Below are 144179 nucleotides of genomic sequence, written 5' to 3'. Positions count from 1 at the left end.
GTCTTTATGTAAAAGAGACTTCAATTAGATTGACACTGTAGATTTTTTATATGTTTTATTAGTTTGACTTTAATAACAGCATGCAGCTTTAAGAAATCTTCTCTGAAGTATCTATTTCTTGACTATTTATTCAGCTAATTTATGGGCTTTAGCAGAGAGGATTAAGAATATGACTTAAAAATTCCTCTCAGGAACATGAATAGGGTATCTTATGAACTTTTATTAAGAGGTAAACCTGTCAGAGGTTACCTCATGTTAGCATTATTTGTGAAGATTATGAGCTTGTATTATGAGTTAAAATCCTTTCAGAACTCCTGTCAGGTCACCTCATGTTAGCTAGCTGGCTATCATTATTTGCGAAGATTGTATTTGTTTGTTAAAAGTTAAAAATCCTTCCAGAAATTACTCAGAGGTTACCTCATGTTAGCTAGCTGACTAGCTTTTTCAGTAAATATTATGAACTTGTATCATGAGTTAAAGAAGCTCACAGAAACCTCTCAGAAGTTACCTCGTGTTAGCTAGCTGGCTAGCATTATTGTGAAGATTATGCTTTTATTATGAGTTAAATTCCATTCAGAAATTTTAGGTTACCTCATGCTAGCTAGCTGGCTATCTTTACTGACAAAGATTGTGTTTTTATTATGAGTAAAAACCCTTTTCAGAGGTTACTTAATGTTAGCTAGCTGACTAGCTTTGTCAGTAAAGATCGTGAACATTTATTATTAGTTAAAAATGCTCACAGAAACCTCTCAGATGTTACCTTATGTTAGCTGGCTAGTTCTCACAGTGAAGAATATGAATATGACATATGACTTATATATGATATAAGACATATATATATATATATATATATATATATAGATAGATAGATAGATAGATAAGTAGATAATAACCTAATAACCTAATAACTCTTGGAAACGTAGAAGGACATTGCTACTACATATCAATAATAAACCATGTGAAGATTTTACGTACCAAGTAGGGTAGGTATATCTACATGATAACATTTTACTTACTTTCTTTAACAAAAATGTGATGCAAGCATCTTCTTAGAGAAAGGTTTGTCCAAGTCATACAACCACGATGCGAATCATAAACCATCAGCATCTCAAGGTTTGCCAATAATGCCAAGGTTTGTCTGGCACCAGACAAAAAATAAAAAAAATAAACATCCTTGCAGTAAATTGAGTCATCAGGATTCACCTGCACAGCCATCTTGTTAGCTGACGTGTGCTCATAAGGGGCCTGTTAGCAGACAGAAACGCCTGATTGGGGAGTTTAATAGGGGGTAGACACACTCAGATTCTCACAGCAGGGCTTCTCTGTACGTCATAAAGCTATAATCCTCAACAGAGTTACACACACACACACACACACACACACTGAGACATTGAGGGTGGGTGGATAAAGAAAACACTAGAGAGAAACAGAAGAGAAAGAGTGATGAAAACAGAAAGATTAAAGAAAGAGAATGAAATAATGGTGGAAGGAGAGAGGAGGGAGTGAGGAGGTAGGATGGCATGAGAATAGTGAACATTCCTCTAGGAAAACCAATAGAAACTGACTATGATAGAAATCATACATGTACATGGCTCTGTTTTTGAAAGGTACATGTGGTACAGGTTACAACAGTATATAATATTTCTCAATATCTGATCATATATTACTCTATATGACACATGGAAAGCCCTTCATGACTTCTGACATAAATCTGCATAAACATTTACAAAGGCTTTTTCTAATAGGCATCAGCTGTAGAATTAAAGCTACTTTAGTCCATTTTGATGTTGAAGTTAAGTGACATAGATTTTTGTTGAAATATGTTTGTGTTATGACTTTCTGGGATGATTTGCGTTATGACATGACAGCTCTTTATAGCTCAGTGTACGTCTGGTATGTCAGATTTATATGGTGGTGATGATGTGACATGTTATACATCAAAACCATGCTCAATCTACTTTAGAGTCAGAGAAAATATACATAACACTGTCGTTATGGTGTCAGGGCATTGCTATTTGTATTCATAATAATCTTATAAATAGCAAAACTACCAAACTGTCTATAGCAATTGAATGGAGATGGAATAGGATTTTAAAAAATCACGAGTATGAGTAATGTTTTTGTTTCTATGGTAACAACTTAAACACATTGCTCCATGGCAATTTTGGAAGGAGTCTCCAGTGTCAGCAGAGTCAGAGGTAAAGCAGTTCCTTTAAGTTTTTAGACACAGAAAAGGCTTCAGGACAAAGGGCGTTGTGCTTTCGCTTGTTTTGGATGATATTCAACATTAAATGTAACTCTGAATGGCTAATGTTTTGTAAACAGGAATTTCACTTTAAATAGTGAAATTCGTTCGGACATTTTAGTCTAACATATAAACAAAATCCACTCACTCTTTCCATTTTCTCCCATGCATGATATATGTATGTTTATGTATGTATAATTTTTTCAGCAGTTCATGAAGTGTATAAATCCCCATGTGTGCACACACACTTTATCACTGCACACTATTAATCATAAGAACGTCTAAGCTCAGGATGTCTGGTGGGCGGATATGACCTCCAGATGTCGGTAGCGGTAGACTTATAGAACAGTAGCACCTGTAACCAGTAGACAGACATACACACACACACAAACACCTCGTGTGTATGAGTCATCCGGTTGAAGTCATGCAAGATATGTTGGTCATGCTCTCATCATCAACAGTGTATTTGAACTATTACTGTACATATGATGTGGTTGATGAGTGGGTCACTTAGTGGGACAGAAACACATGCAGTGTATGGTGAAATACTTGAAATGGAGATTTTAAAAAAAAAAGAGCAGCTCTGTGTGCATCGGTTTTCATTTTACCATCATTTTTCATTTAGTGTTAGCAATCAGATGTAATGTGAATAAAATGTGCCTGGAGATAAAGCCAGTTTACTTGAATGGGAAACATATGGGAACAGAAAAGGAGAATTCACTTCCGTTAGCAGTTAAATTCACTTTGCACTGAATTTATCAGGGTTAAATTCTGTGAATCTGTGAGACTTGGAAGTTTAAATGAATAAACAACAAGAGGGTGAGCTGCTATTGATTAAGTACAGAGTATTGTGCCACTATGTTCTTCCTGTTGCTCACAGTTGTATTTCCATAATGGCTTGATTTTTGGCTTAAGACTTAAATAAACTGAAGTTTAAAACAATTTTAGTCATAGTGTATGTATTCGATTCATTAGGGCCTTAGCACAGGCTGTGTCATACTTCTTATTAATGTAATGGAAATTCTAAATGACCACATGATAGATTTCAACAACTTTTACACCATTTATGTATATTTCATGTTATCTATCTATCTATATTTATATGTATATACATACATATATATATATATATATATATATATATATATTTTTTTTTTTTCATGTTATGTTATATTTCATATAAGGATTTTTTAACTTATAATAAATAAGTTTGACAAGTAAAAATAGACAGCTAGCTAAAATGAGATAACCTTTAACTGATTTCTGAAAGGATATTTAACTCTAACTTTTTTAATAAAAGTTATTATATTATAAAAAAAAATATATATATATATATACATATATATATATATATGTATATATATATATATATATATATATATATATATATATATATATATGCAAATTTACATAACATATGGTCAACATGTGGTTTGTGACCATATGGATTCACAGACTCATCTTTAAAACAACAGTCATTTCCTTACGTCTGCGTATGTAATTTTGGCATTTATCATATGTAGTCTGTTCTGAATGAATTTGCCTTTCAGCATTCACATTTATTCATGTGACAGAAGCAGAATCCAATCCAAGTTGAGCTAAGCATGTAAGGGTTCAGGGCTGTGCTGCTATCCCCTTTCCAGCACCCCTTTCTGTTTTCTTTTTTTTGTAGAAACTGGCCTATGTTTCCACCACATCAATATACAAATAATTATATAATCATATGTAGGCATTTTTATTGCTTTTAGCTATTTATTATGACCAGTAGCATGTTGGTGTACTGTAACTGGAAATTTCCCTAGATAAGGTTTGTCTACAGATCCAGCACACAAAACACATTTCTTTGAGTACATATATGGAAATGTAGACAGGTCATTGAGTCCATATATTAATAAAAAGCAGCTCTAAATGAGCATGCTTTTTTGTTAGCTAGGTAGCTAACATGAAGTATCTTTTGAGAGATTTCTTAGAGGATTTTTAATTCATAAATATACGTTCATAATCTATAAAGTAAAGACACACAACTAGCTTACCTGAGGTAAACTCTGAGAGGATTTTTTAACTTATAATAAATACGTTTGACAAGTAAAAATAGACAGCTGTGAGGTAGCCTTGAGAGATTTCTGAAAGGATATTTAACTCTAACGTTTTTAATAAAAAAGTTTGTAATCTTCACAAGTAAAAACATCTAGCCAAGGTAACTTGAGATAACTTCTGAGAGATTTTTGAGATGATATGTAACTCATAATAAATGTTCAACATCTTCAAAAGAAATGATAGCCAGCTAGCTAACATAAAGTAACCTCTGAGAGGTTTCTGAGAGAATTATTCAACTCATAATCAAAGTTCATAATCTTCACAAAACAAGATTGCAAGCTAGCTAACATGACATAACCTCTGAAAGGATTTTTGCTTCATTATAAAAGTTCATAATTCACAAGTAACAACGGCCACAGGAATTTCACGTCATGTTCACATAATACTCTCTGCTAATGCTAGCTACATGGCTAAGATAAGTTAACTTGACAGGATATTTCATAAAAACTCTGAGTGCAGTTCTATGCTTAATAAATAATAGATATAATACATATCTGAAGATTATGTCTTCTCAGTCCATATATGGAATGAAAAGACTTGTCTGAGCCAGTTCAAAGATGTGGTCCAGTGAAAGACTGAAAAAGACCAGTTTCATATAGTGAACTGAGAACCAGCTAGTTTTTGATGTAAAAGTGCATTATAGTTCCAGATTAATCAATGAGCTACATCCTACCTTTATAATTTCTTAACCTCACACTATCTTTTTTCGTCTTCAGAAATGATCACTGCTCTTCATGTGGATTTTGAATAAAAATGGCAGTTAAAATTTTAAATGAATGTGTCAGTTCTGTTAGAGGTATGTGCTGAAGGGAATTATATATGGCCAAAAGTTTGTGGACACCAGATCATTATACCCATATGTGCTTTTTGAACATCCCATTCCAGATTTAGTCCCCCTTTTGCAGTTATAATAACCTCCACTCTTCTGGGAAGACTTTCCACTAGACTTTGGAGCATGGCTGTGGGGATTTTCTCATTCAGCCTCAAGAGCATTAGTGAGGTCAGGCACGGATGTTGGGTGAGGAGGCCTGGTGTACAGTCAGCATTCCAGCTCATCAAAAAGTGTTCAGTGGGGTTGAGGTCAGGGCTCTGTGCAGAACACTCGAGTTCTTCCACACCAACCTTCCACAGCAAACCATGTCTTCTTTGTCAAACCTTGGCAAACCATGTCCTCTTCGTCGCTTTGTGCACAGGGACATGGGCATGCTGGAACAGGTTTGGGCCGCATAGTTCCAGAAAAGGGAAATTATAATGCTACGGCATACAAAGACATCCTGTACAATTGTGTATTTCCAAATTTGTGGCAAAAGTTTCAGGAAGACCCACATATGGGTGTGATGGTCAGGTGTCCGCAAACTTTTGGCTATATAGTATAGATAGGATATATAGAATATCACCTACATTTGTTCAGAAAAATACAGCAGGACAGCTTTCCCAACCGTGAGAACGGGTGGCTTGCAGCAGGTGTTTCTGCTTTCACGCTGGTGGACTGTTCAAAAAGAGGCCCAGAACCCAAGGGAGACATGTGGGATGCTATAGACAGAGTGATGTTCCCATATGGGATACCTCTAACTGTCTCTTCCTCTTCCTCTCCTGTCTGCATTGAAAATGTGGAGCACCTGTCCTGTAAAACTGTTCTGTTCTTTTTCCAATATCTAAAGCCCTCAAAAAAAGGCACATGAATAAAGAGGCGGGAAAAGAGAAGATGCTTTATCCTACTCCATATTGATCCTTGCATTAACACACTAAATCCTCACCGGAACACATGTCAGGAGCGTGGTGTGTGTTAGATCGATGTTTTTAATAAAAAAGTAGTAAGATGTAGGAAAAGAAGTGTGTGTGTTTGATGGTATCTTTGAGGCCCGGGGGTGTGTGTTGCATCATTTGGTGCACTGATTCATATGCTGGAATGTGAGAGCTTTAGGTGGAGGAAAGGGGAAAAATCCATCCTTTTTAAAGATACATTTTAAGATGTCTGAAGAAGCGTTCAAAGAGTCTGTGGTGCAACAGGGAGATGGCAGAATATGGGCCTTACACACTGATCTCCGAGTTCAGACCTTGGCTTCCTCTTGTTATTGTAAAGGATGAAATTTGACTAGATGAAGTTGAAACAATCTGTAAAAGAGTGCAATCGATCCAGAGCTCAAAGCCGAAAAGTTGGAAGAGTTATAAAAGTGCAATGAAAAACAGGAGATAATGGTTTGAAGCAAACAACTTCATTTAGATCCCCAGGGTTCGGGGCATAATAGTATGCATTTGCAAAGTATGCAAAGTTAGCATTTGTGTGCTCCTGAGATAAATGCTGTCCCATTTAAGGCCTGGATATGTGCACAAGCCTATTTGGTGTGCATTTGTGGCCATAGTGTGGCTATAGTATGTGAACAATACCTGCAGTGTGTGTTCAGGGTTTTTAGTGGGTTTTTAGTGTGTTAAGCCTGGTGGTATGTGTTAAATTTTTTTTGGAATGTGTTGTGTGGCATGAATTCAGGGTCTGTAGTGCTTGTTCAGGTGTGTATTCAGGACTTGCTGTGTATCTTCAGGATTTGGTATCTGCGTTCAGGGCCTGGCATTTATGGTCATGGCCTGTTGTGTATATGTAGGGCCTGTGGTGTGTGTTCGGGGTCTATCCTTGGCCTATGGTGTGTATTAAGGTGTATATTGAGAACCTGCAGAATAGCTTCAGGATCTGGAGTGTGTGTTCAGGTCCTGCAGTATGTGTTCAGTGCCTGAAGATTTGAGGAGGAGCTGTATTGAATCCATCCAATACCTTAGCACTCTCCACGCGCATGAAGGATCTCGGAGCACGAAAGCAGGCGAGAGCCACGTTCTCTCAAAACCTTCAACTCATCTGCATGTGATGAACATTAGTATGTTCAAAGACGCCTTTGGAAAAAAGGGAAGCTTAATGAATAATGAATCTGTAGCTGATGTCAATTTTAAATGGATTTTAGAATTACAAACAGCATGTAAATCGTCAGCTCTCAGAAGAGGAGCCCCGGTGCTCTGCTGTTGTTTCCTTTCATCCAGCTGTAGACTTACTGCTACTGAACGAGAACTGACAGATAGAGGAGAGAAAGAGAGCGGAGGTGAATATGTCAGACAACTGGTGCTATATAATACGTATAATATTAGGTGGTGTGTAAGTATCTGTGTTCTATAGGCTGAGCTGCTAGTTTATTAGGTAAACCTTGTAGTTACACTCACTGACTATTTTATCGGATACGATAGGCTCACATTCCAGTTTCCTGAATATAGCTTACTTGTTCTACGCATAAATTGTCAGACAGTTTGTGCATGAGTGTATCAGTTACTCAATTGCTTTTTTTTAACCCTTTAATGGGCAATTCACACTGGCTGTGTTTTCGAAGCCTTTACTAGCCATGTGTCTTACACATGTCATACAGAACATATATTCTGTTTTAACCAACACGTGAATTCTAGATAAGGGCTAAAGTTGTCGCTGTTCGCCACATTTGTGAAATGAACATGCCTCAAATTTCATTTCAAATAAAGCATTATTGCATGTCCATGTGAAATCCCTGGCAGATTGCATCCACCATCACAGCAGATGTTGATCTGTTGACAGTAGCCATTTAAATATGTTTGGCTTTTTTAGTTTTTGGAGGACGGGTTCCCTTTGAGTACATGTCCTCTCAAGGTTTCCTCTTGTTTTCTCAGGGAGTTTTCCCTTGCCACTGTTGCATCTGGCTTGCTGATTAGGGATCTAAAAGTAAATCTACAGTATATTTCTACAAATAAATTACAAAATATATATATATTCCAATCTTACTCTTACTCTAACTCTTACAAACTCGAACTGTTATTCAATTAATCAAAGGAATCTCGGGGCAATTTAGATACACCAATCCATGATTTTGGACAGTGGAGGAAATCCATACAGACACGAGTGGAACATATGAAACGGGGAGAACATAAGAAACTCCACTGGAGCTGTAGGACAACAGTGCTACCTGCTTAGTCATCATGCTGCCCATGTATTTATTGATCTTCATTAAAACATGAAAAGTTGACTCTATTTTCATCTTGTTCCCACATGGGCACAATGCAGGGGAAGGCTTCTCCATCTTCTTGGTGTGTGATGGATCCGTGTCCATCGTAGCTATTAAGTTTTTTGCAATACTTCAGAATAAACTTTATGTATGTATATATATATATATATATATATATATATATATATATATATATATATATATATATATATATATATATGTATACATACACACCAAGTGGCCTGTATGGAACTTCATAAAATGGCTGATGAGTATAGCTACAAGGTAAGTGTAACTAATAGTGTGTGTCCAAGTGCACATGTGCATAAATGGTGTATGTACTTGGATGGTTAATGAAACATTGCGTGGGTGAGACATTATTTGTTGAGCCATTGCAGGAGAGAGCAGATGATTCCGGTGGACTTCAAAGCCTCTTGCTCCGAGGATGTTGCTATTTTCTCAGGTGCCTCTGGAGCTCTGGAAACTTGTTAGTTTATAAACACTGCTCGAGAGGATGCCAGCTGTGTACCAGGACTGACCCTCAGCAAGAAAGGGACAGATAGAGAGAGAGATCAGAAAGACAGAGGAGTCTGTGTGCCAAATGTCTGCCTTCTCCCAGCCTCCTTGCTGGATACGTTTACAGAAAGGCACCACAACAACCAATCTATCAAAAAGATTTGAATGTTTCTCCTGTCCTAACGAGTAATCTCCTCAGCTGCACAGCATCATCATACCACACAATTAGACACTTCCAAGCTCTCATTAGAGTTTCCATGGCCAGTCTGACTCCGAAGCTGTGGCTCCAGCAGGAGAGTGACACATAAGACAGCTAATGAATTTCTGTGTTTGTGTTTTGTGAAGTCCAAACACACGCCGACCCTCAGAGGAGTCTCGTCCACTTCAAAGCACAGCGCTGGAAACACCTGCAGAATCCCAAAGCCGAGGAGCAGCAGGGTGATGTGACGACGCAAGCCATGCTGTTTATCTGTGTGTTAGTGAACCAGACTTTGTATTGGGAAACATCCACTTCTACAAAACATATGGCCTGGGCTCAAAAGGAAAATGTTCTATTGAAGCAAAGAAACTTTATTTTAGGGTCATTGAAAGCAACAACAACAAAAAAAACAGCACCACATCAAAAGCTAGTTCCTTGTAAAAAAAAAAAAAAAAGTTAAAGTTCAAGGTTGGTCTTTCAGAGCTTTTTGTATCTAAAATGCAAAAGTTTTATTTGTATAGTTTGTCACTTCTGGGAAAAGTATTAAAATTTTTGATGACTCATCCAGTACTAATCTTGTGTTCATCCAATTAAATGCTCTCTAGGACATACATATACTGTATATCCCACCCCTGGGGGTGGATCTTACTCTACATTAGCAGCTTTTTAGTAGCAAGCTTGGTTCCTCGTTGAATTTTTGACTATGAATCTTCCTGCCCACTATTTCCTTTTCCAACCATCTGTTGGTTGAGAAAAAAAGTTGGAGTTTGTTCGTTTCAGTATTTTGTGTTTTACCCTCTCAGGGCTGTTCAGTCTTGCTACCTCAGAGGCAACTCAATTCTGTCTTTATACACCACTGGGTGTATAAAGGTGATGATCCTGCAACTCTCTGTCACCATCAGTACCACTGACAGTAGACCTTGGCTCAGACATGTGCGGCATAACTCACACACCAAAAACACACAGCATCTCGTTGTCTAGGATTTCATCCCTGTTACAGTCGAAGTGAAGGTGGTGTTGAGAAATCCTCCACAGCTGAGAAGGCTTTTGTTATAATGTTTGAACTGTTCTGCATATTTAGCTAGTTCACGAAGCTACTGTCATGTTTGTTTGGATTCAAAATGAAACACACTATATGGCCAAATGTTTGTGGATACCTGATCATCACACCCATATATGGTTCTTCCCCAAACTGTTGCCACAATGTTGGAAGCATACAGTTGTATAGAATCTCTCTGTACTGTATTGTGTAGCATTACAACTTCCCTTCTCAGGAACAAAGGGGCCAAAATATGTTCCAGCATGACAATGCCCCTGTGCACAAAAAGAGGTCCACGAAGACATGGTTCGCCAAGGTTGGTGTGCAAGAACTTGAGTGGCCTGCACAGAGCCTTGACCTCAACCCCACTAAACATCTTTTGGATAATTTGAAACTCCAGTTGCACCCCAGACCTTCTCGGCCAACATCAGTGTCTGACCTCACTAATGCTCTTGTAGCTGAATGAGCAGAAATTCCAACAGCCAAAATCTAGTGGAAAGCCTTCCCAGAAGAGTGGGGATTATTATAACAGTAAAGGGGGGACTAAATCTGAAATGGGATGTTCCAAAAGCACATATGGGCATGATGGTCAGGTGCCCACAAACTTATAGTGTACATCAACATGTGGAATAAAATCATGGATCACTTTAAAACAATTTAAAACAATAACAGCATGGAAATAATAAAACAGATAACAGCATACGCTGGGGATGTGTGGTCAGTCAGATTTAAGAGAACATATTGCATATAGTTTACATTAAATTATTTAGTTAGTGATCAAAATGTGATTTCATTGCTTATACTAAATTTAATTTAAACAAGATTCTAACCATTAGTTTAAATTATGTAGAGTGAATGAGGTCAATTCATGTAAAATTAACGTGATCCGTTTATGTTATAAAATCTTACGAGGATGTTGGCACTGACGGGAAGAAATAACTAATTAGCCTAATGAATTAACTTAATTAAATCGTGTGTGGCACAATAATGCAAAGTGTAACATTTACTGCTTTACAGCCCCAGTGATCTGGGTTTGATCCTGACGTTGGGTGAAAGTGCAAGGTTCAATTTTATTCATGGCTTTGAAAATACATGATCAAACATGACTGTATGAAAACAAATTGTGTTAATGAAACTGAGTTCATTCACATGGAACTGATGTACAGTACACATTTGAATTAAGTCAGTTCAGTGGGGTTTTTTTCAGTGTATACGTAGAACACTGACACAGTTCAGATATGAAAACATTTTGCACATCAGGTCATGAAAGGTATGATGACAGCTTTTCTACATTTGTTTAAGCAGGTAGCTTAAAAGGATACTCCATTTAAAACCAATAAATTATCTATTGATGTATCACATCTGTTATAAAAAGGCTTATTTGCCTCTTACAGCAGTTCGTGAGATTTCTGGTTTCGGATTTGGGTTCAAACTCCATCTGGATGACTTTTGCAACATGGCTCTGGCTCTTAGCTCATTAGAAAAGACAGCAAATAAGGAGATGTGGGTGTCAAGTAGCTAAAGCCAACAATTCATATTTTCAGCATGATACATCATGATCATTTACAGTCATATGATCAAAAGTCACATGATCATAAGTCTACATGGGTGACAAGTTACCAAGTGCTGTCTTCATATCTGACTGCTTGCTCCTGCCTGCATGAGAGTTCTTTTGTAGGGACCCCAGTCCCCATCGACACCTCCATAAAGCTTAAAAGAATTGGATCAGAATTTTTTAAAAAATCACATTTTGTTGACATCTTCCCAGTTAGTAAACAAGGTCACATGAGTGCTATCTGGGCTCTGAACAGGCATTAAACTGGTATGTGTTTGTGATGTTTAAATATAAGTCAATTGTAATTAAGGATATTTATTCCTTAAATCTATCCTTGGAATTTGTTTGCTGTATCACATTTATTTCAATGGAGAGCTCTGCATTTACATGGTGCATAAGGCTTGCAAAAAAAGTCTGCCTTCCTGCACAACAAACAAGTGTGTCCACCACATCGCATTTAACCAATAAGGCAAGACAGATGTTTTCCAGGCCTGATAGAAGGATTAAGATTAAGCTTGTAGCAAAGGCTTGATCAGGACACAATACAGCTACAGAGACATTAACATGATACAAGTTTGCTGTTATACTATTATAGCAGAAGTATAACAATTTATGTAAAATAGAAAATACAATAAAACAAATGTACAATACAGTCACTAATACAGTTTTATTATAGTTTAAATTTACAAGCTGACTTGTAGTCACACTTACTCCGTCTTGATTATAGTAACAAGATCTTGACATATGATGGAATTTAAAAAAGCAAATAATAATGCTTTTCTTTGCAGGTCTGTCAATATTGTACAATGACAGTATTTCTGGATTTGATCAGCATGGCTTCTGATAATAATATGATGTCATATTGGGGGAAAAAGCAAATTTGCAACACTAACAGAAAATACACTAACTTAAGCTGTAACAACTTAAGCATTTTATAGGTTGAAAAAATCTTTCCCTTCCATGGCTGGGAACAAAGGGAGCAAAATTTGCCATGTTCTCCAGATGGGAGGGATGGCGTACTCTCTCTCCTGTCAATCACAGTGACAGTAGCCAATCATGGGCATCTGTGAGTTCATGTATGTGGAAGAGGGTGTATAGTACTTTCCTCCGAGTGTGTTACACTGCCCTGTATGAGCAGCAGTTTGTAAAATTGTGGTTGGTTGTTTTGTGATAGGGAGAGCTGGCTGGTGGGTGGGAACTGGCAGGTGACCAAATTGGGGAGAAAATAGCAAAAAAAAATTTTTTTTTAATGTTAAAATGTTCTTTAGGGTAACGCCATAGAATGTTTTTTAGCTCCCTAAAGAACCGTCCATTGTGCTGTTCCTTACCATTATTGTTGGTGCCACAATGAACTGAATAATTATTTCCAACCACAAAGATCCTTTTATGTAAATATTTATGGTGGGAAATTATTGTTCAGTGTTTGTGTCAGTGAGTTTTGCATGTTCTTCCCGTATCCAAGTGGGTTTCCTCCGCTCTAAACATGTAGAACAGAAGTTGTCTAACCGCGATTTAAAATAATAAGCAATACTCAATAAGTCTAAATACCTAAGTTCTTCACGTTAGATCACCTTTCTGTGAGATGTTTTCATCCTCCCCATTTCCCTTTAGGAACCAAGGCCCTTCTTTTGTGCATATCAATGGAAAAGGCTACCAGCTGTTTTTTTTTTTTTTTCTGCCCGGTGCCTCCTGAGGAGCATCTGAAACCATTTAAATCAAACCCAGTCACAGTTTCCACAGCGCATTATAGGCATTCCAGCAGCTCCTTGCTCCGTGCTGGCCTGCCGAGCTCTGTAGGGGGAAAGGGGAGGATGAAGACGATGAAGAAGACTAGGAGAGCACAAATATTCGGCCCTGCTGAGCTCCCTACCGATGCTTTCAATGAGCAGAGGTGCTGGGAGAGCCTTCAGGGTCCAACCCTTCCCTGCGTGCCGATAAGACGGTGCCCTTTTTAGTCTCTTTGTATACCTTCTGGCTGAGGAGAGGAACAGAGAGGCCGAGGGAGGGAGGAGGGGAGAAAAGGAGAGAAAAGATGAATCAGAAGGCACGGCGCGGACTGGCGCACCCCCGCGGTGAGGCGTTCACTCAAAAGTCAGCGTGAAAACAACGCAAAGTGGGGGGAGAAAAATGCAAAGAGAAAGAGGACAGCATGAGATGCTGGCTGCATGACAGCCGTGGATTAACGTTTGTAAACTATGTGAAGGAAGGCGTTTATAAGCTCCACAGCACACTTCGAATATTAACCCACAAATTTTACATTATATAGTTTATTTTTCCTTTTAAAATGTCATTAAAGGTGGATGATTTAAAACATGCTTGCCTGGGACCTGCCACCCTGCTGAGCTGAACTCTAAAGCTAATCTAACACACCTGGCTCAAATATTCAGATGCTCCTGAAGACACTCATTAGCCGGATCGGGTTTGTTAGGCTCCGACTGGATACAGTCTCCATATGCCACTAGGAGTCCAGGAGTAGGGTCAGACATGCCTCTTTAAAATACTTCTGTACAGGGACATGCTATTAAATCTCTAGGAGGTTGGCTCTGCTAAGAATGAGGCCTTCAAACTTAGCAAAGTGGCGCTGACTATCACTCATACTGAGTTAAGGGAAGTTATGTAGCTTTGCATAAAAAATGCAAAGGGTAAAGCACCCAAGTGATGCAACAGAAAAATGTTCATGCTATAGCAAAATTAACCATTCTCTCTGAATATCAATCAGACCGACACTAGCCTTTGATGGGCATCTGTGAGCTCATGTATGCAGAAGAGGGCGGATAGCATTTTCCTATAAGTGTGTTACACTAAACTCTGCCTTCTCCCCTCGCTCATGTTAATGAACATCCTGCAAGCTTCATATCTGACTGCCTGCATGACACTAAAAACAGCCTGCTGCCACAACTTATTTGTTGTGATGTCTCGATACATACCTCTAGTTTACTGTGGGGAACAATATACAGTATACTCACACAACGACACCTGAATAGTACCTATTTTTATTTGAGAAAAAGACACCCCTAGAAACTGCACTGTTGAATTCCTGCATGGGTATTGTGCCACTCATTTCCACTCACACTCAAAAATGGTTGATTAGAACGTAGAACCATGATTACGACGACGTCCACTCATTATCAGTTAGCAAAATGATCTTGAGTGGCCTGTCATCAAAAACACTGCTCCTTCCAGCACCCATTGCCTTCTGGTCAGCGTCTCCTGGCGCCGAGTCTTCTGGCGCAGGATGCACATGTGGTGCTATTGACAGTGATTGAGAACAGGACAGGTCAAAAAGTCACACTGCGGGCACGCTGCAACAACTGCTGGACACTGGCTCTCGATTTCGGGCCAAGTTTAGGCAAACACACGACGCAGACTTCAGCCCTCCATTCAGGAAGGGAGGTCCATTCCTGGTGGTCTTCTGTCATATCATCTTTCACTGGACAAAAGGCGCAGGAAGGGACGAGAGATCCACGCATGCTGTGGGGGACCGTGTTAACCAACCCCCTACACACATACACACACACACACACAGACATACACACACATTTCTCGACCTGGGGTTCCTACAGGCCCCACAGCTGCTCTGAACAACTGTCAAATTGATTATTTAAAGATTTTACAGAAATGCTGATATGATATCTCCATATTGATGACTGTGTAAAAAACTAACTGTCAGTAATAATTCATTAGTTCTGGATCATGCAGTGCATTTTAATCAAAAAAAGTGAGCATTCAAAACTCAGATTGTCCTTTGTTACAAATGAGCTCATACAATAGTGATTTGCTACACAATTGTGATTGCTATTTTTTTTTTATGTTAAGTGTCTCTAATCTTCTAAATCGCAAGCATGGTAATCTTTCCATTTCAGACAGATATTTCATTCAATCTACACAAAACGTCTGCCAAAAAACTGAGCCTTATTTTTGAACCCAAAGTTTAGCCTTGCTATCCAGTTTATACCATGCATGTATACTGCATGGTACACACCACAAGTTTTTGTGTAATTCAGCCACGCTCACTGCTAAATTCAAACGCATTGCCATGCAGTCTCAATGGACAAACACTGAGAGGAACACTGGAAGAATAGGTTGTTCATATTAATGTACATGGTTGTGAAATGAGATGTTCAATAAGAACATATGGATGTGATATTCCAGTTTGGCCATGTAGTGTATGTGTACAGGAACTCCTAGAATAAATAATAATAAGTTATATCAGAAGGGAAAAGATAGCACTAGGCTCTTTATATTTATGCATTTAACAAAGCTTATATATATATATAAAAAAAAAAATATATATATATATATATATATATATATATATATATATATATATATATATATATATATATATATATATATTTTTTTTTTTTTACAAATCCCACAACAAAAAGGGTTCCGCACTCACAATGTGTAATTAGAGGACTAGGATTGTGCATCATACCGCAGCTTATCAAAGTCAGGAGATCTCAGTTCGGCTGTTAGATCCAACCTAGATCACGACTTTCATCTGAAGCGCCCTGAACCCTGCATCCTATAAACAAATGCTACCAAATTGTTAGGTTTGTTGAGTTTGTCAGGTATAGGTATTATAGTATTTACAGTATTTCACATAATATTATCATGAGCATAAAGCCTATTTTACATCAAAAGCAACTCAGTCCATGTGTGTGGGGGTGTGGAGCATTCATTACTGTGCTTCCATGCACTGGTTTTGTAAATACATAAATGTAACATGGAAATACCTGTACATTTTATAAACATGCATTACCACTGTATATGATCACAAAGTTCTTAAGCTGATTTTCACTTCTACGCTCTGTGGTAGGTAGAACTTTCACAAAGTTCAGATTTTACCCGATGCCTGGGAGTGTGAGGCTGCAGTTGGCTACAGACTGAAATATTCACCCATGCACTGCTTAGATTATGGGCATACACTGCTAGATACAAACAGCATGAATATTGTATTTTGGAATGCTGCTAGCTAGAAACCACACTGCAAAAAAAAAAAAATGTTACCAAGAGAAAATCTTGAATATAGTCAAATTTATCCAGTCGTTTCTTTTATTTATTATTACAATAAACCAAATGTAAGTTTATTAAACCCACTGCTAGACATTTTTACTAATGTCAAGCTTTTAAATGTTCTAATTCTATTGGCAGATAACAAGCTTGAAATTAGTAAAATGTCTAAAAATAGGTTTAATAATCTTATATTTGGTTTACTGTAATCTTATGATATTAGGTAAATGAGACTATATTCAAGAATATTTCACTTGCTAAGATGTTGTGTTTTTGGCACGCATGACCATGCAGTGCAAAAGATATAATTATTTTTATTTTAAAAAGCCGCACTGGGAGCGTGTTGGACCCTGTGCCACTGGGGTCTGGTGTAAAATGTGCTTTAGAGGAGCTCCAAATTGAACAAATGCTAATTTGTAATAATAATTAAAATGGTAGATTTATAATAAAATATTAATAAAAATCTAATAATAAAATATTCCATAAATCAAGTTTTTGTGTATACAGCTACATTATGTCTCTCAGTGTCACTCTGTTAGAGGAAAAAGGAAGGCCATGCCTTCCAGCCAGAAAGCAGGGACAATTATGCGCTCTCTATTAATATTCTCAGCCATGGATGGTTGTGGCATCTATCCATCCTATGAAATGGATTCTGCCTCATTTGCTGCTTTGATGAAAGAAAGCGTCTACCAAATGAACAAATGTACAACAAAAGTACACCGTGTTCATGTGGCAGCTGTACAGTATCACTCATACACTGGAAGTTAAGCAATGAGCTGTGGATCATCAGTTTTCACCCATTAAGCAAATGTGGCGGTTTAGAGTTTATGAGATTAAAGGAGAAGGAAGCAGATGGAGGCAGGTGAAAACCACTGAATGGCAAATTCGCTAAACGAGGCAAATAAATCGAAGTACAGTGGAGAAGCTAGAGTCTGTTGTGGAGGAATAAGCTTAATATGGGATTAAGAGGCTTTTCTTGGTCATCCCTGTCTGCTGTACAACCCCAGCTGATATTACGTTTCCTCCGCCTCTCAATGTTAAAAAAAAAAAAAAAAAAAAAATTGGCAGCAGCTGGATTTAATCACCAAGTCATGAATAATGTCTGTGACATATTAATATAGGTGACTCCAATACCAGAATTATCTCGGTCATGTTTCATTGAGCATTATTAATGCTTTATTAATAGTGTATTAATTATTTATTAACATGGACTTCATTTGAGGGGGGACACAGGGGAATGATGCGTCCTGGTTAAAAAATGAACAAAAAGGAGGACAGGAAGTGGGGTTGGGGTCGATGGTTGTGACAGACTAGCAGTACTGCAACTTGGCAGAGGCGTTTTAAATCGAAGAAGCTCAGCGATTGTGAATTTTCCAATGAATCCGTAGACTTAAACATAGAAAACTAGTGTCCTGTAGATTTCTTAAAAAAAAAAAAAAGAAGCAGACTCTTTTTAAAAGTAGGCAGGCTGAAGATCAGAAAAAGATTGCACTGAATAATAAAGTGAACAGTGAGAGAAGGTTAGACTTTAAACTAAGTGGATACTTTCTGTGTAGTAGTATGCTAGAACACATTTTTTTTATTTAGATTATTTAGTATTAGTCAATCTGATTTATGGAATTTGCATTTTACACCACAGGTATTGTTCATAAGTATATAAGTCACAACTGTAAACGGTAACAGTACAGAGAAAAAAACTTAAATGCCTAGTGTCCTGAGCTAATCCTTTGGAATTTTCATAATATCTAATTATGCTGAGTCACATTAATTGGGCAAAATTACATTAGTAGGCTGACTTAAAATAACTAAATTATATGGGAATTATATGTTTTCCCCCCCTGTGCATCTAGATCCCCCACCATTTCCATCATTCCTATGACCCTTGAATTTTCTTTTTTCTGTCCTTTTTTTTTTCTTTTGTTTTTTAACAATTGTTTGCATGTACAAAGCCTCAACCTAGCAGAATATGTGCACATAGCAGGAATGCTGGATTATGTAGGAGTCTTTAATCAGTTTTCTGTTGAAATGAGTGATCCAGGCCTGAGGATGATTGAGACATGGATAAAACCCTCTCCTCTCTGTGTGGATAATAAACATCCATAGTGATCTCCCAATCACTTCATTACATCCAGGTTTGGTTGCCCCTCTCTCTCTCTCTCTCTCTCCCTCTCTCTCTCTGATGTTTGTCGAGGTTCATTCCATCCTCGCCATGCTGATTTATTCATGCTTTCCTTTGTCAACCCTTTCCACAGTTTTGGACCGCAAGATGTGGGTTTTTTTGTTGTTTGCCGCTCTCATCTTGAGCATTGTGATTGTTATTTCCCAAATGAACGCATGTGTTCATTTACATACAGCACAGCAAGAAGCTACAAAGCTGCCAGAGGCTGCCAGGGCCTCCTCTTTCTCATTGTCTCTTGCTCTGTGTTTCTCTCTCTCTCTCTCTCTCTCTCTCTCTCTCGGGACAGAGATAGAAAAATGTTCTTTTAGGTTTTAAGTTGATGAATATTTTTCAACCTCTCTCTCTGTCTCTTCTCTTTGTCTCTCTCTCTCTGTCTCTTCTCTCTGTGATTCATTGATCTGCCTTTGGTTTAGCTGTCATGCCGTTTGGGTGAGTTCATCCTGCATGAGTCTTTCTTCATCCTCGCAACAGAAGGAACGAATTCTACACATGGTCGTGTTCCCGTTCCATATGTTCCTGGTCTCGCTATGCATCTCCTACATACAAATTTCACATGCCATAATCAGTCATACATTAGGTACGCACTGTGATAATAGGAACTGGTCTTACAGATTCCTTGTTATCATATTCCAGGTTTGAAACACTAAGGCAATTTACACAATGACAAATATTCAATAAAACCTACATATAGGGCTCATATAGTATTGTAGATAAAGTCAGAGAAGCCTATATCTTTAAAAAACCTCATCTAAATACAAGGAGATTTGGAGAATAAAACCGAAATGATGTCTAACAATATCCCAGCATCCTGTTATAAGAAAATTATAAGAAAATTCTACCAAATTCAATGACTTGTTAAACATCACATCCTGTGTAATGGGACTTTGATGGGAAATGTTAACAGGTGTATCCCGATACAATACTATCTGAAGGCAGCAAGGTTGAAGGACACAAAGCCTGAACATTAAAGGTATGTTGTATGTTTTTGGTTAAGTATGTCCTGGATTTTAAGTATTAAAGAGACTCAAGAGACAGAAAAAAGGACAGGAAAATGTGCTTGCAAGCTGCAGTGTTAGCGGAATAAAGCATATCAGGTCATACAGTTATAAGAGTGGTTGATATTCAGATATTTTCAGATTATAGCACAGCACTGTTGAAGTCTCAATTCTGATTGGTCAGAAGGTGTTGATTAATAAGCGCAGCTCTGACAGCGGTGCCGACTGCAAGACAAATCGCAGGTTTATAAGAATGCATTCATTCTAATATGTTATTGTTTCTATAGTGTCGACTAATTCGTTGGGACTTTTTTCATGACCATGTGCTCTAAGTCTAATAATAAACAAATAAAAAATGTTTTGTTATTTAACAAAGAAAAAATGTATAATCGTTGATATGGTGAAGTTTTCTGAAAGGAGTCATTTATTTAACATTCATGGAAGGAGTCTCCAGTGTCAGAGCTTTGTAACAGTCAGGAGAGAAGACTTTGTGCTTTGAGGGTTTATATGTAAAAAGACAAGCTGCATTTTTTTGTCTTATAAACTTAAACAGAGAAAAAGAGAGGCTGCTTATAGCTGTTATAACTAAATGATAACAGGAAGTAACTTGTTTAGTGGGTGTTCCACAACATTAAATGCAACTATAAGTTGATAACCTATAAAATGTACTGTTCTTAAGTTACCAAAAAAAGTAATTGTTGAAAAATTGCAGTGGTATAAGAGGAATAAAACATTCAGGATGTACTGTTATAGGAAAATAATCAAAGTTTATTCTTTACTAATATTTTATTATTTATTTTTATTATTTTACCTAATGTTTTCACTTGTCATGTTTGATTTCTTACAGCTATGAGTCGTACTTAAAATTTGACCAACACTGAACTCTATTTCTATATCAAAGTAAGCATATGATTGGTCAGTTGGTCTCTTTCAGAATGGGCATTTATCAGTTTTTCAGTTTGGAACGACTACATATGGCTTACCGATAGTTTTTATCACATCAGAACGGAATATTCACCAAGTTCCCTAACTTCTGGCAAGATAATGAGATCTGCTACTCGCAAACCCACCCGCTTCAGTTTATCTCTTTTCTGCTGTCACAAGACGTCATGGCATTTTTACCACTTTCTTCATTCTTTTGCTCTTTTCAAACATTTCAGACATTCTTTTTTTCCACATCAGAGAGTCAGACAGGCTTTGTGTCCATCTCAGCCCTGAGGGGAGTTGCGTCACGAGGCAGATTAATAATTACAGAGGACATAAACAATCTTTGAGTCTTTGATGGTAGACATGAGAGAGACCAAAAAAATTATGGATACTAGTCTAGAGAAGAAGGGAACAAACATTCGCTGTCTAGTTTCCTATAATTGTCACTCAGATAAATAAATAAATAAATAAATAAATAAATAAATAAATAAGCTTCTTTCTACAAGGCTGTACATAAGATGTTGCATTACCCACATTTTTTAACCAGATTCACATTTGCTGCAAGTTAATACTTAAACTATAGTCTTAGCTCTGAGAAAAACCTGAGGAAGAATTTAGAAATGCATTTCATAGTTTTTATCGCAGTAACCTGAGAACTATTATCTACAACATATAAACCAGTGCTGTAGCTCTGCAGTCTAGTTAAAACATGAAATTTAATTTGTCAGGAGAGTTTTATATGAGTTTTAAAATGAGGCCATTGTTTATACTTGCTAAATTCTTGATAAGCTAGATCCAGTGTGTTAGACCAAATGCAATGTAACATAGCAATGAATTGAGTATGCATGTATTACATTTTGTACACATTAAGTCAGGTAAAATGTTATGCCAACTAACTGCACTGCTCAATCTAAAAAATAAATAAATAAATAAATTTACACCTACAAAAAGTCAGGCTTTATCAATAATTTGGACAGCTACATCTCAGGGGAAAACTCATGGTCTGTATGAGTCCATCAATAAGACAATTATAATTACACAACATATGTTGCATGTGGAAAACAATGGCAAAACCTTGCAAGGACTGGAGTTGAGTGAACTGGCTTAAATACTGGTTTGAATCGGGAGTAAACAGGAAACGTCCATAACCCATAACCAGGTGAGTAAGATCAATATAATGTCCAGGATGGATTCAGGTGTGGAATTGTGGTGGCTCCTGGATTGCCAGTGGAATTGGATTTTGAAGAATCTCTTCCAACCATGTTGAATTTGGCATCAGTTTTTGAAGTAGGTGAAATAAAATTCAAAATAAATGAAAGCTTTATTACAAATTTAGAAATTTCAGATTAACATTCAGACTGCATCTGAATGTATCTCCAAACACTGGTACCTGCACCATAAAGCCTGGATTAGACTATGTGTATGTGTACACAGGATGGCTGCTGCAAATATCCAGTAGTCATGTGGAGTGTTGCTTGTGCACATCCTCAGAAACTAGCTCTATGCATACGAGTAGTGTAATACCAATGTAAATAGTTGAGGCAGTATAACACCATGGGGCACTTTGTCCAAAATTGACTAACCAAATTAGCATTGTGTCACATCCTTATGTATTATTCTAGTTAGCCATTGAGTACTGAGAGTAAGTGGCTTTCCTATTATGATTAGTGCTTGAATTTTGCAAACCTCACATAGCCTTCAAACCTACTGAAGGGTCTGTCTTGAGTACCAGTTTTCCGGCTTTTCTAGATAAGTAAATACCTTTGCATTTAAGGTCAGAGTTTTTGATTTTAAACTCAGCTCATGACAACAATCACAATGACGGCAGCATGTGTTACGAGAGACAGAGCTTGTCAGTATGTTTAATATCACTGTGCATGAAATCGCTAAACATTTCAGTTCAATATGAAAATAAAACCTGTAAACCATAACTGTCATTTTGACAAGTAAGCCCTATTTAAATGGAGAGGTGGGGTGAGTAGAGCCAGAATATCTGTGTATTTAGTGCAAACTTAATCTGTCATGGACTGTTTAACTTGTCTTCTGTCAGGTAAGATTATGTCATCTTTTACTTTCTATAAAATATCCTGTAGATATAACCTACGGCTGGATGATATGACAAAAATCATATCACTATTCTCGAAGACATTTCTATGATACAAGATATATATCACAATTTGCTCACAAACTGATAGAAATAGTAATATTTCATTTAAATGAAAAAAACTTATAATTATGTAAGAACTGTAAGACATCAAATCAATAGCTTCTAATCAGTTTGTAATTAAATTTAGATTTTATATATATATATAAAATATATATATAAAATATATATATACATTAAGAACATTAAATTTATATATATATATATATATATATATATATATATATATATATAAATTTAATGTTCTTAATGTTCTTATGTTCTTCTGCTTCTCGTGTTCTTTCCTTAGTATATGTTTCTTATTAAAAACTTTCGTACACATTCGTACATCCTAGTTTTCCAGCATTTCCTTGTTTTGAGTTATAAATCATAGGGAAAAAGCAAGTAAGGGTTGCACAAACCAAAGGTAAATGTGTAAAACTGACAGCTGGATGACCTTTGTTTAGCACTATCAAGTGCTGTTTCCTGGATTCTTTACCAAAACCCAATAGGTGAGACTATACAAATGGATCATGGAAAATAACTGCCTTGACTCATTCAGTGTAATTTATCTCAGCATGGAATTTGACCTTGTTGTTATACAGCTAAAATTGTGGTACTGTAAGGGCAAAGCGGAGAAACCCGACATCTCACAAACTAGTCATGTCAGAACATGGATTCATGCACTCCCCCATTTTCAGTTCAGAATACGCAACACATTTATGCCATAAAACTGATTTTTTTCTAAATGTTCTTGGCAAGATTACAAGCTAGCTGATGTTGCTGCAACATTTTTTTGCAAATATGCAAGAGTTCGTGCTTTTCTGAAGAAATTAGGGAGGAACAGCATGGCTCAGCTGTCATCATTAATCAATCAAGTATCATGAATCCTGCCTTTTGAAGACTGAGTCCTCAATGAAAAGCATATTACATTTGTTTCAATAAATTTTACCTTTCATCAATTGTCACGTGAGGCTCTTCATGACACACTGATGCCATGTTAATACTCTTTACACCGCCTCTGCCTCTCACGGCAAGCAACGGCAAGAGACAGCATGCCATTCTAGAGGCTTGGAACGAGACCTTTGTCCAGTGTCCAGTGTGTTTCGAGGCATAATAGGACGCGGTCAGCAATTCCTGGCACTGGCATTTACGGATGATGACTCACTGAAGACAGTAAGTTACAGTAAGTGACTGTACGTGAAGACCACATCAAAGCATTCCACAAAACCATCACACACACACAGCCTGTCATTACTCAATTATTCCATAGGGCTTCCTCCGCTCTCTATAAGTCACACTGATGATGACGTTTCCTGTTTATTAGAGCAAGAACTTGATGTGTGAAGGAAAAGAAGGAAGCCAGTGCTAGTCCTTCCTATACACAGATTGCATAGGGCCATGCTGCTAATGACATCATGAACTGGATTGCTACTTATTATTTCTTGAGCTTTTGTTGGCCCCTGACATGCTGATGGAGGGAAGGAACACGGAGAAACTGTTCTGCAGTTCAAAGGTAAAAGTGTTGATGGGATGAGCAGGTGTTAACAGCACACTGTTTTATTTCAGTGACAGCTGGATGACCTGTGTTATACACTATGAGCATTGTTGCTTGTGCACAGCTCATTGTGGTGAAATTTAATCAACTCATTTGCCATAATTTGTGTCACAGCATTCTTTGTTCATTGTAGTTAGGTCAAGTAAGGACAACTCTACGGAGTAAAGGCACTCTTTGCCCATGTTTTTAATGAACCATTGGAGTAAGTGGATGGATGAACTTCCTTGGATCAGTATACAAGTATACATCTCCAACCAAATATACATACACATTATACATAACATGTACAAGGATTACATCAACAAAAACATTTGTGGGCTACATCCCAAACAGGTTGACGCAACCTCTTTTAATATAGGACCACAAGTCACTTGCAGTGGGTATCATTGCCATCTTGCAGTTCCAGGGTCCATGTTCAATCCTGAGCTGCCATTACTGTCTGTGCAGAGTTCTCCACCTGTCTGTTACTTCAGGTTCTCTGGCACAACCAAACATTGCCCTGCATTTCATTGATCACAGGGGTAAATTAGAATAAAATTTTCTGATTCATTAAAAATATTATTTAAAAAATGTTCCTTTATATTTCCACAGACCAAGAGTCTTCAAGTAAAATTCTGAAGGTCCAGCTACATAAAATTCTTAGCTTACATTGGATAAGCAACTAACGTAACGGTTACCTTTAAATGCTTAAACATTTGTTATTAGTTCATGGCTATAAATAAGACAATTCGAAATGGTTGAAATGAAGCTCACTCCAGTACCTGTTAGCATACATTAGCAATGCTGTTCAGGAAAAAAAAGGTCATAGCAATAAATCTGAAACTCACAGGACTCAGGAGAGATTTGAGTGCTGGAGATTTATTAGGTGACAATCCAATACACAATCCAAAAAGTCAAGGTCATTAGGAGGCCAGTGGTCAAAACTCGAGCATGAAACACAAAATGGGGAAACAAAAAACAGAAAAACAAAACACTAGATACAAGATTCAGAACTTATGTACATTCAGGAGTTGGCAAGACTTCGTAATGAATATTGGTTTGTGTTTGCTTTATTTTCTATGTAAACAGGTAGTGCATGTGAAGTAGTTCACTATTGGCTGAGGTAGCCTAAATTTGGGCCAGAAATGGGCTGTCACTCATCCATTATCTGGGTGTCTAACATTGTCCCATAAAAGCAGGTCCTGCAATTGAACAGCACTGATCTTGTCTTTGTAGCACTGTTTTTCACTATTTATCTTTCTACCTGAACTGTTGTTTTTTTTTTTTTACTGAAGGTAGTGTACAGCAACAAACCTAATTTTCTAAACCTGTATATGTTGAATGGTGATGGAGATTAGTTAAAATGACAACCATCAGATTAAATACATACGATCAGCGACATGTCTACATGCATGTATTTCCCAGTCCAACCAAACCAGATGCTACTGGTATTCATTCATTTCTGTAAAACCCTGATAGCAGGACCACTGACCAAAATGAAGAATAATGCGTGCTTGAATAATTAACACAGCTGTTCCTCACTTCCACCCAGCTCGCTAGCTAAATTGTGAGCCAAATGAGATTGGAGAGTGAAGGACAGAGATTGAATAAACACAGTACATTCCAGGAATCTAACACTCAAAAGCTGTTGAGGTCTGGTAGAAAAGGTCATTCTGCCCTCATGGAGAGAAATAAAAAAAAGCTATTTTTCATGGTGGATATTTGTGTTTTTGTCAGTGATACACATAACAAATCCGAGATGAAACTGACAAGCACGGGAAATTCTGACAGTAAGCACACACCCAGAGCGCGGAGGAAGGATGAATTCTTCTGCCATACAACATTTGAAGCTTATTTGTTCCATCTGGAGGCAAATTGTTTTCAGATGCGCTACACTGCCAAACCGAATTGCAAACATCCACTCATATTTTTTCCTGCATTATTGCAAAAGCATCCTGTTTTGATTTTTTCTCATCGTAGAAGAAATCCACCATTCCAGCGGATCTTCATGTTTCATCTTGACCTTCTGAAGAACATCTTCACAAAAAAAGGAGGTTAAGGCGCACTCTTTCCAATAGAAACCAGGTTTAAGGCCAGAATTAGTGGGACTATATGGGTCAGTCCAATAACAGAAAGATGCATTATGGGTTGTTATTTTTTTTGTTAATTGAGACGTGATGTGGATGGGATGAGATAAAATATCATGCTTAGCGGAAAAGGCTAATGAGAGGCCATCATGTGCAGTGAGGAGTGAAAGGCATGCATTCCACTCACAGACCTGGAGGATGACTACACCCTAAAGTTCAGTGTTGTTTCTTGATCCGATATATTTGATTAAGCAAGGAATGCAATGATCTCACTTTTTTCTTTTTGAATGCTATGCTGATATTAGCGTTTTGGGTACATGCTGATATGTGTGTCGACTTTCTGCAAACTTTTGTTGCCAAGTTATGCCAAATAGAAAAGGTGTGATGATGGTGTGCTTTAAGAAAATACCTGTCCTGTGATCATGTGTAAGCTCCGTGTTTCTATTAGTCAGTTAATATACCATCAGGGTATAAAGTACATGAGTACATGGAAAATATTTTAAATCTGCTCCAATACCAATCCAATCGCATTTTAGGCCAGAATCTTCCCTGTTACTGAGCATCAGATCAGTACATCTCTAGACTATGCTAATGATAATATAATGTGCAGCCCTGTGATCTTTCAGAATTTGATCTTGGGTATCTGTGTTGATTTCCCAGAATGCCCTTTTCTTAGTATAGTTTTTACATCATTGATTCATTCGTGTTAGATTTGCTTGGTTTGTTCGGGTGCTGACTGTGAATTTTAATAAGCGCAAGTAATTTAACTGGTTTTCTAACATATGAACCCTAACCTCAATGGGTGTTTTTCACATTAGCATTTCTCGCACACAATCTCACAGGAATTGGTTCTGATTTAGTTCTGTTTGAAATCTGAATTACAATTAGTCTTAGTGCTGTAGCCAGCATATTTCTGACTGAATACCAGTTGATGTGTTTGACTTCCTATAAGAGCACACACACACAGTTTTGCTTGAAATATCCGTTGATGTTCTAGAATATCAATAAAAAGTAGCAGCTATGATTTTCAGAGAGTGAACTATTCACTTTTACATAATATTAAACTTAAATACATAATTTACTCAAACAAAATCTACACACACTGGGCCACATTTATCAACATTGTGGTAAAGCTGAATGTAAATGTTTTTGTAGGTAAAACGGAACTAAAAATTCCCATAAGATTTATTTTATGTTTTAAGTTTAATATATTTATTGACATTTATTAAGTTTCGGTAACGCTGATTTCCTTTATACTCGTGTGTATGTTGATAAATGGCAATCAACCATAAATTACTAAGCATGTTCACGGCAAAGCTAATTTACATTTAGTCAAGCTGAAAATGACAAAATGATGACTAAATGTTGAAAGAGCGTCATCTAAATGTGGCATGCACTGAATCTTCCAGTAATGCAGCTCAGTCAGTGTAAAACGTCAGCTACCTGAAGCACAAGCTAACACTTCCTCCTTTTCTAGGGTGCCATTTCTTTTGAATGGCTAGTCTTAATTTATGGATTTGTCTGAATGCCCTTTAGATTGGTTTCTTTCAAGTCATTAATACAAAATGACCAAGTTATTTAAAGTTATCAGTGTAATGCATAAACAGGGTTGCTTTTTTTAAACACCAAATTGTCCTAGTTTTGGAACAAGGTTGTATGTGGGAAAAAAAGCAAGTCCACAAATGGCCTGTTTTTTCAAAGAGTTTCAAATTTGTCATCAGCTGCCAAGTTTTTGTTTTTAATCAGTTAATCAAAATGATATCCATTTTCCACAAACATAGGCTATAGCAAACAAAGGGAAATTGTAAACGCAGACACTGGGCCTCATTTATCAATCTTTTAGTAAAGTTGTGTGTAAATGTTTGTGTGAACCAAACCGAACAAAACATTTCAGCTGGATTTACAAAAGTTTCAGAAACGCAGATTTTCTTCCATAAAAGGCAAAGCTCACAGAGCTGAAATGACAAGTCAACGGCAAAATAGACTTTCTTAGAAGTAGAAGTTAAATTTATTTTCACTCACATCTATGCATATATATATATATATATGTGTGTGTGTGTGTGTGTATGTGGGTATATATACAACCCCTTGAAAAGCCAAAATTTGGAGAACTACAGAAAAGGTGAATCATTTGTGAAAAGAAAATGGTTTAACATCAAAACAGAGAAAAGTATACATCTACTGTACCCAGGAGACCATGGACACCATGCACATCACACAGGGAAATTGCTTTTTTTATTCAAAGCAAAGTGTCTTGTAGATTGTCAGACAGAATAAATTTACACACGCTCAGGAGCACAAGTAGGATATGAACATTTTTCTGAAATTTTCCACGATTTTTATGCACAAGAAATTTCTTGTGTAAATGCTCCTATGAACGATTTACACATAAATCCGTTCATATCCAGGTTGATGAATGACATCCATTGTATCTACGATGTACAGCAATATTTATGTTGTAAGACATATTGCAAAGATTGGGATAGAGAAAGAGGGATTAAGGAGTGGATAATGGCTGCAGCAGGTGATGATAAAAAGGCATATGGCAGATACTGCAAATCAGAAATGTGTGCGGCACCACAGTGAAGGGTTCCCACGCAAAGACTGAGAAAAACAAGAAAAATGTGTCTCCCTTTGCCAATCCCTGAACTTTCTGAGTTAGTTTAAGATGTTTTTGTGTGGTTTTTGAGATGTACTGTATTTGAGCTGGAAATTTTGCTGAGACCTGGCAACCCTGTGCATATAACTCAGGAGCTCACAAGAGTTTGGCTGTTGTGATAGATTTCTGTGCGAGTCTGCTACAGTTCCCAGTCACAAACACTGCACTCCCTTTCTAGAACTACACAGAATTTACATGTTTGCCAAGAACACTTAATATTCATCAGTTGCAGCTCCACAGTGTGTTTGTCAGCAAGTGCAACATCTTAGTTCCAAATTTAACCGTCTCCCGAAAGGCTTTCCATTTTATCCACATTACAACATGTTTGGCATGGGGAAGACTGTACAAGATAACACCATGCCTGCCAAAACCCCAAGATGTCTTAATCAATTCCCAATAGATCACGTCATCATGTCATCATCTATGAATCTCACTCACACTTTGAACCGGTAACAAGTATCTGATTGTCTGACGCAGGTTACAGTCATGCCATCCCACTTAGGCTGTGTAACATGAGGAAGTGAGTGTGTGTCAGAGCTATTTCAGTGTACTTTGAAGTCTTATTTTGCATCACCCTGGAGGCAAATGCAGAAACTCTGCAGTAAAACTCTAAACGCTCTGCTGTACTGAAGGACTGGAGAGATGTGGTGGGGAACTGTGGAGGAGCCAAAAATTTTGTACTGAAAACCATGTTGCGATACATGATACATATTATATACTGTCAAATGGTGGACCATTACCTTTATACATATATATATATATATATATATATATATATATATATATATATATATATATATATATACATATATGCACATAGTATTGTGCAAAAGTCTTAAGCACCCTACTTTTTTTTTTTTTTTTAGTACAAACTTTGTTACAGATTTTTATTTGATGACTTCTACATTACTGATTCAGTACAAAAACATTTTAGATTTCCAAACATTAATTTTCCAGCACAAAATGAAATGTTACAGAAAAATGTTTTTATGTCAGTAAAGAAAGCTGCATATTACATAAGAGACCACTTTTCAGACAAAAAACATAATGAAGGCTGCTGGGTTTTGCTGCAAAAATAAGAAGCAAGTGAGACAGTCAAAGTCTCCAGAAGAACTGTGGCTGCTTCTGCAAGATGCTCAGTAACACTTACAGCTCATTTCCTCAGGCACACACTGTACCTGAGACTACTATTTCTTTTAAAGCAAAGGATCGTCACACCAAATATTGACTTTGTTTCATTTATTACTATTTACTGCTCTTTATCGTATTTTTTTAATGTAGAAATATTCATTATTCATTATTATTTTTTTGAAGGCATCTTTGCTCTACAGCATTTATTTGCATGTGCCTAAAACTTTTGCACAGTACTTTATATATATATATATATATATATATATATATATATATATATATATATATATATATATATATAATTGTATAATACAATACGCTGTATAATATAAAATGTAGGTCAGATCCAGTGGTTTCAACTCAAGTCACTACTGGCCCTATAGCCACATCCTGCACAATTATTTATGCAACCAAACAACTTGTCAAACATAATGGGTTATTAAACAAAATGATGACTGTTGTCAGGTTGGCAGAGTGGTGCACCAGGTACAATTGCCACCTCACAGCACAGGGTTTATGTACCATGCACTCAGTGTCTGTACCATGTCTGTACAGAGTTTCATATGTTCTCCCTGTATTCCATTGGGATTTTTCCTTATTCTTCGGTTTCCTCAATCCTTCCAAAACCATGCCAGTAGGTGGATCGGTAGCTGAGTATAAATAAGTGTGCATGGTGCCCTGCAATGGACTGATGTCCCTGTCTATGATGTATTCCCACGCACGGTATTCCAGGGATAGGCTCTATGACTCACCATGACCCTGACCAAGATAAAGCAGTACCTGAAGATGAATGAATGAATTAATGGCTGTTATAATCACATCACTTAAGAATAAACCAGTCCTACTGCACATCAGTGCTTGAGCTTTAAGCTTAGAAATTACACAACTCAATTTACATGAAAAGTTATAAAGGTTAGGGTTATGGTTTGGGTTGGCATTCATACCTTTCCTGATGACTTGTTTTGTAAGTAAATAGCACAAAATCCAACCACACTCACTCTTTCTAATTTGTACAAATTTGGCTGGGGAATATTAAAGAAACGTAAGAAAAACATCCATTTTGTGCTTTTTGGTGTTGCTTTTGTAATTAGGAAGAATACCAGTCATTCTGGATTAAGTATCTGATCATAGTGTCATTGCATTACAGAGTGAATATATAGTTTCTTGTATTTAATGAGACAATTTTTGAAGATTTTCCCTAAAAATTTCATAGTTGAACTTTTCATACATACTCCATTCAGGTTTTATACACGTTTTTACTTCAATAAAATCTTTTACAACACAATGTAAAGGTAAGGAGAACAACACCTTCTGTTTTCTCTTTTCTTTTTTTTTTGGCCACAGTTTTTGACCAGGGCCTCTACCATCAGACACAGGGAGTCTTCCAGACTTCAGCATGGTTTCTCTTCTCATTCATCACCCGCTATCACTGATGCCCCGTGGACACTCTGCAGTCTCGCCACTCTCTACAGCACCAGGTAGGGTGCCAGGGAAGAACAATGCCCAAGGATTAGCATTAAAAGGCCAGGGACTAGGCCCAGCATCCCAGGACGCTTTGAGACCTGGGGGGGTGGCACAGAGGGCTGCAGCGGCTGGGGTTAGAGCATCAGGAGTCCAGGGGAAACGAAGTATGGAAACGGCTGCCGCTAACACCCACCATGGGGCCAGCTCGGTACACAGCGGGAGTCTCTGTGTGGAATCGTACATCTGTTCACGACGGGAGAACACGCCTGACACAGAGATAATTCTTTCCCTTTCTTCTTCAGGCTCCTCCTTTTTGTTCCCCCATTTCTCACTTCACTTCTCATGTTTTTTTTCTCAGTCATTGTTTTGTCCTGAAACTGAGTCAGAACTGAGGAATGAGTACATGGTACTTTTCAGTAGGCTTGTTGATCTAAGTTTCAATCGTGTTCAGATGAACTGGCATGGACAATAGTATGGTCAGATTGGTGATAATCTGTCCCAAACGGCTAATCTTTGTTTTTAACCAGAGCCAACTTAGCCAACACAGCTAGCCACTCGCAATCACGATTATGCATGCAGTCTTTCAGAAGGAATAGGATTACTGTTAAAAAAATGTAGCTTCCGTTTTTCTCCCCGTGTGTACAAAGCATAATTGTCATGATATGTCATTTTAAGCCGATTTTCCATCCTGTTATGCGATGAATTGGAGCGAATAAGCTGGAAGCCGCAGATGGCTAACAGCCCAGTGCGGTTGCTAAGGTTGCCTCAATGCTAGTCGCGGAGTGTTCAGGTTAGCATGGAATAAGACAAGAGGGCTACAAACAGAATGAGCTATCAATCATGTAACAAGTGTAATCCGTAGTCTTAAAAAAAAAGTCAAACATTCTTTATTCATCTGTGTTTGGATGGCAGGCATATTGGCAAGTTGTCATGACAACAGGGATGTTCTGCTGATGAAGACTTGCCGTCGACTGTCCAATCGGATGATGGCAGCTTAAACTGCAGCGTGAGTGCAAGTGTTGGGGGGGACACGCATTTTCCAGATACACACAATGCCAAGGACGACGCCCTGGTCCAAGACCACCTACGGATCATCATCGGCTGCAGGAGAGGGATGGCTAACGGACAGACACAATCCATTTCGGGGATGAAAACAAGGCGGAGGAAGAAACGAGACGGGGCCAGGTAGGGGGTCGCCTTAATGTTGACTGGTCTGAATGTCATCGATTATCTTTGCCATCTTTGCAGCCCGCCATTGTGGGTTATTTCTGAGAAACATGACATGAAAATGCGGAAATTTGGTAACAAGATTACCGTTTAGAAATCATGAAACTCTTGCAGGTGGTTATAAGGGCAAAGATGTGTGAAGAATGTCAAACATAATGGTATATAATGAGCAAAATAACAAACCTGCTAACACTTGTGTCAAGCTAATACATGCTAATACACCAAGGCTACCAAAAAAAAGAATGGACTTTTATTTCTATGGCGATTTCTGCATTTTCTCTTTTCCTCCCCTGTTGAATTGGATTAGAATAAGCAGCGGTGAAATGCCTTTGGACGACTGTAGCCACTGTTTAGCAATGGATGCACTGGAAAGGAAACCCCACTTTTTCCATCTAGCACTGCAGGTAGCCATATACTCTTACCCTCTCCAACAGAGATCCTTTCGGACCGAATCACAGAAGATATCTTATAAGGATCCGATGAAGGGCCCTCACATAAGACGATTAAAATCTTCATTCATTCACAGTGAATCTCTTTTACATCCCCTCCTTCTTCCCCCTCTGTTCCTCAAGCTTGAACATCATGGGGTCTCGGTGGGAAGCCAGTAAGAAAACTGACCTCCAATGGTGGATATCTTTGACTCTTCAAACATTGGGCTAAAATGCAGACTGTCAGCATGCGAAACCCACCTTTATTGACTCTTGGTTGGATATCAAGCAGATTAGATATTGGATACTGGCCTTGTTTTCAAAACCTTTTTGTTAGTTCTAACATGATCGATGGTCAGGTTGAAGCCATAATCGTATCATTAGATTTGCTTTGGAGATAAGAACCACGTCATATATGTGTAAATAAGTATTGCAACATGAAAACATGAAAAAAAACATGATTACATGAAAAAAAGATTACACTTTACAGAATTTGTATAAGGAAATACTGTAGGTGGGGATGCATTGATTTTTTTTTTCTTTTTAAACTGAGTACAGGTATGTTTTTGGTATTCATTAATACCAATACAGATACTGATACCAAAATGAGTAACATACTTAGTGTTAAGCGACTATGCGCATCATGGAACATTACAGTTCATGTTCTTTAAATGTTAGCTAGCTGATTTTAAATGAAGTTCATTAGCTAGCTACATTAGTTAGCTTGGATCAAGTAGGGTTGTAGTCGAGAGTGGGTTTTGTTTCACTTTGGAAAAGTCCTTCACTACAACTACAAGTATGTTTTATTGTTTTTGTTGCATTGGAATCCCATGTTGTCAATGACCAATAGTCACTGATTGTCAAGAACAACATACGAGATAAGAGTCTAGCGTTTGCTGCAGCATTGGTTGCTCCTGTGTGTTGCTAGCAATGATCTTTTCATGCTGAGTTTTATGTTTAAAATGTTATGGCCGTGGATTGTTATGGCATTATCATGGCAATGGAGTGTTTTTGCAAGCGAATTAGACCCTGGAAGCACTTGTGCTTCATCAGTGCTCAGTTCTCACACTAGTAAAGTGCACTAATGCCCAACCACTTCTCTGTTTGCTCACTTCAATGTGAATACCTTTGTGTGAATACCTTTGTGTTGCTAATACTGCTCTGTGTGCACCTTGCACTCTCTGTTAAAGATACTATTTAAATGCCACTAGTGCCACAATGTATGCTAGGTACACTAGGCTGTCAAGTGGTATTGGATCTTGGTGTCTGGGCTTTTTTGAATATGTGTACAAGTAAGTATGCCCAGTATCAGACTTATACCGATACTGATACTGAGACTGGAATATTTCTTTTCCCGATACCAGCATCGGTGTCAATGCATCCCTACGTTTGTGTCTGACTATGACAGAAAGGGTTCATTTTAGAGGCCCCTTTCTCCTGAAACCAGAAACTATATCTGTATTTGAAGGTCAAACCTATCAGAAAAGTCATGGGACAAGCAATTTTCGAAAAGTTCAGATTTAAGTCTGGGAATTTCAACAATGGAATTGCATGCCTTGTGTGAAACACTGTGTTGGCTATTTCACAGGTCTGCTGATCCAATTTCCAAGTATTATCTCTTGTCTGGTTCTGCTATCACATCAGCCAGTGCAGATTGAGATGGTGTGACCGTTCAGACAGTGTGATTGAGACAGAATTAGACAATCACTCCAGGGTTATTGCTATTATAGGACTGTGATTGCTAGACTATTGACTTGCAGAAGGGGCTGTCCTGGAGCAAGTAGAGAATGTCAGCTCTGCGTGTGCACATCTAGGAAAATGGAGTGTGTGGGGGGGAAGGGGATGGGGAAACATATATATGGTTTATATAACTTAGTATCTTGGACACAATGCAAATATTTCACCTTGAACAGAAATCACTCATATACCAGTAAAGGGAAATTTTGCTTGCTCAAAATCATTTCATTTGCATCCAAGTGAAAGATGTGATTACTGTATATTTCTACATCTTTTTGGCATATTTGCTTAGTGACGATGATGGTAGAAGATGTTTTATTGCTTCAGGTTGACCACCATGACAAATGTGACCTCTGCCACTCCCCACTGGGACTTTCTTCAGTTATTTACAGTCTCCTCTTGACCACACACACGCACAACTCCGGAGACGCTCAGTGATCTATTTAAACCTCTCACCATGTCTGGGATTCCCCGTCCGCAGCATAAAATGCTTCAGATATAAAGCAAATATGTTACTTAAAGTAGGATAACAACCTCATCATGGTCTCCCAATTGCAAATTGATAAGGATGACCCACATCATATGAAAAGTTCTGAATGATTAGGGTTAACAATCAGGTGGAGCACTTGTAGCTTATACTATCTCAAAAATTGCACTTTATTTTCATGTATTTTTTTCCTTGAAAGAGCTCATTTATAACAGCCGGCCCTGCTGCTGATCCTGGAGAACATGTGATGTGTCAAGCTTCCTCTGTCCATCTTATACTCTGCCTTCCAGTGCTTCTCAATTTATTTCTGGTCTCTCTGAGTGAAAAAAAAGTTGCAACACTGCTTTTCATGGCAGATGTTGTCCTTCACATCAACCACCGAAACAGCGTCCTTACTCTAGGCAATGCAATTTTGTCTTTGTTTCACCTCTGTAAATTGGATGCAGACAGGCTATTGAGGTGCTCTTCATCTGCCACTGGGATTGTACAGAGTCTTCACATAATTGATATTTTGCATAAACCCATTTATCCTGGGATTTCCTGTCAGTACAGGATGTAAGCTCACAGCCTGGGTGGTTTGGGAGGTAAAAGCATGGACATATCGGAGACCACAAACCCTGACATCTTCACATGAGTGTCTGACAGGTGGACAGGTTCATCCCTTTGTTCCACTGTCCATCTTTTATCACTTCACCCACCCCGTGGCACTCCATCTAATCGTCCTGTCTTCTGCTGAGTCCAGTCAAGGACTGGTATTTCTGCCTGCCAAAAGAGACCTGGACTCTCTTTTATTAGCCACATTCACCAGACTGATGCTTCAAATGAGCAGACATGATCTCATGAAAAAGAATTTACCCAGTCCCACAATTATGAAATACAGTACAATCAGAAAATATTCCGCCTCTGTCATTTTTTAAAACATTTTGTTATGTTGCAGCCTTATCCTAAAATGTTTTTTTTTTTTTCCACAACAGTCTACACTCCATGCCCCATAATCACAAAGCAAAATCCAGATTTGTGATAACTTTTCAAATTTATTGACAAGAAAAAATTGAAATATCACACTGACATAAGTATTCCGACCCCTAACTCAGATGAAGCACCTTTGGCAGCGATTACAGCCTCAAGTCTTTTTGGATATGATGTGACAAGCTTTACACACCAGGATTTGGGGATTTTCTGCCATTCTTCGCTGCAGATCCTCTCAAGCTCTGTCAGGTTGGATGGGGACTGTCAGTGGACAGCCAGTTTCAGGTCTCTACAGAGATGTTTGATTGGGATCAAGTCCGAGCAGAATTTTTTTTGCAGCCTTCCCCAGATCTGTGCCTCAACACAATCCTGTCTCTGAGCTCTGAAGGCAGTTTCTTTGACCTCATGCCTTGCTTTTTTTGCTCTGATATGCATTTTCAGCTGTTAGACCTTATACTGACAGGTGTGTGCCTTTCCAAATCATGTCCAATCAGTTGAATTTGCCACAGGTGGATCACAGTGTAGAAACATCTCAAAGATGATCCAGAGAAATGAGATGCACCTGAGCTAAATTTCAAGTGTCATAGCAAAGGGTCTGAATACTTATGTCAAAGTGATATTTCATTTTTTTTCTTTTTAATCCTTTTTTTATACTTTTATACAGTACATGAGTGGTATGTATGGTCCAATTATGCAGCTTAAATTTTTTTGAAAGGTAAACTACAGTTTCATTCCTACTGCTCCCAGGTGCAAGATACATACTAAAGGAACAAACGATGTAACCTTGATGGTATGACCCAGGAACAAGCAAAAGTACAGTTTGGTACCTTTATTTCTGAGAGTGTAGTGAAGAAATAACATCAATCACAGCCAAGTGTTATCCAAGGACTTGCTAGTCTTTCTATCAAGGGCACAAACATGATGTGCTGCCTCAGACACTTTCTCAGAAAAGGATAATGACTATTGCAGAGTTGTGCCCAACACTTGAATTCATATTCTAACTAGCTTATTATATTATTTATTAGCTACCATTTTTAGCCTTGATGATTTTATCGTCGACCTTGTTTGAGTGACAGTGCAGACACTCCAGTCACATGATGACCAGTAAAGACATGCCTCTTGACTCCCCGAGCTGTGAAGTACATTCTCATGCTGGATGTGAAGAGCTCTCACAAGATTAATGAATACTTTACAAGCCCACTCATATCATAAGGGTACATACAGTTTCTACTCAGTTTTGAATAGCTAACAAACAAAACACTTATTAACATCATATTAAGGGAAATGTGCCAAGGGATATGCTGATAGTACCATAACAAAGCAAAAATGGAGTTTTAAATCCATTTGAAAAAGGAATTCACAGAAACTATGGAGATAATAATTAAACCTAGAAAATATCATAGAATTATGTAACCATTATAATGTATGTATAAGATTATGGCAAGCTTTGAAATATTTATAAATAATAATTGCTGCATTAATAGCCCTAGTTGTAATTATCACATTAATCACTGCAAATGTGGTTTAATTTAACAATATGGATTCCAGCTCCATTATAGAGCAGCTATATAAAATAGCACTTGATCCAACACATCCTCTTATTTTGCATAACAGTGACACTCTTCTGTCTTATGCAAACTCCACTTCATTTGCGTAACTCTCACACAGATCTCTAAATAGCACTTAAGTTTGTAGTTGCGTCTGAAATCGGAATACTGATGTGCGCAATTTCAGTATTCTTTCCTCACTACGAGTGCGTAACTCAGCTCTTAATAAAGCCCATTTTGAATACACTGATCATCATGAACATCCTACCAAACCTACTGTAAGAATATCCGCATGTTAGAGCATTCGTGAGAGACCTCACAGCATCAACACTTGTCATTTTGACATAAAAAACACCCACACAAGTCATTTGTGACAATAACTAGAACATTTTGCTTGTCAGATCCGCTTTTACCTGAGTATTACTGTCAAAGATAATTCACCACCTGTCTGTCATGTGTGCTTAAGGCAGATTCAGCCATCCTCAGCTGTCACTCCCTCGGCAATATTACAATCACTCATGCAACTCCGCAAATGTCAGAGCTCATCTTTTGGCACATGATGTATGCACACAGCAAATCATCAGGGTTGAGTTGGTGTCAGAGTTTAAAGGCCTAATGTGCATCCAAGCTAGTGTTAGAATGTGTTCTTAACATTAAGGATATTCAGTTTCAGTGAGAGGAGCCATAACACTGGAGTGTTTTCCCAGATCACATCTGATCCAGTTCATGGATCAGATCAACACACTTAGTACTGTTTGTCTTTACTCTTCTACAAATGTATGCTTTAATTTAAATGATTTATATCCTCACCATCTGATGTCACCCAGAAGATGATAGCTTCCCTTTTGTGTCTGGTTCCTCTCAATGTTTCTTCATCATGTCGTGTCGGGAGCTTTTCTGGCTTGATAATTAGGGATCTAAATTTACATCTGGGTTTCTTTAAAGCTGTTTTGTGACAACACAGAGAGTGAAAAGATTCCTAAGTACTAGAAGGACTGGAGGCCCAGCATCATCTTTTATTTATCACTATCATCTGGCCCCCATACCACCATGGAATGAGGGTAAAAATAACCTACCTGAACATTAAACCTGTATGTGGGCCTTCCCCAAACTGTTGCCACAAAGTTAGAAGCACATGGTTGTATAGAATTGTATGCTGTATCATTACAAAGTTCCCATCACTGGAACAAAGGAGCCCAAACCTGTTCCAGCATGACAATACCCCTGTGCACAAAGTGAGGTCCATGAAGAGGTCCATGAAGAGGTCCATGGTTTGTCAAGGTTGGAGCGGAAGAACTCAAATAACCTGCACAGAGCCCTGAACTCAACCCCACTGAATACCTTTGGGATGAATTGGAACGCTGACTGCACCCCCAAAGCCTTCTTACCCGACATCAGTGCCTGACCTCACTAATGCTCTTGTGGCTGAATGGGCAGAATTTCCCACAGCCACACTCCAAAATCTACTGGAAAGCCTTCCCAGAAGATTGGAGGTTATTCTAACAGCAAAGAGGGGACTAAATCTGGAGTGATATGTTCAACAAGCACATATGGGTTTTGGCCATATAGTGTATATTCATGGACCACCATTGGCACACAAAACACTAACTGACCTTTATGACAATGGCAATATTTGTCCCACAATGGTCTTCTATCTGGGTTCCTACCCATTGTCTTTAAAACTGTGTCTTCAGGATATTGGCAATGTCATTAGCGAAAGGCAATACATAATACTTTGCCTTTGATGCTGTATGCACACTGCATGTTAAGCTTCATTATATTCATTATAAACAAACTAGTTCCAATTCATTTACATCTTGATGTATACAAATACAGTATCATACTGCCTGGTTACAACACCTCACACTTTTCCCCTTACCCCAAATATAATCAATCAGCCAAGACATGTTTGCTTTCCAAAGTTTGCTACTTAAGCTTTGGACTAGAGCTATGAGACTACTGAGCTAAGGAGTAATAGATGTCTGTACGTAGCAGGAAATGGAAGGGCTGATTTGGCTCACCTGAACCTTATATGCCACCCTGACCAGGATAAAGCAGTTACTGAAGATGAATGGATGACTACTTTACTGTTCTTTTTCTCCTTGAGTCTTTTATCTGCTTCAAGTCTGCCCAGGCTGGACACTGACCTTGAACGATGACAGAAAGAAGCTGAAAAGAAGCTAGTTCATGTTTGATGGCAACAAACAGGGTCTCAGCATCATACTTACCATGGGCCTGTTGTGCTGTCCGCATAGAGCACCATCACACTTGTTACACTCCCCCAAAACCTCTTCCATAAATATTTGCCTCAAATCGCCTCCAATTCCTCAGTAATGCTGTGCAGACTCGCTGATGTGGTTTAGGACACAGTGTGACTTACTGTAATCTATAAAAATGAACAAAGCTTTATTGTGTAGCCAAGTGGGGGCAGCCATCTCGGACAACTGGAATCACTTTTTGCTTAACACAATTTGGTATCGTTCCACGCAAGTCTGTGAGAGAATATTACGGAAGCTGGAAATGCATGATAATAGAGTATAGTTCTACTTTAAACTTAAATATGGACTACCTAGCTTGGGTAATTTAAAGCATAAAGATTTGGGCATGCATTTACAAAAACAGGTTTGGGTGAGACAGACTTTCAGTATTGTTCACTACATTATCCTAGTCGTTTCAGTGAAAAACTAAAGACACGTAAATGCTAATTAACTAAAAAAATTGAAAAACTGAGTAATTTTTTTCACAGAACCATTGATTTAAGAGAGATAAATGTGTTTGCTGTGCTAGGGTTTCATCTCCTAGCAAAAAAAGACTTAAATTATATACAAATGACAAATTAATAGAAAAAACATTGTCTCTATTATGGTGTGAGAGACATTTTGCTGGCATGGTTTGGGTCCATTTGTCCCCTTAAAGAGAAGTGTCACTGCAAATCAATACAAAGCTATTCTGACAGATTAGCTTGTGATGAAACATTTCTATCCAAATGGCACCGCTCCTCATCCACAGGACGCAAAGGCTCACTGAATGGTTTGATGAAGAAAATAACGTAAATCATATGCTACTGTCTTCACAGTCACCAGATCTCAACCTAACCAAACACTTATGGGAGATTTTGGACGCATGTGTTAGATAGTGCTCTTCACCACCATCATCAAAGAACCAATTGAGGGAATTTCGTTTAGAAGTATGGTGTCCATAAGTACAGTTCTAGTACAGTTCCAGAGACTTATAGAATCTATGTCAAGGTGAATTAAAGATATTCTGGTGGCTCATGGTGGCCCAACACCTTAATAAGATACTTTGTGTTGTTTTTTTTCTTTTAATTTGTCACGTGTGTATGTTAAAGAAATACTGAAATCAAGCAAGTCATGTGTTGATGAAGTATTTAAATATAGGATATATTATATATTGGCAGATTTAGGGGGAAATTAAAAGGGAAGTGCAAGAGAGAGTCTAAAAGATAGACAAGCAGGAGGTAATCCATCCTTTATGCCTCTTCCCTTATTGTTCTTAATTACAGTTGCTTAAAATGAAGCCTGGTTCTAAACTGCCTCACCTTATGTTTTCTGTCATGATCTTCTGTGGTTTTATCATACTGTGTGCACTGGAAAGGGGGGATAGCTACATTTTCCCCACAGCTGTAATAGGAATGAATCGTTGTGAAATCCAAGCCGAGACATTAAAGAACCGAAGCCCTAACAAACAGAGTCTTGATACCAGATGGGACTGGATGATGAAAAGAGCCTAATCCTGGCCCAGGCTCGCCTTCCATCAGCGCAGGCACTACAAAGCAGCTCATGCTGAGCTCTCGCAAGCGAATACTCTTTTTTTTTATACCTCGCCAAACAGAGCATCACACCACCCCTCCCTTTCTTTCTTTCCTTCTCTTCATCTCCTTCGCTCTTATACATCCAAACCTTACACTCTATACATACATCTCTCTCTATATATATAAATCATACATTTCTCGTTCTCACTCTCGGCTTCTCTTTTTGTCTTTTTCCAGAGCTCTCTCTCTCTCCTCATCTCTCTCTCTCTCTGTCTGGACATGAGGATTTGCAAATGTGGCATTAGCAGATATTGCGGTCATGCTTTCATCCGTAGGGACTTCTGATTGCTCTACAGTTCTTGCATTGGAAATGAGAACACTACGCCTGGCTAAAAAGGCCCTCCTCTCTGATTTGTATTCAGTATACATGGCACTGTATGACATACGAGTGGCTTTTATTTCTCTCCTCTCCAGTTCTCCCACCCTCCTCCACCCATCTGTAGTCAGAGCCTCTCTCTCTCTCTCTCTCACTCTCTCTCTCTCTCTTTCTCTACTTCCATGCTTATCCTATGATGCATAAGGCCTGCTAATTAGATTCAGCACTGAATTAAAGTGGTATTTGTGAAAAACACATCTCACTCTCTTATTTTAGATGCTGTCATTTCTTCAGCACTTTGTGTGAAAGCACATGTTGTTCAGCTTCAGTATTGCACGTATGTTTTTAGAAAGTAAAGCAGAGCACTGTGTGTATACATCATAATCAATTCTGTCTGTTAACACAAGGCATTGGTACACAGTGTTTTCATTCCAACACTGAAAAAAACACCTTCTTTTCTGATCTTTCCTGCAGTTAAAATACAATGATTTTAGATGTTCTCAGACAGAGATCATGAAACATGGGCCAGGCATGCAATGTAACAAAGTAAAGCATGAGGATCTAGGATGATATGGGTACAACTCTAACGGAAGTACTACCAAAAAAAGCTCTTGTAGTTTCTAGTAACAAGGTATTGATACATTTCTGGGTTCTATGCCTATTCTAAAACCATTCTGTTTGTGTGTATAAGACTTGAAAAGCTGTGCTGTTATAGGAAAATAATCAATGACTGTGTGGTGTGCAAAGTGGTGTGCGAAGTTACTGTTACCTCCCCAAAGTTGATCGTTTTCCAGTAACAGCATCCCGGAGTGTATTATTCCTCTTATACCACAGCAGTTTCCCAATGATTAAAAATTTTCCATTTATGTAATGAACATCCACAAAACATGTTAGTTCCTGTTATAGATTTTGTTATATCAGCTATAAATGATCATTCCCTCATAAGCCTCTCATGTTCCCTATCCTGAAGACTTTCCTGTGGTGGAAAACTTACTGTCACAAAGAGCTGACACTCTTTTATTAAAATTTAAATAAACTTGTCCTTACTGAAAACTTCACCATATCAATGAATCAATCATTCCTATCAATCATCAATCCTAGCTACCTGTGTGCCATTAGTTCTGCAACAATAAATAGAGGCGATTTTTAGTGTGTATGCTCTCTGTCAGGCTTTAGCAGAGTGTGTTTATTTATGCCTAGTGATATTGTGACATTATATCTAAATTCCCGTAGCATACTATTAGCTAGCTACTACTCTAGTAAGTAGTTATACACTGGACTCAGGAGATGGCTTAGCATCCAAAACAATAGACTAGGCAAGGGTCAAAATGCCATCCAGAGGATAATCCAAACACTGTCCAGAGAACAAATCAAAGAATACTCAGAAAGAAAGAAAGAAAAGGTTCTAAACACACACAAGGCCATCAGGGATAAACAAGGCTCAGAACAAATGCAACTAGAGAATTGGCAAGACTTCGCAAAGAGGTACTAAAAACTGAAATTGGACTGGTGGGGAGTGGTAATGTCTTGAGCTGGTGTTGTAATGTCTTGAGTCTTCTTTGTGGCTTAGTATCTATGTCAATGTTCCCAAATGAATTCTTTTAGAATGAATTCTAATAAAAATGTGTCTTTCAGACACTATCATCTAAAACATACCCTGCTTTTTCTGCAATTTCTGAACAAGTAACAGGTCCATCTCATAATCATGTCATAATCATGTCCCCAAAAAATGTCTCTGCATATATGAGCATAATCACCCTGAAATCCCAAAAGCTCAGATTGCAACAGTAAGGCTCCAGCCAGACTGTCCCTGAAGCTTGACAAGAGAAAAATGCATCTATCACAGAAGGGAAAAGCAATTTATGGGGGGTAAAAATCCACATTCCCGTACGACATTACAGTATTTTGTATGATAGCCTTTTGGCAAGAGCTCTGTATCTCAAATCCACCATTATATCATAAGACTGTGGTTACGCTAGAATAACTAAAAGATCACATAAGGAGATCTGTCTGTTTATCATGTAACAATGGTGTGTGGTCAGTTCTAACAATAGCGCCACATTATAGAACCACAAGTCCCCAAAAAAACTCTCTGCTCCTGAATGAATCTGGAGGATTGTGTCCTGCTATTTGAGATGAATTTTGTGGTGGCTGTGACATGATAATCGCATTTACTGTCTCCATCTTGTTTATGGCATACTAGTTTGCAAAGTCTGTGAACCCTTACAGATTTCTGTGTTAAAAAAAAATGCCTTAGAGTGCCCCAAAACGTGATTGCTGTTGGGTGGCAGATTCCAGATAAATCAGTATTTGGAACAGAGACTTCATCAGTACCAAGAAAAAAAATTTCATTATAAATCAGCTCAGATTGTGACCTCAGATATAGGCTCAAACATTTCAACCTATCACGTCTGATATGCAAATTGTTATAGAGTGATGTGAAAGCTCGAAACTTTTAGCCACAGAACCTGCCTGTTCAACTAGCCTGCTAGCTATATTACAGTACACAATTTTAGGGATAAACAATGTAGTTGTGGTATTTTTCAACAGTCTTGGCTGCTGTTAAATAAATAAATATTTATATATAAATAAATATTTAAATATCTAAGAATGTGTTGATGCAAATCAAGACTGTGATACTGAAATGTCTACTTGTGACAAATGTGATGCTTCCTTGCAGTAAACTAGCTGGCTAGCTATTTGGGATGGAAAGAGAGCATTAAAGTGTTTCCAAAAACCTTATGTGTGGAGACTTGGAGAAATTTTGACATTTTCTACAATATAATGTTTTGAAAACTGCAGTCTGAACTGAAATATGTTTTTCTTTTGCACATATCTCAACCAGAAGTCAAGTTTAAAGCAATAAAATCAGTTTAACCCCAAAAGTGAAAATTGCACTTTAAGAATTCCACTGAAAGACACCAAATACTATTTGTTTATTTAATTTGCATTTAATTTAACCTGTAATAAATAAAATTTAAAATAGTAAATATGATCCCTCATTTTATCAAAGATCATACATCAAGCTTACGATGGAAAACGAGGAATCAATTCCCTCATAAGCATCATCCACAGTTGACTCTGATCACTGTTCACTATTATATTGGTGCTGAAATAATAACTGGTTAATTTGGTGAATTTTGTTCTGTTGGCTAAATTTACCATTTCTTTGTTAGTATTTGAACATTGCAACTATGTCTACTGCTATTTCTACAGTGTAAGCGATGACATATGAGCATTGTGGATAATTTGACTTTTGGTATTTATACTGTTTACAAACTGAATCTATTCAGCTTATGTCCTCTTTGCCAATACATGTAACCAGCAACTTGGTAAAATCCTGACATTTAGTGCATGCAGAAATCACACTTAGCTAGCAAGATATCAGTAAAAACCAGAGTTGCCAGCTTAGTGATGTTGTCGCTAGATATGGTGACTTTTTAGACCACATCACAGCTGCTGGTTATATGAGTTGGAGAGCAGGTTCGCTCGACACACCACCAGGGGGTAAAGTCTGACGGATTTGCCCTTACACAGGCCTATGTCCTCAACAACCAATCACTGATCACCATTGTTCCCAGTGACCAATCACCAGTAACCACTGGTTCTTCCACCTATGCAATTCTCTGTTCTTCGTTTTTAACTCTATTCTCTGTGATATTTACAGGTAATAAAAGTGATTTATTCCATCCTTAACCTTTTCCTTTGTGTCTTTTCCCAACTATCCACTACTGCTGCTTCATTTTGTCTGCATTCTTGATAGAAATTCTAGTATTCTGTAAATATGTACATACTTTCTTTGTGGTGCCATGACCAAATATGACTTCTTTCTATAAGAAATAAGTTGTAATTGATTATTTTCTATTCTGATTCTCACTCTAGTCTATTCTATTGTAACTGTCTGTTCTAAAATCATCCTTCTTCGTGTAACACATTTTGATAGGCGAATAATCATGATGATTCAATAAATATGCAAATTGGTTTATGATATCATATCACAACGTCTAGCAACTTTTTGAGCATGTATTCACTACATTCCCGTGAAAACAGTTGGCAACTCTGTTAAAATCACCTTTAATAAGACCGACTGTGTTTTCAGCCATGTTTCTTAAACTGATAACTAGTTCATTAAAATATTTCTACATTGTTTATGGGAAATATATTTATGTTTTCTAAAAGTAGAAGTGTCACAGTATGTTATAGGCCAGAAAAAATAGTTGTGGTTAAAACCTCACTTTTCAACATTTTTGGCTATTCACCAGCTACAGCACCATTTGATGGGTTTTCAAAGACACATGTTTTTTATACATATTAATATATCCTGCCATTTTATGTTGATGGATATTTCTATTAGTTTCTCTGACATTAAAAAAACATATTAAACAATGTATTTATGTACATAGATTATTTTCAGAAAAACTGTCAGCTTAAATTTGCATGAAACTTTGTCAAGCCTGTGTTTCTCATGATCTCCTGACAGCTCATCTATAAAACACCACTCTGTTGTAAGCCAGTCCATGTTTGTAACACTGACTAAAGAGTCTGTGACACAACATGGCACCTACTAAAAGCCCCATGTGTCATGTGTGCACCATGTTCTCTGTGAACTCAGTGCTGTTCCTGCGGTGGCTCCGGCGCCGTTTTAAACCGCTGCCTTAACGGCATTAGATTCTGCTCTATATGTCCTGTCTGGGCTCAAGGCTGACCACAACTATGCACTTTGAAAGGGTGTTTTCTCTCTTCAAGGTTCACAAGCAAAGTCCAGACCATGGTTATAGCTGTCTGTGCAGAGCGGTCTGCTACTATCTGCGCACCAAATGACCAGTTAGGGCCTCCGGGAGGAAATCGCATGCATTCCTCTATGATCGTAAGACGTATTTACATACGCTCTCTAAATAATTCTGTGGTATGCTGAAGCATCCAATGAAATTTTTTTGTTGTTGTTGTTTTTACCCAAAAGTGCTTTCTATTATTTACGCCCTTAAAACTCGACACGGGTTTGGTCGCGAAGGCTGGACAAGCATCAAAGAGCGGCATTGCAGCCCTTGGGAAGTTCAAAGCGTAGCAGGGTCAAGCACAGGGGTCACGCAGCACGAGTCCCTGCTGCTCGTCTGCATGTCTAACTACTGATTGACTTTCTAATAGGGAGGAGGTCACTCATGAAGAATCCTATTTATTAAAGACTATCACAGGCTCCTTTGTGTTTCCTTTATCCATTTTTTTCTTTATTTAATACAGACTATACACTGAATGTTGTCTTAACTATGAATTGAGCCATAGATACGTACTAAAGAGTGCTGATTATAATTATTGCCTTTCTTCATTTCAAACGCATCTGACGGGTTCAAATCAAATACTTGACTGGTGTTAGTGGTTAGGCAGCTCTGGAACTATTCACTCCCTGACTCTGTCATTTTGGCTACTACTCACTATTCAACAGCCTGTTGTCTATTAACTTCTCTGTGGTAATACAGTATTGGGAAACTTGAGGAATACGCTGAGATGAAGATGGATTGAAGCTTGGGATAAAAATAATGGAGGGATTTTACAGTTGGCTTGGATGAGTGACTTGTAAAGCATTTGCGTGTCTTATAAGTCCTTGTGCAACTCATTGCTGGGTTACTTTTAATGATGCTTAGTGTCTAAACAAGCCACATTGAAATGCCCTTCAAAGTTTAGGCAAGTGCAAGAAAATGGCAGTTCAAAATTGGACACTTTTGTAGAGGTGTAATGCATTTACACTCTGTATCTGTTTCAGACTCTAAATCTTCTTTTGTTATCTTCTTTTGTTAAACCTACTCTCCGTAATTACTACAGGCTATTCTTTGAGTCTCGATCAGCATGTACATTGTTTGGTTCGCTCTTGTTTTTACCAGCTGGGGAATATTGCTAAACTCAGGCAAGTTGTGTCCAGAGCTGAGATGGAGATGATTATACATGCATTTATCTCCCCCCATCTTGACTACTGTACTTCCCTTTTCAGCTGTCTTAGCAATACATCATTGAACCACTTACAAGTGGTCCAAAATGCTGCTGCTAAGCTTCTGACCAAGTCATCTAGAAGGTCTCATGAAACACCATTTCTTTACACTGGCTTCCGATTAAATTTAGAATCCACTTTAAGATTCTTGTGATTACATTTAGAGCCCTGCATGGTCAGGCACGTGCCTATATTACAGAGCTATTGTGGCCAAACAATAATATTAGGAATCTGAGGTCCTCTGATCAGGAATTGCTGGTTGTTCCTCACGCTAGGCTCAAGACAAATGGAGCTCCTAAACTCTGGCATTCTCTCCCATTGGATTTAAGATCATCTTTAAAAAGCAGCTAAAGTTCCATCTGTTTAAACTTGCTTTTGCTTAAATATTGTACTTTTATATTGTACTTTTATTTTACTAAATATTTTACTGTGAAGCACTTTCTGATATCTGTTCTTGAAAGGTGCTAAATAAATAAATTTATTTAATTTAATAATTAATGCTAACTTTTACTTACTTACTAAATATTTGTATCTGTATCTGTATTCAGATTTAAACTTAAACCAGAAGGGTTTTTTTCTCTGTTTGTTTTGTTTTAATATAAATGTGTGGGATTGTTTTTTAATTGTTCATACCTGTCTGCAACATTTTCTAACAAATTAAGTTGGTGCTATTTCCCACAACATTAAAAAACTCATAGCTTAATTTGAAGACAAAACTAGCCAGGCAGTTATTAAGGATGAATGGATGAACATTGTAAATGCATAGATCATGTTCATGTCAATGAAAGTGGTCTGTCTTTATCCCACAAGCTTCATATTTGCCAAATCGAAAGTAATAACCTCCTGTTCAAGTGACTTTTTTGACTTTGTGTCAGGTGGAATCCCAGTGCTGGTTGCAACCATATTCCCTGTGAGCCTTTCTGGCAAGACTTGTTAAAAAAAAAAGAATTTGTTTCTGTTTAAAACACATTATCTTTTCATTTCAAATAATGAATTTTTTTCACTTAGTTTTTTCCTTAGTGTTTTGCATACTTGTTCTGCTGCAGTGTGTTCACACAATGTAGCAATATTAATTCCTGGATGATGTAGTGGAGCTACAAAAAAAAAAAAAAAAAAGAAGAGCAGAACATGGAATACTTTTTGAGCTCAGTAGTTGCAGCATAATGGGTAGGAGCTATTAGAACCTAGTGCATGTAGAATTTTTAACAACATTAGTCTTCTTCATGTAGTCCTCTTCCATGATGCCTAGACTGTCACAAGCTAGGACAAGAGCTGTTGGCGTACTGCACATGGACAGGTCATGTCATGCATTGCCAGAATGTATGGACTAAGGTAAAATAACACCTCAGACAGGGTTTCAGCAGACAGGCAGCACAGATTATCTTCCAAGATCTACCACTGTCTCCTGACCTTTAACCCCAGAGAACCTTTTTGGAACAGCCTGGATCCAAACATCAGGAGACGCCATGACCTTTTGCCTTGACCACAGCAACCAGCATTATCCATTTCAGATCCAACAAATCACAAGACACATGAAAGCTAAGCTAGACAATAAAATGCTAGACAGTGAATGGACGAGGGGCAAATTCTAAAAGATTGCTTAAAGATTCATTCAAATAGCGCAATTCCATTAACCCAGGAGGTCACTGCTTTCCAATTGTGTTGGCCTTTAGAAGTAATGTTTTTGTTTTCTTGTTCCTTAAGCAGATTATGGAGAATTCCAGAGGGTCTTCAAAATCTAGAAAGAAACCATGGAGAGAAGAGGCTTGGGAAAGAGCAAAGGATGCCATGACCTTGCTAAAACCCTTTTCACTCAGGGGAACTGTTTATCTGAAGGTACTGGGACATTGTCAGTGTTACACCTACAGATTCTTCCCACAGTTTTGGTTTCTGTATGGTCCCACATATGCACCCTAAAGATTTCCACTTCCCAAAAGCAGTTACTTTTCCCTTTTGTCAATGGATAATCTCATCTGAGTACTGTAGATTTGTAACTAAGAACTGCTGCTGTAATCATTAAGACTCTGAACATCCTTTTAGCAAACTTAGTACTATTTGGATGGGTTTCCTTTTGAGTCTGGTTCCTCTGAAGTTTTCTTCCTTATGTTGTCTCAGGGATTTTTTTCTTTGCCACTTTCTCCTCGAAAACATCAGTGCTTTGAAACAATTTCTGTTGTTAAAATGGCTATATAGATATATATTGGTCTTTAGAACTAAACTATTCTATTTTCCCATTCATCAAACAGCTTGCGGCAGAAGGCCAGAGCAGAAATCCAACCATCAACAACCATCTTCTACACCCAGCAATAAGAGTTTGAGAGAAGAGCCAAATTTAAGCAAGAAGGATGGTGTGGCCTTCCAGAATGTCTTTTCACTCAGAGGAACTGTTTATCTAAAGGTACTAGTATTTCCTAGCTGAGATATGTATGTAAATTTGTACTTTGGCTTTTGGATTAGATCAAATCTGGTGATATTGTTGGCTAGGTAAAGTTAAACTTTGGTTTGGCGAGTTTGTCAGGACACTGTGTGGTCTAGACAGGGAACATGAGAAGGGTTATTCCATGCTTGTGTGTCTTCGTATATGAGGCTGAATATATGTGAATGAATGAAAAATTTGCATGCCTGCATGTGCATTATTATTTGGGAAGATTTACAGATTTCAATCAGTGAAGCAGCCTCCATATTTATGACTCAAAACAGTCTGCCGTATTGGGTAAAATTTGGGAGGTGATCATGGCATCTTTGTATCAATAAAATTAGATTCCACACAGGCACCTTTTCATTGGTAGCGTACTATTATTTAGAAACGTTGACTTTTTGTGCATCTCTCAGTTCTAGTGTAGGAGGCGGGGCTTCTGTGTTTGTCAATCCCAGTATAGGAGGTGTAGTCTGTTCCTGTCACTGCCACCTGAGGAAGATGTGGTCTGATCCCATCACTGCCGGTGTAGGAGGTGTGGTCTGATCCCATCATTGTCAGCATAGGAGGTGTGGTCTGATCCCATCATTGCAAGTTTAGGAGGCGTGGCCACTGTGACTGTCATTCCTAATGAAGAAGGCATGGTCTGTGTTTCTCAGTCCCAGAAAAAGAAGCATGGTCTGATCTTGTCACACTCAGTGTAGGAGGCATGGCCTCTGTGTCTTTCTGTCCCAGCGTAGGAGTTGTGATTAGATCCTGTCACTCACAGCGTAGGAAGTGTGATCTGATCCTGTCACTCACAGTGTAGGAAGTGTGATCTGATCCTGTCACTCCCTGTAAAGGTGGTGTGATCCGATCCTTTCACTCCCAGTGTAGAAGGTGTGGTCTGGTCCTGTCACTCCCATTGTAGGAGGCGGAGCCTCTGTCTTTGTCAGTGTAGGAGGTGTGGCAAAATACAGTGTGCACAATACTGCATCACTTTGGATTACATTTGTAATGTTTTCTTTAAAACAGCATTAAATCATATGTAAATCAACCTTATGTAATCATTGCCTGCTTTAAATTATCTTTATTTCATTGGATTGCTGATCACTTGACTTGATGTACTGTAGCCTCAGAAAAATACACACCCTGATGTGCCTGCATGTTCTTGTATGTGAATGTGTCCATGCAAAGTTGCACATCTGCATTTTAAAGTATGTGTTTATGATAAATTTAAAAAAATGTGCAAGTTCTTACTATAAGCTTGTGCACCGGGCTTGTAGTATGATAACTCCGTAAGTTGTAGCTTAAGCTTATGGATTCAGAAGCATGATACTTTTCAATCCATGCAACTAAATTTAGAGGAAGACATCTGTAGACTGAGTGCTAAATATAAATATGGGTGCATTGGAAATTCCCGAGATGTTTACTAGGATGCTCAGGGCAACACAAGATTTTAGAGCAGTATTTCTGCTTTCTCTGCAGAATGAGATGTTTTCTTTCCTCGAATTAAGAAAGGAAACCCATCTCTCTCTCTCTCTCTCTCTCTCTCTCTCATTGTTGCTCTGTCAATCCCATCAAATAAACTCATTTAATGAAAATACATTCTTGGGTTTCATGGATTTAGTGGATTTTCTCCTTCTGGCTGATGGAGGATTTGGAACAAGTGCTGAAGCTTGTAGAACTGCTGACACGGGCAGAGAGACTGTTTAGGGGTTTGGACTGTCAAGCTGTTTATGGCATCTTACCATAAAGGTGTGGTTCTGTTGGAGGGTGGTGGGGAAAAATGTTACACCATAAAGAAAAAGGACAAATGAACATAATGTGGAGTAATTTGGAAATTCTTACTCACACTTGATATGGGGAATGGTTACAGCTAAATTGTGCATATGTGGTTTGTGTATTCTTGAGACAGCATTCTACTCACACAACACTGGAATTAATGACATTGTGGGAACATAAAGTCTGGGGAAAGGTATAGAGGAGAGTGCAGTAGAGTTAATAACATTCTTGGCGATAATGTTTTGAATTTTGAAGATCGGCTTACCATGTTCTACGAGATAAACAATGGTAAATTAATCTTAGTTCACTTCCTTTATCAAGAATCATATTTAATTGCAGCTATACTGGTGAAGTACAACACTACCCATAATCCACATTGTTTAGAGATTCTAAAACTGCTATAACCTTGGAAAAGGTGCTCTTTGGTGACTGACACATTTTATAAAACTTTTGGATCCAGAAGCATAGGGACAAACTTAGCTAGCTAGTGAACTTGCCTGCAAATGAAATTACACTTAAATAATGGAACAACAAAACTAGAACAATATAATATAGAACACTAAGCATACTCTATAGGTATAGAAAGGTATAATATATACAACAATTACTAAATACTTGGAAATGCAAGTGTGTGTAAATGCTAAAAAAAACTCTATGAAATAGAGTGAAAAAGATGAAGTACTGTGAAGTTCGTAGAAGTGTGGAGGAAAATTTGATGAGATCATTCTCAATGTATTTTACACTAATAGTGTATTCCCTCTAAAATACATTAAAATACACTGTTTCCCCATTTTCCAAATGGCACCTGGCCATTCAAATTGTAGGTCAATGAGCAAATAAAAACAACCAAGATGGAGTCCAGAGTGGCAGTTGAAAATTTAAATGAAAGGACTTACTTAGGAAATGTCAAATCAATGTCAGTGCTAATATTTTAATGTAGCAATGTACTGTATGTTAGTAAGGAATAAAAAACACATCTTGCTGTTATAGGAAATTAATCAAAGAAGGGGTAGTGTTTTCCAATAATGAAGCCCCAAGCCCCAAAGTGTTTTATTCCTCTTATTCTATAGCAGTTCGCCATGCTAAGAACTTTTTTTATTAAAGACCTACATGTAATACTTTTTTTTATCAGTTTATGGTTATGCTTAAGTTATAGCAGCTATAAACAGTTGTTACCTCACCAGCCTCTATATATTTCTTTCTCTCTTGAAGTTAAAAAAATCCAGCAAAGCCTTTTTCCATGTCGGAAAATTTAAAGCTAAAGCTTTATCACTTGAATGTTACAAAAAGCGCTGACAGTGGAGACTCCTTCCAAAAAACTCTAAATAAACGTCTCCTCACAGAAAACTTGACCACATTAACAATTACAGACATGTTGACCTGTTTATGTGGATCATGTGCCATACAAGTCCCTGTGTACATTATTTCTATAGAAATGTTAATGTATTAAAAGGAGTGCATTAATATAAACCTGTGATTGGATTTACAGTCTGTACTACCGTAAGAGCTGCGGTTAAAAATAATCAACGCTTTCTGACCAATGAGAATAGACAAAGGTTCAACCGCAGCTGCATACAGTAGCCTAAAAGCTGTCAATATGTAGAAGCATGCTCCCCTGATTCTTCCCCTTCCAAAACCAAATTTAAGGTAAGCATCTTTAGTTGGTCAGATTTTGAGAAGTAAAGCTTATCCTTATCGTTAAAAGTAGTAAATGCATCTGACATAGTCAGCTAAGCTAGATAGCCAACCAGTACAATTGGATATGAGACAGAAGGTGTCACATGTGTTGTGATTCTTCACATCAGCACAAAAACCACTGCACAATTAATGTCTTGTGTTAATGGAGGAAGAACTTCAGGAACCAAAAAATGTTGCAAAAGATGGCTTTGGGCCTTCAGGAATTTTTGGTATGTGTGTGAGCATGCTTTTCATCTTGGTAGGGACCAAATGTCTCCACAAGGACTGAAATATCTGATAATATCTGATTATATGTGGCTGATCCCCATGAGGAAAATAGTGGTGTTGTTTTTTACTGCAAAAACTGTAGCTTTTATTTTTTTTAAAATACCCAAAAAGTGTAATTTTGGTTATTAAGATTAGGGTTGGATTTAGATGTAGCATAATATTAATTAGCTACATTAATAATTATGTCCTCATGAAGTCCTCACAAGGACAGTAAAAGAAATGTGTCTGGTTCATAGCTACCTGAGTAATCATCTTCAGACATCACCAATGTTGGTGGAATTGATGACTTATATTTTTGCCCATCTTTTCCCCTGAAAAAATGAATTAAATCTCCATGACGTTGTAGCCACACTTCCAAACCCATTTTTTTAAATTAGAAGAACACAGGCACTTTTTTCACCCACAGTGCACATGCTCCTGTATTGAACGTTGGGAGTCTGAGCTGAACACAGATGAGCAGGCGGATCCTCTCGTTCAGAGGCTCTGTGAGCATGACTGGCCATGGACATCCACACACTGGTGTGATCTTTATGTCCATGTGTGTCCTTCTCACGCTCCTGTACACATTACTAACACAGCTGTGGGCTTTTGAGAACAGTGAAGGCGAGCACTCACACATCAGTGACTGCCGGCTTCCCCTTTCTTGTGCTCCTTGTTCTCTGTGTTTTATGTTGCCAAAACTTAACTTTAACCATTTCACTTCTTCTTTTTTCTCCCCAGAAATATGTCCTTTTATCCAAACACACACAGTATATGTTCTTATACTGTAGACACTGTTGAATTGTAATCGAGATTGTGTAAATCATCATACACAATACAAGGCACAATACATTTTTGCCTTCAATAAATTACAGTATGATTATGTGTTATTTATTGAGCATACATTTACACTGTCATTATAAGATAAACTCAGTAGATTTTTTCTCTTTCCCAATAAATCTATTTATTCCAGCTAATGTTTAAAATGATGATAGACTCAAAACAAGTGAAAATAGCTGCACCAGCAGGGTGCAAGGTAGTGTCCAAGGTAATGTCAAAAACTCTTTTGAACTGAATTAAATAAAATAATTTTAAACAGCCAAGCATTTCAAAAAAGCTGAATTTTACAAAAATACAAATTTTATAAAAATACAAAACGCTTTCAGTGTTACAAACGTTTACAAAACGCTTTCAGTTTTTCGATTTGAGACAGATCATGACAACAATCACGCCGACGGCAGAAATCTTTGATAGAGCTCATTTTCAGGCTGGAAACCAGATGGATAGAGATGGTTTGGCTCTGGTGTAGCATCTAGTGGACAGCACTTTTAATCCTCCACATGTATGTAAGATGCGCAAGCGACTAAGTGAATAATGCCGCTCTCGTAGCGGTTGTGTGCGCGTGGTGAAAGTGAAGTATATTTGCACTTTTAAAGGTTAAATTTTTAAAAATCTTTGGCAACAATCTCTCTCTCTTTTTTTTTGACAAGGTTTCTTTGCTGACAACATTTTTGCTCTTAAACAAGTAACTTGGTTAGCGAGGAATTAGCAAAAACACAAAATGTGGTTAACTAGCATCTATGCTAAAAGCATGAGGACAGTACAGACATTACAATGATTTACTTAAATCATATATACTTTGTGTAACAGGGTTGTACTTATAAAGTGACCTCAGAATATCACAAAATAAAGAAAAAAGTGTAACAAAACTTATTTTATTTCTTCCCATGGTCTTCAGGGAATTTGTATTGTGCAACTTCCTGTCAAACATGTGACATGTGGAATATGCCAAATATTTTATGGGGGTGAACGTGTTCAGATAACAGGACTGAGTGAATAAGCTAAAACGTCATTTTTTTTCCATTACCAATAATTTATGAGTCATGGAAAAGGATGTTTCAAGCATGAGATTGAAACATTAATGCAAAAATGATATGATTTGTGAAGTATTTTAATGTTATGTTTCAAGGTAAAGTGCAGTTATAGTGGGCTGAGACATAGGAAAATGCTGTTTTAGCACTTTTATTGATGTTTATAGTTATTTATCTGAAATATGCACATGGATTATTGCTGTGAAGGAAACACTTACCATTACATACATATCAGTAAATAGTGGGACCCAAATGGCATTGCATCATGGACTCACCCTTTAGCTCAGAATTTGTTACTGCACATGTTCAACCACATATTCTCTCTTTCTCTCCCTCCACCCTGTGTGTAGGTGTGGATGTGGACCACCCCAGGGTAAAACGCCGAGTCGCCCAGGGTCCTGTGGTGTGTAAGAGTGTGTTCCATGAGGCCATGGGTTGCCTCACTGGTTTTTATGGTCATGAGGGCCCCGAGCCAAGACCTCTTCCCCTCTTTTCAACAAACACGGCAATCTGTGCGCCAGATGAGTGAGGGTTTAGAGGCTCCTCTCACATTATTTTCTCTCTTTCCCAGCGTTCCTGTCTTCCACCATCATCCGTCACACCGATCTGAGGGATTCCGGCCTTGTTTTCTTGCTGTCACACTGCTCCGTGTGTTATTTACAGCTCGAAACATCAGTCCTGAGAGCGCATGCAGCTTGAGTGACACAGACACACACACAGACACATCATGCCATTTGTTATCACCATGGAAACCCCATGTGCACAAGGCACCAAGGATATTTTTAAGCTTTCAAAGCAAAGGTCGAGAAACAGCATCTAAGGGACGGGGAAGGAATAGAGAAGGAGGAATGCTGAAGGAGAGAGAGGGAGATTGTGAAAAGGTGTGTGAGAGAGAGAGAGAGACAGAGACAGAGACAGAAAGCGATGCTAAGTGCAAACAGATGGACATGATATATATCCTTTGCTGGGTGTTGCTGGGAACCACCTGTCTGCTGCTGCTTTTTCCGCTGGGAAGGATAGAGGCAGAGCGCTTATCAGGTGTGACCTGCTCCAGATCAGCAGATCAGAAAAGCTTTGAGAGTTGGAGACAGGAAGTGACCTTGTAAGAGCTGGGGCCAAATATCTCAGCATCTCTCTCTCTCGCTCTCTCTCTCTCTCACACACACACACACACACATATTTCCTTGCTCTCTTTCTCTCACTCATTCCCCATTTCACTCTCTCTCTCTCTCTCTCTCTACCACAGTCTGCCATGTTTTTTGTGGAATGAATATTCTGTAGTTGCCAAGGTGACACAAATTTCGTTAACCCACTTACTGTCTTATTAATTTCACCTCTATCTTTGAAGGATATCCGCTATATATCCAAAAGAAAGAACTGAAGGGGAAAAGATCATCCTCCTCGCTGAATGCCAGTAAAGGAAGCCTACTCTTTAAAGTATATTTAATCTACAAATCACATCAAACCTCAGACAAAATAAACTGATAAAAAGCAGGGATAAAATGAGAGCTAGTAATTTTGTGGTTTTAAGTACAGAAGAAGAAGGATATGTAATCTTTCAGCAAACATTAATATAATAGTAAAAAAAATAAAATCTTCACTCACGACATAAATGAACGAACATAAATTTATCCGCCATTTTTAAGTATCTGTTTATGTTACTGAGTATTATTGTACAAGGCCTTGAAACATGTTTTCTTTTCATTTTTGTGGATGGAAATAGAAACAAAATTTCAAATAGTTTTGGGAGGACCAAAGGATTCAGAAGACATAAGATGGCAAAGATATAAACCAGAATGTAGTTGTAGATACTGTGTGGTTTTTTAGACACATAATTCCCTTCATATACCATACATACCAAATGTTATGATGCTAGGCCGTTCACATAACATGATAAACATGACTGACTGCTATTTTAGAACATATTGAGATGTGTGCCAAGAAAAAGCATACAGAGGTTTAGAAATTACTTTAAAAAATACTTCACTAAAAGACTACTTTAAGGTATATAAGGTGTGGGATAAGTACACTGTATGGCCAATAGTATGTGGACACCTAACCATTGAACCCATATGTGCTTTTTGAACATCCCATTCCAGATTCAGTCCCCTATTTGCTGTTATAATAACTTCCACTCTTCTATAAAAGCTTTCCACTGGATTTTGGATGATGGCTGTGGGAATTTCTGCCCATTCAGCCACAAGAGCTTTAGGGGCCGTTTACACGACAACGTTTTCAGCCAAAAACGGGAAACTTTTTATGCGTTTTGCCTGTTCGTTTACACGACAATGGCATTTTGGGGACTGAAAACGCATATTTTTGAAAACAGTATAGGTTAGGTATGTAGACATGCGCAGTACGTGTCTATTGTAAAGGCAAGCACGAACAAACATACACAACAATGGCGGAGTACATGGTAGTGTTGTTGCTTCTCAAGAGTCTGCTAACGCTTCTTCAGCAAAGTGTGGATTTACTTCACCAATATTACAACCAACTAACAAGGTGACAGCGCCAACTACTGGCCTGGCATACGTAATACAGCGTTTTTGGCCATTATCGCGGATATGTGTGAACGCGAATCGTTTTGAAAACGTTGTCGTGTATACGTGAAACTTTTTGAAAACGCAAGAGAAAAACTTTTCCGTTTTTGACTACATCGTTGTGTAAACGTAGCCTTAGTGAGGTCAGGCACTGATGTCGAGTGAGAACAACGGCACTAGCTATCAATTCATGACATTCACTGTGTGAGGAAGTCACACTAAGGAGCGAGGTCTTTGACACTTTTAAAGCGGTGTTCGTTAAAGTGACTCCTTACACTCCTTGATCTTTGATGAAAATGATCAAGGTACAGTTAGAAAGTGGCCTAGGTAAAAACATTTCCACATCATTTTGGTACATGTTTATGTTTTCCTAAAATAGAAATGTAAAAAAAAATAAATAAAACTCGTTTTTAGGGACTTTTGGCTATTTTCTACAATTCAGCAACAGCAACATCCAATGCGTTTCCCAGGCCGCCACACATTTGTGCAACTTCACTAGTGTAACTGTTAGAATTCATTGTGTGCTTAATGACTGTTACTCTAGGTTTATTATTAGTGTCTTGATCTTGTAACTATAATTTAGGTCTTTAAGCGAAGCAAATAAAAATGTGGATGTTAAAAATGGAGAAACAGAGAAAGAGCAACAAGGAAAAATAAAGAGATGGGCAAATCAAGAGAATGAGCAAGATTTAAAGAACACACGAGGCAGGGAGAGCGAGAGATTATAAGTGACAGGAAGCAGATACAGGCTAAAAGAAAGGAAGCCTGAAAATGGGAAAGATGTGAGTGACAGAGCGAGGAAGTCAGTGTAGGAGGTAAATAGCGTTTGGAAAGAACGTGCAGCGCTACACTCTAGAGCGGAGGATGGAGAGAGGCAAACGAATATCCCCTTTCTCTTTCATCTCTATCAAATCTCCCTGCCTTTCATGTAGGCTTCATGGCCTTATCCTCTTACCAAAGCTTTCTGTGTGTGTGTGTGTGTAAGAGAGAGAGAGAGAGAGAGAGAGAGAGAGAGAGAGTTTTTATGCATGTATGATGTCATATCCTGTTGACTGAGGGTTCTACGGGAGTTTGGTAGAAAATGTTTGTGCATCTGCCAAACACACACATCAAAGTCATACATTGTTCTTCAGTTAAAAACAAGTTCCAAGGAGTCTATTGTGTCTTAGTCATAATTTATACTTCAGTTATAACTCAGCTGCCAGGCTGGACCACAGCAGTGGCTACGTACAAATGCAAGCCAGGAAATAATGCCGTTATCCAGAGAACAGTGACTCGTAAAATGCTCAAGGTCTCATCCGCCTAACTTCTAGCCTTCAAACTTGGAGAGGCAGTGCCTAGGAAGTACAAAAATATCAAATTGTACTAAGAAAAAAAAAATTCCAGTTGTTGAAAAAAAATGGCTGTCCCATAGTAGTGCAGTGTTCAGCTAAACTGTTACGTTTTTGTTCATTTTTAGTTTAAAATAAACTTGGATTACTTGTTAGCTAAATTAACCTTGAAAATACAAAAATCGTCTTTTCCCTTTTTTTGCTATGATACCACTATCAATTGATTCAGACAAGTTACAACAGGGGAAACATTAGCCTTTGTTTTTATTTATTTATTTAAGTAATTTATTTTTTGTCTTAAATTGTAAATGAGTCACTTGGTCCTAACCACATGTCAGCTAAGTTGAATCTGCCTCAGAGAGGGGAAAGGACTGAAGTTAGGCATCTCTTTTTTACATAATTAACTATTTATTAGAAACAGTATTTCATCCTGAGATATGATACAGTGAACCCCTCATATGTCTAATGGTCAATTCAAGATATAAAAGATGTCTAAAGCAGCCGAACATTCAATTGATAATGGCCACACCCCCTTCCCTGGGACTGAGAATAGCCACACCCCTTTCACTGGAATTGATAAAAGCCAAACTTCCTTTGCTGGGACTGAAAAAAAGCCAGACCAACTTCACTGTTAGTGAAAAAAAAAAGTCACACCCACATCCCTGGGATTTTAAAAGGTCACACCCATTTCACTGGAACTGGCAGGCACATAGGCCACACCCCATTCACTGAGACTGACAGGCAAAAAGGCCACACCCCCTTCAGTGAGACCAACAGTGGGAGTGGCAGGCACAACAGTGACACACCCTTCACTGGGACTTAAAAAGATCACACCCCTTTATTCGGACTGGCTGACACAAAGGCCACACCTTCTTCAATAAGTATGACATGCACAAAAGCCACACCCCTTTCACAGAGGCTGGCAAGGGACACACACCCTTCACTGGGACTGACTGGCACAAAGCCCAAGCGTGCTTGACTGAGACTTGAATGAAGGCCGTGATCATTTAACTGGGACTGAAATGCACAAAGCCCATGCCTTCTTCTACACAGATTGACAGACACAGAGGCCATGAAAATATTGAGACTGATGCACCAATACCGCATGACTCAGGAAGTGTGATGGAATGACTGTGGAAGGAAGGCTTGGATGTTTGGACTCATGAGAGACAGTGTGGCACCAGGTGCCTACTCAGAAACATTTGCAAGCATGTCTTTGAGCTCTTATATGGTCTCGTACACACACCCATCTGTCCCACTGAAAGACATGGCAGCCTGCAGACAGACCCTGCTTGATATTTTTAATGTCAGTTCTGCTTGTATAAAACATCTCTTTGAAAAAAAGTTATTTTAGAGCTCCCTGAAATATCATGCTTAGTTTCAGTGACAGATTCAAGTCACCCATATTTAGCCAGGTAGAAAATGGAAAGTGATATTTATCCACACAAATCTGTCACTTGTGTGAATCCTTCTACAAGACTGTGGGATAAATACACTTTTATTTTTGCCCCAGATGTTTTTCCATGTCTTTGTGCTGAGCTGGCACATTGCACATCTCTCGTTCTCTCATCCAGCAGTTGTGTACTGTATGTCTAGACCATGTGCACACACGGTAATTAACCATATATATACATCTATCCTCCTTTCTGCTTCTGTGTGTCCCTTTTGCCATGCATGCAAACACACATGTCTAAATATAACTGCGTTCTGTTAATCACACTTTCCATTCTCACTGAGCGAAAAACAACAACAAGGCATCCAAAGTGATCTAGTTAATCTCTCTCCATTTCTTTCCACTCAGACCTTGATGTTTTTCCAATAATTGGCAGCTGAGGTCTATTCTCCCCCGTCTTCCTGCTTCTTTAAAGAGATGAATCGCTGGCAGTCGATCAAAGCTGGAGTCCTGTGTTAAGGCTGGAATGGTGCCCGAGTCGCCCGCTACTGACACGCAGATGGGCGTCAAGGGTCAGTGGCATAGTGGCACAGCGCTCACTTCCTGTACCCTCCTCTGATTTCATTCTCTCTCTCTCTCTCCCTAAACCCTTTCCCACATGTTCTGCTCTCTCTTTGGAAATTTTTTCACCACAGGAACCTTTTCAGGAACTTTTGGCACATTCCCATCAGAGGCTGGGATCCTCAGATATAGTCCATGTAACCATTGTAGTTCCTTCCCCAGAGTAATACTTTTTGACAGACAAGGACCTGTTGAGGATGGACCTTGCTGTACTGAACAAAATGACCAACTTTCTTGTCTGCCATTTTTAAAATTCTGTGTATAGCTAGGGCATTGTAGCATTGTTGCCTCAAAGCTCCAGGGTCTCCTGTTCGATCTTGAGCTAGGGTCACTGTCTGTTAAGTGTCCATTTGGTTTTCCTCCAACCTCAAAAATATATGTCTGTAGATGGATTGTCTACACTAAATTGCTACTAGGTGTGAACAAGTGTGTGAATGTGATTGTGCATGGTGTCCTGCGATGGACTGGCATCCCATCCTGGGTGTATTCCTCGGATCACACCCAGTGTTCCCAGAATAGGCTCCAGATCCACTGCAATCCCGACCAGTATAAAACACTTACTGAAGAGGAGTGAATGAAATGGTTTTCGCTAACATGCAATTACTAACACTTTTGTCAGAAAAGCTCTGCTTTTGTTTTCACCCAAGTGAGAAGTCAATAATGTTGCTGAAATATCCTATACATTGCATCACTTTGCTTACTTACTCAGGGTCAGGGTTCTTACAGTGCAGTAGGAATGCAGAACAGGAACTGCCTCAGAACTTTTTCTAATCCCACTCATTCTTTCCCCATCTTTTCTCTCTCTTGCCTTCTTCTTATCCTCTCTCTCTACCTCAGATATACAGTAGTCGAAGTCAACAAGGAAGCACCATGGGTTGTCCGGGGCTTGCCAAACCTCCACTGGTAAATATTTGCATTTCCCTTCATAACATTTAGCAGAGCAGACCAGAAGGAAAAGGGTCATGTTAAAATACAAATGTACACACACACACACACACACACACAAACACACACACACCTTTTAGCCATGTAGCAAAGTGCACGCTTGAAGGTTTTGGGGAAACAAATCAAAGCAGCCAAAGCAAATATGCTTAAATAAACGGATGTGGAGGGACAAATCTACCCACATGTGCCGTTCACATGGCACATCACATAGTTCTGGTTATATAATCAGCTGCAACACTGGCGCCATGGATGGGCATTAGAGGCATTGGCCCACCTTAGACAGCAATTTTTATTCTGATAAGGCTATAGGCATAGATAAATGTAATGGGCTGCAGTGTGTGAAAACTATCTTACTTAGCTTTGGCACTATTTTTGGTATCTGTTCTTGTCCTGTCTCCATGTTTGTTATCCTATCGTGTGCACCTGTTCCGTGTTAGTCCTTCATTAGGTTGTCTATGTATGCTCAGTTGTGTCAATGTATCATTGCAAAGTCTTATCATGCTTTTGTACCGATAAGTTCGATCCCTGTTTCCTTTCTTTTACTTCCTGGTTCCCGTTCCTCGTTTCTACCTATGAATTTCCCTGTATTAAGCCTGCATGCCTGTGTTATGACCTTTGCTATGCACTCTGATTTCGGTTCTTGGATTTGCCCAAAAAAAACCACTACTGAGTTTACACACTCGCATCCTGCCTCTTACCACACGTCACACTGTTATTATATATTATTATTGATCGATGTGCCTGCCTTGAAAAAACTCCAAGACCCAAAATCCTTCTCAGTAATTCAGACTCTGAGTCTGACCAGCTGGCTACAGTTTGCCTTAGCATTATTCATTCCTTGTGGGCTGAGTTTCCGTAAAATATAGATAACATCATGACTGTTAGAGAGAGCGTTCAAAGTGATCCTTGCTGTTTCATTTTATGTCGTTCTTGGGAAAATGTAGCCCCTTATAAAAATATGTGCCAAATAACCCTAGAAACCCTGAAAGAAGAAAACAAGAGATTACGCACTGAACTTTCATACCGGACTGTACAAGAATTTGAAGTGGGCCAATATAAAAAAAATTCAAACTGTTTTTTTTAATCACAGCTCATGATATTGTATTAATTATGAAATGGTTTCCTAAGAATTATACACTCAATAGATAGTAAGAACCGTAAAAAGATATCTTTCCCGACGATGCCACAGCCATCCATGGGAGGGAGGGACGGTATACTCTCCTGCTCCTGTCAATCACTAGCCAATCATAGGTGTCTGTGTGCTCATGTATGCGGAGGGCAGATAGCCCTTTCCTCCGTGTGTGTTACACTGTGCTGTGATGCTGCGTGAGCAGTAGTTCAGAAAGTCGTAGAGATTGGCTTCACATATCTCGGAGGAAGCACATTTAGTAGTTGGCAAGACCAAACTGTGTAGAACTATGTCTAAGGTAATCTTACTGAAATGCTTGTTCATTTAATCAATAGTGGACTTGCTAATGTGGTATCTGACACTGCATGACACTTGGTTGTCTGTAAAAATGGACAAAAGGATGCAGCAGAGTAAAAAAATACAGCCATAGATCTATCTTGAAGCCATAATCACTTACTTCCTCAGCACATAGTTTGGTGTCCACACCAGCATCAGTCTCAGCTAGGCGGTGTGGTCTAAAGTTTGCAGGTGTAATTGTACATTACAGAAGTGTTTTTAGATCATATCTTACTTAGCTTGTCCATTCCCATGGCACTCATCTTTTGGTTTCTGTTCTTGCCCTGTCTTCGTGTTTGTTATCTTATTGTGTTCACCTGTTCCACTGTAGCTCCACTTTGACTTGTCTGTTTAGGTTTTTGATACAGATTCTGGTAGCTGTAAGCTCCCCTTACTTGTTAACAAGATTAACTTCATAGCTCCAGTACTAAATAAGTTTATAAATAAGAAATAAAACGATGTGGTGGTGTGATGTGGCATGATGCAAAGCAGAGTTACTGTTACCACCACAAATGTGATTATTTTCCAATAACAGGGTGCCCCAAAGTGTTTTTTGCCTCTTATACCACAGCTTTTTGCCAATGATTTAATTTATTAAAGAGTGACACAGAGTCATTTTTATCTGTTTATAGTTGTGCTTAATGTTGTGGAGCATCTACAAAACAAGTTATCCTGTTATCACTTATGTCATAACATCTATAAACCATCGTACCCTCACCAGCCTCTCTTTTCTGTTAATAAGACCATGACAAGAGCTTGTCATGTTACCGAGAAAGTGCAAAAGTGCAAAGTCCTCAGTTTTGAAGACTCCAGTGCCGGAAAACCTAAAGGAACAGATTTAACTCTGACTGTTACAAAGTGCTGACATTGGAGCCTTGTCCCAAAAATGCTAAATAAACATTTCCTTACAGAAGACTTCACCATATTAACAATTACACACAATTTTTAATCCCTTAATGTGCACAATACTATACAAGCATGTTACTACAGAAACAGTAATGTATTAGAACTAGTGCATTAATATCAACCTGTGATTTGCCTTGCAGCTGAAACTACTGTCAAAGCTGCCCAATCTGACCAATCAGATTAAAAAAATTCAACAAAACAGCGATAATAAGATAATACAATACACATGAACTCAAACAAATGCCATAATATGAGTAAAACTACTTATGAGTTTTGCAAGTTAATCTAACCAATATGAAAGTTATAATTCCTCTGGTAAACTAAGACAGCATTGTCCAAGACAAAAGCACAGCTGAAATCAGAAGAAAAAAGCAAAGAGTATCAAAAAGAACCATATGTCCTCCCCCTGTGGCGGAGCGTGTGATGGAGAGGGTTTATATTGTGTGATAATTATTAAAACGCATACATTATGGAACCATAGTAATGGGCCTAACGGGTTTGTCTTTCATGTGGTCATCCTACGGAGAAAACAAGGCCGTGTTCTTGCTTTGTGATCGTTCCAGCAGTTCGCCTCCTCCTCCTACATGCAGCGTTTATTCCCCAACCATTGTTCCCTGAAGTTTACACACAATAAACAATTATGTGTGTTGCCCAGAGTGGTCTGCCCGGCCCCGGTTCTCCTCTCACTTGGCTGGAGTTGAAATAAAAATGTTAATTTTGACTTGAGGAGGATTTCAAAGCCGCGCTCTCACTGTTTCATCTCAGAGCACATGGCCGCTATGCCGAGACACAGTCATGCAGAAGAGCAAGAAAATAGTTTTATTTCATTTCTCCTTTCCTCTCTGCTGTTCTCTCAAAGAGAAGAGAGACTGAGACATTAAGGATCCATTAGGGTCTGTGAGCATCATTTAGTTGTGTTTACCTTGATTTGTTTCTGTTAATGGGGTGCACTGACACATTCAAGCTGCCATTAGTCAGTGTAGACTGCGTCTTGTAACAATTAGTGCAAATGAATCAATTGAAGGATACGTGTTTACTGGATCGGTTTATGTTAAGCAAAGTCAACAAATGAGATTTTCCACCTAATGTCCAAACAAACTAGATTTTTGGCTGGCTATTCGGCTTTAAATAGGCCTGAGCCAGAATAGTTTGACTGAGATAGACTAGTATAGATAACCATTCAATAATGTAGTATAACAGACATGTGCAGTAACACAGTAACAATGTCAAAACACACAAAAAGGACAAAAGACTAAGGAAGGAAGGAAGGAAGGAAGGAAGGAGGGAAAGAAAGAAAGAAACTGGATGAATGAAAGAATGAATGAATGAATGAAAAATAAATAAATAAATAAATAAATGCACTGTGTGAACCAGAAGAACTAATGCAAAATTAGACACAAAAACGAATAGAGGTTAGAGGAAACAAACAAACAAACAAACAAACAAACAAATAAATAAATAAGGATATAGTGGGAACCAGGAGTACTAGGGCAAACTAGGCACAAAAACAAATAGAGGCTAGAGGAAACAAACAAACAAACAAACACACAAACAGACTCTCAAACAAACACACAAACAAACACACAAACAAACAAAGAAAGAACTAGTGGGAAACTTGACACAACAAAGACTAGGCAAAAAATAAAAACCCTGTTTGAGAGCCACTATTTTAGGGTGCTAAATGGACCCTTTTTTTCTAAGAGTGTATGAGCTAGAAAGAGGAAAACGGATCAACCTGATCCTCTTTTCCTAATGTAAACTCCCAAGAGTAACGTTTCCAAAAAAAAACCTGAATAGAATCACATAAAAAGAAACACTGAAACATAAAGAAAGCTATGTCCACTTAGTTGAAATAATACATTTTGATGGAACAAAAGAGTTGAGTCACTCCAAGACTGTGATTAACTGGCACTTTTTTGATGACAAAACCTTGTTGCATTTCTCCACAATAATGCCTATGTATCTAGATGATATAGTGATTATAGTGATATGGCTCTTAATGACATGTTATTTCTCTGCCTTGTTTTTCTTTAGCTTGCATTTCTGGAGCCCACAGTCCATTCTCTGAGGTTCAGAAGCTTCTTGAGCGCTGACGGACTTCTTAAACACTCGATACAGGATAAAGGATGAGGAGGCGCAAAAGGAAAAAGGTGTGCAAATGTGTCAACTTTATTCAAACCTTGTGAGGAAAAGTTTATTTAACATTTACGGAAGGAGTCTCCAGTGTCAGTGCTTTGTACCGGTCAGTAGGTTTTCCACCACAGTCAAGTCTTCAGGAAAGAAGAGTTTATGTTTTGGGATTTTTTTGGTAACATGACAAGCTGTAATTTTTTTGTCTTATTAACTTCAAGAGGATGAGGCTGGTGAGCAAAAAACTGTTTGTAGCTGTTATAAGATAAATGAAGAATTGGGATTCCATAAGTGCTTATGTAAGCCTTGAATACCATGGATCTAGCATATATACTGCACATATATATCCCTCTGTTTCTCACTACATCTGAACTCTGCTCTTTTTAAATGCTATGCCCCTCCTCAGCTCCTGCGTTCTTGCCAGAGCAGCTTTAACCTTCACGCTGTTCATCTAGGCAGTGGCGCTTTGTCTAAATCTCCCACATCAAAGGCAACATGCAAATGCTGCAGACAGTTGGAGCATTTGATGTTGTCTCTTTTTTTTCGCCAGGGTAGGAGCTTATGCTTACTGTGATTAGCGTGGCAGGATGCAGCAGTGTGTGTGAAAGGCTGATGCCGGTTGATTAGCTAGCTAGCTTCAAATGCTCGAAAACTAGAATGCATAGTTGGTTTTGAGTGTTTATATGAAGGAATTTTGGCCAAAGGGCAGTTTATTTTTACCCATAATGCACTGTTAACGCAGGTTTTAAAGCAGTGGACAGAGCAAAAAAGCTAAATTACTTGAATAGGAAAATAGTTTTGCTTCATTCTGAGCAAATTTGCAAACCATGAGATGTTGCACTGCCCAGTAGAAAACAGCAGGGCAGGCTGTGGAATGTCTCTTCTTAAAAAAAAACAACTACTAAACAATCTTTTGCCCTGCTATGTTCTTAATGTCACTTGTACACTTTTCATTGCTAGCTAGCTAGATTACACATTTAAATGATTATAAGCAGTATATTATCTACATTACTTTAATGTGTTTAGTGTCCATCTGTACCCTGTAAATATTCCCAAAAGACTATTTCTTTGCTAGCAAAAATTCTAAAGAGAACACTTCTCTCAAACACAAGCAGATTCATCCAAAAAGCTTGGTTTTTCTTTTTTTCTACAGCTGTTTGAGATGACAAACATATTAAATTGGACCTTTTTGTTCTAGTTGAGTGCTCTCTCACTCTATCTGTCCCAGCTGAACTTTACAATTGCCCCTGAGTGGATTTAATATTGACTGAATAATAGTTTGATTGATTTGCTGTTGCCATCTTGATGCCTTTTTTTTTTGTTTTAGTGAACGCTGGTATTGGACATTCATTCTGAGGCTAAATTTGATTTAACCCATGTATTTTTTTAACCCTACAGGACATATTGCATGTGTATACTGTATGTGAATGATTACTGTTCTGTATAGTGTGATAAGTAATTAATAAAACTCTGTTATGGGTGGTGTAATGCATTACCACTCAATAACATTTGGATATCTGGAAGTAGCAATTTGCAAGTTTGTATTTATTAAAGAAGAACATGTCATAGTTTTTTTCCTTTTATAGGTACGTTTAGTGTTTTGGAAAGTCTGCAAAACAAACTTAGTAGTTCTTGTTACCACTTATGTTATTGCAGCTATAAACAGTCATTACCTCTGACCATTACAAAGCACTGGCACCGGAGACTCAATGCAAAAAGATCTCCAAACATAAAACTTCAACATATCAACAGTTACACACATTTTAAAATCTGTTTACATTCGGAGTCTGCCTGTGTACACTGCTACTATAGAAACAATAATTAAAGATTTAAAGCATTTATATAAACCTCGCAGCCATTACTACTGTCAGAGCTGCTGTTATAGAAAATTAATCAACACCTTCATGGAAGGAGAATTCATGGTGTAAATGGAGGTGACTAATGGGTACTAATGAGTTCTAAATTGTATACCAGGTAAGAGTTAAAACACAGGTTGGCAACAACGAGGTGAGACAAACCAGACAAACAGGTAAGAGTCAGAACCAAAAAAAAACAACAACAACAACAGTAGCGCTGCCTTCATGTCTTACAGGAATGATCAGAAATACGAGTTCTCTAAAAGATATACATGAACATCTTTTTAAGTCGTAATTTTGTGAGAGGCTCAGTTAACACCCGAGCTAACAACTTAATGCTGACTTAAATTTTTCATCATGGTGTAAGGAAAGGACCATCATGGCTTTTGGTAATTCTTTATTTCTATAAATGTACCTTTTGCTAGTCACTATTCACACCATAGATACAGAGGAAGGGAAATACCAAGATATACACCGATCAGCCATAACTTTAAAACCACTAACAGGTGAAGTGAATAACATTGATTATCTTGTTACCGTGGCATCTGTCAAGGGGTTGGATATATTAGGCAGCAAGTGAACAGTCAGTTCTCAAAGTTGATGTGTTGAAAGCAGGAAAAATGGGCAAGCATAAGGATCTATTACGCAATATTAGGCAGGTGGTTTTAATGTTATGGCTGATCGTTGTATCAAGCTACCTACTGCAACTAGCACTTGACTGCAAAGATTTCGTAATCAAGACCAGGAACTAGAAAATATAAGGAACTACTCTAAGGAAGTCAAATGGGATGATAAAGGGCTTAAATAAGGAAGCAGGAACAATCATTAAAAAGAATGAGTTAAGAAGAACACGAAAACCAAATAGAGAAAGCAGACCGCAAGAATGCACTGTATGCTGGGTCAGTGGGAACAGAATAAGGGTTGATGTGACAAGTATTTTATTTATCCAGTCTTCTAAGGGTTCTGTGTGTATTAATTTATTAATACTCTTTGAACTCAAGCCAATCAATATGCACTAGAGATATGTGTAAACTCTGGAGTTTGTATTTTATCATCACAAAAGGTGCCGTTTCTTTTGCATCCTTATCAGCCTAGTTATTTTTATTTGTCAGCTACTGTGCGGGTTAGCCACATGAAAGGATAACTTTGCCTGTGGGTAGGACTCACACACATGATTCCTCCTCAGCGCTCGGTCCGTAGGAGGGATTTTTCGTTCCGCAACGCTGCTGGAACCCTGACACACTCCGTTTGATTGGCGCTTTAATGTTCTGCAATGCAGAATACATTAACCGTGAGGTTGAGGTGAGGCTGAGCGCAGAGGGGAGGATGATGCATTCTGCCGTTTGAAGAAAAGGCACTTTTTCGTCTTTCAGCTCTGCCTCGGAGAAACGCAGCTAGATCAGCATCAGTCACATTTGTTCAAACAGCCCTTATTTGCAGAGATATTAAGGCACCTGTTAGAGAATATGGGGGTTGAGAAACAAGAAGAAAGAGACTGCCCGGGTGCTCAGAGGTGCTTGAAACCGATGACTGCATCGTATTACCTATTGTAAGTGAAGGGTGAGTGTTATAATATGTACCACTCTCTTAATGCGAATGATGTCATTACAGGGATTTGACGAATTGCCTATCAACTATGAGTCACATAAAAGGAAGATGTGGCACAGCGGAAAAGTGTTGGTCTGGATTCATCGTGACCAGGAGCCAGGGAGCAAAATTTGGCCATGTTCTCTGGGTGGGAGGGATGGCATGATCTCTCCCCTCTGTCAATCATAATGACACTAGCCAATCATTGAGATCTGTGAGCTCAAGTATGCAGAAGAGGGTGAAGAACGCTTTCCTCTGAATGTGTTACACTGCATGATCAGCAATTTGAAAAGATGTGGTTGGCTGGCTTCATGTTTCTCAGAGGAAGCATCTGTTAGCCTTTGCCCAAGCCCTCACCCATTTTCCAATAAGACGATAGTTTGACCAACACTCATAGATTAATTCCCACAAAAGAATGTATCCATGAAATCACATTTTATACAGGGGAACTTTGGGTTAGACTTTTTTGGTGGCCTGGGAAAACCCATCAGATATTGCTGTGGCAAAAAAGCAGCCATTCTTACAGCATCCAGGTGAGAGTATGTTTGTACAGCTCTGTGTGGAAATGCACTTGTATGTGTGTGTCTGGCAGTTTGTGTGTGCGTGTTGAGCCATTGCAGTTAAAACAGTCCTCACAACAGCTCTCCAACCACCACATAGATGAAAAAAGACACATTTTCGGCTTGACGGACGGCTTAGCACGTAAAAACCACATTTCTTATACCACCTCTTTTTTCTCGTGTCGTATGAAGTGGTGCCAGAGAGAAAAAAATGAGAGAGAGGATCCATCTTTTCTCTTCTGCTTGAAGATTTTCTCAATGCTCACTTCAAAGGACAAACCTGACGTTATTCCTGCTGAGACAATCACAATAAAAATGAGAAAGCTGAGAATTATTCGGATTTGCTTCATGGATATTGGAATTTTAAATATAGGAAGGCACAGAATAAATGCTTAAATGGAGGGTATAAAATAGATATGTCTTCCTTTTGAACACTGATATTGGAAGGTTTTTTTTCCCCTCAAACCAATAAACAGCAACATTTTGTGTTTGTCTGTGCAGGTTTGAAGGAATGTTTGAGGTTTAAAGCTGTCACTGACACATTTTCTCGCCTGGAAACAGAGCTAAAGAACAATTTGGCTATATATATATATATATATATATATATATATATATATATATATATATATATATATATATATACATATATGTGTGTGTGTGTGTGTGTGTGTAGACAACCAGCTACGTTTGGTGTACAGCATTTGCTATTGAGACTATTGTAGCTAACACCTTATATATGTTTTTTCTTATCTAAAATCTTTTTTAAATAAACACGTGCCCAAAAAAATCCTATTTTTAAATACACAGATTATTAAAATAGCAGTTTTTTTTTTATTCCAGTTACAGCTGGAAATATATATGCAAAAGAATGTGATACTGATTGTCCAAGATGGCTGCCCCCATAGTGTTACAGCATACAGCTACATGGTGAAGTTTTACTTATGTTATTTAGATTACAGTAAGTCGCACTCTGTCCTAAACCACACTGGCACTTCTGTGAGACATTACTTAAGAAGTGGATCTGATTTGAGGCAGCTATTTACAGAAAAGATTGACCATAGAGACCACATGCTGTGCAACCCAGCTAGCATGCTAATGCGGCGAAGTTGCAACACTCAACATGGCCATGCACACTGTGAACAATGTAAAGTGCCCCTTCCCTACTTTTAACTTAGTTTATAGCAGTATTGGCTTTAGGTCAGTTAATGTGTAGACACGGTACTTTATTAAAGCTTTAACATTGACCATACTAATCTCTGTTTTGACAAGGTAATCATCAAGATTAGAGCTATCCCTAAAGTTAGCTGGCTAGCTTTTTGCTAATGTTACTCGCTATTGTCTGCTGACTAGCTTGTTTCTATTGTTACTCGCTGTTGTCCACTGTTGTTTCTGTACTGCATTTTCAGTCCTAAATGTTGCATGAGTGTTTGAAGTTCACTGTCGTAGAACAGAACCAATAGTCACATAGGCCTGTAAGTGTAAAAGTGTGCTTAAATTAGCTTTTCAAGAGCTCTACATGCTCTGGCAGAGCAAACAAAAGACCTGCTTTTAAGGACACATCCATGTTTTTTTTTCCACTTTGCACATCGAACATGCCAAGGTGGAAAATAACTTTACATTACATTACAACTTGCAAATTACCACTTACAAGGCACCACGAATGCAGCATAACTACGATATGTTATAGGACAAGCAAAAACAACTTCCTGTAAGTCTCTACTGTACTAGGCAGCATTTAAAGGGCTTAATAAATCTCAGGCGTATGCTACATCGCCCTCTGACCTATGTTATTCTGCGAGGAGTGGATTGACGTCAGGCATTAGAATGATCCCTTTTACAGTGTTGGTCTGTTGTGTGAGAGATTGAGGCCTGTAACACCACTGATATCAGTAGCAGAACAATGAAGGGCTTTGCATTTCTCACCCATCAACTCTGTTTTACCCCTGAACTTTGCGCCGTTGATTTCAAACACATATTCATGCAGCATTTTGTGGTTCAAAAATTCAAATCAGTCATGGGATTCTCATGCAAGCACATAGGCCACCTATTCTGTTCATGACCTAGCAATAATCTGGTTTTGCCATTTTGGGGAGTGGATCTGAGTTAGTATTTAACATGTAAGATGCAAGTGTTATTGTGTTATAAAACATAAAATAATATGCAAATGCAAATCATGCAAATTACAGGAGAGTTGATGAAACTTTATGCTGTTATTATGCTACCAGAAAAAGGGTCAGGTGTGTAGGATTGAGGCGTTTCCAATTTGCATAGAAACAACACCTGAATTTCTTGAAGATCTTTTAAAAAGTATGCACCAGCTGTACTTCCACCATTTGTAAAGATGCAGGAACAACCTCTAGAAAATCTGCCAGTTCAAGCCCTGGGGACAGGAAAAAAGGAAACCCAGTACTTCTCTAAACCTGATCCATGTCTTCCTCCATTACTGGCAGTCATACAGAAGGCTGTGTGGTGAACATTACACACATTCCTGCGGCTGAAGGTGGATTTGTTGATACCAGGGACATGGACATCCTCCCAAGAGTATTCGGGATAATAGAAGAGGTATTGTATCCTATAGTTTCTAAAGAAATTGCATTGTGTCTTCTTTTCATCTCCTGAGGAATTTCAAGCATTTTTTGTCCAATACTCAGTCAAAGTAGCAGCATGTCCCTTGCTGGTATGTTTTTTTATGCTTAGCATGCTTTTCAGTAGGGTTATGTCCCTACATCTGTTAAGAGGCACTCCTTGATACATGATTAATGATCTGACAATTAAAGCAGATGATGATTTAATACAATACAATTTCAAGTTGCTTTGATGCAATCTGATTGAGTATTGTGCAAACAACACATTTGCTCTACTATATATATATTTTTTTACAACAGTTGCACAAAAATCCCCGCTCAGACCCACTATCACCATCTGTCCCGGGTGATCTGATTACAAGCACTGAGTACAGGTTTAAACAGGATCTAATGAGACCACTTTCAGAGGTATTCAAAGTCCAGGTTTTGGTATTAATATCTATGTCAGGTGATCCAAGTATGCACCCCATATGTAAAGTTGTTTACACCTGGCATTTATACGTCTCAAATACTTCATAACATAGCGCATTTATGCTGCGTTTGAGGCTTTATTACAACTTGGAAATTGCCATTTACAAGGGACCATGAACACAACATTACTAATGCTGCATTCAACTCGAGGTCACAACTTGTAATTCCCAAAAACCAAACAAGAAAAGCCAAAGAAAACACCCCCTCAACTTGAAATTCAACTTGGGGTAGTCTTCTTAACTATCAATTCCTTCCCTGTTTACAGAGTTACGTTAAATCAACATGGCTACGAACACTGTGAACAGTGTAAAGTGCCACTTCTCTACCGAACCAATAGCCACATAGGCTGTAACTGTATAAGTGCAGTTAAAGTAGCATTTTATGAGCTTCACATGCTCTGACAGCGCAAACAAAATACACGCTTCCGTGGAGGCGTCCATGTTTTTTTTTCCACTTTGAATGTCGAAAATGCCAAGATGGAAAATGACGTTATTACAACTTGCAAATTACCACTTACAAGGCACCATGAATGCAGCATTACTAACTCAAACTTGTAATTTGTAATTCCCAACCTCCACCCAGAAAAAGCCAAAGACAACGTCCCCTCAACTTGCACTTTTCAACTACAAGTTCCCTTCCAGTTTACAGCATGAAGTCAAACCAGCATGGCTGCACACTGCATCAAAAATAAACAACTCAACACATCTTTCCTTTAAATGAGTCATGTTACAAGTATTTGCTTTAGATCAATCAATATACAGAAATTATACATTGACAAAGAGGAAATTATACATTGCTCATCATAGTTAGCTGAGTAGCTTGTCACTAACAAAAGACAAATATGTCTTACAATTACAAATACCACGTACAAGACAAGTCGAATGCAGCATTAGAGCTACATTTTGGAAATGGTAGAAAAATGCTATTGCAGGCTACTTGCAGAAGAACATTTCTTAACTTGAATTGTGCTACACGGATTAAACCCACAGCTCTGAGTGCACATTAGAACTAAAGGGTCTGTCTCAAGACACATAATGAACAATAAGTAGTATGTATACCTGTATATAGCAGTGACACCAATGTTGCAGTGACAGAGTATTTAGTATGGTAGTATGATGTTTGGTATTTGGACCCTCCTCACCAGAGGATAAAACGCCAGAGGATAAAACGACACAGATCAGGAAAACTAATGGCTGTCATGAGTTCTTTAGCTAAACAACTTTTTTAAATGGGTAATGATACAAACTGCAAAACAGGAATAAATAATCTCTAGCTCATTTACTAAATTAGAGAACAAATAAATGGTTGTTTATTTGTATATAAACCTGTTCAGCAAGAAAAAAAAAAAAACATAGTCTACTTCATGTTTGACTTGACTTTGTCTAGAAATTATTTAGCTTAAGAAGTTAGCCAGCAGCAGCAGCAATAATAATAATAATAATAATAATAATAATAATAATAATAATAATGTTAGTGGCAATGACACCAGTTAAAAAGTATTACTATTGTAATATACAGTATATATAGGGCTTTCTTTTTTCCAGACACTTCTGGTATTTTTCTTTAAAACTCTTTCAATTTTTCATCCACAGCCAAATGATAGCATTATGTGAAATATCCATTTTGAATGAGATCTGAGTTCTAAAGAACTTGTGGTGTGAAAAAGAATTTGTGGTGTGGTCTAAGAGCTCATCAACTGGAAAAATATCCAGAAAAACATCCAAGTCCACTTATATTGTGAACACCAGAAGCACTGATGTCATTTGCAGCTAGTTAAAGTTAAATATTGTTTTTTATTTTATTAAATATGTTTCTACTCTTACTCAAATATGTACTCATGGATGTCAGTGATAACCAACATACTGTCATTTGAGAAAGGTATTCGGTAAAGGTATTCTAGTCTCTAAATCTGCCTCTAGTTGTCGGGACGCATTAGCATTCACACTACAAACATTACATGATTAATGTTTCGGTAAACTCAGAACATTGTCCGTTAGCAGCTGTGGGCCTTTTTTCGCTTCAGTTCCAAAGGCATGTGTGCCATAGGGAAGTGCAGTGATAGTCATAAACACACTCTGTAATGCGGCTACATGGTATGTGGGATGAAACCCTCACTGAGAGCCACAGACACCCAAATATTTTACTTCAAAGAAACTAAACTTCCCTGAGGGGAGCACCAAAAGCTGAACCGGATCTGTGACAAACAAAAGAGTCGACTTTTAACATGCTTACTTTAATAAGATTACAGGCGGTGAGCGAGGAGCAGTCAAAAAGACAGAGTAATTCATAGATGTAGATAATCTCTTCCTCCCCTGGGCCATTTTTAAGAGGAAGACTTGTTTTTGTTGTCTTAATGAGGTAGGTTTATGTATCTTTTTTACTTGTAAAGATCTTAAGCTTAAGCCACTGAAATATGTAAAAAAAAAAAAAAAAAAAAAACTTCTGGTAATTAGGAGTGTAACTTCTCAGAGCAGAAGTACCAGAGCAGAAGAAACACTTTGAAGACACTTTAAATTAAAAAAGAAAAGAAAAAGATTCTGAGTGGGGATTTTTGTTGTTGTTGCCTTGTCTGTGTTCCCAAACCCATAATGATTTGTGTCCATGAGTTCAAGTGCCCTTTTTGACTTTCTCAGACATGTTCTTCATTAGCATATCTGGTTCTGTTGAGGGATTTATATTCCTGATGAAGTCAGAACGAGGTAGAAGATGTGGGGAATAATGAACGGCAGAATTTCCTAGAATGCAAAGAGAGAGACACATCTGTAAAGGATTTCATTACATCATCGAAAGCGAAGTCAAAGCAACAGAGTGTGCATTTAAACTCAGCTAATACTGGAGACTGTACTTTTCATATTTGGCTAAAATAGTAATAGTAGAGAAAAACAGTAAAATTAAATTTTAAAAAAACTACTCAAGTTCTAGTCAAGTATTAAAATACTAAAAAAGAAGTGAGAATTAAACTAGGATTCCTAGATATCCTTAGATATTCCCACTATGTGTCTGGAGTTCAGAACTCTTTCCTAAGCACTAGAATAGATATATGCTGTTTTTTTAAAGCCAGCTCCCGCTCGCTCCTGAAATATTTTGACCAATCCCTCCTGCTTTTGCAGAAAGTTTGACCAAGTGCAAAATGGTGCCTAAAGGAATGAATTAACATGGTAAACAGGTCACACAGTGCTGCATGAGCACCCACAACACTCCCCTTTGAAAGAACATGAACCTTCCTTTGTCCTGGAAGTGTCATATTTTAACCTCCTGCATGTACTTAGAAACTCCTTTAATATTTTTTTGTTGCCCGCAGGTCCTCAGGGATCCAAGTCCTGAGGCATGGATTCCCAAACATGAATTCCTGCTCTAGTGTCAGCCATTTTCAGCAAAAACACTACAAAGAATTCATTCCAACAAGATGTCATACTAGTGGCATGTTAGAGCTAGGCCTCCAGTACATTCTATGGCAGTAAGCCAATACTTTTTACATCAAATAGGTCTCATTATAGACATCATACATTACAGAGTCTTAAATCACAAAACATCTTAATATAAAAAGAAGACTTTGGTCACTTTGAAACACTCCTACACTGTGTCACCTTTCACATTGCAGTTCCCATGATGATGAACATGCATGTGTCATGTTGGTTATTGTTCTAATCCTTTCTCTGCTGCTCTCCTGTCATTGGTTTGTTGCCCAATTGTGTTCACCTGTTTTCTGTTAGTTCTTGAATATTTGTCTTTGTGACTTTGTTCTTTATGAAGTCTGAATTGTGCATTTTTTGCATCATTACGTCTGAGCTCTTGTTTTTTGTTTCCACATTCATTCTGGTTTTTGATTCTTGCCTGCTGTTGCACTGTTGCTTGTCTGTCTTTTGACCCCTGCTATAGACTGCTATGGTTATTATACTTGCATTCAGCCCAGTAGAACTCATACCGAGCACACACTACGCCTACCTGGTGCCCTCATGCAAAGTGTAGAATGATATTTGAAATTCAGCCACAGAAAATGTATGACATTTCAATAAGGTTTTGTGTATTCTTTGGTTTTTCTGTTCTAACACGCCTTCTAAACCTTGATGCCAGGCATGAAGTGAATTTAGTCAGAAATGTTGGGATAATCACCAAACTGTGCTGGAGTTGGGAAGTTGACAAACATACAAGTAACTGACAAGTAGACTTTTACTTAGACTTTTTACTTACACTGTACATAAATATCAGACAAACAGCACAGACTATCTAAGCGATTCACCTAGCATCATGTCAGCCGGAGAACCGGGTTTCCTTTTTTTTTTTTTTTTTTTGCTTAAAAATTCCTAATAATTCAAAACCCCTTCATTTAAAGTCATCGATGAAGGTTTGGTTGCCTCACACAAGTTTTGATAATCAAGTCATACCTTAACAAGTTGTCTTCCTAGAGAGACCTCATATTATTAACACAGTGTGCCAGTTTTTATTCTCAGCTGACAGCTGTCAAAAAGTTAGCAAAACTTAAATCGTGGCCATGAGTGCTTTGTATAGATGATACGCTGTCAGTGCTTTTTCATGTGAGGAGGCACTTTTGTAGTAAATACAGAAAGCTTTCTGCTTTATCAGGCAGAAAAACTAGGCCTGTGTAGCTCAGTGAAAAAGATGAAGCAGTTTGAATTTTTAAACGTAAACTTTTTGTGAGAAATGTGTGAAGCACGAGTAGGTGTGCTCCATTTGAACAGTCCCATCAATCAGGAGGAAAAAAAAAAATGCGTTTGCTGATACGCTTGATGGTTTGGTGTTCTCAAAGTGTCTTCCATTCTCTTTGTTAACATTAAAGGCCACGCATCATTAATTCATTACTAAGACTCTGCAAGCTATGAATCAGTGAACATTTCTTGTCAGATTTGCCTCTCACACACACCGATGAATGCAGGTTTCGCCCGTCAGATTGCTTTGAGCAGAAACGCTGTCGCAGATTTGTGGGCCCATTTTGAAATGAAAGCGACAAGCTGGAGTTGAAAGTTTTGTGAAATGACTGTTTGATGGTGAGATTAGTGATATTTTTTCACTCACGTTTGATCTCTTGATCTGCTGGAAAGCAACACTGCAAGGGCAGCAAGATCTCGGTTTACACACACACACACAAACACACACACAAACACACACACAGCATATCAGAGTGTTCAAGTTCTTATTGGGTTTGTCCAAAACTTCGGGAGGTTTTTCAACTACCTAACCAAGATTGTAACGCTTTGTTCTGAAACACTTTGAAGGAGAAGTTTTTTTTTTTTTTTTTTTTTTTTTACAGTTTGCACTCTTTAGAAAGGCGAGATGAATATTCTCGGGACAAAGAGAAGCTTGGAGAAGCTTTTGACTGCGACTTCTAAGGTTCTGATTTCTTTTCGCTCGACTATGAGTGGCTCCTTCAAATCGCAACTGAAAGAGCCGTATATCAAATACAACCTGCAAAGGCTTTCAACTTTCAGAGCTGTTTGAAAATATCATCTTTTCAAAGTTACATAGTTCAGGCTTTTATCAGCATCTTTTCATATCTCGGTCCGATGGACAGAGAAGAGACTGGTCGGGTTAGAACTGTAATTGGCTTTATATTACACAAATAGAAATCTCTTTCTCGTTCCAGCACACAGTTATTGATTCTCTTTTTTATTTTAGTGCCCCTGGACAATCCAGACCTCTAAAGTGTACATAAGTATACTGTAAACTATGAAGCACAAATATAAAACTTTCTGATTTTGCTACTCTCAGTATCCATATCTATCAATATCAATCAAAAGATATATTTACATACAGCCAAATAATCCATTAATAGTCTGCCAGTTCAATGAGGAAAAAAACCTTCATGTACACACCTCATCAGAACAGACTAAACTGACTGAGGCCAAAGAATGAAATCTCTATGCAACCACATAATAAAATAATAAAATAAATTGAAAAACTACTCAACAAGTAAACTTTTGATTAGATTAGATTAAATTAGATTATTAGATTAGATTATTTTCACAGTCAGAATCTTTGAAACGTTTAATCATATTTAAAGGATCAACATACTTGCCCCAAAGTGTTTTATTCCTCTTATACTACAACAATTTTTGGTAACAATTAGACTTTCTCATTTATTAAAGAACAACATTTTGTACTTCTTATCCATTTATAGTTACATTTACAGTTGTCTGTGAAACAAGTTAGATTAGCTACAAACAGTTGTTTCCTCGCTTGTTTTTTTTCTCTCTTTAAGATAATAAGAAGAAAAATTGCATTTTGTCACATTACTGAGAAACCACAAAGCACAAATTCTCTCTCCTGAAGACTTTCCGCATAGAAAACCTAAAGGGACAGCTTTACCTCAAAGCACCTACAAAGCTTCACCAGAGCAATTAAAAAAATTAATGAGTTGTTATTATAGAAACAATAAAGTAAGAATGAGCCCATTAATATAAACAAGTCTGTGATTTCCTGTCCAGCCAGCACTACTAGTTATGGAAAAGTAATCAACAACTTATAGCCAATCAGATCCAAGAACTCAACAATGCTGCGGTATAAGGCTGGTTTAACACTTTGTACACAAGCTGTGTCATTTGCAAGTTACACACTTGCATATCAAAGATGTCATTTTGTAGTGTGGCTTCATTTTAAAAAACCAAACCAAGCTCCTTTTGTTAGTTTAGCACAAAAAAACACATTTATATTTTACAGAGTCGACTGAAAGGACATTCATTACATATAGTACATGTAATGCAATGTATACAGTATTTAAAACAATAAGATGTTATATGGAAAGACTTATTATTACACTTCTAACTGTGCTATAGCTGTATCCTTTATCCCTATGTAAGTATAAACATATCTTTGTTTAGCTTCCCTGATCACTTTCCACATCAGAATCTTTTCATTAGTTTCCTATCTAATGTTAAAGCCTTTGACCCTGGTTAAATCTTATTCTTTAAATAACCTCATAACCTGGTCTTGAGCTTGATGATGTCATCCCAGACGGCTCACCAGGGGCTGAATGGGCGTTACATCACCATTGGCCCATCCGCTCCTCCCACACTTTAGTGTTGGAATGAAAGAGTGAGCCGCAATCACAGGTGCCGATTACATTTCACCTGAGTGAGACTCCACGAGAAAGCTGTGGGAATCAAAAGAAGGCGAAATTTGGGAAAAATCAATGAGCCATTGAGTGTGTTCCATTGGTGCAGATTGGGATAGAGAGGGGGGTGGGTGATGAGGGGTACAGGGTGGCTTTCCAAATGGGAGTGTGCCAGGAAGAGCTGGGAGCCAGAAACAGCCGCCATCATCAGTAATCTTACATGGCCCTTCACAAAACCAGATCTGTAATGAATAGGGGGAGGACTGGTTTGGAAGAACAGGTTGAATGGCATTTCCTGTGCTGTGGGGTGAAAAGGTGCCATGAAAGCGAGGAGGATCAACTACTGCCTCTGGAATGTCTTTGACAGAGTAGATCCTTTTTTTGTTTAAGGTGAATGTTTGTGCTGGCAAGTTCTGGCAAACACCATCCTGCTCTCTTCCCAGGAAATCTGAGATTATACCATAGGCTGTCACTTTTTAGTTGCAGTTGGTGACTTGGTTATGCACAAATCTTACACACCTAGTACACTTATTATTACCGTACAGCTTAGTTGGTTTTTTATCATACAAAAGAGGCACTCCCAAAGTGATACATCTTCACTCATCAAGTGACAAATAAGAACTTTTTCTTTTTCATAATTAGATGAGGCACATTGTTTACTTCATGTAACTATTGTGCCAGAGGATGACCTATATTTACTGAACAAATACTGTGGCACAATAGACACTAACCTGTCCCACACATCACACACCAAGGAATGGGAAAAGAGGGGACTGTCTTTACAGCAAAATTGTACCTAAAAAATAAAAATATACATATCACAATGAACGCTGTTGGCTAATTGACTTGCATTTCACCTTGAATAATATTACCTGCCAAATGAATAGAGCGTCTTGCTTAAGTGCTCATCCCTTTGAACTTGGTGATGTCCTTCTTACCCAGTCACTTATTTTTGATGGTTGGCCTCCCCTAGTCACAGTTGTGACACATGCTTTCCATTTTTAATAATAGATATCAAAGATATAGGATATGACAAGAAGTCCATTTCAGTTCCAGGTGACATGAAAAAATGTGCAATAGTTCAAGGGAGGTGAATACTTATGCAGGGGACTATACACATAAATGTCGACCATTTAGGCCATTCCCAAATGTTATCTTTAATATTTAAGCCAGTAGCAGATATAGTAGTAGATCAGCCTAGACATGCTTGGTGTGCAGAGTTTGCTTTTTCAAGTGGAAAAATAAGACTAAAATAACTAACAACTAACAAATTTGAACTGTGCACTTAAACGTAACAATACTACAGCCATCTTGCACAACTGGAGCCATGTTCTCCCTTAACAAATGCATATTTTCATCTAGGCTTTGCTGCCCAGGTTCCAAGGTTCTAAGTAGGTTAAAATGAATGGGAGGTAAAACCTTAAAATACTACTGACACACAGCACCAGCTGGGACAGTCATTATTGGCCAAAGTGAAATTTTATCACATAATTTCCGGCTTCCCAGTACATTTTCACCTTCAACCAAAGCCAAGAGGATGAAAACAAGATTCCAGTAAAAGATGGCTGCAAAAAAAAAAGTTATGGTCAAGTACATAGTTTAAATGCATGATATTACTGAAGAACAGCAAACATTTTTTTTTACGTTTTTAGCTACACTATATTTTTAAGTTTGTGGACACCTGAGTATTAACATCCCATTCCACAACCATGGGCATTAAGATTGAGTTGTTCCTCTGTTGCTGCTTCTGGGGGAAGGCTTTCCACTAGATTTTGGAATGTGGCTGTGGGGATTTGTGCTTATTCAGCCACAGGAGCACAAGAGGTTGGGCACTGATATCAGTGGAGAAGGTCTGGTGCAAAGTTGGTGTTCTAGTTTATCCCAAATTTGTTCAGTGGGGTTGAGGTCAGGGCTCTGTGCAGGACACTCAAGTTCTTCCACACCAACCTTGGCAAACCATGTCTTCATGGACCTCAGATTGTGCACAGGGGCACTGCCATGCTGGAACAGGTTTGGGCCTCTTAGATCCAGTGAAAGAAAACCTTAATGCTACACCATACGCAGACATCCTATACAACTGTGTGTATCCAACTTTGTAGCAAGAGTTTGGGGAAGACCCACATATCGGTGTTATGGTCAGGTTTCCATGTATGTTTGGGCATACAGTGTACAGTAGCCTCATAGCTTGAGTGCAAAACTAAAGAGGCACCAGACACACATAGGCTGATTGACTAGACTAAGGGTAAGGATGAGTACATTCCTTAGTATACTGAAGTGTTTCTGATCTCTGTAGGTGGTGCGTCTTAAGAAGCCCAGAAGCACTGAGCAGAAGATGGACAGGAAAAAAGTAGTGTCTGCTGGAAAGGGTGAGTGCAAGCACAGCCTCTTATTGTACACTCAGCATGGCATCATGGGAGATTGCTGTATGGACCTGGCTTTCTGGTGCTCTCTGTGTTTCCCCTGCTGCTTTCAGAATGAGTGTGCCTTTTTAAGAATGAGGGTGGTTTGTTTTGGTAGATGAGTCATTCTAATAATGAATATGGATAAAGACTTCGCAGGAGAAATATGCTAATCATTGCTCATAACCTTTTCATGAGTTTATTTGTGCCAGTGCCCATGAATATAAATCACATGTCCTGTTTTAATTGTGAACAGACAGGACCTGTTTCTGGATAGTTAGAGTGTTGTGCCGCTTCTTAGCATATATCACTGGAACCCATTTTTGTTTATCATTTTATTTTGCTTTTTTTTTTCGGAAGCTTGCCAACATGTCTGGAAATTTGAGTGAGATGTAGTGCCTGAAGTGAAAGTCTGCAGAAGTGGCACTGCATTCAGATGCTTACTGAGAAAAAAAAAAAAAGCATCGCAAGGCTCAGAGAACAGGCAGTTGGGATCACTGAAGGTATATCCATAATCAGAAGCTGAAAACATCACAGGAGTCAAAACTCGAGAAGAACGTGGAGAACCCAGGAGCGTAAAAAACAATAAGAACAATGGAAAAATATCATTATAGTCAACTATGACAGTATAACATGAGTTAAATTGCTATAGTAATATATTGGAGCAGGACTGCTCTAGAATCCTGACTTTTGTAGAAGCAGGACAGTTCTAGAATGAGTTGACTTTTAGAAATTGGAGAATTCAAGAATAAAGAAAGTCCTAGAATCAGGGCACATCTAGAAGTAAAACAGTTCTAGAAGGATGGCAGATTTAGAAGTAAATGAATTGTAGTATCAGGATAGTTCTAGAAGTGTGAAAGTTCTAAACAGGACTGTGCTAGGAGTGGTAAGAGTGCTTTAGAACCAGGATGGTTCTAGAAGCAGGAATGTTCTAGAATCAGGGGCATCTAGAAGCAGGAGAATTCTAGAATCAAAACAGTTCTAAATTTTGGGAAGCAGAGGAGTTCAAGAAGTGGGTTACCTCTAGGTAATGCTAGTTCTTGAACCAAGATGATTTTAGGTGCAATTGACTCTAGAGGACAAATTCTACAAATAGGGCAGGCTTAGGAGCAAAAGTATTCTAGGAGCAGGACATTTCTAGTAACTAGCAGGGCAGTTCTAGAAGAAGGACATGGAGGAATTTCCTGAAGCAGGACAGTTATAGAACCAATGCTTTTAGAAGCAAGGCACTTGTAGAAGCAGGAAAATTCTAGACAAGGGCAGAAACAAAAGAATTATAAGAGCAGGAGTGTCCTAGAAGAGGGAAAGTTCTAGAGGCAGAGAGGTTCTAGAAGTGGGGGCGCAGAAGCAGGATTCTTCTACAAGCAGGGTGGTTCTAGAAGCTGCACAGTTCTAGAGGCAGGGTTTAGGAGAGGGGGACTCTAGAAGCAGGACAGTTTTAGAAACAAGATGACTTTGAAGCAGAACAGTTCTAGAAAGAGTTATATTTAGAAGCAAAATATTTCATGGAGTGGGAAAGTTCTTGGCAGGCTAGTACTTTGAGCAGCAAGAGTGTTTGAGAAGAAGGGTACTTATAGAAGCAGGAGAGTTCTAGGAAATGGGTAATTCTAGAAACAGGACCATTTCAGCTGCAGGAGAGTTTTAGAAGCAGGATACTTTTAGAAGCAAGGTGGTTCTAATAGCAGGAGAGCTCTAGAATCAGAACAGCTCTAGAGGCAGAGTGGGTCTAGAAGTAGAGCAAGTCTAGAATCAGGAGAGTTCTAAGAGTGGGATCATTCTAGAAACAGGACCATTTCAACTGCAGGAAAGGTTTAGAATCAGGGCAGTTTTAGAAGCAGGCGGAAAAGTTTTAGACAATATGTTTTATCAAATATTATGTAAACTCCTAAGAGCACAATACACAGCACTTTCCTTTTATTCAGTAAATGAGGCATTTGAGGATTGTTCAAGTGTATGTGTCCATCACGGTTCTGGAGCAGTAGCCTGAATGCCTACTGTAACACACAGTTGCCAGATTGCTGGAGCATGAACAGAACAGCTGGTGATGAGGTTTTTGATCTCCATCCTTCTCTTTCATGAGGAAAAACAAATAGTCCTCATGCTCGCACTCACACACAAACACACACAGCTGAGCGGCCCGACTTCCTCCTCTTTCTCTTTGACCGATGCTCCTTATCACGGTAATTACAGTAATCTAATGACCCCCTCCAGCTCGGACAGGAAGAGGGACAGAAGAAGAGAAAGGAGGAGGTGAGTGAGACAAGAGAGTAGAGAGTGAGACAAGTGGAGCATATCTCCAGCTTTAGGCGAGAAAAGGAGGCGGAGGAGAGAAAGTAAAGCACTGGTCCTCGTCGGAATCATGGGACTCCTTTTTTACTTCTCCAATTAAAATTCCAGTCAGGAGACGTTATTTCATTGACAGTCTTCCTGCTCTGCTTACTCTTTTGTGTTTAGGAACTCTAGCACACATTGTGACCTTAGTATTATAAGGTCTTTGAACAGATAGAAAATTCTAAGATCCTGGTACATGCGGCCATCTTGTTCAAAAATACTGACGGGACACTATCTTTTTTAGCTTAACCACTAAGCTGTTCAGTTTCTCAAAAACAAGGCCAAAATACTGCAGGTCCCACAAAAGAGCTTCCACAGTCTCTCCTCTATAGTTACATTTTTGGTTCTAGGGCTAGAAACAATTTAAATGTAACATCAGAAGTCTGAAGTAAAGACATACTTTAGGGTACCAACCCAGTGTCAAGCCTTAGCTAGTAACAAGCAGAAAGCTAGCTAACCTACAACGTAGCACTATAGCAAGGGAAAAAATGTAATTGCTTAATTTGCAAGGATAGGATATGTTAACTCAATTTAAAGCAACAAGATGTACTCATTTATCAACCATTTTTCATGCAGTATTATATAAACACATTCCACTGAGCACACAAAATTAGCATTGCTAACCATAAGATTAGCTTGCTAACCTCTTAAGCTGCAGGGAATTGTGGATGGTTAATGTCCACTCCTGACACTTAATATAACATAATATTTGCATCATTTTCTATGCAGTTAGTGCATATTAAGACTTTTGAGAAATTTTGGTAATGTAAATGAGAGTACGAGGATTCATAGAACAACTATAAATCCAGTATTCTATCCTTGCTAGCTGGCTATAGGCTACTCTGCTGCTAAATATGAACGCTAAAGCCCATTTTAGCTTATATTTTCCCTCTTTATGTCTCAGGATGATAATGGACATTTAATAAGCTTTAGAAAGAAGTTTTAGAAATATCAGTGACTCGTTTTTTGCAGTCTTTTTTGGCTTTAAATGACTTTGGCACTTGTGGTTCACAATGTACCAGTGTACAATATACCAGCAACAATTAAAAACAGTAGAATAGCTCAAGCATTTAGAGTATTTATGTGGTTAGTGTCCTGATGGGGAATTTGTTTCAGTTCTAATGAGGCTGCTCCTTCTCTGACATCTCTCTCTCTCTCTCATTGTTCTCTGCCTATCTCATTTATTCTCTCTTCCCCCTCTCACACGCACACCACAAACACTTCACACCCTCTGTATAAACTCATCACTTCAGGTGTTAACAGATAAACACTCTAATGCTAATTCTTTAATATACGACACCCCCACACCTTTACCATCACGTAATAAATTCATTTCAAAGCAATAACAGACAAAGCCATTCTGCTTGATCCTTTTTCAGTGATCTTTGATCTTTTTTAATCTCTTTAAAGAATGTAGCAGGATGAGACTAATTTCATTTGATTCACCTTCCATGACATAAATTATTAAATGTACATGAGATCCTTTTTATGCAAAAATACTAACTGTGAGCTATCTAACTTGTCATGCTATGTGTATATTTATGCTTATGTCAATTTTTTTATTATTTTTTTAAAAAAAGTATCCAATTTTAGTCATCACCAGTTTCCGCTCAATAGCAAGTCCTCTCCTATTGCACGATATCTAAGGCTAGGATATGATTCCGCCAATATATGAAGCCAGACATCAAATCATGTTACATCAGCTGAACACACTTGGAGGAGAGCATTAAACTTTTAACTTACATGTCTGTACATATGAGCTCACAGACATCTGCAATTGGTTAATGTTGCTCTGATTGACAGGTCAGAGAGTAATGTCATCCCTCCCACCCATATGTATGCGTAGCCAATTTTGCCTTAATTTTCCCACAGATGGCTGGCATCGTCTCACTTATGATCCCCTGATGAGAGGGTGAGCACATTTCTGGCAACCCCTGGCATTTTTTACATACATTTCAATAACAGTTATAGTTTTGAAATGGGTAGAGAAGCAGAACTGCAGACAAACTGTCCATTATCTGCCACAAGCCCCTCCACTTCTAATCATTGGGGCATGATGGGACAGGTTAGTGCCCTTTGCTCCATACTTCATTTGGTCGGCAAATGTACCCCATCATGTGAGACCTTTTACTTGAGTATGTTTGTTCATAGTTAAAACAAATATATATTTAAAACAAAGTCGTATAGGGGATAATTAAGTATCTGTAGACACAGTTGAAGTCATAAGAAAAGCAAGGTGCTACCCCTGCCCCTTGACATCACCTCAACCATTCAGAACTTTACTAACAAGTTGCTGAATTCTTAAGGATTGTGCTCTGTTGTTTTTTTTTCCCTTTTTAAAATATTTATTTTCTGGTTGTCTTCCACCCAGTGGATGCATCAGTTTCATATTGAGATTAAAGAACCAAAAAAACACATCTAGCATGTTGGTACATCAGGAGCTGTTTTACTTGATGATTTCAGAGGGAATATGTTTGAAGCTAGCTTCTTGGAGGCTTGCTCAGAACCTGGCGCCTGGCTTTGTTGTCTCTCTCTCCGCTCCACCTTGCTCTCTGAAGTGTTTAGATACATGGTGCCTCTCCACAGCTGCAAAAAAGGCTGACATGAGCTTCTATCTCACGATACGTCTCGTCTAATCTCAAAGCAGTTCTCTCTATCTCCCACTCTCTTTTGCTCTCCAAAGAGGAGGATAATCTCTGGAGAGAGAGAGATTTCAAACTGGTCAGAACGAGGTCAAAGGAAGAAGAAAAAAAAAAGACTCATTCACTCTTTCTCTCTCTCTGATGTCGTGCTTTTTTTCTTCCAGCTGAAATCAGTTGACAGCTTCAAGATCTGAGAGGTATTTTTAAAATAATCAGTTAGACTTCTGTATGTAGGTGTAACTATATGGTAAATGGTGAATATATACACAGCAGAATATGCAGCAGATATTAATTAATTTTCTACAGCAGCAATTCCAGTTGCAAGGTTTAAATTAATAAACGTTCTAATATGTTATTGTTTCTATATTAACAGCTAAGTCATATAGATGTAGATTTTAAAACCATTTTTAAAATGGTTAATTTTCTGTGAGATATTTATTTAGTGTTTTTGTAAGGAGTCTCCAGTGACAGTGCTTTGTAAGTCAGAAGTTTTCTGACATCGGAAAGTCTTCAGGACAGAAGGCTTTGTGCTTTCCAGTTTCTGTGTAACACGCTGTATTTTCTGACTTGTTAACTTCAATCAAGAGAAAAAGGAGAGGCCGATGAGGGAAGGCTGTTTATAGCTGCTATAACATAAATGATAACAGGAACTAACTTCTTTTGTGGACTTTCCACAATGTTACATGTAACTCTAAATGGATAAAAACAAACAGTGTCATTCTTTAATAAATACAAATTGCTATTTTTGGCAACAACAACAAAAAAAGACCAGTATAACAGGAATAAAACACTTCAGGAAGTGTTGTTATCAGAAAGTTGTCACTTCAGGATGGTAACAGTAAATCTGTTTCACACAGGGTTGCATCACCACTCTGCTCTTGATTATTTTCCTATAACAGCACATAATAACATGTATTTCTTACTTACACAATATGTTGTGATATTCAGAACAATGATGTTCAGGCAACCCTGTCAAACTGAACAAATTATTAAAGAAAAAAAAAAAACAGCTGTGTCGGCAGCAAGGCACCAATGTTGGTTGGATTGTTCAATTATTTTGCAAAGTGAAAAAAAATTATGACATGGAAAAGGAGGTGGCATATTTCCTGTGTAATATTTACACCAATTACAGACAGGGGTGGTCTCAGAACAAAAGAACTTCAGCCTGTTGCACCCACCTGAAAATATGATCTTAAATAGTCACTATGTCTATGCCATCTTAAATAGCTACTATGACTTAAAAATTATCATTGCACCAAGTGACATTGTTTCAACATAAGCTAGGTTACTTTACTTAAAACTTACACTGATGCCCTTGTAGGTGAAACGTTCTTCGTATGTTGTTAGGAGGATTTCTTCATGTCAGTAGTTACGGACATCCAGATTGTGGCCACAACTAGGCTATTTGTATATCAGCCAGTATATCGAGTAGTGCAAAATATCATAAAATTAAAATATTGGCAAGGTAGTATATGCTACCATTTTTTGTAATATTATACTGTTCTTCAAATTCAGTATTGAAATGCAGATTAAGTTTGAAGGACACATTTTAATCATGAATGTAGTATTTCCTGTTTATGTCGGATTATGTTTCTGATTGGCTGGTGACAGTGAAATATGTCAGTCTGTGCAAGTTTTGATCTACGATCAAATTACAGACTACTAGTTAAGACATACCTTAAATGTCTGTGGTGCAACTGAAATTCTACACCGTGCTACTTTTAATCTGACTACTCTTAAGGTATAGTTTAGGATAGACTTTAAACCCTGACTTAACTTATGTTTTGCTGGTGCAACAGGCTGCTAGTGGGTAGGAGTTCTGCTTGAAAGTTTCTGTGAACTGCAGTGTATGAACTAAAATCTTTATGGCTCAGAAGACATCTTTTGTGTTAAACAACTTTTTTTCTTTTTAATTTTTTTTTCAGTTTAAAATTGGCCTAGGTTGGAAATGTGCTAAAGTTCCAGGGATAATAATGCCCCTTTGTGTTGAGGTGTATTCAGCTGTTGCAATCAGATGTGTCCTTCTTAAAGAAGGCAGTGCCATAATTCTGTTAAAGCTGGTTGATCAATTCAACAAAACTCAAAAAAGTATTAAAAAAACAATATGGCAGTACTCCTTTGATTAAAAATGTTACTGTGATATAAACTTTAATATTGGCATAAGCCTGGACACAATCATGTGTTATATTCTCTACATTTTTATGCTAATTTTGAAACCCATAATGCTTTGTGGCTATCACTTGCTGGGACTAATCTTCTAAAGACATGTTTTCTTGTGCCACCTTCTCCCCCACTGAACATCAAAAACGATTCCTGTACATTATTAAACTTTTAAGCCACCACAAAACACGATTAGCAACATTAAAAACGAAGAGCAGAGTCGTAATTAATCTGAAAAGCTGTCTCGCACACACGGGTGCAGACTAATAACCCCCCCCAAAACACACACACACACACACACACACACACACATGCATCAGTAACTTTGAACAGAAAATCAGGTTTGTCTTTAACGGTTATGATGATACTCGCCCACTACGGATCTGGTGTCGGAATTAAAGTTTACTCTGCTTATTTTCTTCAAATTGGCCCTTTTAAGTCTATCCCGTTAACGGGCTGGAACAGCAGGATGAATGGCTTCTTTCTGCGACTGTAAGAGCGTTAGGAAGCATGTCCAACTTCAAAGCCAGTCTTAACGCCACACTTTAATTGTATATTTGCCTGCTGCTGGCTCCAAAGCCATCTGATTCTGCTGACAACTGAGCTCAGTTCTGCCTTCTTTTGCTTGGTTTCTTTCATCTTTCACTCTCTCACGTTCTTATTTTCATCTGTCTCTCGTTTACACTCTCCCATTTCTTATTGTTACCACTCTGTCTGGGCTGGAAATGGGATCCCTATGAATATGGCTGCTTTGTTTTTCTATTTTTATTCTGAAACAACTTTGAGTCTTTTTTTCAATTTCTAGAAGTGTCTATAAGACACTAATACCATACCATACCAGTGGTATAGCCTTAAAATGAATTGTCTCACACTCTTTATCTCCAATTGTCTTCATGTCCTGCTCTTCCTTTCTGTTTCTCTGTATGGTTTTGCTCTTTTCTGGCCGAAGAGCTGTGTTTTTTTTTTTTTTTTTTTGCATTGTTGCCCTGCAGATTTTCCTCCATCTGACTGCAGATGAAGGGATAAGCACTTCAAAGCCCTGCACCAGCAGTTTAACCCCCAGGCTGAAAGTACAAGTGGACAATGCACTAATTGAGGGAGGCGACTGATCACAGGCTCTGTTCAAAGCAGGATGCTCGTCCTTCCCCCAGACGCAGGCCTACTTAATTTTATTAGCTTTCATGCTCCTGTCCGAGCTGCAATCTCGCATGCCTTTGAACTCGCTGCTATTTCTTCCTGTACTTCTGCTAACATCGTATTTAAATCACCACAGAGGGCAAGGCTTGTTTATTCTCCTGTTTCTTATGCTGGTGTGCTACCATTGAGAAGAATGTCCTCACTTCCAGAAGCAACCAGTGGCAAAGAAAAAAGTATGTGAAAATGACATGAGACCTTGGGGACATCCTTCAATTTCACAAATTGAAAATAAAATGGCCTTCACACCTTTCCAGAAGAGATCATTAGATAATTGTGCTATGCATTTGGTTAAGGACTGATTTCACTCTTTGATGTGGTTACACCTTATCACCCACATTGGTGTCAAACACCTTAGACCCTTACTGAAAAAAAAATTGTAAAGTTTCATTTATAATTTTAGTTTGTTTCACCCCTCTTGGATGAAAATGGATTTAGAAAAAAAAAAAGTTAAAAAAAAGCTTGAGCTGAGAAAATGCAAGTGATAAAGTGTAAAGATGATTTGATTAAAACAGTGCAGATCTGATCGAAAAATGATCACTATGGTCCGTAATTCAGCATTTAGCATTCATATCACTAAACTACCATTAATGTGAAAGGTAGAATAGAATAGAATAGAATTTCTTTATTGTCATTGTACACAGTACAACAAAATTCTACTGCGACAACCTCAGTGGTGCTTGTTGTGCAAAAATAAAATAAAATAAAAATACTGTATGTATACAATAGAATTTTTTAAAGATGGCAAGATGGCGGCACGTGCAGACACAATGGCTTTGCACTCCTCAGTTTTAACATGAAAGGTGGAAGCACAATGCATGAGGGTGAAAGTAACAAATATTCTTTGACTCAAGTATCTTTTCAAACATTAGAAAGATGATATTGTGAGTTTTTTTTTTCTTCCATCTTGTTTATTGTTTTGTCTGGCATCTGAACATTTAAGCCTTGTCTAACAAAAATGACCCACAACAAACTATAAAGGCAAAAGGAACAACATAAAAAGGCTCGAATGACTCAAAATCTGAACTCGAATGAACTGAAATCAACTCAAATGTATTATAGGACTATATTATATGTATATTATATACTGTATAATACTCGCTATATATCATTCTAATCTTGTTAGTAGAAGAACGATAGTGCTGTACAGTTGGTCAGTATGGGGTACTTGTGTATGTATTGTGATATTGAGATCATGTCATCATATTGCTAACCCTGCTGCATGTCACTCAGATAGTGGAGTGGAAAGATTTTTGGAGGCTGCAAAAAAAACACACTGCAAAAAAAATTCTATTTTAGCAAATGAAAATATCCAGAATATAGTCATATTTGTCTTATTAAAGTTATTTGTTACTATGAGATTACGGTAAAACAAAATGTAAGTATAGATATTAAACCTAATTTCTAATTTCTAGCTGGAAATAGTTTTGTTTTATTGGCAGATTGTTTTGCTTCTTGCAATTAAATTAACGTGTGAAATAAGCAAACCTATACCACAGTGCTGTGAGTTCTCTATTCTGATTGGTCAGGAGATTCTGATTGTATTTTCTACACCAGCAGCTCTGACTGTACTTCCAGATACAATATTTATAATAATCCACTTGCTCTAGTTTGTTTCTACAGTATGGCGGACGTTCTACATGCACATATTTTTTTTTTTTAAATGTTTGTGAGATTGTTAGTATAGTTTTTTGTAGTATAGTTCTGTAAATGCTTTGCAACAGTCAGAGGTAAAGCTGTAACTAGGTTTTCAGACACAGGAAGGTCTTCAGAGGAACTTTGTATTTTGCAGTTTCTCAGTCATAAGACAAGCTGCATCTTTTTTGTCTTATTTACATCAAGAAAGAGAGAGAAATGAGAGGCTGGTGAGGGAAAGATTGTTTATAGCTGTTATAACATAAGTGATAACTGGAATTAACTTGTAAATGTAACTATAAAAACAGGTAAGAAGCATGATGTGTTTTTATTGGAAAATAATCCTTAATCATTTATTGTTTTCCTACAACAGCACACCCTGTGTTTTATTCCTTACTTATCAGCTAACAGAATGAGACAATTTCTAGCAATGTGTCCTGGGTTTTAACATAAATAAAAGTGTATTTAGCCAAACAGTGGTTCACCATAATAAATCAGTATGGATAATGTTGGATAATATTTTTGTTTGGAGACCAAGTCTAGCAATATAATTTGCCTACACCACTCACATACACTTGGGGAAAGAAAATGTTGGTGAACGATTTCTTTAATTGCCTTCTGGAACGACATCAGTAACATTTTATTTGTTCTACTGCACAAGACTCAAATTAGCCTCTCGGTAACCTCGTTTTACAGCCACTCCTCAGTGGCTTCTCTCACCTCCTGTCCCGGGCTTTTCAAACATTTGGGGTTCCCCTGTGAAAATGGCCGAGGACACTATAAAGGGGTCAGGGAGAGGTCAACATCAGAAAAAAAGGGCTGCACTGCAATGCCCTCTCCTTCGCACCATGGCCATGAAATGGCCAACAGGTGCACGTGCATGGGTTAGGAACACATTTTCCTCATAGCCGACTCACTGAACTGAGACAGACACTGGTGTGTGGGTTAAGATTTAGTGGACTACCTAGGGTGTAGAAGCCATTCCTTTATACCCTACATTCTATAGTGTAATTTTGGGACTTTTAATGAGAAAATCTAAATGCTTTACAATTGGTGAAGTGTTGAGTACTATAGAAATAACATTTACAATTAGAATTAAAGTAAGTAGGCCTGCAGATTTTGAGTTTTCATAGAGGTCATCACCATGATATACAATGGCAGAAATGATCGCTTGCCTAATTCAAGTGAATTTATGTATCATTTTAACAATTTTAAGGCTAAAGTCAAGCTATAGCTTGGCTATCATGCTATCTATGTGCAAACTCACGTATTTAAATGTATCTTGGTCTTTAGAGTTTGTGATGAACATCAAAGGAACAATATACGCTTTGAAGTAGCATGGGGTAGAATCTCTCTCTCTCTCTCTCTCTCTCTCTCTCTGCAGTGATATTGGGGGAAGTTGTCTGGATTACAACCTTGCTTCTTTGCTTCTTTTTCGACTAGCATTTTAAAATTTAACCTCATGTTCTGCTGTCCTCCATTGGGTTACATGTGTACGAATGAAGGTAGCAACTAGTTCAATTCAGCTAGATTGATTTTAACATTGTTTTTTTTTTTTTTTTTTTTTTTTTTTACTTTTAGGTCACAAATTTCCATTTGAAATAATGCACTGCACTATATTCGGTGTTCCAGTCATGGAACAGGATCTTGCTAGAAATTCAAAAGAATTCAAACAAGGTGATGTGATTGAATTTCGTGCAATTTTATGGTTGTAAGACAGGGTTATGAATGTTAGCCCCATCCTTAACCCTAACCGTGGTTTTCGTAAGTTTTCATACAAAATTCAGTATTCAAATTGCTATGAATTTGCAAGTCAATCCTTCTGATTTTACTGGTACCAGCTAAGATCCTCAGGCAGCTAAACAATCTCTATTGCAGGTCTTTGATAATCCTATAAAACACTATCTAGCTTTAAAAAATCCTGCCACCCACATTATGTGCCACCATCTAACACCTTAGCAAACCAGGCGTTAAGTGTTATAGGGTGATCCACTTCCATGTTATCATTTTATGGCCAGTATTGGCTAATAAAAGTGTGAAATTATAAGACACGTTTGTTCCGGGACCTGGGTGGGAGGTGTGACACGCTTTGAAGTGCTCTTAGTTAAAGCCTCATACCAAAGCTTGTTTTAAAATAGCCTGGAGCATGTCAGTTACTGTTAAACACTTCAAAACCAGAGAGGTGGTGAAAGAAAAACAGGAATGTACATTTAATATCTGGATACTTTATTAGTCTTCTTGAGGTTCATTAAGTGTAACGAAAAAAAAAAAAAAACTAGACATGAAGATATTAGACAAAAAATGCTGCCAGGTAGAGTTTTATTAGCATATTTATATTTAAAAAATAAATAAAATCATGGTTAATATTATTATTAAAATGAACTATTATTAAATATATTTTACAATTTACTTTATAATATTTTGCATTCATGTATTCATTATATTATATTATATTATATTATATTATATTATACAGTATGAATTATTATTCACATCATGGATGCCATTATTTCCTTTAGTACCATATTACATCAAAATATAGCGCCACCTGTTGGTAATCTGTTTCATACAGTAGTATGAATATGGGATCCAAATAAATATATACCCTATATCAACAGACTTACGGTCTTTGTAAGAAGTTTCATGCTTCAATATAGACGACCAGGTTGCCAGATTTTCCAGACCAATCACCAATAAATTAACTCCAAACTATACTCCAAGTGGATATTAATCCATGGAAAAATTTTACACAAAATATCCTGAGGACACTGTTAGTAAAGGGGGTATAAAGTGGGTACTGTACATATTTGTTTTCCATAACATCCAACAAACAATGTAAATGTGGCCTAATAGGTAGAACAGTGGTCCTTAAATTATAGTTGTTCATTTAAACTAAGTTTTACATGCAGATGCATCCAAATTTCCAGGTGAAAGGTAAAAAAATTACAAAATACAAATCATTGGTGATACCATGAAATGTACAAGATAGTATCTTTACAGTGAATATTCAATGGGCAGACAATTAGCTCATATTTTTAATAGATTTTGGCAGATACTCTTATCCTAAGCAACCTATGCAACCAGCTGATGGACAATAAAATGAAAATACAGTACAATTGTAGAATATTTAAAGAACAGATAAGACCAGACTAGACCATTTCAAACCATGTAAGAACCTGTGTAAGTGGGTATACAGACATATATATACATATATATATATATATATATATATATATATATATATATATATATATATATATATGTGTGTGTGTGTGTGTGTGTGTGTGTGTGTGTGTGTGTGTGTGTGTGTGTATTATATATATATATATATATATGTATGTATACACACACATGATTAATGCAAAAAGTCTTATCACATGCAGATCGTGGTCTTAAACATTTGTGGAAGAAATGGAGACAATGGGCCTACCAACCCAAGATATTTTGTCCAAAATGACAGCATTTTGCCAAAGTAATGTGAACCTTAAAAATCTATGGATTAATGGTCAACAAAAAAGGCCACATGACCTAAAATATATGATCAGTAGACAACTTTTGAACTCAGTGTCATTAAAACCTAGATCTAGTCCACACTAATACAAATATTCACTTGAAATCACATAACCCCTTTTTTGTCTTTGAGTCCACTATGAAAATGTAGAGAAGAAGACGTGACTTCTATGATTTCTTCATTTTCTATGATGAAATGGTGCTTTTTTTTTATGCAAGCCCTAATACTTTATGTTCACTGCTGTATGACCAACCTCTGCATACTCAATGCTCTTATCAACCACATAAATCTTTTTTGATTCTTGCTTACCCTAGACATCTTTGCTGGCACACGCCACATCAGACTGCATGGCAGAAATGGTAAAACCTTCTTTGGTAGCTTTTGTAATCCACACGTGCTCAGTATAGGCATTTTTTAATCATTGGGGATTGGAAACTTTTTATATGCTGTGTGTCTGGTAGTGTGAAATATGCAGACCTGGCAACCCTTGTTTCGTTTTGACGTTGAGAGTAGGAGGAGGTGTGTGTGTGTGTGTGTGTGTGTGTGTGCGTGTGTGTGTGTGTAGTACTCCCCTTTGATATTCTGATACCTCCTCTGCTCAGAGAGAGGAGGATCCACAGCATGCTTTACTTCAGCCCAGTTGCTGAATGGAGCACGAGCGAAGCCGCAGTGTCTTTCTTTCTCTCTCTGTCTCAATGAGAACACACTTTCCTCGCATCTGTCCATTATTCTGCACGGATTTACTGCTTATTCAACACACGAGAGGAGCATTTTCCTGGATTATACCGAATTAGATTTAAAATCTGGATTACATCAATATAAGGCTGAAACCCTGGACTGTGTTGTGTTTAGAGCTCAACTTCTTCACTTTTTTTTTTTTTTTTTTGCGGCGTGATGAAAATATGGTACGAACATGAAATGCATGTTTTTGTTGCTATGACAACTGCTTCTCATGCCATGTCTTTAGATATAGTTTGAAGGTTTGTAACCTTAATAGTAACTGTTGAGTTGCATTGCAAGTTTGATTTATGGGCTGTTTATGCGTCTTGGGATAAATTCATCTTGCATTATGTATTATGTTCACTTCACTCAGTGCTATAGTGCATGGACGTTTTGTAGATTTATGTAGCAACACATTTAGGTTGGAGTTGTGTATTAAAACCATTTGAGCTCCTTGAGTAGTATCAACCTTGCCCATGCTACTAATATTTCACTCTTTCTAAGAAACATGGTTTCAAAGCATCTAAGCTCAAAAAGTTTAAGTTCAAAAGAGATGCACGTGGACTTTTGATCTGTCCGATACTTTGTATCATCGCGATATTTCATGGTTGAATTTAGTATATATCGATAATAATATGGAATTAACGTTTAAGGAAAGCTGATGTATGCAACACGTTTGTGTGTCTCTGATGAAGATCAGAGACAAAACCAAAAACATGCAACACTTTCTAAAAGTTAAGGAGACACTCTAGATTTCTGACAGTAAAACATTTTGATCTCTTGGATCTTTCTGCTCAGTGTTGAGGTATAAATCACATTTGGAGGTGCTATAGCATCTATTTCACTCAGCTGAATCTGAATCAGTCCCGAAAAGTGTCCTACTCCATATTTCTTAGGTATTAGGGGTATTCTGTATCAGCTAGTGTACAAGAGCAGTGCACGAGACTATAAAACAGCTACATTATGACTATATAGTAAATGCAATGGCATAACAGAGACGTAAAGTGGGTGTTTGGATGAAAAGAGAGCTAGAGAGAGGGTTTGTGTCACTCTGCTGAGTCCAGATCTGTGGAAATGATCAATACACATCTTGCACACTGGTCATCGACTGGTTCCCTCGAGCCTTTTTCAGCCTTGAGGTTGTCAGAAGATTCAAAGTTTATTTGTCGCCAAGCATTTCTGTGTGCACTGGCATTTACCTGGCTCAGATCTGCTACTGAATAAATGCTAAAACTCTGTTCATGCCTTCGAGGTGTTTCTTTCAGTATTTCTGAAGTGAACTCGATTTGTTTGTGTTGCAGAGAGCCTCCACGCTCCTCGGCTCCGTTCGCCCCTGAGAAGTGATCCGAGGTGCACTTAGAGGCGCGCGGAGGAGAGGAAACGGAGCCATGAGTCGCGCGCTCATTGAGCCCGTGACCACCAGCTTCCGGGAAGACGCGCCCCGTCCACCGGTACCGGGAGAAGAGGGTGAGGAGGAGGCGTCGTCGTTGTCGGTGTCGTTGTCGTCGTCGTCGCGTCGCGATCCGTCCGCGTATATGAAAATCAAGAACGCGGTGAAAACGGCGCGCGCGCCGCGGAGGGATGAGGACGGCCTGGGTGAGCCGGAAGGGAGCGCGTCGCCAGACTCGCCGCTCGCGCGGTGGACCAAGTCGCTGCGCTCGCTGCTGGCAGACCAGGACGGCGCGCACCTGTTCCGGACTTTCCTGGAGCGTGAGCGTTGCGAGGACGCGCTTGACTTCTGGTTCGCGTGCAACGGCTTTCGGCAGATGGACCTGCAGGACGCTAAGACGCGCCGGGTGGCGCGAGCCATTTACAAGCGCTACGTGGAGGGTCGCGGCGTGGTGGCCGAGCACCTGCGAGCGGCGACGCGCGCGTGCATCCGCGAGAGCGTCAAGAAGCAGCGGATCGAGCTGCGCATGTTCGACCAGGCCCAGACTGAGATCGAGGGCGGCCTGGAGGAGAGCGCCTACCGCGCTTTTCTCACCTCGGACATCTACCTGGACTACGTGCGCTCCGGCGGCGAGAACGCGGCATGCGCCGGCCACGCCCACGCGCATGGCGGCCTGGCGAGCCTCGAGCTTGTGTGCGGCTACCTGCCGCCGCTCATCGAGGACAAGGAGTGGAGCTGCGGCGAGCTGAAGGCCAAAGCGCTGGCGGCTGTGGTCGGGCTGTCTGCCGAGACACTGCGCGCCACCATGACCCTGCGCACCGCAGACTGCAGGTAAAATAAACAAATAAATACAAATAAATAAATAAACATGCTTATTAGATGACCATAATGCTCAGTCCTAACAGAAACAGAATGCATGAGTTGTATGACACAGTTTATTGCTTATATACAATAAAGTAAGTGGTAAGAACAAGCACTAGTGAATTGCTTTTAAAAAAAAAAAAAAGTCAGCAGAGTCACAGATCAGATCATCAAAGAGGTTTTATCAGATCCTAAAAGTTATCAGTCTTGAAGCATCTTCATTCTAAGACAAGTCCATCTGCTTCTGCGTACTACTAGACACTTCAGTGGCTGTTGTTAAAATAGTTGTTTAATGCTGAATAAATATAAATATTAAGATCCACTTTGTGCATTTCAGGGCTTTTGGTTAGTATATAAGTACACACATGACCCTGTGTGATGAGCTCTGATGGGCTTTATCAGTTGTTCCTCAGGGAAAGAACAAACACTTAAAGGTCTACAAGTCAATCAGTTTGACTTGCGAATACGAGACAATATGATGAATTAATAACACAGTTATTGCTGTCTGATAAACACAAAGCTGATCTGCTTGCAAGTTGCAGAAGACAGGCTAAGGATATGTGAATCATTCTGAAAGTGGCTACATCAAAAGATGATACTGATCATACAGAAAGTGGCGAAACATCTTTACCATGACGTTATCTTCGATAACTTGTTCCTGCTAGACAATTTAATACCTGCAAAATAGCTGCAGCCATCTGGTGGTCTGTTTTGTAATTTTAAATGCAACTATGCGGTGAAATGATGCGAATGGTATGAAGGTAGAGGAAGGGGTCAAATCCTTTCTAATGACTTTGTTTGTATGAAATCAAAGGCAGCAAATCCAGCCCTGTTGCTTTCATTTGTTTAAGCAGGATATTAGCCTATAAACCAAGTTACCAGAAGTCATCAGAAGTCAAGGAGGTTAAACTTGTATCAGAAAACGGATGGCAAAACATCTAAGATTAAAACACAAATCCATCTGCTTCCACTTACCACTACAAGACAATTCTATGGCCTGTCCTGGACAGATAAAAAAAAAACAAAAAAAAAACCATCCTGGTTATGAAATTAAAAGAGCGATCAGAGAATGTGTGGCAAAACATCTTTACGATTAAAACACAAGTCCATCTGCTTTGACTTAGCACTACAAGACGATTCAATGATCTGCCCCGGACGACTTAAAAACCTTCATGGATGTGAAATTATGGCGCTCTTGAATGCAGCCATCTGGTGGTCTGCTTTGCGCTTTTTGAAGTCAAACTTTGTGGTTTTGAGCCCAAACCCGATACTCAGCACTCTTTTACTGTGGTATGTATGTATGTACACTAATGTTTAGGGACAGACTATCACTCCACACTCATTAGTTATGCTGTTGAAGTGCTTTAAATTGGTGTGTGTTTGTGTGTCTGAATGTGTGTCTGTGTCTGGTTTTCTCTGTTTCTCTTTCACATCTCCTCCTCTCACTCTCTCTTTCCCTCTCTCTCTCTCTCTCTCTCTCACACACACACACACACACACACACACACACCCACACACACACACACGCTTGAGCTGCAGAAGGAAGATATTTTAGTTTTGGTCCAAGATGAAAGATAAGAAGTTTTCAAGGAAGCCTTTGTGTTCTATTCCACAGACGTTTCCAAACGCAGCTGCGCCGCACTGACACCGAGCTCCGCGTTAAAAAAAAAAATAATAAAGAACTCTGGGTTTTCTGCATGATTTTCAATCAAAGCCTGGTTTTAATAGCACTGACCGAGCTGGTCTTAGTACATCCACACAATAAAGCGAGAGACATCTGGAAACAATTACATCGCAATGCACTTGAAGTTTTTTCCCCCAGTCCTTTGTTGTGTCTTAAAGACAGATCACTGGAGTAAACAGAAAGCGGCCGCTCTTTTTCTGGATTTTAAAAAGTGGGCAGATGAAAAGAGCTTAAGCAAGAAGCATGACCAAATGGTTCCAAACTCTGTGTGTGTGTGTGTGCGTGTGTGTGAGCATGTGGCTGCCAGCACATAGACAAAGTGTGTATGTGTGTGTGTGTGTGTCTCAGTGGAGACAAAGTGTCCTGCCGCTGCTGTTATGAGGAGGATGGGGGTGTCGCTGACATAAGGGCATCTCTGCTTCTTCCTGCTGGTGTTTTCACTGAGAGCAAGGGAGAGAGGGACTGGGGGGGCACATCCCTCCTCTTTCCCCACGGCCTGCGCCAACTCTGTGTGTGATGGAGTTTTTATCTGACACATGTGGAACTAATTTCAGACACCACCCCCCCACCCCCTCTTCTAAAGAGGCTCCTTCTCCCTTAGAATCCTGTATCTCGCAGTTTTTTGGCCGGTCCTACTTCTGCCTTTTATCTCTTTCTGAAAAATCTCTCTGATAGAGACTAAGCCAGAGAGAGAGAGAGTGTGTGTGAGAGAGAGGGGACAGGAAAGGGGAGGAAATGGTGAAAGAAAAGAGAGAGAGAGAGAGAGAGAGAGAGAAGGCCCAGCTGAGTGTGTGCACAGTAGAGTAGGAGGTCAAGCTTGGGCTTATGGCTTTAGTCATGCTGTGCCTCTCTCTTTCTCTCTCTCTACTTTCTTCTCCTGCTCTCTCTCTCTCTATCTCCTCTTTTCACACATGACCCTGTGTAGTAGGCATTTCTCATAAAGTTCAACTCTCTCTCTCTCTCTCTCTCTCTCTCTCACTCTCTCTTTCCCCTCCCCTCTTTCTGCCAGGGAAGCAGGAATGCAGCACAGCAGGAGAGAAGAGAAAGACAAAAAAGTAGAGAGAGAGAGACAGAGAGACACAGAGACAGAGAGAGAATGAGGGAGGGGTGGAAAGAGGAGGGAGAGAAAGAGAAAGCAAAGCGTTGGAGTAGAAGAGTGCGGGAAACTTTTTGATCCAAACCAAACAGTGAGGTGGGGGTGTAGACAGCAGAAGTAGGGGAAGTGGTTGTTGGTTGTTGACATACTGAAAGAGAGAGATATAGAGAGAGGTACTCATAAAGAAGTGTGATAAAATCATCCGGATGAGGGTCGTGAGCAGTTTCGTCATACATCAGCAGTAAAGGAAGTGATGCGACAGTATGTGTTGTGAAGATTGAAATTACAGTAGAAGGCGAGGGATTTCCCAAAAAAAAAAAAAAAAAATCATTTGTCTAAACTTGAGTTTGTGTCTACAACTGTGTAATTTGTAAGGAATAAAACATAACAGAGTGTGCTGTTATAGGAAAACAATCAGTGATGGGGTTGTGTGATGTGGCCGTTATTCCTCTTATACCACAGCAATTTGCCAATGAATATCATTTTTAATATATTAATTAATGACAAATAATACTTACACATTAAGTTTAATAATAAAATAATTATGTTTGCTATCGCTTATGTTATAGCAGCTATCAAGAGTTGTTCCTCTCTCCAGCCTCTTTTTCTTAAGAAAGAAACACAGCTTGTCATGTTACAGAGAAGCCGGGAAGCCCTGAAGACTTCTCAGTGGTGGGAAACTTAGCAACAATTAAAAAGCACTGACACTGGAGACTCCTTCCATAACTGTTGAATAAACATTAAACCGTCCTCCTTACAGAAGCTTCATCAGATCAACGGTTATACGTTTCCCGTTGTTAAATAGCAACACTGAAAATTAATCAGCACCCTCTGACCAATCAGATTTGAGAATTCAGTCTCGTATCACCACATCACTACTTCTGAATCTTAAATACCAAAAGTTGCCGTAAGAGTTAATGGTTGACGGAGGAGTTAAAGTTAGTGGTTGTCTGTCTGGTTGAATGAAGATCGTATGCTAGGTTTTTGCTAATGACAACAATGTTAATATCCTGAGTGTATACTGACGATTCGTTGTGTTTTCAGGGCTCAGAAACGAGGAGACCCGGCCAGTCCGTATTTCGTGAACTCGGGTCACGTCGTGGCTCCAGCCAGCAGCGCTAACGACAGCGAGGTGTCCAGCGACGCCACCACTGATGACTCTATGTCCATGACTGACAGCAGTGTGTAAGTGCTACATGCATCAAACACACTCTTGCTTCATTCCCTCTGGCAGAAGCATTTCAGGTTTTCATCAATTCTTCTTTTGGTTTAAAGAAAAGATTTCAACAGACATCTATTTGCGTGAAGAAAGAAGTTTAAAAGCAGTTAGGACAGCTGTTATGACAGTGTAACAGCTGTACCATGATTAGGGAAAGATTGGCAAGAAACAGAAACTGGAAGGACTTAGGTGGACTTGTTGAGTGTTGTGTTATTGATGTCCAACAGAGCTCTTGCACAGGTACGGAAAGTAGAGATAAGCGTGGAATTTGAGAATTTTGAGAATTTCCAGGTCTGGTGGTTATGAATCAGCAAATACTGTACCAAGAATCCGACGTAGCATGAGGGTTAAAAACCCCTCCTGTTACACCTCTGTTCTCATGTCAAACGACTACGGTACAAAAGTCAGTATAACAGTTTAGAACATTACAGGTGTGGCTGCGTAAAGAGTAATGCTGACTCAGCATACAGTAACTCTTAGGTTATTATAGCACAAACTAGTAAAACCACAGAAAAATCTGGAAAATGGTAAATCCTTTTGAAATTGGAAATCTTTGGAAACCCTCACAGCACCAGGGAACGTTTAGTGCTGCTGGACTTCCTGCTGTTGTTCGGTGTAGATCGGATTTGGATGGCCACACAGAATAAGAATAAAAGAGCTCTAATTTAGAGTTAGCATATTGCTCAAATTACAGAACTGTGTGATGTTTTCCCAAACTTCACCTTTTTTTTTTTGTTTCATTTCGTTGCGTCCATTTTTTCTTTTGTTCCCCTCCCAGCAGTTTTGTTTTTCTCATCATTATCTCAATGTTTCCCTTTCTCAAATCTGCACAGTAAAATTAGCCATTAGCCCTTAAGTCTGTCTCAGCAAGAGTAGGAGAAGGAGGGAGGGGGCCTGGCGTAGCTTGAAAGCGAGGCATTACGCGCTCTGCACCACTGCGGTTTCCCAGCAGCCTTAGCGCGATGAGATCAAGTGTCAGAGCACGTTTGGTCGGCAGGCATAGACAAGCGCATAGACCTCATTCCTGGACCCTCAGACGACTCACCTGGGGTTCGCAATGCTGGGATTAAAATCACACTCCCTCATCGTGACCCCTAACCCCTTCATCACCACACACACACACACACTGTCACACACACAACACAACACACACACACAGAATCCAGCCCCCCTCTTTTTTCAAAGGAGCCTTACGTGGTTTCAGAGAGGATGAAAGGCCGAGCTGAATGGCGCTCTTGGCCCATTGTTTGGCTCCCAGAGCTTCAGGAGGGAGAAGGGGGGGTGGGAGTGGGTTGTGAGAGCAACTCAGACCGCTTTGAAAATTAGTTGTGTGACTGAATTGTTGGTGGGGGTATGTATGGCTTCCCCCTGAAGAGAGAAAGAGAGAAGGCTACTTTCATTCACTCCAACATTGCTGTGGTTTTTAAAGAACTTCAAATTATAGAGAGGAATAGGCTATCCGTATCGCTAATCCATCTGTTTGTGTTGGTTTGCACGCTTTAAAAGAGTACATCCAAACTGCTAACACGACTAACTCCAGCTGAGCGCCAATAACAACTAATTAGCATGATGTCATTTGCATAATGCTAATTGGAGGCTACTGGTATTCATCCTTGAGAAATGCGCTCCATTGAAGGAATTCTCCCAGAAATGATAACGTGGCTAACAGCCACACATGTAGCAGGTAGCATGATCTCAGCTAGCTGATTAACTTTCATTTATTGTTTCCAATCCTGTTAGCATTTTTTTTTTTTTTTTGGTTGAACCGCTAAACATTTTCTCTCAGAACTTTCCAGTCATCTCAGTCTGCATTTGGAGTACGGATGAATAAAATTATTTTCATTCACTGAAGTATTACAAGCTAGCGATAAACTGTTGAAGCTAAAGGGTTCTGCCAAGTTCTTCACAGATGGTTGGAGTTTAGCAATCTCTGGCCGTTTCATGAAATAAGTCTCACTTTTTTTTTTCTATTGCATGAACAACGTGATATCTACGACAGTTTAAAAGGCACAGCACAAATTTGAATCGCAGTTTGAGATAAAGGCATAAAGCCAGGGTTAGAGGTGATTTCAGCCCCATTCTTTTTTTTTCCCGCTTATATCTTATTTATAGATTTACTTGGACTCTAGGGAATGCGGCAGTGCCAACTTCAAACATTACCTTATCTTACAAACTGAGCTTTTGATGTTGCTGAGATCAGAGGAGCCGCGAGATGCTGTTGCCAAATGAAGATGGCAGGGAGCGCATATGCGCATGAGTGTGAGATTTCAAAGAGAGACAGAGAGAGAGAGAGAGAGAGAGAGAGTAGTGTTCAGGAGAGGTCATGCTCCATAGAGTTCAGATGTAAATACTGAAACAGTGGTTGACAAAAATGCATTCGGACATGAACAAATCACAGCGGAAAAGTGTCGATTAGCGCATTTCATCCCGAATGAAGGAAAATGTCAGGCTTTCGCTCACTCCCTGGTCCTAAATGTTTAATGTTGTTCACGTCTTTTCAATGTCCAAATGGTTAAAAGCATCCCCCCCGTGCAGAGTAGATCTTCACTTCCGAATGAGCTCATCAGCATCGTTATTAAGTCTCTCTGCGTGTTTTTAGGATTAGCAATCAGAAAGTGACCCCCTGCCAAGCGGCTCTGTGTTTGCTAACGGACTGCTGTGGCCTTTGATGGCTCTCTCATGCCCTCGGTAGGGGAGAGAGAGCTGATGTTGACGTTAGGCAGTAAACGGTGGCCCCCGGGGTCCCATCTAAAATCATTAAGGAGAGGTGTGTTGTGTTGCTAATGCCCTTAATGTTGTAGAAACTGAAATGGGGGGGGAAGTGCAGTAAAGGCAAGGGTTACTGGATCTGCTGTCAAGGGAGAAGGCTGTGGTATGCGGCCTTCAAAGCAAGAAATTCTCCAATAATAAAACATAATGGGTCAGCAGGTCGCTTCCAAACCAAACGAGCCTTTCTTTTGTACTTCGTAGAATTGAAACCTAATGCAGTGTTTAGTCTGAAGATTGTTGTCTTGTGGTCTTATTATTGGTTTTTTTTTTCTGAACAGGGACGGGATCCCACCATACAAGCTGGGCACGAAGAAACAGCTACAGCGGGAGATGCACCGGAGCGTCAAGATCAACGGACAAGTTTCGCTCCCCCACTTTCCCGTAAGATTCTTTCTCTCTTTCCCTCTTTCCTCTGAGATCAGTGACTCCCGCCGCTGCCAGCTGGGTCCTCTCCCCCAAGTGGGAACGCTGTTTTTATTTCTCCAAGCTCATGTTTTGACAGAATATTATATTCTTCCGCTCATTTTCATATAAAAGGCTACAAATGAAAGCCTGCATTAGCATATGCATTTTTTTTCCTCCTCCCCTCTTTCAACCCCCCTCGTGTATCTCCATAGAAATAACGCTCTCGCATCCCTGCTGCTGTTTGAAGATAAAGATAAAGGTTCCGTTCAGATTTTAGATTCGGATTCCGGTTCTAAGAAGATATGATGCAACCGAAGGACGGGAAGAGGAGGAAGGGCGGGGTGCAGGGGTCAAGTGGTCAGGATCTGGAAGTGAGAGCAGGAGTCGATTCTCATCACCCTTTGATCAGAGGCTGAATGCAGGCAGGCGGCTTGTGTGGCTTCTTTGGTGACAACCTCCAGCCGAGAACCAAACCCCGAACCACCCCCCCCTTCTACTCCGTGTGTTTTTGTCGCAGTAAACCTCCCCCTCTTTCCACCCCTCCACCACCCCTCTCTTCTCTCTGATCTCCCCATGGTGTAGGGCTCAGCAGGGTGTGTTTGGTAGCAGGAGGTGTGTTGGGGGGGTTTCAGAGACTTGAGTTTGGGGTTGAGTGTTCACTAAGGTCGGAGGTTACAGTGGCAATTCTTTAAAAAAAAAAATTTCCTTGATTTTAGACAGTGATGCACTGCACCCCCAGGCAGGAGGCAAAAGTTTAGCCGGAAACATCTACGCTCTTTCTTCTTCATACATTAAAAAAAAAGAAACAGGAAATGGGGCAAAAGTATTTAAAAATCCTCCCTGAGTCTGGGACAACTGTCCTGACGTGGCTTATTCACGGTCAGGAAATAGATTACTTCTTCTCTCTCTGATCTCCTACAGCCCCCACTCTCCATTCTCATCCCTCACTCCATCTCTCTCTCAGCCCTCTTCCTCCCTTTTTTCTCCTCTTCTTTTAATTTTGTCCCCCTGCTTTTTTTTCTGTCTATCTGGCTTTTATTCTGGGATTTAAAAGCCTGTGTCGCCCCCCACACCCCCTTCGCCCCCACTCCTTGCGTGTGTTTGATGTTTGACAAGGGTTCTTTGAAGCTGGCTGACTTCAGAGCCTCCATGCTGATGGCATGGGTGGTGGGTGTGTGTGTGTGTGCGCGCGCGTGTGTGTGTGTGTCCGTGCGTGTGTGTGTGTGTGTATTGGTCCAGCTCTCTTGCCCAAGGCTGGCAGTACTTTTGGCAGTTGGCATTAAAGGAAGAAGAGGAGAAGTGAGAGATGAAGGGTATTTGAGAATTCAGGGACAGGTCAATAGCTTTAGATGGAAATATAAAGAAACGTACACTCTTATATACTGTATAGCGATGTAACACACTTGACACGCCCTCTTGGTTAATTTTAAGGCCATACAATAGAGTGTAATCCTTTTCTTGCCATAGGAAAACCATAATAACCATATTAAACCATAAAAATGCCTCCAAAATGCTTTAAGTGTGCCAGAGGTGTTGTAGGAAGCTTTTTACAACTGGTCAGTCTGGTCGCAAAGACTAAAACAGATGCAAATGTATGTTGTTAATGCATTGCATCCTAAATGGTGATGGTGAGCAGCTCACTCTAACTCGTTCTTTCTCGTCTCTCCTGTAGAGGACGCAGCGATTGCCGAGAGAGATGGCTCCGGTGAAGCCGTCTACATTTGCAGCAGAGCTGATCGCCCGTCTGGAGAAACTGAAGCACGAGCAGGACACACTCAGCTCTCTGGAGGAAAGGTTGCAGCAAATACAGGAGGTTAGTAGCAACCAGGATTTTCCAGGATGGCTGGCATTTATGAAATATACGCATATGCCTATATTACATAAATGCCAGTCATCCTGGAAAATGCACAGTCAGGCTGGAAAAACAGTCACAACATTCCCTATGTTTGCTAGATAAATCGCTCCATGCTTGATCCTTCGTCCAGAACACACAGCCGCACCTCATCACACTCAATTATTGCTAGATGAAAAGCCTCTTTTGAGGCAGGACCTCGGGGCAGCTCTTCTCCAAAGTGCCTAACCCTTTCAACCTCTTAAACCATGTGACCTCTGATCTTTCAACTGTGTGACCTCTTGGCACCTTATTGGCCTTGCTAGTTGTGCCTGTGGTACTGACAAAAAGTGTGTGCTTTATATTTTTAGAAGATTGGACTTGCCTGATTGTCTCTGCAAGTCTGGCAATTCATTAAAGGAATACTGTAGTATTTTTTAACTTGGCAATTACCACAGGCAAGAATTTTGTCATATTTCTATTTACTGAGAAAGGAATGAAAAACTTGTTTACCGGGAATCATTTATAATGCAAGCCTCGGGACTGGAAAACGTGTCAATTTTCTAAGCTAGCAATGCAATAAATAAGAGATCAGTTTGAAAAATGCTGGACTTTTCCTTTATGTAATGGCAGAAACTGTTCAAGAACTTTAAAGCAAGTATCACTTTGAATGTTTTCTTTATCCTTTGAAATAGTGAGACTTGCCTGACCTCTTTTGTACACAGACTGGAAGGATAAGACCAATAAGAATGTCAGCTAACTCACTTCCGCACGTGTGTGTGTGTGTAGGAAGAAGAACGAGATGACAGTGAATTACCTGTAGTCATCTCCCAGCAGCCTCCCACCTCTCTCAGCCTCCTCTCTTCTGGATTGTGCGATGAAGACCCTCAGGCCATCCTGGACGAGCACCTCTCCAGGGTCCTAAAGACCCCAGGGTGCCAGTCCCCTGGCATACCAGGCTACTCGCCTCGCTCCCGTTCCCCAGACCATCATCATCAGCAAGGCTCCACCCCCAATCTCTTACCTAGCATGCACTGTTCTGTACCATCCAAGACGCCCGTGATGGCTCCCCAGTCCTCCACCAAGCACATCCATCACCACTACATCCACCACCACCACTCTGCTTCACCCAAGAGCAGGGAGGAGATGGAGGCCGAGGCGGCACACCGAGTGGCGCAGTGTCTAGGCTCATCGGGGTCGGATTACTGCTACCAGAGGTGCCACAACTCAGCCGATCTTCAACAAGGGTGAGTTATGGAGGTTTATTACATCAAACGGAACTTATACATGAAAATGTAACCAAATAGAGCTACGCCTTTTGGGGATCTCTTGGGCCTGATTTCCTTTTGCTCTTGTCTAGGCGTACCAGCACATTATCTAAGCGTCCCAGTAATATTAGTGATGGAATGAGTGGTTGCAAGTCAAGCGAAGAGGAAAGCACATCACCTCTGCTCCCCAGAGATGGTATGGTCCGATCTCACAACGTGTGGCAGTGGATCTTGGAAAGTGAGAGGCAGAACAGGCACAAGCCTCACAGGTGAGTCACATGAGCACACTCTACAACTATATACCTCTGCATATTATAGAGTATCCACTCACTGAGTGAATAAAAAACAGGCAATGAATCAGAATATTGGTAACAGACAACAGTGGATATTAAAAATGCAGAAACTTAGAAGGCAAAGACTAGATTATGATATACATGAAACAAGGCTTGGAATTTCACTCTTGGTTGCAACACCTATTAAAAGGACAGAGTACATCTACTGTAAAGCATAAACCACAGATGTTGGCCAAAGAATTGAATCGGTTATAAAATACATTACGGCAAAATTAACAAATGAATCTTCCCCACAGTTCTCAAGGCCTGAAGAAAACGCACCCAAGCGATTCGTCCTCTAAGATGCCCTTATGGGGTGGTGGAGGAGTAGGTGGTCATGCTCGAGCACACCATCCGGGTCACCCGTTTGTCCAGGATCCCACTATGCCACCTCTATCTCCACCAAACACCCTCACCCAGCTCGAAGAAGCCTGCCGAAGACTGGAAGAAGCCTCCAAACCAACTAAACAAAGGTACAGATTCAGCCATATAGATATTCAATATTTAAATGTATGTCGAAGATTCATTTCACACCATGATTTGCAAAGATATAACTCGGGAAGTGTTTTTAGGGATGCACTGATTTCATTGTGGCTGTGACAATGCTCATTTTGCTTTATTTTTCAAGACAGACCGTCATAATTTTTATTGTACTTGAAATAGTCAACCTGGTGTTGAATTAGAAAATCAGAAAATACTCCGTATTGGATTGGTGCATCCCCAGCAGACTTTCTATTGGGTTAGGAAGAAATATTGACCAAAACACTTCAAAATTTTGACTGCGTCTTTGGGAAGTGCAGCCGAACCAATGGAACATCAGCACTTTCTTGCAAAGTCATCTAGGATCCAGAAGTGAAAAATGTCAGAATAGTGAAAAAGTCTGGTTCAAAGTTATTTGAAGCTCAGTTCTATATTCTCACCTAATGCATAACTCCATCTCTTAAACCCACAGACACTCAGCCTCCAGCCTGCAGAGAGAGAGAGTGCATCCGTCTCTTTTCTCCAACAGCAGCTCGCCTCTCATCAACCCTGCCCTGCAGATGGACGAGTACGTTTATTCATTTGATTTTATTTTTATTTAAGCAGGCTGGCCTAAAGGACAAGAAATTAACAGGAATCTGGGTGTTTCTAAACCCACATAAAGTTTTTTTTAGGTTTAACAATCCCTGAAATATTTTTGTCACTCGTCTCAGTGTTCTGTGGCAATGTTTGATGTCCAGCCACAGCCACCTGACAGCCAGCATATACACACACACACACCCTCTTCTGAGCTTTAATTGGCTGACCTTTAGCCAGCCAGCTGTCTCAGGGCGAACCATCGCCATCTGAAGCGGCGCTAACAAAGCCCTGGAAGTGAATGAAAAGCTTCACAGCTCTTTTGGGGGCTTGCCCTTTGGCCACCCCTGCAACACATGTTGGTCCAGGCCGGCCCTCTGAGCCTGCCACCGCACCACTGTGCACCGGTTGAGCTGGACCGTCACGTTAGGACTGAGGGGAGGGAGGAGAAAGGCAGAATCGAAAGCCTGTCGGGGTCTCTTAGCAAGAGGTCAGATTAGTGAAAAGCCCAGACGCTGACACAAAGGCCCATCATCCATCAAACTCGGGAGGGCCCTGGCAGAGCCGTCTCACGCTGCATAACAGCTCCCACTGCCTTCAGACGCAACCTAATCACATGTTACGCTCGAGAAAAGGCTCCTCTCAGCCTCTGCTGGCTTGGCTTTCCTCATCAAGGACACACTTTCACAAGAGAAAACCCAACTCAGCATGAAAGTATATTAAAAAACAAGATTAGGTGAACCATTTGAGTGGCTTATATTTACTCCGGCTTTTACCACTGGAAATTTAACCAATATTATACTGTATTCTCTACATAAAACATAAAAATATCATATACTACTAATTAATATTACTTCTGAGGCTTAATTGCAGATATCAGTGCCACCTTCACAGTCTTAACCCATCCGTATTTCTTCTCCAAAGGTGGAAGGAGCAGCGGCGGCTGAGTGCTGGACACTCCAGCGCCCACTCTGGCTCGGAGCTGGTGGTCACTTACTTCTTCTGCGGCGAGGAGATCCCTTACCGCAGACTCATGAAGACCCACAGCCTCACTCTCGGCCATTTCAAAGAGCAGCTCCGCAAGAAAGGCAACTACAGGTAAATTCGGTTTCTTTATTTCACCAGACGCTTGTTTGCTTGGCATCCACAGAGCTGAAAAAAGACCAAATCTCTGTAATTAAGATGAGATGTCTGAGATGAGAAGCACATCACAATAAAAAGCATAGGGAGAAGAGGGGTGGGGTGGAGGGGCAGGTTGTGTTGTGCACATGGATCTGGTCACGTCAGCCCCCCGATTCCCACGCTAAGGCATTCTTAATAAGCATGGCTTTGCGGCCCAAACCCTATTATTTTCTGCCCACTGAGCTGCTGCGTTTGACAGCCTCTCAGATTCCTCCCAGGATTACATCAGCCACAAGCCCTTCACAAGCGCACATCTTCAGCATGGGCAGCGCTTTACAGGACCCAGAGTGCCTTTGAACTTGGACGTTAAACCTGAACGATCTCAAACAGAGGCTTAGGACATGTCTAGACAACGGCTGAAAATGCTATACCTACATGCTTTTGTTTCTAAACATCCTAACACAAGCAGCACTCATACACAATGATCAGTTAATCAGGAGGAGCTATTTCCATATTTCCTGGACAAAAAGTTAGATGAAGTTGCCATTCCTCTAGTGCTGCAACTTCATCAAAGCAAGATATATTATAATTGGTGCATTGAGCATTAACCTACATAAAATCTCCATATTTAAAAACATTAAAGTGAGTCAACACTTAAAGTGAAATAACAATAATAAAATGAGTTAGATTTTTTTATAATATTTATTATCAATTCTAAATACATAGAATTTTTTGTCATATTTGTAAACAAAAACAGTACAGAAATTGTAGTCCAATCCGAACCTACTCATATTTTCTGGGCTATAAAACCAATTTTTGCTTTATCAAGTGATACGACACAGAGCGAATCAACATTCCATAAAAATTTAAAGGGTTAAGTCACACTCAGTCTGGAAAAATTAATCTGTTGAGTTGTTAGTCAAGAATACTGTAATTCAGCAAAGCCATAAAATTAGAAATCTATATTTCACATATTTCATTTATTTCTGTAGCTCTGCAAAACCAGCTTGCCAGACAATATTGATACCAGATGCAACAACAAACACATTAAACATGTTTCTTTTTTACTCTCCCCCTCTCTTTTTTCTTCTTCATGGCTCTTACTTTCTCACTTCATCTTCGTTCTGATTCACTTTGCTCTGCTTAGCTTGGGAGGGTGTTTAATTTCCTCTGAGATATGAGGATATGAAGGATAGGAAGGAGAAGTGCGATGGAGATGTAGAGGAAGATGCTTATCTGTGCCAAGGTTACACAGGCTTCAGCACATCTCTGTGATATTCCTAACTGAGACGTTCATGCAGTGTATACAGAATACAATAGAAATACAGACTACATCAGACTGAGTAAAGTGAGAGAAGTAAAAAAAAAAAAGAATGGGGGGAGAGAAAACAAGTTTACACACATGCTGTTTGTGAGTTAGTCAGCTTTCACCCATAAACCCAAGCAGGCTGTGGAATTCCAAAGCTGCCCCACACATGGTGCGAGTCAGGCATTTTTCCATTACAAAGCCAATCATTAAATCTTCCCCGCTGATCCCTGCTCCTTTTAAAGAGACCTCAGATCATTAGGGGCTCAGCGCAGAATAGGACCCCAACTGAACCTTCAGTGCTGTCTTTGTGCCAGGGTTATGTGACCTTTGACCTTTAGAACACCCTTGGGGTCACCGTGAAGCTCCCTGGGTTTACTGTCAAAAGGCCAGGGCTGCTATGTGCCTCACTCCAAACAGAGAGGTCCTTTTTAAACTCCAGAAACATTAGCTTTTTTTTGCCATATTACAATTCTAGTCATGTCTTATTTAATTTGAGAGGTTTACATGACCTGGAGATTGTGTGAGCGTCTCTGTATGTCTAGTCAGACCCAGCCTTATTGTCTTGTGAGCTTAAACGTTTGCCACAGTGGCATTAGGATCACCTTAGGACTAACTGAGGTGATATTTACCATGCGTCTTTTCCCTGCTTTTTTGTTGCAGGTACTACTTTAAGAAGGCCAGCGATGAGTTTGAGTGCGGTGCTGTGTTCGAGGAGATCTGGGAGGACGGCACGGTGTTGCCTATGTACGAGGGGAAGATCCTGGGAAAGGTCGAGCGCATGGACTGAGCACATCCAGCCATCCGGCTAGCCACTTACTGTACGCCTTTTAACTGTTACCAAGCGCTGGGATAACAAATGAACTTCCAGTATCCAGACACGCTGCCACCAGGAACTTCAGAAACAAGGCTAGTCGTCCATCGGACACCAGGCGAACAGACTCCTTTGGCACAAATGTGTGCCTTTTTAAAGCTACCTAGAGTTAATATATTTGAAAAAAAAGACCAACTGAGATGTGATGAAGCGATTGAAGGAACAATAATAACCAATGAAGATGAGCAGAAGACCATTTTTTTCTAACCACTCCGCCTTAGAAAACAATTTTGAGCTGTTGCTCGGAAACGAAACCATTGAAGGTGCAGATTAGTTCACTACACTGCAGCAAGTGGACAGAGCCTATAGTGCATCATCTGCTTTATCTATTGAACTCTGAAACGTCTATACATGCATATATACATACATGCCTATGTGTATATATACATGTGTCCTTGGAAGATGTTTTTATTATCTTTTTTTAAAGTATTTATTGAACTATACTATCCCAATTTTCCTGACTCTCATGTCCACAGAAAGGACACGCTGCTTGAAACCATTGTTTCAGTTCCTTTTTATTAGTAATGCAACACACACTCACACACTCCTCCCATTCCTCTTAAAACACGTTTCTGATCATAATTTGCTGCAGCGAAAGCTGCCTGTGCAGTAACTACTTCTTATAGAATTTCATTAGTAGCCGTTCGTAGGTTCTCATTGCCACTAAATTTCTAAAGATCAGCAAGTCACTGTTGTAGTTTCTCACTTTTAGCTGCTGAATTGTCCATAACTCATCATCCTGCCTCTACTGAAAGCTCTAGTATTAGTCAGGCAAGGTTACCAGGCTTATGACGTGATACTGAAGATCTTGTAACAGATTATATCACAATTCTACAATTAAGCGACCTTCATGACTGAGATTATAGATGTTTGGCCGTCAATTACAGAAAGCTCTTCTTGTGGTGCCTTTGTTGGTGTGGAGGTTTTTGTCTGTCAAAAGGAATCATAAGTGTATTGGAAATTGTAATTATATGCCTGTTTCGCAAGTGCAATCCTAATTTAGGTTTTTAGAATATTATTTCTATAATTAGAAATCACAACTGACATACAAATTTCATGCTACATTTACAACTTGCTGGTTATGCTGCCTAGGCACACAACTACAATGCTGGGATTGTTGTTACTAATACCAAGCTCAAGGTACCAAAAACTCAAAAATAATTCCACAAATTATGTATAACCTGCAGCTACCGTACGGATCACGATATCTATACATTACAGCTACACACTATAAAAGTGCAAAATGAACAATGTGAATAATAATCTGTAAACATCATGTGAAAAGCATCTGAAATATGTTACAAGTTACAAATTTCGATGCTCTGTAATTCATAAAATTGTGATTTTATGAATTGTGAGGATCCCTTTACATATGGTTACTTTTGACAGGAAATTAACTCCATACATTGCAGAAATGAATGCCACTTCATAGGTCACAAACACAGCTTACATTCATACCACATTTTAAAAGATAGTCTCATAGGCCTATATTTTAGAATGATCCATTGTGAAGGGGGTGGGGGGGAGGCACTAAAGTTTATTTGATATCAGTGCAGCACCTGTGCCTACATGGACCATACCATGTGCTACCCTGTTTCAGGGTGTTATATTCCCTTGGTTTTTAGAAGGGCTTTATGTTTTGAAACACTTTGTAAGCTTTTAATAGTATCATTTTCTTTGTTTTGTTTACTTCATTTTATCAAATCTGTAAATTATACATTATACAAAGAGTTTTCAGTTAAAGATTTTACTTTGAGCTATAATTATTGTAATTATTAAAAGATGTAGCCTTTATTATTAAAGTTTTATATTTTTCAAATTAAAGAAAAAAACCTTGTCATGGTCTTCATTCACTTCTTCTAGAGACTTTGTATGTGGCGCTGCTCCTGTCCTCATCTCAAAACTGTAACTGTTAAGAAACTTCAAAGACTAGTTATTTATGTAATTATGGTTCTATGAACCGCCAGGGGCAGTGGGAATCAGCAGAAAACTTTTTTTTGTGCATATATGCGACTTCCAACAAAGTTACACAGAACCTTGTTCCCACTGGTCCCAAATGACAAGGAACTCTGGCAGGTATCCGGTGTTTATAGTAACACCGTGACTATATTCTTTTTCATCCCTTCTCTAACTACTAGAGGTGGTGGGAAGAACCTGGGTAACATACGCCATAGTGTCATGAGGAAAACCTTAGGACGAACTGGAAAGATGCTGAGACACAACCGCAGTTCTATCACCGCTAGAAATCTGGAGAAAGTGGATGTTGACGTCCAGGTAGCAGCGCCACCTGGTGTGGCTTTCCTCTAAACAGTGCTCATGAGAATGAGATGTTCCTAATAGTGTGGCATGTCACAATAGGGGCTGGACGTCTAGCCCCTCTATAGGCCATGGTAAAGATGTTCACCAGCCAGTGGGCCAACCTCTGCTTAGACAGAGGAGTCCTCTGTATCCTTTCTCTGCAACAGATTAACCATAGATGCCAATTTATGGAATTTATTTAGGGTGCATATAAATAGCCTACAAATTAAAAAGCCTACAAATCTGTGACATCATGCAATTAACATTCATTTCCCAGCCCAGCCATATATATATATATATATATATATATATATATATATATATATATATATATCAAGTCAAGTCAAGTCAAGTGGAGTTTATTGTCATTTCAACCATATATAGCCAGCTAGTACATAGTGAAATGAAACAACGTTCCTCCAGGACCAAGGTGCTACAAAGGACAAACACAGAACAAGACAGGACTACAAGGGACTACATAAATTTATCCATAAAGTGTACAAGTGCAAACAGCACAAGACAGTACAATGACTACTGAGAGACAATGGGCACAGTAAGTCCCAGTGCAGTGCTGACCAGTACACAGTTCTATTATTAGAAAGTGAATCCAGTGACAATAGTGCAAAAAAAAGTACAATATAAGTATACAATATAATAGAGAGTATAAGATATGTATTGTATATATATATATATATATATATATATATATATATATATATATATATATATATAGACACACACACACACACACACACACACACTGATACTTGCCCTTGTACTTCTGCAAGCTAGGCTTTGGGTTTGACCATAAAAAAGGAATGCATAACTGTTCAGTCACTGAAATTTGATTCAGTCAATAGCAATTAAAAGACAGTCCAATTAAGTGTAACAGCACTACATTTTGTTTGGCATTTTTCCATTTTTTTAAATGTTAAACAGAGCAAGTTTGAATATAGTAACTGCTTTCTGAATTATATAACAAAAAATAATCAACAAAACCACAACTAAAGGTTCAAATAATCTATCAGACTTCATGTCTGGTCTATTAATGCTTTGTTTCCTAGTAGGGGTTGCAGAACAACAGACTTAAAAGCTCAGTCCAGACTTTTCCACAACCACAGATTCCAGATGTTCAAAAGCCAACTGTGATATGTAATATCTCCAGTGGGTCGTGAGTCTGCCCTGGGGTATCTGTCCAGTGGGACATGCCTGTTACAGCTCTAGTGGGAACCGACCAGGGGATATCCTTGTAAGGTTCCCAAACCTCTCAACTGGCTTCTCTCATTTTGGAGGAACAGCAAGCTCCAGAGCACCCACAGAGCTGGTGCCTATGAATTGGTCTGAGAATCAGATGCCCAATGTCTTGTCTAAACATTACCATAGGGTGCATACTCCGTACAGCAAGGAACATATTACAGGTTCATCATTGCAAGGTCACTTGACACAAAATTGGATGAAATGAAATTGGTGAGAAACCTGAATTAAACCCCAAGCTCATCCCAAAGCCATCTGGCTAATAAGGCATGTAAGGTGAGTTTATTGCTACACTGTGCAATTCCCAAATTTGCTATCAAAAATGCACTTTACAGAGATACACATTTCTGTTTGGCATTCTACATGCAATCCTCACACTTGGCCCTTTCAGAAAGGCTGTAATAGGCCTGTTAGGACCCCAGAGAGATGCCACACATGATGCTGTCGTGTGCTGTAATGGCTGCCACATACTGTCTACCTTTAACATAGATTGGAACTTGCCATTATCTAGTAGTCCCTGGAGAAACATTCTTATCTTGGGCATAAGGCAGTACACCAGATTGATGAGATACATGATGGTCACAGAACTAGGCCCATGTGCTAGGCTTGTGGCTCTACCAAGTGTTTCCTGGACTGCAAGGCCAGAGGTCCTCAGCTGGCAAATAATTTGGAGATGCAAGACCTACAGGCACAGGTGATGTGGGTAAGGGTGCCAGATCTCTCCATCTAATTCAGACAAAGAATCTGCTTGGGGACGAAGTCACCAGGGTGTTCCAGCCACTAGTGACACCATTAGTTGAAACCAAGGTCTTACCAGCAATCTTGGGGTCATATACAGGACTTCTGTATGATGTGCTATAATAGATGGAAACGCCAGTCATAGGTCAGCGCATCCTGTCTCGGTGAGCTATCCAGCATGCCTGGGAGAACCATAACCGGTAGTGTCACTTGGCATTGGCAAAAAGGTCCACTTGTGACTCACCAAGCCCTTCCCAGATCTAGGCTACCTCTTCTGGTTACAGATGTCACTCCCCTGGACATGTGTGGCATCTCTACAGTGTATCTGCTGTACCCTTGTACAGCTTTGGGAGATGAGTTGTTCTCAGTGACAACCATGGACGGGGCAACCTGAGAAAATTCTGCACAAGGCGGAGATACCCGCTGTACCTCATGCTGCCCTGATGATTGCTGTAACTGACCATCTACACATTGTCTAAGCAAACTATGTGGTGGTGTCTCAGAACCTGTAAGAAGAACTTTCTTTAAGAAGAACTTGGGCAGCCTGAAGAAACACAAAGTAGAAGAGCAAACCTCTAGCAATTTTTATACAAGGGTGGCCTGTAGTTCTTATGAAATTGTATGATGTCACAAACTTGTAGGCTGTCGAACACCCTGCAAAAATTTTCATAAGCTTGAGTTTATGGGTGTGAGTATAGTTTATCTCATAACTATCTCTTTCATTTGGCCTTGTGCAACAGAGCAGTAATTTGGTTTAGGTGAGCTTGTATCATTTATGCCCATCAATATGGACATGCCTTGTACGGTTGGATAGCAAAGCTAATCAAGCTGATTTCTGGACAGCTTGTGCTTTGTGCTAGACCACCAGGCCCCCTCAATGAAGAGAGAGATGTTGAATAGCAGGGAGGAGACAGGGAGGTGGTGAGTGCTGAAACTCTGTTACAAGAGGAGAAAGGGAGAGATGTAAAGTTAACTTACATAAAGACAGAGATTCAGATGTGGTCTTTCTCTCAAACTTCAGTTATTTCATAAACATAGTCATTTCAAACAGGCCAGCATGAGCTGGTTTCCAGAATGCATTTGTCTCTCTCTCTCTCTCTCTCTCTCTCTCTCTCTCTCTCTCTCGCTCTCTTTCTCTCACTCTCTGTCTCTATCCCTCGGCTGCACGCCCTGTTTGGCACAATTGTGCGCTTGCACCTTTGTAGATTTTGTGGTCCTTAAATCAGGCCTTTCATCCCTGCTGCTCTCCATTAGCATATTTAATTGCCAGGTAAAAATCATTTGTTTACAATCCGTGTAATTATTTGATTGTACAGTAACCGTGAGGAATCGGAAGAAGAGAGCGAGAGAGGAAGAGGGATGAAACGAGGGAGTGCTGGAGAATGAGAAGAAAGAGGAGCTCAGCAGCCAAAACAACACATCAAAGCAAGAGCCTTGATGCCGATTTCATATGGCATTAATGGTTCATGAAGGAAAGAGATTGCCTTTAGGAACAGCTCCCTCATAATCCCACCAACAATCTCAGTGCAGCATAAACATTAAAAAGAGAGAATGGAAAAAATTGAACCCATCTCTCATAATCCTGTCAACAATCACCAGTGAATGCATAAACAAGGGAAACTTCTGCCGAAGAAAGAAAAGTAGAGAAAAACAAAGAGACAGAGAAAAACGGAAAGGGGATGGAGCTGTATGTTTTAATAGTTATAAAAATATTTAGCTGTGAACACTGGCATAATTGGCAGAATACTAACCATGTTGTCCTTTAAATTCATCACTCATTCACCCATACCCCCTTGTACCTTCACTGGTTTGGCAGTACAGTTAATAATGTTTTTTAGACGTCCATCTATCCATTTTCCGTACTGCTTATCCTACACAGGGTCACGGGGGAGCCTGGAGCCTATCCCAGGGAACTTAAGGCACAAGGCAGGGGACACCCTGGATGGGGTGCCAACCTATCACGGGGCACAATCACACACACATTCACACACCAGGGACAATTTGGAAATGCCAATCAGCCTACAACACATGACTGGGGGAGGAAACCAGAGTACCTGGAGGAAACCTCCAGAGCACAGAACGCAGGATATGAAAGAAGTATATTTGCTTTCCACCCAAAATTTGAACACTGCTAATGAATTGGTTAGTTACGTTTAAGTCTTTTGGGCCCATAGTTAAAACTTTAAAATGCAGCAGCTTACACTTGGTCCGGTTTTGACGCGCAATGAAATAACTGACTTTTGTGTGTCTCAACTCAACTATATTCACTATAGTTCAAATATATTCAAATATATTCAAGTACATTACCTACTGAAAACTGGAACAATGAAAGCTGGTGCTGCAGTACATGTTAGTGTGCATTTATTAGTTTGTGTGAAAGAATAAAGCTGAGATACTTCAGTATATCCAGCATGTAGAATGTTATTAAGTTAAAAGAAGTTTCAATAAAGCTCTTTTCTCATGCTGTGTCATTAAGAGTCATTCTTATCATTCTTTGGATTCTGGGATGCTTTGAGGGGTTTACTGGTTTCTGATCAAATAAAGTCAGCTTCCATGTCATATTAATGTTAAATATCCATATTAGTTAATATTTACTGACATTAAAGCTCTACAGCTCTGCTTTTGGGAGAAAGCCGCATTTAGATTTAGCAGCTAGCTCTCTCTCTCTCTCTCTCTCTCTCTCTCTCTCTCTCTCTCTCTGTCCTCTCATCTTTTTATTAAATTCTTCAGCTGTGTGTGTTTAGTAATCCAGAATATTTGTTCATTTATTCATCTATAGCAACTGCTTTATCTTGGTCAGGGTTGTGGTGGATGCGGAGCCTATCCAGTTGGATAAAAAAATGTCTTGATTGAAAACAGCATTTCACCAGCAGAATGAAAACATTACTAGCCTCAGATTTGCAAGTGTACACCTGATCATTTATTGATCATTTAATTATCACTCCTGATTGTAAAAAAATGTTAGCTTTTAATGTTTAACATTTGAAGTGCAATATATTATTGGAGTCACCAAGAAGCTGAGAGTTCCCCTTCAGGAACTCGAGCTGCGTCACGAAACGCTATGGGAACGCCCCCGCGTGACCGCGCTCTGAATCACGTGTCTAATCCGTCCAATGGATGGGCGAGACGTCACGGGCGGGGTGACGTAGCGACCCGGAAGCATAAAAGCCCGAGCGGCGAGCCCCGCGTTAGCTTCCTGTTTTCAGCAAGCGCTCTGTGTTTATTGTCTGTCTTTTTTGTCTTTTGGTGTTTTATCGTTGGCATGCCTAAAGCCAAGGTTAAGACTAAGGGCGAGAGCGGGCAGCGCTTCAGGCCGTGTGTTCCTCCCTGTCCGCGATTTATTACGGGCGGGGATACACACAGTCTGTGCGTTGCCTGTTTGGGAGCGGAGCATGTTCAGTCGGCTCTCGAGGGAGCCGGCTGCGCACATTGCGAGCGTTTACCGCTGCGCACTCTCCGCTCCCGCTGGGCTCTCTTTGAGGAGGGAGCCCTCACTAGCGTGCCTCGCGGTGCCGGCCCCGCTTCTGCCGAGGCAGAGCGGCGGTTGCGCTCGTGGGGCTCGCAGATGGACCTGGCGGAGGGAATGGAGACGGGCCCGTCCCTTTCTCCTTCCTCACCCTCCAGGTCCTCTGTCCCCTCCCTGGGCTCGGAAGCACGCTCTGCGGTTTCTTCCCCCCGGGGAGCAAACTCGGCGCTCCACCTATCGTCCTCCGAGGAGGTCGATGTGGAGAGCGTCGACCCTGAGCCGCAGTCTCCTCAATACGGGGAGCTGCTCGAGGTGGTTGCACGGGCAGTCGCTAAGCTTAGCATTGACTGGCCCGCTGAGTCACGGCCTGAGCCTCAGGGCTCTAGACTGGAGGAGCGTTTTTTGCGCAGTAGGCCGCCACCTCCGCCCCGGAGCCTGCCCTTTTTTCCGGACCTCCACACTGAGGTGTCGAGGTCCTGGAATAGGCCATTTTCGGCCCGGTTGTTCAGTCCCACGTCTTCCCATTACGCTAATGTGGCGGGGCTGGACTACTCCGGCTACAGGGCGATGCCCAGGGTTGAACAGACGCTAGCCAGCTATCTGTCCCCTGCTGCTGCATCGTCCCTGAAGGCTCCGGCGTTGCCTACCAAGCCGCTGCGGACCACCTCAGCGCTGGTAGGCAAGGCGTACACGGCAGCAGGTCAGGCCGGTGCGTGTCTGCACACCATGGCGGTGTTACAGGCGTACCAGGCTGACCTGCTTACAGAGCTGGATGAGCAGGGGGAGAGTACGTCTGAGCAGGTAGCTGAGCTCAGGCGGGCCGCTGACCTGTCCCTCCGCGCCACCAAGGAGACCGCCCGTGCTATCGGTCGGTCTATGGCAGTCCTGGTGGCAGCGGAGAGGCATCTCTGGCTGACCCTGTCCGATATGAAAGAGAAGGACAGGGTCGTGCTCATGGACGCCCCGCTTACTCCCTCGGGCCTGTTTGGCGACGCGGTAGACTCCGTCGTCGAGAGATACCAGCAGGCCCGTGCTCAGGCGGCGGCGTTCCAGCGGTTCCTCCCCCGTCGCTCTCTAGCTCGTGGGGCTGCCGGGCGGGGGCAGCCCCCTCCGTGTACGGCCCCCTCCTACAGGGAGGCCCAAAAGCAGAGCGTCGCCTCCCGTGCTCCCCCGAGGCGGGAGCAGGAGTCGCGACGACGCTCTGGGCCCGGCCCTTCGGGCACTAAGGCGGATCTGAGGACCGTCCTCATGTCCAGAAGGGCCGCGGCTAAGAAGCCCTGATGGTTTTGGCCCAGGGCTTCCGAGGGCGGGCCCCTCTGGGGCGACGCGGCGTACACCTCATCTTACGGTGCCCGGGTCCCCCCAGTGCCCTCAGGAGGTCGATCTGCCAACCCTGCCACCTATGGTGCTTCAGGGCGCAGCGGTCTCCAGCGAGCGCCTCTCCCAGTTCTCGCCCGGCAACGTAGCGAGTCTGGGAGGCTCGCGGCCTCTCCTGAGGCCTTCGCAGCGGTTAGCTCATTTCCCCCATGTCGGTTCGCCGCCTCAGGGCACCCAGCTAACCGCTTCTATTACACCAGAGGTCAGTCTCGAGAGACTGATTCCCTTAGTGAGCTTTCTGGCAGCGTGGAAACTTCTGCCGAATGTGTCTCATTGGGTCCTGCGTACTGTAGAAAGAGGCTACCGAATTCAGTTCGGCTCGCCTCCACCTCATTTTTCTGGGGTTCTTCCCACTGTGGTGGGTCCCGAGCAGGCTCTGGTATTGGAGCAGGAAGTACGTACTCTCCTGAGGAAGGAGGCCATCGAGGTGGTCCCTCCTCACGACAGGGAGTCAGGGTTCTACAGCCGGTACTTCATTGTTCCCAAGAAGGGGGGAGGGCTGCGTCCCATTTTGGACTTGCGGCAATTGAACCTCTCAGTCGCTCGACTGAAGTTCAGGATGCTTACGGTCACTCAGGTCGTGTCTCAGATCAGGTCCGAGGACTGGTTCGTCACGATCGACCTAAAAGATGCGTATTTCCACATCTCCATCCTTCCCCCGCACAGGAAGTTCCTGAGGTTCGCTTTCGGGGGCGAAGCTTACCAGTATCGGGTTCTTCCCTTCGGCCTAGCACTCTCACCCCGCACCTTCACGAAGTGCGTGGATGCTGCCCTGGCTCCTATGCGACTACAGGGCATCCGCATACTGAACTATATCGACGACTGGTTGATTTTAGCTCATTCAGAGCAGATGGCGGCTCGGCATCGAGATGCCGTTCTCGCCCATATGAAGGAACTGGGGTTAAGACTAAACGCCGAGAAAAGCGTGCTTTCTCCAGCTCAGAGAACCGCTTATCTAGGCGTCGTGTGGGATTCGACCACGATGCAGGCACGTTTGTCTCCTGCTCGGATCGAGTCGGTCCTCACAGCGGTCGCGAGAGTGAAAGTAGGCCGGTCACTCACTGTAAAGCAGTTTCAGAGACTGCTGGGCCTATTGGCAGCTGCGTCCAACGTGATACCGTTTGGCCTGCTGCACATGAGACCCCTACAGTGGTGGCTCAAGACCAGGGGGTTTTTCCGAAACAGAGGAAACCCGCTCCGCATGATCAAGGTCACGCGACGATGCCGCCGTGCCTTAGCTGTGTGGAGAGAACCTGGGTTCTTGTCTCAGGGCCCGGTCCTGGGAACTCCTGGTCGCCGCGTAGTGCTAGCGACGGATGCGTCCCTCACCGGATGGGGAGCGGTCATGAGTGGCCGTCCTGCCCGTGGTCTGTGGAGCGGCCGCCATCTCACTTGGCACATCAACCGCCTGGAGATGCTGGCCGTGTTTCTAGCTCTGAAACACTTTCTCCCAGACCTAAGAGGCCGCCACGTGTTGGTGCGCACCGACAACACGACGGTGGTCTCTTACATCAACCGCCAGGGAGGTCTGCGTTCGCGCCCCCTTTACAGGCTGGCGCTCCAGATCCTTGTGTGGTCCCAAGGGAACCTCCTCTCATTGAGAGCGGCCTACATCCCTGGTCATCTCAACGTGGGAGCGGACGCCCTGTCGAGGCAGGGGCCGGTGCCCGGGGAATGGAGACTCCACCCCGAGGTGGTGGAGCTCATATGGCGTATGTTCGGCAGAGCCCAGGTGGATCTGTTTGCGACGCAGGAGACGTCGCACTGTCCCCTTTGGTTCTCTCTGATTCATCCAGCTCCTCTTGGACTGGATGCCATGGTACAGCCGTGGCCGAGGCTGCGTCTGTACGCCTTTCCTCCGGTCGCTCTGCTCCCGGGAGTTCTGGAGAGAGTGCGCCGGGACGGAATTCGTCTACTGTTAGTAGCCCCGTTCTGGCCGGGCCGAGTATGGTTCTCGGACCTGATTTCCCTCCTAGACGGCTCCCCATGGGAGATTCCGATCAGGAGGGATCTCCTCTCACAGGCGGGGGGCCATCTTCACCCCCGCCCGGAGCTGTGGAAGCTGTGGGTGTGGCCTCTGAGGGGGCACAACTCCGCGCTTCCGGTCTCTCAACCGAGGTTGTGGAGACCATCCTCCAGTCCAGAGCTCCCTCTACGAGGAAACTGTACGCCCTGAAGTGGAAACTTTTCACTTCCTGGTGCGGAGACCGCCGGCTTGACCCTGTTCACTGCCCAGTTGGTACAGTGCTGGAGTTCTTGCAGGCCCGCCTCTCCGCGGGACTGACCCACTCCACCCTGAAGGTGTACGTGGCGGCTATTGCGGCCTGCCACGCCCCTCTCGATGGCCAGTCAGTGGGCAGGCACCCCTGGGTGACACGTTTCCTCCGCGGTGCGCTGAGGATCAGACCTCCAGCTCGATCTCGGGTCCCCTCGTGGGACCTGGCCGTGGTTTTAGAGGCTCTCTGCAAACCCCCCTTCGAGCCCATAGAGGAGATTTCGGACCGTCTTCTGACGTTGAAAACTGCCTTTCTCTTGGCAATTTCCTCTCTTAGGAGAGTGGGGGATCTTCAGGCCCTCTCGGTGGCCCCTTCCTATTTAGACTTTGCGCCTGGTTTGGCCAAAGCATTCTTGTACCCCCGAGCGGGGTACGTACCGAAAGTCCCCTCCTCGGCACCACGGCCGGTCATGCTGCAGGCTTTCTGTCCTCCTCCCTTTAGGGAGCCCGACCATCGGAAGCTCAATTGTACGTGTCCAGTGCGAGCACTGGACGCGTACGTCCACAGAACTGCCCTGTGGAGAAAGGCGGACCAGTTGCTTGTTTGCTTTGGTCCCCCTAAGAGGGGTTTTCCTGCTTCTAAGCAGACCCTCAGCCGGTGGATTGTAGAATCCATTTCTCTGGCTTTCGAGTCCTCTGGTCTCCCCAGTCCCCTGGGGGTCAAGGCTCACTCTACCCGAGCGGTGGCGGCCTCTAAGGCCTTTCTGGCGGGTGTGTCCTTACAGGACATCTGCAACGCGGCGGGATGGTCCACGCCCCTGACCTTTGCTAGGTTTTATGACCTAGATACCCGGGCCACTCCCAGCTCCTCTGTCCTTGTGCCTTAGGCTTGCCTCCTCCTGGAGGCAGGGACTTGTAAGTCTGGCGGCGTGGGTATACTCGTTCCCATAGCGTTTCGTGACGCAGCTCGAGTTCCTGAAGGGGAACGTCTCCAGGTTACGTATGTAACCATGGTTCCCCGAGGGAACGAGACGCTGCGTCTCGGTGCCACACTTCCGGCGTCCCTGCGGCGCTTGCTTCATTTTCCAGTAAGCTAACGCGGGGCTCGCCGCTCGGGCTTTTATGCTTCCGGGTCGCTACGTCACCCCGCCCGTGACGTCTCGCCCATCCATTGGACGGATTAGACACGTGATTCAGAGCGCGGTCACGCGGGGGCGTTCCCATAGCGTTTCGTGACGCAGCGTCTCGTTCCCTCGGGGAACCATGGTTACATACGTAACCTGGAGACGTTTTCTCTTTACAGTACTGTATAAAACTATAAAAATCTGCTTCTGGGTTGAAGCAAATAAAAATGATGGAATAGATCCATCTCATGTTTGTGCGTGTGTGTGTGTGTTTAATAAAATGCATGATTCTGTTGAGGCAAGCTTTTACATCATACTTTCAGTTTGACAGTTATATTTTAAAATGCATGGAATCTTTCCAGAAAAAAAATATTTCTTATTTACTGCATGTGGCTACAGATCAAAGGTTTGAATTTAACACTGATATAAGATCTACGGTTACAGAAGCCAAACACCTATCTTAAATTACCTTCTTGGATCGAGATGAGATAAATGTGTTTTGATTCAATTTATTAGTTTGGCAAATTTACGACTCACAACTGAGGCAAAATCAAATCTAAGACTACAGCAGAGCAGCCAAAGGGTAAGGGTTTTGTTCAAGGGGTTCTTTCTGTCCATCCTGGGATATGAATTCAGAACTTTATGGCCACTAGCACTAACCTCAGATACCAATGCCTCACTGGAGAAGAGCTAGTGCCAAAAACACTTCATATAAAATGTTACAAGTGCTGGTGTGGTGTCCTAAATGGTGCAAGGACTGTGACGGTCAAAATAAAATAAAATAAATTAAAAAAAAGAAGTTGTAAGAAAAGTTATTACTGCTTACCAAAATGTATTCTCTCTCATTTATTTGAATCATATGTGTAATTCCAGCAAATAAGAACTGACACTTCTCTCTGTACTGAGAGAAGAATGGAAAACTTGCGTATTTACTTGAAACTCACTTATAATGGAAGCCTAATGGTATTTGGAATCCATTTGACTGGTGATGCTAAACATATAAATGCTTTTCTGACTCCTCAGTTAAAAGTATTTTGTAAAATTAAGCTCCAAGTAAGGAATAAAACATGACTTGTGCTTTTATAGAAAAATAGCCAACAGTTGAACGGTGTGATGCTCCAAAGTTGGTGATTTTCCAATGATAGTACGTCGTAAAGTGTATTATTCCTCTTACAACACAGCAATTTGCCATGGTTTAAGTTAGTAACGAATACTTTTTAGTTTTAACCATTTATTTCCCTCACAAGCCTCTTTTTTTCTTTGTCATGTTACTCAGAAAAGTGCAAACTCCTCTGTCTATCCTGAAGACTTTCCTGTGGAGGAAAACATACTGACTGTTACCAAGCACTGACACTGGAGACTCCTTCCATAAATGTTAAATAAACGTCTCCTTACAGAAAACCTTTTCTTTGTTAAATAGCATGTTTTAACAATTTGTTTATTATTACTCCCTCTGAATGAGTTGTTATAAAAACAATACAATTTTACAATAAGTGCATTACTGTAAACCTATGATTTGTCTTGGAGCCAGAAAATGAATCAACACTTTCTGACCAATCAGCATCAAGAATGCAACAGTGCTTTGGTATAACTCATAATTTCTTTTAGAGAGTACTTTTTCAGAGGAAGGAATTTGAAAGAGTTTTCTCTTTTTCTCTATGTACACAAAAATGTATTTAAAAAAATCCATGTTAGTCGCTTACACACAACAGATCCTGCTCTGCATACCGGTTTTGTTATAAATTTGCAGCGTGAACATGATAAACATGACACGGCTATCTATTCATCACCAGTGTTCCTTGTTTACCAAATCTAATTTTTACTTTCTTCTGTATTCCATTTAAAAACCATCTTCCACGCAATTGTTTCCCTTCTCAGTGTTCGTCTGTCTTCCCAGGCCAAATCTGGAGTGGGTGTGCATTCTTCTATGATTATTTTCACAAAATGCCCCCTCACCCCCCCAAGCAGGCTTGCGTACTCCCATCCCTGGCCGGATTTGGTCACTTTTTGCCTTAACCACCGTAAACAACAAGAACAATTTATCTGGCAGGAGACATGTTTACTGAAGCGGAGCCACAGCCATTTTTAGTCGCCTCTTTTCGTTCGGTTAGCGCGGCATCCTCTGATCTCTGTATTATTGGATGTTCCCCTGTGGCTGCTGTGGGTTCTGCGTTCTTCCCCATTGTTCTCAAAGCAGCACGGATTCAGAGAATTCCATCTTCGGCTTGTAGATTCGATAACAGGATTTTTATGGTGTAGAAAGTCCCACATTCCAGTCGGACCCGCAACACAGAGCGCTTTGTCACGAGATCGATGTGCTTGGCCTGGGCTGACATATACTTTCGCGTTCAGTGCCCCAGTTACGGCTGGTTTTGGGTACTGCAAACTACAGAGGCCTTCGAATGGCAGTAATGCCGTTGTAAGACCACACAAACTCAGTGACTTCGGTGCTGGTCAGAGATAGTTTGTGGTGCTGCTTCAGCAATTTCTGACCAGGCCTTTAAACTGCGAAGGGAATTTATACATGTTTTGTTCAACTTGCTTTTTTGCGTGTCCTCTTGTGCACCCCATGATATGCAATGCACAATTTAGTTCTTCCCCCGAGCCAAGTATAACTTTCCATAACACAAAAGCAGTTGCGTATTTTTCAAATTCCTAACTTTGATGTGGTCAGGATGAAGTCTTCTTCTAAAAACCGCCCCTTTCTGGATCACAGGCTGGGCGTTGGACCATGTGTGAGACATGTCCCTTGATAAATGAATCACTAAGCTTGCAGTCAATGCTGAACTATCATTGCATTTCGCTTCTTTACCAGGAGTTAATGAATGATCTATCTAGACTTCTTTAATGCTTCTTTAAGAGAGAAAGATTTAACATGTTTGGTGCATCTCGTGTTGGGTGGCACCGTTTTGTGCATGCCTACTCCACCACAGAGTGGCTTCCCCAGGCAGCCATTGGGTCTGTGGTCTTACCACTCCTGGTCTGGCTTTCAGCCATACACCGCTCCTCAGCACATACACACACACACACACACACACACACACATTCCCATTCAGACCACAGGTTGCTCGGGTAACCTACAAAACTTGCCCTTCTGAACCTTGTCTTATTTATCCAAGCTGTATTTTATCTAAGAATGCTACTATTTCCTTAATGATGTTTAATGGCAGGTGGGATGGAGGCTGGTCCTTCATGTAAGCTCCTAAAGCTTTTACAAGCCACAATAAGTAAACCTCTGAGGTCACGGGTAAATGCTAAGAAAATATAAGCGCCTTTACTTGCACCATGGACCACACAAGTGCTCGTGGCTTTAAGTTCCAATTTAGCAAATAACAAAGGTGGTTAGCCTTATGTCCCAGTAAAAATGCTGCAATAAGCCCACTTAGTATTGTCTTTTCTGCTTGTGTATGCTGCTTTGCTTTCTAATCATAGTAGGAATTAGCATGGGGAACATAATTTTGAGGCACTGGTGAGGCCTGATGTTGCTTTCTTGATGGCTTAGTCCTTCAAAGACCCAATTTGATAAAAATCGTTGTTTGTGAGTTGAGATCGGCGGTATTAGAAAGCATAGCATGTGTGTTTAAAATCTCAGAACATGAGTGCTGATACAGTGCTCTTCTAAAAACCACCAGGAAAAAAACACAAAAAAATATCCTTATTATCTCCATACTATTATCTTAACTTTAAAAAATGTTTCTGGTCGTTTGACCCTGTTTTCTTTAATTGTATGTCTATCATTAGACGATCGTAATCCTATAATTTGACATGGAGAAAGTTATCGCACACGATTTTATTGGAATCATCATTCAATGTGATAAATAGTAATCATAAAAAAACTCATTAATGTGGTGTACAAGTAAGAGAAATCTCACCAGAACTTGCCTATTGTGCAAACTGCATGGTCAATTATCACAGCCTTGCTTCAAAAGACATTGATTATTTCAGTACTATTATTGGTACATAAATAGGATCATATAATAGCAGATATAAGCTTCCATTACTTACTTTGTTAGTTACATTAACCTCATAGCTGCAGAGCAAAACTAAAGACGCTATCTTCTAACACCAACAATCTTGGCTGATCGACTACATTTGGTTACCAACTCAGTTCCTGAGAACATTTTTGCTAACCCTCTAATCTCACACACTTAAGTCAAACCATCAGCTAATTATCAGTATCTTTGGGAGCTTAGTGCTGGTTGAGGTTTGTTAAAACTGGAAAAACATGAAAATCTGAACGCATATCAAATATCCAGGCCTGGGACTGAGGCTTTATACAAGCATAATTTTAGTGATCTTACTGTGTTCTTTGCCTGATCTTGCAACCAGACAGAAAACTAAGCCTGTGTGATAGAAGCCCAAGGTAGGTTTACATAGAAAGAGCTAAACATCACTGGCTGATGTTTAGAGCTTGTAATTAAATTAGAATCACTTTAAACTGACATTAAATGACGGATAATCATGCAGCTGAGACGGTTCATTGAGAAAAACATTTACACAAAGACTTAGAGAGGCCTTTTGTTTATAGTCTCCAAAATCTCCCCTGAGCACCTGGGTGTGAGAGCTTTTATGGGTTCCCAGCACCGACTCCGAACACATATGGACCTAAAGCACATCTTTATTTTACCTTTTTTTTTTTTAATTTACCACAATCACACCTGTTTGAAATTGGGCTTCAGGAAAAAAAAATCCAGATGTAAACCATTTCATCCAACACCCATAAGCGATAAACGAATTCGAATGCCTGGTAAGCCTGGTGTTTCGGTAAATAGAGGGGAAAAAGAACAGTCATAGCTGGAGGGAAAGAAACAGTTAGCCACCAGAAATCAGCCTTATGGCACTTAAATAAGCAAATAATTCAAGACCAGAGTGGCCTCCTCTGTTTCAACTGCTGTGAAAGACTATTATCCAATCAGCTAATCATGTGGCAGCAACGCAATGCATAAAATGATGCAGATGCGGGTGAAGAGCTTCAGTTAAATGTACACATTAAACATCAGAATTGGGAAAAAAATTTTATCTCAGTGACTTTGACCACAGCATGGTTGTTGGTGCCAGGCGGCCTAGTTTAAGCTCAGCTCCTGGGATTCTCACACACAACAGGCTTTGGAGTTTACACAGAACGGTGCAAAAAACTAAAAACATCAAGTGAGCAGCAGTTCTGCAGAGAATGCCCAGACTGGTTTGACCTCACACTTTTCATTTTGAAACTTGGAAGGTTTTAGGCATGGTGGCTTAGTGGTTAGCACGTTTGCCTCCAGGATTGTGGGTTTGAATGCCGCCTCCAAGGTGCAGAGTTTGCATGTTCTCTCAGTGCTTCGGGGAGAACTCCTCGGGTACTCTGGTTTCCTCCCCCAGCCCAAAGACATGCGTTGTAGGCTGACTGGCATTTCCAAATTGTCCATAGTGTGTGAATGGGTGTGTGAATAAACACCCATTTTTATGGGACAGATTGTGCCCTGCGATGGGCTGGCACCCCATCCAGGATGTCCCCCGCCTTGTGCCCCGAGTTCCCTGGGATAGGCTCCAGGCTCCCCCACAACCCTGTGTAGGATAAGCAGCACAGACAACAAGATAAATGGCTGGAAGGTTTTACTGTAGCATATGTCTTTACGAGAAAAAAAACCAGAAAATATTTGATCTCAATTTGATATTGAAATACATGTATTTATTCACTGTTTCCACAGTACTGATAGCGCCTATTAAAGAAGCAGGGTGACATGCACAGTAGTGTACCTGATAAAAAGACAACTATTCCTATAAATTGATATAAGAATCATTTTACATGAAATGTATAGTATCAGTGGCTTTTAAAGGTCTTGCTTTTTATATCATTAGTTTCATTGCATTCATTGTATTTTCTACAGTAATTCTATATTTATTGGTTGTTTCATGCGACTGGATCAGGAAAAGAAGGAAAAATAAAGCTTCCACTTTCGTACTTTCGTTACACCACATGTGGCTCCATGGTTCTTTATGATGATAATGGAAAAGTATGCTAAGCTCTTACAGGGACAACAAAACATTGAGAGGGAAGGAAAAGAGAGAGAAACAGAAAGGCATATGGTCCTGGTTTGGTGGTATGATTAGAGGCAGGCTTGCATGTTCTCTCTGACAAACAGGAAATAAACATTCATAACTGTGTATTTCTGTTCCAGTGCACATGTTCGATCATATATATATATATATATATATATATATATATATATATATATATATATATATATATATATACAGATAGATAGATAGATAGATAGATAAATAGATATAGATAGATAGATATTACTGTATGTAAGCAAGTCCTACAAAATTCAAATAATGAGGTCACATGCCTTTTGAAAATTGTGATCATTATGATTTTGTAATTCTCACCTTCACTGTCTTTCACATTCTTTGCTGCTTTCAGAATGTTAAATAGATAAATAACTATTTATTTAGCAGACACATTTATCCAACTTGCAAGTAAGGCAGAATCTAAGCACTTACTGATATGGCCAAATGACTAGCATCCCTGGGTGACAAAGCTAAACTTAATCACCATGCAAGCCGTTCTTTTCACTTCTTTACTGCAACCAGCTAGCAAAAAGCACCAATGTGTTAATGTTAGCCATGTATTTAGTTTGCTTTGGTCCAGCAGTAGCTATCTGATGTAGCCAGGTTTTCTATCAAGCCAGCTAATGTTAGGTGAGCTATTTTGTTGCATAATCTAAACCTTGGGCCACATTCATTGTTAGAATATCTTACAAGCCAGACCTAAGTCTGTTGGCAAACACACAAGATTAGCTCATTTCGACACTATGAAGTGGTTTACATAAACCTCTACAGTGACTACATCTCGGTCCAAATATTTATTGTGTCACAGAGTCTGAGCATTTTTCCTATTGAAAACCAGCACACAAAAGGCAGCAAAGTTCCAGAATGCAATGCAGCTTTGGCAGAGATTCACCTCGGCTAGTCAGTTATCTATGAGATGACAAGCACGATGGCACTGATGGCAGTATTAGAATGAAAGTTCAAGCTTTGGGAGCTGATCTGATTAAACAGAGTGTACAGATGACAAGGTGAGAGAACAGGACGGACTAAATGATGAAAGCACTGCTGCATCACTCTCTTTAGGTAGAGGTAAAGTGTGGAGAGCCAATGAGGTTACAACCTTCATCATTCTGAAGCTTGTGGCCAGAAAAGTGTACAGAAGATAACAGATGCATTTTATCCCATGGGCACAGCATCTGTGACTGAGACTACTTGCTAGCTAGCTACTGTTAGGTAAACTATTTAAGTGGGTAATTAAAGGAACACACCAGCATGACTGACCTGCATGTTAATCATAATAATCAGCATGTGATCTTCAGTGGTGTCCAAGAGTTGATTTAGTGTTGACTTTTATTTTAACTTATTTCATTGACATGTTGGCCTATTTTCACTTTACTTAATGGTTTCATATATTACCCACAATGCCGTTCAACTGCTGGTGATAGTGGCGCCAGTGGGATTTAGCCCTTGCTTAACTTCAACCTAAAGAGAGTGATGCAGTGGCACTTTAGTCTTTTTGTCTGTCCAGCTTTCTCACTTATTCATCTATACACTGTGCACAAACAGATCAGCTTCAACTTGGTCGAAGCCATTGTGCTTGTCATCTTGGAGATTGCTAACTAGCCAAGCGCAACTGTGTCATATAGCTGCATTGCATTCTGGAACTTGGAGTCCAATGTTCACTGTCTCCACTACTTCTCTGTTGGATTTCTTATTAATATGACGTTGATGGTCGCTGGAAAATGGCAAGAAAGCTCATACTCTTTTGTTTTTAGCTAAGAGCTATGTTTGAGCTTGTTGAAACTTTATTTTCCTTTTAAACACTGCATTAACATTGTCCTCTGTGATGTCAGCGGATCACACAACCGCTAACTTCTCATGGGAATATAGCCAACAAATACCAACCAATAAATTAGCACCAGAATCATAAAACACATCACAAATATTTCATGATAAATATTTTTCCTTTTCCTGTAAATTTGGTAGCCAAAGTGAACTATTGTAGTATAATCAAGTTGGTGAATGGCTGATCAAATTTAAGTGCTGTTGTTGTTGACCAAGTTACCCCTGTCTGTCAACAGAGTCAAGACATTGCTTAGAATTTGATGGTTAATGGCACTGCTTAAGATCCTAACTGACTTTCTGACAGTCCTGACATGTAATCTCATTAGCAATGATTATTAAGTAGAGTTTTCTAAACGTTTCACATCTTTGCAGAGCTCTTGGCTATTATCTTCTTCAGTGTCTATCCTCTGAGTCTGCAATGCTAACAGGGTTTGGAAGGGAACTTACTCTTACCATGCTGTTTAATGGGAGAACCTAGTTAAAGAGTGTCTGGTAGTGTTTCCCCACCCACTCTGCTATAGATGTGAACCCTCAGTGGGGTGATATCCACCATGGTCCCCACTTCTAGAGCACAGTGTCTTTGGCATTGTGGCTTGGTGATGCTGCAGAGATGAGAGAGAAGATAAGGTCACAGAAAGAAAGAAAGGCTTGAGTCATCACCAAGGGAACTTTATTTGCCCTGTCTCAATTGTGAGTGTGCATAGAGGAAGTCGAGGTATTCTCTCTCTCTTTCTCTCTCTCCTTCTCTCTTTATGCCCCTCCTGTGAAGCTCAGGCCCTGAGCCATGTATTTGAACTTCAGTGGGAACGCACTCTTACTTGTGGGGACCTGAAATGGGAGTTTGGTGGGTGTCTGCGGGAAGCTTTCAGAAGTGTTCAGGCTTGCCTCCTGTACCTCGTGCTGTGAGAAGCTTACCTTTGTTTGATGAGTCAATACATGGATTAGAAATTGGCTGCCAGAATAAAAAAAAGGAAGAAAGAAACAACAAACGAAGACATATAGGAACTATGTAATTTGATGTTTAACACCATTAAAATGGTGCTTTATATGGATGAAATGTCATATTGTTGTTCTTTGCAATCTGCAACATACACATGCTTTATATACATAACTGCCTGTGCTATATTAAATCTTTTTTAGCACTGGTGTTGTGGTCAAGGCAAGCTAGTCCCCCTGATGTCATTATTACATGCAAACAAAGTTATTTATATTTAGTTAACATACTCAAATGACAACCCCTAGGTAGCTAATAGCAAGCTGATGCAAGCTAGCTAGCCTTAGCAAACCATGCAAATAATATTTTTCAATTTATTTTTATTGGGCAAATAAGTATGATAACTGTGTGATACCATGCAACTTTAATAATGGAACCTCAATATTGTAACAATATCAGATGCTATTGATTCCAAATAACACCACTTGCTGCACTACACACATCAGGCACGGCGCAATCAGACTGTCAGTTCAATGGTCAGTTCTTTCTCTTTTTAAGGAACACAGAGTCACCTCATGGTTAAACATATCAAGAGAAAATAGAGAAATGAGAATTCTCTTTAGCCTGTATTAACGCTTTTATTAATATACTAGCTAATTAGCTCACCACCTTTTAACCTAGTCATGTAGGTTTCCAGACAATTAAAACATGGGATTGGCCAGCACATTGTAGCTTTTACTTTCAAGGTGGTATAGCTAATGAATTTGTGACTTGCTGACCCCTGCAGACTTTCTGATTTCTTTCACCTGTTTATAGAGTCTTGGGGTCCACAGAGAATAGAGGTTTTCCTCTGAGCAGATTTTGAGAGAACATTACATGCTCTGACTTTACAGAGACAGCTTTCCTTATGAGGCGTACTTACCAAGTTTACAAGATGTTTATGGTAAATACTTGATCTATCAGATATAGATAATATTGTTATTGTTTTGTGTAATGGGTTTACCAGTCATGTGTAAATTCCCCTGTGAATCCCTCTTCTTACAAGCTGCAGTTTGCAAAAAAAAAAAAAACGTAGCTGATGTTGATGTTGGTTGGGGATCATGTGATGATCTATGTGTACTGTAAATATGTTAATCGAGGATTATTGCAGCCATCCAAATTTGCTTCTGTTGACCAAATAAATTTTTACTCCTGTGTTCAGTGGGTATAAAATAAGATATGATGAACTTTTTATTTATTTTTTTGGTGAAATGTAACTGTTACAGCAGCAACAACATAACGTGAGAAGGTAGATACATAATTATAAATGAATATGACAGTAGTACTGTAAATATGACAAAAAATAAAGAAACAATGGTAATAGCATGATTTAAAGTGTGGTATATAGATATATCAGGAAATGTGCAAAAATACCAAAGTATTTCTGTGGTACAGTATAGAGGATTGTCCATTTGCATTTTTTTTTTTTTTAAATTACCACCAAATTAAATGAGGAAAGACAGCTATAGCCTATTTTTATAACCCTTTTTTCACTATTCTCACTCCCTTTTTTTACATTTTTATTTTACAGATTACTGTATTCTTTTAGGTTAATGTATCATATGTGAAAAATTTAAATAAAGAGTTTAAAAATGGGTGATGTACCTCAGAAAAGACAGCTGGTTCCACAGCAGAGGTTATGTACACAGTACTGTTCACAGGTAATAGTGGATTACGTGGAATTCAAAGCCAGTTCAGACCTGTTGCCTAATCCAAAGACCAAAAAAAGGTATTAATGTTCTTGCACTACAGTGTCAAACTGGAAGCCATCTTTAACACGTGTCCATAGGAAAACTTAAGCTGCATGGGAAAACAATTATCAAGTCATGTTTTTCATTATGCTGGAAGGCATTAAAAGTTTATAGATATTAAGAGCCCACATCATCGTAACATTATTAAGTTTCAGTATGGGAATAACTACAGCATGACCTATTTCCAGGAGCAAAACAAGCAGTAAAACGAGAGAGATGAACATATAAGGCTCTCACAGTTGCCACAAGTAGAGACGTTTCTTTGATGTGCAGTGTATCAAAGGATTACCAATTTAGAACTGTTTGAACTCCGTCGTATCTTCTGTTCTCCTTCAGCGTGCTTTGTGAAACAAGCAAAGCATGAATTTCAGAAAGCGCTTGCTTTCTTCCCAGATGCGAAGGCTCTATGTGATGTAGCACGCCACGTCTTTCAGAAATGATTCATCTTCCTTTCTGAACAAGCGTTGTCTTTTCATTAGCCTCAGCATCAAGCTTTGGAGTGAGTCCAAAAAGAAAGGAGAAGAAACAACGTGGAACAATGGAGGACAAAAGAAGCCAAAAGGCCAAACTAGCCTTCTCTGTTGAAAATGTTGAAATTAGCGTCTCAGATGGGTAAAGAAAATCAAAGGACTTAAAAAAAAAGCTTGAAATGTCGAGACTGGTGTAAAAAAAATTTTTGCAGGAGATAAGAGATCAGAAGGCGACTTTGGTGCCACTTCAAAGCATTGGCTTTGAGAAACTGGGTTAGCAGCGAGCTGATACACCGGAGTGGTGTGTTTTTAGCCAGCAAGTTTGAGAATTAGCAACACGCAAGGAGGTTTGTTCAGACAAAGGTTACTCAAGGTAATGGGTCAGCGCCAAGCTAACTTTTTTGGGCCGTCTCCACATCTGACAAGGCGTTTCTCGCTCTTGATATGGCCGAACGATGGCCAGCTTTGAAGTGAACGCTAGCCGCTAGAGCTGTGGGAGCTTCTTCTCTTTATTGGGGCCTGTCAGAGGCATGCTGCGCACCACAGCTAGCTTTAACTCATTAAAACCTAACACACACAGCACACACAGCACACACTGACGGAGCACACAGAGAGAGAAAGCACTGAGAGACAGATCTGTCATCTTGTCTCTAAACTGGTCAGGATTTAATATACCTGGGTGACTGCATGTGGGACACTTTTTTTGTGTAGTCACGAGCCAAAACTTTCCACCTATCATGTTGGTAACATCAGGCATTTCTTAAGGTTTATGTTATTTTCATTAATTTATTAATCTATCAGTAAATTTATCAAGCGATCAGTCAGTAATCAAGCTTTATGATAATGCTATTATCATAAAGCTTATATATATCATATATATCATATATATATCTTTTTTTTGTTACAGTGGTGGAAATCACAACCTGCCATCATTACTAGATTTATTATCGAGTTCTTATCCAGTTTAATTGAATGGGTTTAATTCACGTCTCGTTAACTAAAAAACAAGTCAGCTTACAAATAATGTCGACTTGGACGTAATGTGTTTTGTCAGTGGAAGGTTCAAGAATTAAAAAAAAGCCCTATGGCTCTAATAAATAGCCAAAAATATTATAATTTGTGCACATTTAAATAATGAGCCAAATAATTATGTTTAATATTTAAGATTAATTTAATAAACATGCTCTGAGGGGGAGGTCTGTGCATTTTCTTTTACATTTAAAGAGCTCCCTGGCTGCAAAATAAATAAGTAACTAAATTTAAAAAGTAATATCATGGACTATTAATATGAAGCCAGTATGAATAAGACCTCCGAATGTAAACCTAACAGCTGAACGTCAATGACGAGAATATTATGAGCATTATGATAAATAATAATTAATAAATTATGAATGATAAATAATAAAATATAAGTTCAGTGCAGTGGCACAGCAGGTAGAATCCTTGGTTTGAGCCTGAGCTGGAATTGATTCCTCCTGGTTCTCTGGTCTCCTGGTGGATTGGTTATGCTAAATTGCCCATAGATGTGAACGAGTGTGTATGAATGTGTGCATGGTGTCCTGTGATGGACTGGCGTTCCATTCAGGGTGTATTCCTGCCTCTCATCCGGTGTTCCCAGGATTCTCTGTGAGCCTGACCAGGAAAGCGCATCCTGAATGAATGAATGAAAATAAAGGTAAAATTCTGGTAATAGTATAGTAACAGCCTAAAACCACGATTAAGCCAAATTTTAAAATGATACAACTCCTACAGATAATCATTCCTATCTGCTGTGAATAGAAAGATGCCGGCAAAGCGTAATATTCCTGAGGAGAGACCAAGGCGACTGTTGGATTCATCCCTGTTGAAGTGTCACCATTTACATTTACATTTACAGTCATGCCATTTGGCAGATGCCCTTATCCAGAGCGACTTACAGAAGTGCATTGAAGTCTCTATCAATAAATACATCCTGATACTGGTTCACTAGATCACAGACTACAAGTACCATCAGTCTATAAACTCTGCTGGGGAGGTAGTATAGTAAGAAAATCACACAGGCAACACATTTTTTTAAAGTCGATGTGCTAATTTAAGTGCTTCAGGAAGAGGTGGGTCTGTAGATGTCATTTGAAGACTGCCAGCTGTTCAGACATTGAGGGAAAGTTCATTCCACCACCTAGGTGCCAGAACAGAGAAGCGTCTTGATGCATACCTTCCTTGTACCCGGAGAGATGGTGGGACCATTCAAGCAGTGCTAGAGGATCGGATGGAGCATAGTGGAGTGCAGGATGTGATACTGTAAGTGCTTTTTGAATTGGCAATAATGAAACATGTGCCTTCACCTCTTACGATTTTGATTTTTGTCTGTTGGATGGTCAGCCTGCAAATAGCTAATCACCTCTAACTCTTTGGAAAAAACCATGAACATTCCAGACTTTCCCTGGTTTTGTTTTGTTTGTTTCAGTCACTCATAGATGCAATACTGAACCATGTTTAATGGCTGGCCTTTACATTTTTGAGGTTGAAGGAATCAAATTATGAATTGGACCCATTCTATTTTACTCAATAAGGCATAAAAAAAGCATAAAAAAAAGAAAAAAAGCATGAACGCATTCGTACAGATGAGAAATGGTGCTTTTATCTCTGTGCATATCCAAGATGGAGTTTATCCTCAGTCCACCAAACTTCTCCAAAGATTTGTCTTCTTAATCTTTCAGGAAGTTTCGTCACAGTTTTGCTTTTGTCACTGCATCAAGGCTGCAGCCTTAAGAACAAAAACCTAAGTCCTTGTTTTAGAGCGAGTTATGTGCCAAGGTCTTTGAGATAGAAGAAAGCAAGGTTTGGTAGACAAACATGAGCAGAAAATGTTTGTTCAGCCTCTTTAATGAGGTCATAGGAAAAGCTACAAAGACTATACGGCCAATTATTTCATTCTATCTCTTTCTTTCTCTCGCTATTGCGTTGCTTTTTTTTTTTATTCTAATCTCTAATCTCCCATTGTTCCAGAGCAACACAAAGGACCACAACATCAAAACAGACGACTATCAATCTATCAAATGCACACCACGCTTCCCTTATACAGCATACAAACTGGAGCGCAAGAGAGAGAAAGGAAAAGGGAGGAAGAACAAGCAAGGCTGAGGAGTGAAGGAGAAAAGGAAGAGAAAGTTAGATGCCATGCCCCAGTCATATAACAATTCCTTTGGCTTTGAACTTAAAACCGTCACATCATCAAATGCATCCTAAGCAATAAGCCACGAAGACACGTGAGACCTCGGATACTTTGTTTTCATCCGTGCTCCACTGATAACCTTTATTAATCTCGAATTTTTGAGTCACAACCCTTTCTTTGAAGCTCCGGCTGTTGCTTTCCTGTTGTTGTTGTTTTATTTTTTGCACAGAACGCAGGTTGTGGTTGAGAGATAAAACACTTCTGAGCCATATTAAGACTTGAAAGTCCCTTGGCTATTCACTGGCGCACATTTGATGTTGTTCTTTGCTCCTCGGGCAAATTAGCATATCATTTTCAAAAGCCGTCTGGTGAACACAATGCACAAGCATGGCACATTTGCTAAAAGTTGCCACTGATGTGATATTGTGTGACGGAGTGAGACGTTAAAATGGTGATATGCAGATTGCTTGTAAAGAATGGAGTGTCTTTTTTTTTGGGTTGGGGTCCTTTCCCTCAAAATGTCCCCATTCCTTTTCACCATCATTCTCTTTTTCTCCTTTTTTTCTTACCGTCATCCTACTCCTGTCTCCTGTGTTTAGTCTCTTTGAATATTGAATGTGAACGTTCCTTAACTTTATGTTTGCAATGCTGTCAGCCTCCATATCCACAAAAATATTCTCTATTGACACAAGGGCCAAAATTTCTCCTTAGTTACCGGAGGCTTTCTTCTTGTGAAGAATAGCAAAAGATGCACTGAAAGGCTGTGAGAAGCTCAGCACTAGCTCTGAGTTTGCAAATCTGTCATTGATCTATTATTAATTCCCTCATATCTGATTGCAGCTCAGTCAAACAAATTGTGCAGATGGTGGCACTTTCTAGACAATCTATCAGTCTCATTTCAGCCACTTTGCCTATTATTATTATTTTATTTTTTTATTATTATTTTTTTTAATTTAGGACAGTTAGGCTGATGTGAAAAATTCATTTCAATGCTGACGGTTAACTCCAGTGACAGATGGGTTTTGATCAGGTCATGATGAAGCCCCCAAAATTGCCCTTTAATGTGTGTTTGGAGATGGGGGGTTATCGGAACAGATGAAAGACACCCCAGGATGGGGCATCTGTGTGTTCCAACCCCTCATTATTAATGCTAATACATGGCGCTAGTGGCTTTGATGTCAAGTACACAATAGTGTGTATGATGGACGTATAGCCTGGCATGATCCTCTGTGTGTGTGTGTGTGTGTGTGTGTGTGTGTAGCAGGGCACAAGAGAACAGTGGGAAATCAGTGATCAATCATGGCCTATTTCTGATTAATGCAGAGAGAGAGAGAGAGAGAGAATAAGAAATAGATGAAAACAACCTTAACAGATAGCAGAACTAGTGCAAAACTAGACACAAAAGGAATAGAGACTAGCAGGGGGAAATAAAACACACTAGCGTAACCAGGTGAACTAGCACAAAACTAGACAAAAAGATAGGAGAACTAGTGCAAAACTAGACACAAAAGGATAGAGGCTAGCAAAAAAAACAAGGAACCTAGGGGAACCATGAGAACTAGCACAAAGTTAGAAACAAAAGGACTAAGAAAAACACAAGGACACTAGGGAAACTAAACTAAAGGAAACTAAACCAGGAGAACTAGCGCAAAACTCATAAAATACAGTATACTTCCATACTTCCTACTTAAAACTGAGTTAGCATTCATTATATTTCAGATTAAACACTGTTGTGGAAATGCTAATCAGGCTTGCATTAAGCTTATTGGCTTTATAAATCCAATTGAAGGTAGAGGTCTAGGTCATTGAGTAACATCTGTCTGACTGAAACACTATTGTTCAGCTCTCACGTCTCCCATTTGCTGTATTAGCATATCAATGCTAACAGTTGACACCTGTT

At 39.8% G+C, this 144179-nt stretch overlaps 1 protein-coding gene across 4 annotated transcripts; it reads left to right on the top strand.

Annotated features, from left to right (window-relative positions):
- The first annotated feature begins 32815 nt into the window (after positions 1 to 32815).
- On the top strand, positions 32816 to 118148 carry LOC113538481 (axin-2). Of its 4 annotated transcripts, XM_026933577.3 has the most exons (16): positions 32816 to 32984; positions 50030 to 50158; positions 50569 to 50720; positions 63040 to 63105; positions 67553 to 67668; positions 84070 to 84142; positions 99670 to 100589; positions 104444 to 104584; positions 107666 to 107768; positions 109465 to 109605; positions 110413 to 110870; positions 110984 to 111160; positions 111481 to 111696; positions 112176 to 112271; positions 113204 to 113377; positions 115371 to 118148. In XM_026933577.3, the coding sequence occupies exons 7-16, from the start codon at positions 99757 to 99759 to the stop codon at positions 115495 to 115497; spliced, it is 2466 nt and encodes an 821-aa protein (XP_026789378.1). In that variant the 5' UTR covers positions 32816 to 32984; positions 50030 to 50158; positions 50569 to 50720; positions 63040 to 63105; positions 67553 to 67668; positions 84070 to 84142; positions 99670 to 99756; the 3' UTR covers positions 115498 to 118148. The 4 variants fall into 4 exon arrangements, with proteins under 4 accessions (XP_026789378.1, XP_053087922.1, XP_053087923.1 ...); XM_053231947.1 differs by lacking the exons at positions 32816 to 32984; positions 50030 to 50158; positions 50569 to 50720 and having other exon boundaries at positions 63030 to 63105; XM_053231948.1 differs by lacking the exons at positions 32816 to 32984; positions 50030 to 50158; positions 50569 to 50720; positions 63040 to 63105; positions 67553 to 67668 and having other exon boundaries at positions 84056 to 84142.
- Positions 118149 to 144179: the final 26031 nt, after the last annotated feature.

This window comes from Pangasianodon hypophthalmus, chromosome 2, assembly GCF_027358585.1.
Source record: "Pangasianodon hypophthalmus isolate fPanHyp1 chromosome 2, fPanHyp1.pri, whole genome shotgun sequence".
In the NCBI taxonomy this organism is placed as follows: domain Eukaryota; kingdom Metazoa; phylum Chordata; class Actinopteri; order Siluriformes; family Pangasiidae; genus Pangasianodon; species Pangasianodon hypophthalmus.
The sequence above is the reverse complement of the archived record's forward strand: the minus strand, read 5'-3'. Positions and strand labels throughout refer to the sequence as shown.

Excerpts from the sequence above, each read along its gene's own strand:
- LOC113538481 (XM_026933577.3), top strand. The coding sequence starts at position 99,757 with ATGAGTCGCGCGCTCATTGAGCCCGTGACCACCAGCTTCCGGGAAGAC. Across the intron at positions 110,871-110,983 it reads TCAGCCGATCTTCAACAAGG|GCGTACCAGCACATTATCTA; the intron begins GTGAGTTATGGA and ends GCTCTTGTCTAG. Across the intron at positions 113,378-115,370 it reads CGCAAGAAAGGCAACTACAG|GTACTACTTTAAGAAGGCCA; the intron begins GTAAATTCGGTT and ends TTTTTGTTGCAG.